This window comes from Cheilinus undulatus, linkage group 19, assembly GCF_018320785.1.
Source record: "Cheilinus undulatus linkage group 19, ASM1832078v1, whole genome shotgun sequence".
Lineage (NCBI taxonomy): Eukaryota > Metazoa > Chordata > Actinopteri > Labriformes > Labridae > Cheilinus > Cheilinus undulatus.
The window spans coordinates 3,495,394-3,624,445 of record NC_054883.1 but is presented as its reverse complement, the minus strand read 5'-3'; the positions used below and the strand labels follow the sequence as shown (position 1 = coordinate 3,624,445).

The 129,052-nt window shown below is 39.6% G+C and overlaps 2 protein-coding genes across 2 annotated transcripts; one reads left to right on the top strand and one right to left on the bottom strand.

Annotated features, from left to right (window-relative positions):
* Positions 1 to 8,381: 8,381 nt before the first annotated feature.
* Positions 8,382 to 74,303, bottom strand: jph1a (junctophilin 1a). The gene is made up of 7 exons (XM_041814506.1): positions 74,213 to 74,303; positions 73,589 to 74,091; positions 70,295 to 71,063; positions 32,837 to 32,955; positions 13,165 to 13,898; positions 10,901 to 10,997; positions 8,382 to 10,763 (listed from the first exon to the last, which is right to left on the bottom strand). Exons 2-6 carry the CDS (start codon positions 73,965 to 73,967, stop codon positions 10,917 to 10,919), a joined length of 2,082 nt encoding a protein of 693 aa, XP_041670440.1. The 5' UTR covers positions 73,968 to 74,091; positions 74,213 to 74,303; the 3' UTR covers positions 8,382 to 10,763; positions 10,901 to 10,916.
* Positions 74,304 to 75,517: 1,214 nt separating this feature from the next.
* Positions 75,518 to 89,785, top strand: gdap1 (ganglioside induced differentiation associated protein 1). The gene is made up of 6 exons (XM_041814404.1): positions 75,518 to 75,679; positions 81,097 to 81,289; positions 81,804 to 81,974; positions 85,159 to 85,253; positions 88,256 to 88,370; positions 89,100 to 89,785. The coding sequence occupies exons 1-6, from the start codon at positions 75,518 to 75,520 to the stop codon at positions 89,450 to 89,452; spliced, it is 1,089 nt and encodes a 362-aa protein (XP_041670338.1). The 3' UTR covers positions 89,453 to 89,785.
* Positions 89,786 to 129,052: the final 39,267 nt, after the last annotated feature.

Genomic DNA, 129,052 nt, shown 5'->3' with positions numbered 1-129,052 from the left:
TTTATGGTTTTATAATGGACATTTGTTTGTGTAAATGTAACACATGAAGTGATGCTAAGCTAAGCTAACTATGCCAGGCATGGAAAGGAGATCTGCTTAATACTGATGTCTTAGCAACAGTTTTTTAAAAACGCTGGCCACTGATATCCCCTCACTGCTTACCAGTCTTAATCCAATTTTAGAAACACAAGCAAGTTGCGTGCAGTCAGAAGGTGGAGGCTCAGTCTCAGAGAGAGAAGTTAAATTTACACACCAGGAACTCTTCTTACTCTTCTCCTGCTGGGTAGATGTCTGCCTGAAGAGGACTGTGCTGTACATGGTCAAAACTTTACACAATATTTTATATCTTTAGCTATTTCCACTGTTTTGTATCATTTACAAACAGTATGGAATAATCTAATCATCCACAGTAAGTAAATGTATGTCAATAGTTAAGCAATGCCGACTTGTCAAATTCCAAAAAAGTTGGGGCACAATGTAAAATAAAAATAAAAAACAGAATGCAATGATTTTCAAATCTGATACATTTTATTCAAACGTAAGGAAAACAGATGTTGAAGCGGAGACATTTTACCTTTTTATTAAAAATATCAGCTCATTTTGAATGTGACAGCAGCAACACATCTCAAAAAAGTAGGGACAGGATTATGTTTGCTGCTGTAACAACAGTGTCATGGTTACTTTGAAAGTTAATTTTATTGTTATGGACTTCCGGTTTCCGGGTTCCGGGAACCGGCCTTGTTGCTGGTAACTTGTCACTGCTTTCCCTGAGGTTCACCATCCCCCCACGGCGCTGCGGAGAGTTCTCACACCTGCGATTAATCACTCATCACTACTCACCTTCAAGAGACGCCTGGAAACTCTCTGCAGTGCCAGAGTTTCGCTCTTTACTCCCCGTGGTAAAGCTCCAGCGCTCGGCTCAGTATCTCCTGTGATTCTTTGATTGATTTCTGTACTTACCTGTGGATTCTCCTACTAACGTGTCTCTCCTCTTTTCCAGTGCCTCACTCTCCGCTCACCAGCAGCTCGGCTCCAGCACTCTCACCCACGAAGATTTCCCCTCACTCTCCAGACATTTGGATTCCCCCCCCTTTTTCCTGTGCACAATAAATCTCTTAAAACTGCTCCCGACTCTGCATCTGGGTTCATCCACCACGCACGCACACAACAAACAGTCTCTAAAAGTCTGAGAAGTGAGGAGACAAGTGGCTGGAGTTTTGGGAGAGGAATGTTGTCCCATTCTTGTCTGATGTAGGATTGTAGCCGCTCAACAGTCCTGGGTTTTTATGATGATCCTATTGTTTTGTAATGGTGAAGGGCTGGGGGCTGCATGGCGGTGCAGGGGTCAGCGCTGTTGCCTCACAGCAAGAAGGTTCCTGGTTTGCTTCCTGGTCAGGGCCTTTTCTGTGTTCTCCTCGTGCATGCGTGGGTTCTCTCCTCGTACTCCAGCTTCCTCCCACCACCAAAAACATGCTCATTGGGTTAACTGGTGACTCTAAATTGGCCGTAGGTGTGAGTATGAGTGTGTCTGGTTGTCTGTCTCTATATGTCAGCCCTGTGATTGACTGGTGACCAGTCCAGGGTGGACCCCGCCTCTCGCCCAGTGACAGCTGGGATAGGCTCCAGCACCCCCATGACCCCAAATGGGTTAAGCAGTATAGAAAATGGATGGATGGACAGATGAAAGGTCTGGACTGCGTGCAGACCAGCTCAGCACCAAGCGGTAACCTCCGGTCCTGAAAAATGAAGCCAATGCAGAAATGCAAAACATTGCAATACAGCGAGTGTCCACTTGAGGCTGGCTGCAGGAACACCTGAAGTCCTGCACACAACACACGTTACATGTTACGTCACAGTACGGAGAGTGAATTTTTTTGTTCCACGTTAAGATTATATTTAGGAAAAACCGCACTGCTCACTCTTACTTGATTGGTTGAGACAGCAATTTCAATATGGAGGCTGCTATGGATTGGCTTCAAAAGCTGTTTGAGTCCGCCTGTTGTAATCAAACAGCTGACGTCACACAGGCTTTGTCCAGTTCTTTCTACAGATTCTTCTCCTGTGAAACCATGCTGTTGTGATGGATGCAGTATGTGATTTAGCAATGTCTTGCTGAATATGCAACTCTTTCCTGAAGGAGTCGTCGTTCCTGTAAAACCTCTGTCTACTTCTCAGCAGCGATAGTCCCAGATGTGTAAGCTTCCACGCCACAGGCTCTAATGCAACCCCAGACCATCAGAGATGATGATTAACTGTGCACTGTTGACAAGCTGGGTGATTCATTTCATGGCACTCATGGTTTCCAATGAGACTGTCAAATTTTGATTAATCTGACCACAGAACAGTTTTCCATTCTTCGTCAGTGCATTTTAAATTAGCTGTGGCCAGGAGAAGATTTTGGATTGTGTTCACTCACTGTAGAGCTTCCTCACACATTGGTGAACCTCTGCCCACCTGTACTTCTGAGAGACTCTGACTCTCTAAAATGCTCCTTTTATACCCAGTCATGTTACTGACCTGTCACCAATTATCCTCAAGATGGGTTCCCTTATAACAGTGTTACTAAACCCTGCTCAACCAAAGAGCCAAACTGTTGAAAAATACATTTGCAAGAGCCACAATCTAAGGGATGAAAAGTTAAAATTAAAAGAAGTTAAAGGTGGCAAAAATGGTAAAAAAAGGGACAAACACTGGGAGAAAAGAGGCAAAAAATGGGTGGGAGGTGACCAAATGAGTCAAAAGTGGCAAAAACGTTGCAGTATAATTTGTGAAAAGTGACTAAAATGGGCAAAAATCAGAAAAAAGGTGGGTAAAATGGGAAATTAGTGGCATTTAATTGCAAAAGGCAGCTTAAATGGGCGAGAAGTGGCAAAAAGAGGCAAAAATAGCAAAAAGCAGGATAAAAGTGTCAAAAAGGGGAGAAAAGTGACAAAAAGAAATGGCAAAAATGGGCTCAAAGTTGCAAACACTGGGAGAAAAGTGGAACGAAGTGCAAAAACTGGCAAAAAAAGGAATTACAAGTTGCAGTAATGGTCAAAAAGCAGCAAACACTGGGAGAAAAGTGGCAAAAAATGGGTGGGAAGTGACCAAATGAGTTTAAAGGGGCAAAAACGTTGCAAAGAAATTCATGAAAAGTGACTAAAACATGCAAAAAACAGAAAAAAAGGTGGGTAAAATGGGAAATCAGTGGCGTTTAATTGCAAAAGGCAGCTTAAATGGGCGAGAAGTGGCAAAAAACAACTAAAAGCTGGATAAAATTGTCAAAATGGACTGAAAGCAGTAAAAATGGAATTAAAGTAACAAAACACTGTAAAATAAGGGCAATGGAAATATGCAAACAAAAATAAAGGCTGACTTTAAGTTTGTCAATTAAAGCCCACTGTCTAAGTGTGGGAAACAAACTGATCAATGTTACTTACAATGGATAATTTCTGAGGTAAAATTTTCTCTTTTTAAGGTTTCCTGGGGGATTAATGTTTCAGATGAAGACATAAAGAGCCAGAAATCATCACAAATGAGCCACACGTTGATCATCACTGCCTTATTAACACTTACGTTTCCAGCCTTTTGCTGGAGACCTTTTGCTGCCATCAAATTCAAAATGAGCCATATTTTTATTAAATTGTAAAACATCTGATGTTCTGTGGATTAAATGTCGGTTTATTTGATTTAGAGATGATGCATTCAGTTTTTATTTACAGCTTTTGTAGATTTGGCGTTGAAAATCTGCGCCCAGTATCACAGATGCCACTGCTAAACGGCCTCTATAATGATAGGCTCCACTTATAAGGTTTGGGTTTATATTTGTACAGGAATGCTTGTGCAGTCACATTTTATCCAGCTTGTTGTATCTTATCAGAATAGTAACAGAGATATTCTATACTATTACTGACAAGTCCTGATTACCACCGAGGTTTTACATGCCAGGATATAATGAATATTCCTGCAGAGGCAATGATGCTATAACTGTCACTGGCTCTAAGACAGCTGATGTCTTCATTTAAACAGTAAAACACCAGAACTGTGCAACGACAATAAAAAGAATAGAAATGTGGGTTTTATAGGATTTTGCAGAGTGTTGACGTCAGGCCAGAGATAAGTGTACACCATGGTGTGGCTGATTCCAGGCAGGTGCCGCTGCCGCTGAAACTCTACACTAATCCCAGACTGATCAGCAGTGGAAACAGTACAAACTGACCCCAGACAAACTGGGGCACTGGCCTGCGAACACTCCGCTAATGTGAGACCCCTGACGACCACACTTTGATTTCATGTCTCCTCTTTTCCCTCCGGATCTCATTATGAGGGGTCAACATGAGGCCGCCGTTCGGACGGGGTTAAGCACGGATTAGATGATGAAGCCGTTAGAAACTGAAGTGTGCACACAAGACTGGAATTTTAAACATCTTCATAAGTGAAAAATGTTTGAGCATAGAGTTCTTTTTATATGCTGAAAAAAAACCAAATCGATTCATGGAATCTGAAAGGTTAAAACTTATGATTCTTACAAGGTCTTATACATGTATGGAAGCCTGGAGCTGCCATAGCCTAATGCAATTATTTCCTTTTGTTTTTTCCCTTCTAAATCATAAACCAATTATTTTGTTAAGTAATGAAGCTGATTATTAACCACACTCATATACATAAAATGCAAATAAAACCCCAAAACGAAACAAAAATGTGTAAATATCATAAACTATATTTCATTTGCATTAGAATACAGACAGCATATGACATGTTGAAACCAATACATTTTACCATTTTATTAAAAATATTATAGCCCATTTAGAATTCGACGGCACAGTCACATCTCAAAAAAGTTGGGACAGGCAACAAAAGGCTGGAAAAATAAGGGGTACCGATGAAAAAGAGCTGAAGCAGCATTTTTAACTAATTAAGCTAATTGGTAACAGTTCAGTAACATGAGATAAAGACGGGGCTGCAAATCTGCGAAACAATTTCAGAAAAACATTCCTCTAGGGAAAATCACATTGACTTTGAATATCCCACAATGTACAGTACATAATATCTTCAAAAGATTCAGAGAATCTGGAGAAATCTCTGCACAAAGGACAAAACTGAAGGTCAGTGTTGATGCAAGTGATCTTTGGGCCTTCAGGTACCAGTGGAAAACTTTTTTGTGTTCACCAACATTTGAAATTCTTGTGTCCTGCAGACTAAAGAGGAGAGAGAGACCCTCCAGCTTGTTGTCCAAAAGCCTGCATCTCTGATGGTATGGGGTTATGGTGTGGGCAGCCACAGGTCTGGAGAGGAACTATCAATGCTGAAATGTAGCTATATAGTTATAGGTTTTAGAGCAACGTATGCTCCCATCCAGACGTCTCTGTCAGTGTAAACCACATCCATCACAACAGCATGGCTTCACAACAAGAGAGACCAGGCGCTGAACTCACCAATAGAAAACATTCAGAGCATCATTCAACAAAATGCTAAAATGGAAAGCTCATAGCTTTTCTTGATATTTAGACAGATTTTAAATTCAAACGTGTCTTCATCCTCTAGTCCTCAAGTTTAAGAGTAAGGAAATTAAATAAGTTTCGGGTAATTTTGACATCCCTGAGGACAAAACAGCAACTCCTATTATTCTCACAGTGTTGTAGAAAAAAATGTTAAAATCTCTTCCTTTTAAAAACATAAAACTCTGAAATCTGCTGTAAAAAAGGAAATAAATGCTCATTTTACAGTGTGTTATAAATCAGTTTATTTAACACCTACCCCTTGGCAGCAGTTTTAGGCATAGGCGGAGCGAGGGGGTGGCTTATGGGGCTTAAGCCCTGAATGTTTGCTTAAAAGCCCTGCTTCTCTCAGGTTGAAAAGCAAACTGCTTATGGGTGTTATAAAAGATAAATGTAAAAAGAAATAAGAAGTAAATTACTGGGCCTTAACCTAGTTACTTATGTACTCACTGCAGTGTAAAAGAGTGGTTTTAAAATTGTTCTGAAAATTATATTTTGTGAATAATGCTGCTTTCTAAGCTCCTCTGATGAAAATGCATGGTTCCAATTACAAACGTTTACGCTAAATTCCTATCCTACCTTTGCAATGTAAGTTTAAAAATAAACGTCAGACATTTTTAGGAGGCAGAAGTAAAAATGATTGAACCTCAACATGGTGGATCATGATTTGGGAATAATAATGACACTTTAAACCCAGTTAGACTGAGAAAAAACAGGTGTAAGTGCTGATGGATTTGTTTTTGATTAAGATTTATTTTTGGGCCTTTATTAGAGAGAGGAGGACAGTGGATAGACTTGGGAACAGGAAGAGAGTGGGGAGAGACATGCAGGAAATGGTGGCCGGACTTGAACCTGGGCCGCCTGCGTACATGGTACGCGCCTTAACCACTGGACTACTGGCGTGTCCATGATGGATCTGTTTTTAGTTTGAACTAGTGTTGTACTCAAGACCACACTATCCAAGACCAAGACTTACCCGAGACCAGACTACACCGAGACCAAAACAAGGCCAAGACTTTAGGACAGGGGTTCTCAACCTTTATGGGGCTAGGGACCCCTTACAGGGCAGAACATTTTCCAAGGATCCCCACATAACCCTCACGCTTATTAAACGTATGTTAATTGCCATTTTTAAGTCATAGATGCTGTATTTCAAACTCTTCAACCTAAATTCAAGCTCTTGCCCAGTTAAGTGTGGCTTCTTACTTTTTGCGATCCTTAAACAGCCAAATAAAAAGCTCTCTGTGCTTTTTCTGAGGTTGTGGTCAGGTTCACCATTCGTGTTTTCTGGCAGATGTATTTCTCACCCTTTGTTTTGTCCTTAAACTCTGCATGCTTTGTTATCAGAGGAAGCTTTAGGTTGGTGGGCTTCATGGCTTCACATGAAGAAACACAACACAATTTGTTCTTCCGTTGCTGTTCTCAATAAAACTAAACTGGAGATAGATGTCATCTTATTTTCTCAGTTTAGATAGTTTAGACCTAGCATCACTTGATGATTTATCCATTGTTGCTAGCTGGATCTGCACACCAAATGTGTCCCGAGCAAAGTGATTGATGCATGACGAGTCATAGATTTAGGTTTACTCACAACCATATCAGAGTGTTTATTGGCCAAAAGCTGACATAAGAGAGAGTCATTGGTTTAGTATGGTTCTTTTATGGCGCTGTGCTCCCTAGATCTATTTATTTGATTTTTAATGACATGGCATTACTTTAATAATTTATTTTAAATTATTTCACGGATCCCAGTTTGAGCTGTGGCTCACGGAGTCCCAGGGGTCCCCAGACCCCAGTTTGAGAACCCCTGCTTCAGGAGGTCGAGACCGAGTCAAGACTGAGACAAGACCAAGACCATAAAAATCTATTTAATAAATAATAAATTAATAAATTTGACTGATAAAAACAAGGTGTCTGCAATTCTTTTAAATCACAACATGCAAAAATCTCAAATCTTAACAAATTTGTTCAACTACCTTTTGTAAAAAGTAAAACCTTGCGTGTATTTAAAAGCCACTGGCAAGTCCAGAATTATTCCAAATATTTGAAAATGAGATGTTAATCTAGATTAGTCAGGTGAATGAGGCCTAAAGTAAGTGTTCAGAGGTATTTCTGACTAGAAATAAGATGGACTGATGTCTGAGTTTTTTTTAAGGTGAAGCTTTTTGTGTTTAGCCAGTGCTTCTCCTTATTATCACATTAATGAAGTCGACGAATAGCAGATCAGGGCTGGTCTCCACAGGGCTCTTGAGTCCAAGCTCAATACCAAGATCGTTCTCAACACTAGGTTGAACTGCATCATTTTTACCCAAACAACCCATCGATGTTTGGGGGCATTTTGAATCTAAATTTTTGTTTCAAACTGTGTGAAAACAGTGCATACAACTGCCAGCCAAGCAAAACATTTCTAGGCAAGTGGCCCCCTTCACCGTCTCATTGGCTATATTCACACTGCAGACCTCAATGCTTGATTCTGATCTTTTCTCAGATTTTTGTTTTTGTTTAGCTGTTCACACTGCAGTCGAACTCCAAAAGATTAGATATGTTTCTGATTTAGAACCGCATATGAAAGTGGCATGAAACTGATGCAAAAAGGTCAGATAACTACAGTTTGAACGTTGTTTGGGTATTCCTCATGTCTGGCTCCGCTCCTGTGTAGAAATAGTCAGTTGTGCTGCTGATTGTCTTGCTTGGTTTTGTGGCTTTTATAGAGACATCAGTATTAATTTCAGTAAAAGAAGCTTTAAATAGCCCCTTGGTTGTGTAACTTCACAGTATTCAACATCTTTCACATTCCCAAATGCAAGTAGTCAGTTAGTTTATGTGCACGATAACTTTTGGCCATTCCAGTCAAAGATGATCTGGATCCTCCTTGATAAAACACAGAGATGACACCAAAAGTGGTTTATCAAGGCATAACATCTTTATTGTTATACACAGAACTTCATCTCCAAAGACTTTGCACAAATCAGTGGGGTAACATGAACCTTGAGATATCAAAAGTCTCCCGCAGTTCCTCTTTAGATCCTTAAATACTCAAACAAGAACATCTGCCTTCCACATCCCCAAAATGGTACATACAGTACAACAAATTAGAAATAAAGTATCTGCTTTTCCACTGTCAAACATTATCATATGTGCATTACATTACCAATTACAAACAAAGTTATATTCATTGTCAAAATACAGGTGTGCAAATTGTTAGAAAAATACCAACTCATACCAGATTCTGGATTGTGCTCTGTAAAAATCCTTACAAATAGTATATAATAATCTATATATAAATGACTCCAACATGCAATGTTGCATCTCAAAAATATTCCCATAAACAGGCTGTTCTGTTCTGTTCAACCCTCCAGGAACTGGGGTCTTCACCATGCTTGCGTGAAGACAGTTCAAACAAGAAAAAGAGGGTGCTGCACAGAAAGGGTGAAGTTATTGAATGCATCACATTTATACTTTTACTATTGTTTTGATCGTTCGTTTCTTGGTCTGCTTTTATTGTCTATTTTAGATAGTGAATATATAGTTTCCAGTTTTATCATGAAAGTTTGCAAACTGAAATTCAGTGCTGCCCACTGTGAAACAGACAATAAAGTCACATTAAACTACAAAAAGAAACCTAGCCGTATTAAAGCCCTTTTTGTGATTATCAATGTTCACAAACACATCAGTTGTACAATGAATAAATAATGAATCTTGGTAATGATGACTAAATGTCAATCATATAAATAATCACTTTCTAATAAATCAAATAAACTCATGCCATACCTGCAACAAAGACTACAAACAGCTACAATGAAGCCAGATAAAAGCATGATTCAGGTGATGACAGTCAAAATATCCCCCCGCCACACAACAAAGTTAAGACAAGGATGGCATCTCTTCCTCTCCCCCTCCCTCCGTTCCTCATTTGTTTTCTGAGGTAAACAGTAGTACTGTTAAAGACTTTTTAAAAAAGGCATCTCTCCTTCTCCCTGCTGCCACATTCCCCATGGCCTTAACCTGAATAAATTCACCTTCAGCCGTCCACAAGACTCTCCCACAAGCACGCAAGCACTGCCGGGCCAACAGAAGCAGCTGCATGGACTGCGCCTTTTTGCATTTGAGTGAAAAATGAAAGCAAAGAATAAAATGAAAAGTACAAGCAAAATGGTCTTGGCAAGTACAATGAAATAATTCTCCTTCTGGATTTCATAAATAGCATAAGACATGTGTTCCTTCACTCTCACAGAGCTAGGTAGCTTTAAAAGTGTGATCCTGCTTCCTACACACAGTGCTGGCACCTCTGAATGCCAGTCACTCCAATTACGAGAGCACAAAACCCCTTTTTTGGCAAAATATACTCTAAGCTTTGCTTTGAAAAAAATGAAATATTGCACTCTCAGTGGTATGTAATGTCAAATTACAACTCCAAATGAGTAAAAATTTTAAATAAAAGGGTGAAAATATTTACTCTTCTGAACTACAAGCAGGTAACCAACATTCAAAGAACAACAATGAACAAAAAAAGCTACAATAAAACAGAAAACAAACAAAAACAAATGTTCAAAACTGTACCATGCACGGGGGAGTGTGTCAAAGCAGTGTGTCCTCGGTTACAATGGACGGAGCTCGACAAAGCTGCAGTGATGATCGGGTAAACAGAGTAAGACTGGAAAGTGACCGTGCTAGCACTGACTACCGGCGACGGCCGTGCCCAGTTCCCTGTTGCAGAGAGCGGTGTGTGAACCCCCAGAAAACGCAAGCATGCACGGACGCTCCTGCTGCGACTGTGCCCCCCTCACGGCCTTTCCTGCTCGGGGCTCACGCCTCCCCATCAAAACATCAGATGGCAAAATAGAAAGGCAGCTGTTTGCTCCCGTCATCTAAAAGTGCATCTCCACACTCTTCCAACAAAGTCCGTCAGCCCGCCCTCTCCCTGCCGAGGCAGTGGGAGTGGGCTACATAGACCGCTGCTTGGATCAGCACACGTGTGGGTTTCAATTACTTCTTTTTTCAGCCTGTGTTTGTTTGGTTGCATTTTTATTTATTTATTTTTCAAAATCTCACTAGACACGACATTTTCACCTCAGCTCTTAGAGAAGCCAAAGGAGTGCTAATTCACGGGGCTGGCCTCTAAAAAAGGCTCATGACAGGTTGGTGGTGGTGTTGCCTCCCTCCCAGATTCTCTTCCATCGGTGTGTCACGTTTATTCCTCAACACTTCCGGCCACCCCCGTGTCTCACTGGCGCCATTTTCATTTTCAAGGCCGGTGATGCAACTGCACTGGTTGCCATTATTTCACTGCAACAGAAGACAAGTTTGGTTGGTTTTAATTAGCTGTTTGTTAAAGGAAGCAGAGGACATGAATAAACCTGGAGGATTTATCTTCACAAACACACCTGCTTATCTAAAACTTAGGGGAAAATCAATGAGCTCACCTGAGAAACAGCATCATCATGTCAGAAAATGGACAAATATAATTGCAAGGCCAATATTCAACAGCATTACCATGGCAACCAGGATGGAGTTAGGACCCTGTAGAAGAATGGCAGAGTGATAAAAATCAAAATTACATATTCATCAAAAAGCACAATCAAATTATCAATCAATAACTTCATGTTACAGCAGTAACGCACAGGCCTCACTAGTGACACCTTTGAACATTTCAATTTTCATTTATAAATATTTATATTTTAATTTAAATACCAGTGGCATTGGATTTACTGGAGGTGTGAATATTTCTCTGAATTTTTGAAAATTGAACTTCATCTATTAAAATATGTCTGTAGTACTCTGTAATCAAAATAGTGACATTCAGCATGTTCCGGTCAAAAATGTCCCCATTAACTTCCATTGTAACATCAATTTTTGATCCTATTGCCACTTCTCTTTTGTTTTTGGCTTCCAATATAGAGACAAGGCTCCAAATCTTTTCTTTTATTTATTTATTTTTTCATCAGCTGGTGACATTTTTTATTATTTTTTTCATAGGGCATATACAGTGCTTAACAAATGTATTAGACCACCTGTCATGTTTGTCTCAGAGACCATCCAGCATCATGAAGTGCTTTAATGCAGACTCTTTCATTTTCAGTCAGCTCTCCACGTTTTACTATTTTGAACAGGAATGAGGGATTTTAAACTGAATTCACCTTTTTAAACCCAAATTTGAGCTGGCTCACTGGGCTTCTCTGAGAAGTCAGAAATGAATCAAGCATAACATTCAACCACTAAAACTCATTTTTCTGTTCAGGAATGCAAGTAAATAACTATAATTTGACATATTAATCGAGAAATGTTAATGTGCTTTACTATTTTTTCAGTTTTTTTGTAAATCAGTAAATTTGAAAATTAATGGATAACAATAATAATTATATTTTACTAAAAATATCAGTTGGATTAAAGAGCTTCTACATATTGGTGTATTAACCATTGCAGAAACATAAAAAATGATTTTGGTTTTACCAGTTTTTACCAATACTGTTAATTTAGGGCAGCTGTGGCATAAACCTTACTTTGGGTGGTGGTCTAATACATTTGTTAAGCACTCTACATGTGTGTAGATAAATAAAATGATTAACTAATTCATTTTTATAAACAGCACTGAAACTAATTTTTTTTTGTGTAAATATAATGATTTATATTCATTTTATGGCAGTTTTTGTTTCTGGGCTTGTGGGGTATTTTTTTTAAATCAGAAAATAAAAAAAATAAAAATGCATCAAAATCAGTACTGCTGTTCATCAATGTCATGCCCAACAATGAAAAACATCTTAACTAGCATAAAGTATGTGGTAAATAAGCCATTTTTGTGTTTTTTTTACTGAATAAAATCTGTTGCCTTTGGTGCATAAACTGGCATTTAAAGAGTTAAATAATTTCCAATGATAAATTAATTGATTTTTATAAACAGAACTGAAACCGCTGAAAATGACAGAGAATTTTAATTTTTTTTTCTAGCTGTAAAACATACTGGAAAGAATAGTGTTTTGATACCACAGCTACAAAATGAGGTTCAGTGCACCCAATATTGGGTAATTTCCTGTTTTAATTACCAAAAATAGTAGACAAACTCCTGCATACTGTATAAATTACACAAAAGCACTGCAGCAGATATTTTTGCAGTGAAGATGGTGTGAATGAGTTTGTCTGAAGTCTCTGGTGAGCTCAATCTTCTACATATCTATGAAACATCCTCCTTATCCAGTACACATGTTGTGATATTGATGAATCATATCCGGGAAGGGCCTGATCCCAGGGCGATTCAAGATTCCAGCGATTTCTGTGGGAAGGTTTCACTATATCAACAATGAGCTCATGATTGTGGTACTGTTCTTTTCAGTTAAAGCTCCTCTGAGAAATTTTGATTTGGCTAAATTTTGATGCCACTTGTGAACAATTGTTTTAGACAAACCTCTCATCTTGTTGTATCTTAACAGCCAAATGCATATCCCACCAACAATCCTTGATCTGGAAAAAGTTATAAAAATAAAAGGCTCTGTAGCCTGCTGTGGCCTCAGCTGGTATCTACCCCCTGGCATCCCTTTCATGCATTAGAAATGTCTTTAAGCAGAGGCAACCAGCTGTAAACCTCACACAGGAGCTTTAACATTAGCAGGAAAAACAGTGATCATTTTCCCCAAATATCACAGTAGTCCCTGAAATAGGTTCTGTTTGTTTGCATCCTTACACCGGTACTTACTGTTTCTTCCGTGCTTTCTGCAATCTCCATACTGGCTTTCTTTGTGTCTGCGAGGCTCTTTGGCTTTAGGGAATCCTGCTTCCTGAGTTTCGGTTCACTCTTGCTGTCACGTATAGAGGCTGGCTTAGGAGTGGGGGTACTAAAAGACCTAGGGGGCTGTGGGGGCATGCGTGCCAGTGCCAGGGCACTCGGCTCTTCCTCTATATCCTCCTCAGGGTCCGGTGGTGGGGGACCTCTTGTAGGGGCCTTGACATAGTAACTATGGTACTCGGTGTGAAGCTCGCCATTGACTGGAACAGCAGGAGGCTGCAGAGGAGGAGCAGACGCTGCGGTGGACTGCTGAGTCTTCGCAGGTTTGGGTGGGGCCTCGAGATGCACGTTAGAAGCTTTAGGGCCGTCGGTTACAGCTGGCCTCTCCTCTTTACTCAGCTTTCTACTAGACCGCTCATCTTTGCTGGGTTTATGACTGGACTTTTCTTCTCTGCTTATCTTGCGGGAAGGTTTCTCTTCTTTGCTGGTTTTGCGGCTGGTGCTGTTGGCAAGCTGACCTTTCTTCTTGCTCGAGTGAGGAGAGGGGGGAGGCGTGGCTACAGGACTGGTTGCAGGGGAGTGAGGAGGGGTTGTACCTTTTCGGTAAAAATGGGGGGAATCTTTTGGGGACTTGTCCTTCTTTTCAACAGGGACCTCTTTAATCTCCACAGGCTCCTTTGACTGTTGTTTGACGTAGTCAGGTCCTGCAGAGTGGACGGACGAGACACAGATTAACAACTTACTTTTTACATCAGACCATGTCTGTGTTAAAAATCTACAATTATACATTCAAACCTGTGAATCTACTTCACTGATGAACATTAAAGCTTTATTTAAGCCATAGAACAAGGAGAAACGTCATTGTCTACCAGAGTTTGGTCTAGTTTGAACTTTGGAAACAACTTAAAATATTTACTGTGAAACTAAAACAGATAAGCAATGAAGTATTTTATTTAAAAAATTGTATCGAATGAAAAAAAACAACACTTTTTTTTTGCTCTTGCACTTTTTTTTTGCCAATATGCTTGTGCTTTAAGGAAAAAGACTGATACCACTTTTAAGTGTGTGGGAGGAACTGCATGCTAACACCAGCAGAATGCTAGGCTAACTTAGCAAAATGGCTACAAGCAGGGAGAAGTAGCTAAACAGCTAACAATATTCCATTTACTGACAGTGAAGTAAACCAACTTGACTCCCGCTGCTCATCAGAATATGCAATATCTTGTTTGTTGAGTGAATCTGAATCTTAGCTTTAGGATAGCAGGTTTTCAGGCTTATGCTAGTTTGAGGAACAAACAGCATAGCTTATTTTACATCTTGCTTTGCTAACCAAAAAATAGTAAATTCATATTTAGTAATTCACTCAACAGAGTGATAACCTATTCACTACCATGCTATTGTTTTTATCAACAGTACCGTCTCTGCAGCATTCTGGGGCCCATTTAAAGAAAAAAGTTCAACAAACTCAGCGTCTAACCCTCAGCTCTAAGTTAATCTACCCTCAGATGAGAAACTCTGAGTTGGCTGTTTCAGAAAAGCAAATCTGAATTGGGTAAATATGTTTTGAGTAGGTTCACTTGGAGCTCTATGTTGGCAAAACAACCATGAAACGCCATCATCAGTGGAGCCTCGATACAGCGATTCACCATCGCAACAGCTGACAAAAAGAGAGTTACACAGCTTTTGGACAGCACCATGTTTAGCCTATTAGGGCCACACAAAAGAAAAAAAATTTAAGATTGTTATAATATTAAAAGAAATATGTCATAAATTTATGAGAAACATCTTCAATTCGGAGTTTTAATTTGTAAATTTACAGGATTTAAGTGATATATTAATGAAATTAATATGTCTAAGAAAAGCTAAGCCCCCCAGGACCCACTTGGAAAAAAATCAAACATCAACTTCAATTGTTTCATTGACAAAAGCCCAACAACACAGGCCTACATACATACATACTACATACATTCTTGACAAAGCCTATGCATAATCTTTACATTATTATTACTGTGTATTGAGTAATTCTAGAAAAAAATAAGAATAAAGAGGATCTGTTGATTTCCGAGAAAAAAAAGAAACACATTTTTTGGCTTTAAAAATTGTAAATGTACATGAACCAAAGTGTAGAGTTTTTGAGACTATAAAGTAAAAAAGATGAAAATCTAACCACTAGTTTCAGTTTGGTTTCTTGTTAACTTTTACTCTACACTGTTGTAAATTTATAATTTTAAAAACTTGAAATTTTGATGATCTAGTGTCAAAATTTAAGACTTTTGATCTTGAAAATTTCAAGTTTTTCTTGTAAATTTCTGACTTTTCTGTGAAACTCTGAGTTTGATTTCTTGTAAAAACACAAATTTATTATCTCAAAAGTGTTATTTTACCTTAAAGTTTTGACTTTTTTGCATAAAAACAGTTGATAGAGTTAAAAACATGGATAAGAGACTGGGGCAAAGACATGCAGGAAAGGAGCCACATGCTGGACTTGAACCAGGGCCACCCTCCACATGGGGTGCACCTTAAAGGGGACATATTATGTAAAAACAATTTCTCAGGCTTTCTCAACAAAAATATGTGTCCCTGGTTTGTCCACAATCCCCTGAAATACCAGAAAAATCCATTCCCTTGACAGGCATGTTTTGGGGACCTCTGAGACTAATCTAAACTTGTCTTAAAGGGGTAAAATAATTCCCCTTTAGCCATAAGGCCATCTGTGCCCCATAAGTGTAGAAATATTTTTGAGCATGTAATTATTTAATCAAATATTGATAATGTTATATTGTGACAATCCTGGTACTTATAATCGATCCTGCTTTTTAGAAAAAAAATACCCTTTTTGATCACAAGTTACACTTCTAGAATTTTTTAAATTTGATGTTAGACGTGATCTGCCATCTGCTGAAGCCACAGTCCATACGATGAGCGCTGCATTGACGCCAAGAACCTGCATTAGCCAGAACTGGCAGTTGAAATATGTATAAAAGTAGCCTGACGAGGACCAGTGCTAGTAGAATTATATGCCACTAAATGCTTCTATTTACATAATGGTTATTAAATCAGATGTTAAGAAAAGGGCATCTTCAATTTAATCACTCTATTTCCCATTATAAACCCAGCCTGTGTGGGGATTAACTGGTCTGACTTGTATGTAGAAGCCCTTATGAAAGGCACAAACTGCCTCACTCACACATATTAGAGTAAAACATACAGGCTGTCAAACATGCAAATGCCCCATTATCCAAGGTTCAAACATAGTTCAACAATATCACAAGAAATCCATCCTAATCCTTACACAACAGCACTACCATCCTGACATTCTGATCCTGCCACTGTCCATAAAACCAGATTAGCAAACCAGAGCTGGTCATAAGCAGAGTTGAACTCTCAATTAAAATATTCATGAATCAACATTATATATTCAATAATCCTGCAAAGAGGGAGACATGGAAATGGGCTGATTAATGCAAGGTCACAGACACCCTTTCACAAAGCAAGGCTCCTTTGCAGCCTCTCTCCTTCATCATCAGCTATTCTCTGTTCTTTGTACGTTGTTTTTCCTGGAAGGGCCTTTGTCACATCAGTGCTCAGCATCCAATCAACCCACTTGTACGGATAAAGAGAGTCGACCTTAAGGTGCAATTACGCTTTTCTTTTTGTCTCAGGAAGCTCTTACTGTAGCTACACTCAATCAGGAGTGATACTACTATATCTAAGATAAACGCACTCTTCTCTGGATCTTTTACATTTCCATTGTAGACATTATGCTGGCTAATACATGGGCAGAAGAGCCTGAAGAGTCTGAATGTAAATGCAGTTCTGCATGTGTGAAAAATGACACTCTTTCCCATCCTTTTGTTCTGTGCTGAATTAATATTTATTAGAGACATCAGGCTCTTTGTTTGGCGTTTTTTTTTCTTCACTTCGTCTAAATTAGGCAGTGTCAGTGTGACTAACACAGGGACAATGCTGCTTTGTGTGAAGTAGATCAGATGGCATAAAGGATCCTCTACATCTTATATGGCTAGTTTGGAAGAGAGAAAAAGGGACAGAGATTATGAGGACAGTCCACTTTATCTGTGAATTCTTAGGGCAGACTTTTGAGTTCACCTCTAAATCATTTTCTTGTATTTCTGTAGAATACCCTCAGTCAGTGTAAAAACCTTCATTAACAGACTATTAAGTGTTTCACCCCATTTATTAAGACTGATTATTTTCAGGCCTGATAAAAATGATTAAATATTCAGATATTTTCATGATTTTAACCCTTTTAATGTCAGTTTGAATACAAGAAGTCACAGTTGTTTTTTAAGAAAAAAAAAAAAAATTTCAGAAAAATAATTGTAATGTGGATTTTTTTCAATCATAGTCCTGGATATATATTAATGGTTTTGTGTGATGTCAAATTTAAAATGTACTACCCTACTAAGCTATTTGTGGAAAAATATGTCTTCAAAAACTGTGAGAAAAAAAAATAGCTAATGCTGATTCTCCATAGCAACCTCTGCCATCAGTGTATGAATAAGGAGAATGGGTTGGTGTGACCTGCGCTGTAAAAGCGCTTTGAGTTGTCAGATGACTAGAAAAGTGTCGTACAAGCTCAAGTCCATTTACCATACAGCAACACAGACAAAATGACCACAAAATACAGCAAAAAATACACCCTTGAGGGCAAAAATGTCCACCAGAGTGATACCAAAGGGTTAATGTTGGTTAACAAGCAGCTTTTAAAGAGATACCTCAACATTTTGGCAAATTCACCCATTGCCATAACCCCTATAATCTTAGTAATAGGTTTGTTTCCTTTAGTTGTCAGTGCAAGCTGTTTTTAGATCTGGGGGGCTGATATGCCAGCTACTCAGCTAAGGCTATGGAGACCTCCGGTATTTCCGGCTTTCCCTCATCAAACTCATCAAATACACAATTCAACAACTCCAAAATGCTCTCGTGGACTAGTTGTGACCTGCACATTCACCACGCTATGAAATAATCATGGAACATTACGAGATGTAGTTTTTTAGAGGCAAATGCAAAGCCGGAACTACACTCCAGGCATGGCTGCTGGGCGGAGTGATTTCAAAAGCACACGTTTAGTGCAGGCACTTCCGTCAACAAAACTTGAGAAGAAACCGTTTCTGCTACGTCCAGCCAATGATACTCCAGGTGAAACCAAGTAACGGCACTGCCTGAGGTGTGCACTGTGTCACTCCGCCCAGTGGTTTACTCAAGAAAGTAGTTCTGAGTGTTTGCTTCATGTCTTGTAATGTTACATAATTATATGTTATTATTTCATAGCGTGGTGAATGTACAGGTCACAACTTGTCCACAAGAGCGTTTTGGAGTTGTTGGATTGTGTATTTGATGAGTTTGATGAGGGAAAGCCGGGATACCATAAGACTCCATTGTGTTGGCAGAGCAGCTCCTATCTCAGCACCGCCGATCTAAAAATAGCTTGCACCGACAACTAAAGGTAATGAACCTATTACTAAGACTATAGGAATTATAGCAATGGGCAAATTTGCCAAAATGTTGAAGCATCCCTTTAAAGTGGATTTGGCAGCCATATGATGAAATGCCACATGGCATTATGGGAAACCTTAGATTTCTGATGAATTAATGACTAATGAAATCTTAGAATCATGTCCCAACACTAGTTGTAAAGATTTTACTTAATTAGGCCATTTAAAATTAAAACCTGGCTTCCAACAACACTCTCCCCAGAAATCCTGAAGAAGGCATGGATGAAAATGGCCATATAGATCAATCAAACTGATTTACAGCACTTCTTCTAAATGCATTCCCCCTTTACATTCATGCACTGCAAATCTAATAGAAAAATGTAAATGAATTAAGCTTCAACAGGCAGTTGTGTAAACCCAAAAGGCAAACCAGAAGGGAACAAGTGTATCCCATCCTGGATCAGCGTAAACACTCTTATCTCACAGCCTTTAAGGCCTCAGTACGCATAAGCCCAAAGTATTTTTCAGCTGCATGACATTCTTAATTTGCTTCATAACCTCCAGAATTAATAAGACCAACTACAAAGAGACAGCGGGACATTTGAACATCTGCGGGGCTTAATGTATCTGCTGAGCTTAATTTCACACCATAACTCAATAAGAGCTAGGCCTCTGTGGGCGGGGCCTGAGCAGTTTCACTCTGTTTATGGACAGATTCCTGAGAGGGGTTCCAAGCATTTTCTGAATGGTTCTCGGCACTAAAATGACCCCCTGGCTCACATTTACATAGAACTGCTACACCAGCAGCCACAGAAAAAACACACGTGACTCCTCCTAACACACAACACAGATATTCATTAGTCTTTGCTTAAACGTTGTTTTGGAGACACTGCTGGCGTAGATGTCATTGCAATGAGTGAGATAAGATTTATTGGATGTACTCTAAGGAATCCCGCCAGGTCAGCTGGAACATGTACTGGGACTCAATTACCTAAATGGCTGTGGTGTTTCTTTCATCTGAACATTGATCATCTGGGCTGAGTCTACAGCCCCCCCAAATAGAGCCATCAAAGTAGGCCATGGTATTAGTCATGACCAAGACAAAAATACTCAACCACAACCAAAATAAGCACACATAATAATCTGGATCACAGCACAGAGTCTGTTTCTCTCAGTTTAAGTATCCATTATATTCCTTTAAAGAAAATCAGCCATATTTATCGTGCTGTTTCCTGTAATTCTCTCTTTGAGGATGTAAGAAAACAAGCTTTTTTTAAGCTGTCGTTGCCAGTTCTGTTCATGTTAATCCACAGCACATTTTCTGCTCCAGCGATCTCTTGCGCTGACCGACACGCACGTACACACGATCATATAATGACACAGAACACAACAGATCGGCTGTTTAAGACCCAGCCTAACCCCTGCTGACCTTAATATGAGATGAAGAGCAGTAGCACGAGGAGAGCTTCAGTACGAGTGTGCATGCTTCTATGTGCGTATGGAGGAGGGGGGGAAGGAGTACAGAATGTGCTGGTAGCACATCTGTTGCTATAGAGCATCATTGTGAGTTTAATGGCAGATCACAGGTGGGCGGTAGTTTATAAAGTTTACAGGTGAAAGGCCGTTCAGAAGATTAGGCCTAAGAGGAAATATCAGTTACACTTTGTTTCTCATGAAAGCTCAGAGACAAAACGGATACATGGCTACTGTTGCATCATGAATAATGGCAGGTCAAAGCCTTGCACACACTGAAAGATTTTCAAATTCTTTAAATATTTTTTCTAATCCGAGAGACCCTGAATGACATATAACGACAGATTTAGAAGTTTTGTTCTTATAGTGTGTGATGTTTAACGATACGACTAACGCAGCACTCACAGGCAAAAATATTCAATCTGCAACAACCAGTTTCCACTCAAAACTCAAAATCTTGTGGCGTCTAACACGACTTTAAAGTAAACAAGTCAAATGTGGCTGTAAGCAAGAGCCCTGCTATATCAGTGTTACTCAACCCTGCTCAACCAAAGAGCCAAATTGTTGAAAAATACCTTGCAAGACCCACAATCTAAGTGGTGAAAACAGGATAAAAGTAGCAAAATGGGCAAAAAGTGGCAAAATTAAGTGGCAAAATTGGGCTTAAAGCAGTAAAAATGGATTAAAAGTGACAAAAAATTGAAAAAGGGGCAAAAAATTGCAAGGAAGGGCAATAGAAATATCCAGACAAAATAGCTGATTGTCAATTACAGCCAACTGCATAAGTATGGGAAACAAACTGATTAATGTGACCTGGAATGGATAATTTCTGAGGTCAAAGTTTCCCTTTTTGTGGTTTTCTGAGGAAATAATATTTCAAATTAAGAACAAAACATCACAAAAGAGCCATATGTTGAGTATCACTGTGCTTTCTCCTGTGAACTCTGCTGTGCTTCCTCCTTTGGTCAGCTTGCTTTCTGATTGGCTATTGTCCTGTTTCACACAACAACCCTCATGCCTGCTTGTCTGTCCTCCCCAACAAAACAGGATTATTGAATATTGAACAAGTGTCATATTTGCAATGTCAAGTCATAGCTGCTCTGAGCAGATCTGACACAACACCCCAGGAAAATCTGTCAAGATAATCCGAACCATCCGTTAATCAGGCCGCAGGATAGCCTTAGGATGGTTGGAAGGGAGGAATCAAACTAATCTAGATCGGCATGGTTATCTTGTAGTGTGTGCCAGGATGCTTACCTGCCTTAAAGACTCAAATTTTAGCTTAAAAGGATGAAAATCTCATGTACTGAAAATAAGCCTTCCCCACTTTTAGAAATCAACAGTGAAAAACAACAACTTTTGAAGTTTTTCAAGACTTGGTTGGTGTTGGAATAGCAGTTTGATATCTCCCTGGGTTGGCACACAGCAGCGGTACATGGGCTATTTAGCTTAGCTCTCCCTTCTTTATCATAATCAGCAGTTAGAAAAGAAATGGCAGCATTAGCTGAGATAAGATAGCTGTTCTTAGATCTATGACTATAAAGTGAAATTTTGGCTGGCTCACAAGACAGCATTTGGCTAATGGTACAGTTGGACATTTTCCATGATTCAATAGCAGAACAGCTATCAAGTCCAACATAAGGAAACTTTAGAGGTATAATAACAGTGTTTTAAATTGGGATAAAGAAAAATTCATAATATTTTTACTAGTTATATGCTAACTAATACACATACTAAGGCTGACACCTTCCGCAGAGAGAGAGAGTAGTGTGCAGTGCTTGGCAATCAAGGAAGAGCAGCGGTGTCCAAGCTATGGCTTCAATTTCAATTATCCAGCAGCATATTCTAAAATTAAAAAGAAATATGGCCCACATTAGAACAGGGCACAGGCATTTTTGCAAAGGCAACACAATAATGAATCAAGGCAAATGATTATTACAGCAGCAACTATCAGCATGAATCACGCTCATTTGCTCCGCTGTCTGCTCTGTCTCAAAGTCTGATTTACAAAGAATATCACACTAATCATCTTCAAGCAGTGGCTCGTTTTGTGTCTGAATGTGGAGATGAGGCGTCAGTGTCTTCCATCTCTGCAGCACAGAGCATTGTCATCCTGACCAAGGGCAGTGCCAGTGTTAGACAAGCCCATCCATGAAGTCAGCTCAGTCACCCCAAAATCCTTAACAATGACTGGCTATTTCTCCTGTCAGCCATGAATCTGCGATATGGGCTGTTTTATTAAGCATTCAAATAACAACCACATCTTAATATATATTGGATAGGTTTTGCTAACTTGAATACACTTAGGGTGAGCTATATCAAAGAGGCCTGGTAATCTTTAGATTTTTCAGTGAAAAAGTTGAGGTAGAGAGGACATGACCAGAGCACTGACGGAGATTAAATTGTTCCTTGTTTCACGGCAGTTACGCTCTACATAACTTAGAAACAACACATCCACAACTCAACACAAAGATGCAGGATGTCTGTGCTGAAGTGGTGCTGCAAGTGTGACAGCTCTGCCCTCAGTCACAGCTCTACTCCCACTGCTTGTTTGATTCAGCGGATGGCAAAATACTTTATCGTGTTAAAATTTGCATGTGAACGTTAGGTTTCTATACGTTGACTTTTTTTCACCTCACCTCAGCATGCTGTCTGATATGGCTGTAAATGACACTGTGCACGCTGGAACAAACGGTCCTGTTAATATTTATTATAAATTAAGACAAAAAGTTGATTTTGAGGTCACAGGATTATCTGATTGTAGGCTGATGAACGCTGGTTGCTTGAGTTTCCATGAAGATAACATGAACGGTAGGGCTGGGTGGTTATGGCAAAAATCAAAATACCGATTAATTGAACTTTTTACCTCGATTACGATTGATGTACGATTATCCCATCTCCCCCACCCCTGACTCTGTTTGTGCTGTAAATATTTGTATAATTTTGAAACAAATAACTAAAAGGATCATGCACGGATTAACAATTTATGGTTATTTATTGTATTCAAACATAATTTCGCTGAAATTATTTTTTAAGTCACATTTTCCTAGAAAAGTAGAAAATAAACAGCTGGTATTTCTTGTGTACAAAATAAAATATTCTTTTACTGTTGTATAAAAAGGTAGAAAATAACTTTGCTGCTCATGCTGCACAGTCGGCTACGTGTTTGAGTTTTAGTGGCCTGGATGCGACAGTGTCACGTCACTACTACGTCTCCTTTGGGTGTCTGGCAGGCTACACGAATTGTGACACCTATCTACCTATCACATGACTGCACCGCCAGTAGTGTGTTTTTAAGTGGGTTGTGCATTAGTACAGAGAAAATTACAAGGAAAAAACCTGAAATAATTGACAGGGCAGGTTTATGTCGGTTTTACACTCCAAATGTTAGTTTGGATTATTTTTGATTAATTGCCGAGCACTAATGCAGGTTTATTTTTTATATGGCAACAACCAATCTATTGATGCATGCATGAGTTTCCCTTTGGTTGACAGCAGACCAAGTACAGATAGATTTATCAAAGAATTCAGCAACCAAATGAAATGTTGGCTTGAATTGGCTGAAAGTTAGCTTTGTTTAGGTCAGTGATTCTCAACAAGTCTAGCCTAAGGGCACACCAATATTTTTGATTGCGACCCAGATTTCCAAAAAATTTCAACAATGCACATTTAGTAAATAAAAACGTTGCACTTGAGATCTCGAATGGAACAGAATTTATGAAAGGAACAAGCGACGGGGCTAAACTAATATGTTTTGCACCCCTCTTTCCCCATGATAACATTTTAGCCAATTTTTTAGAGATCTTGAGAGATAACTTCATTAACATGGCAAAAAAAAAATCACCATTTTATTGCAAGAAAAAGAGATAAATGATTTGAAATATTGATAAACATTTAAATTTACTCAATATAACAATAAAACAGAGTAAAATCAATGGCATGGTTGCATGTTCATAGACTTTTACCACCATTTTTTTCCAGACACACATCCGTGACCCACTAAAAACTGCTCCGTGACTAACTTTTGGGTCCCGACCCAGCAGTTGAGAACCACTGGTTTAGATGACACGTATTGTATAGTGATCACTATTGGGATTCACTTGCACATGAATAAATTATTTTGTCCATTATTGTTGTTTTTGATGTTTTAACACTTCTGCACCATGAGTGAAGTTATCCACTAAGTCAGTCACTTCCTATCTGTGGCAGAGGATGGCCTATAAGAAAGCAGGGAATGTAGACTTTCAGCTCAAAGAATTTTCTAGCTTTGCATTTGTCTCTTTGCACTGTTAAAAAATTAAAACTGTTCAATTTTAGACTATTGGAGTTCAATTTACACTGATTTTACTGTGTAGCATGTTGAAATAACTCTGTTTTTTTCTTTTCTTGCTTTTCTTGTGTTGGATTGAACACATTAAGTGTTAATTTAACTGGGCATCAGAGTTAACCCCAATATAAGGACTTCTTTGGCAAAGTAATATCAAGGCTTTAAATAAGGTTAGAAAGACATTTCTTATAATTGCACTCTTCATGTGCTAGCTATCTGTGCATATGGGCCCTTCAAATCTATACCATAGGTGCAGTTAGACAAGAACTGCAACATAAGCTGAATAGCTCTCAAAGCTACATTTGCATTGCTAGATCCTATAACACATTAGCTGGTGGTATGATTTAAAACAGAACTCCCATGGCTGGCAATAATGGATCATTGATAGCTAACACTAAATTTATTCAGCTGCAAATAGACAACTAAACATTTAACACCTGTGGCTGAGCTATTTGACTCATGCCAAAGCTAACACTTGTAATAAATAGCTTACATACATTTCCTATGATTAGTTCTACAACACCAACCCAAAATAACCAAGCTTAACAAGAGGAAACATGATAGAGATGTCAAATCAACAAGCCAAACTGAGGTACAATTTGTAGTATCTATGACTTTTTCCATACTAAGCAATGATAAGGCCACGACTGACGCTGTTAAGAGGCTAACGTGGTTTTGTGTTTCCAGTAGCTTTGACATCTTCGCATCTGTGCAGGAAAGGGCAGAACCTTTGGAAAAAACTCTGAGGGTGATTGTATCAATGTTCTGTCATCTTTACGGGCCAATCAGAGCAACAAAACGTGACGATTAGACTCTTGACAAATCCAGTCAGGAGAAGGGCAAAAACATTGTTTCTGCAAAAAAAAGCACCTCACTGCTGTTCTTTGTTCTACTTTTAACGAAGAAATGTCATCAACTTCTGATAAAACTGACGCTATAGCAGCATCCACACTAATCTCTTCCCCATAATTGCACTGGCCTTTTGTCGCTGCTTGCTTACGTCACGACTCCACTGCACCTGGAAGTACTGCCTCTTACTCCTGATTGGTCCTGCCACTTTCTTACTGGGCCCAAACTGTTCAGATGGGAGCTTTGCAAGATGGATTCGCCAGCGAGAAACAGCTGCTTTGCAGGGTTAATTGCGTGTCAAATATGAAATATTTTTAAGGTAGCACTGAATGGCATTTGAATGTTCCTAACTTATGTTCCTGTTGTATTCTACATGTATTAGTCATGTCTGCGGGTTGTGGTTTCTCTTTCATCCTCCTACTCATACAGACAGATGGACAAGGAAAGCTGTCATTGTTTAGCCAGCTTACATGTACTACTGTTGCATAGACACCAGCACATGGACAGGCTTACATTTACTCTCACACAGCACATGCATATAAAGTACACTCTGTGTCTTTGGCTCAGTGTAATTACTGTCTTCCTGTGCTTTGATAGGAAGTGGCAGCATGACAATAAGGATGTAGAAGGGCTGTTAGGCTTGCATGAAATGACATGTGATTGATGGACACGTGGCATGGCCAAAGATTCAAAGAGGAAACAGAACCATGAACAAAACGAACATGAATGTTGTGACCCAATGACTAATGTGGCCCCTATCTTTCTCACTAATTATGTTGTATTTAATAAGGATCTTGCACAAAAATGCTATATGGTCATATTTTCTATTGGTATGTGCTTCTCTGTACCATGTGGATTGCTGTTAGCATTTGATGTTGTTTTTTGTAATCAATACAACTGTGGCAACAGCTAAACATATGAAGCATCTAGAGACAAGAAATTGGACATTAGTGTATATCATATCATGTGGTATGGTAATGTATGGTATTGTATTTCAGATGATAACCACTGCCATAAATGGGTTGATAGAGCTACTCCAAATGTGTTTGGAAAAGGGTCAGATCAGTGTCTCTTAAAACAATTTACATTCTGTATCCTTGAAAGTCCTATAAAGTTGCTGCATGACTTTAAACTTCAGCTGATCTTCTGTCTTGAAACTTGCACCACAGCACCTGCTGCCATGAATTTAAAGTAGCACCTGCTCATGTCTGGTTTTTGGCCCTGACAAGTCCCGGCTTTTATGGTTCCACCTGGTCAAGTGTACCTTGAATGGGTCAAACAGGGCGGAGTGGGATCCCAGTTCACCCCTCTGTCGAGCGTCTGAAGGAAGGGACAGCTGCTCTGTGTCAGCCCTTGAGAGGGGCGAGCGTGAGGCTGGGTTCCTCTTGGTGCATAAGGATTTCAGCTATGTCTCCATTAGACCTCAGTGAGCACCAAATATAGCCCAATTAACGTCACGGCGGAGGCCCCGCCTGGCTAACCCTTGCTGCCCCCCTACCCCCCACCCCTCCAGGGTGCTGTATGTGAACCAATCATAAAGGTCAGGGTCCTGTTCCCTGTGACCCTCTCTTCCCTTTTGAAGTACACACTCTCAATCTGGGTGATAATCTGCTATGAGTCTGAAATGCCAATTACAATCAACAAGGGGTTTAGACCCCTGGTTGTTACCCTCGAGGACTTATTAGAAGCTGAGGGATGGGATAAGTGAGAATATTTCTAGTGAGGAGGTAGACATTTAGGAAGCAAAGGGAAAGCCACTTAGGTACCTTACAATGGCTGATTTTCAGTTTGAGAAATGTTTTCCTATTTTAACACAAGGATATGCAAAAATATAAAATATATATTGTTATTCTACATCCAATAGCAATATTTTTATTTAAAGCTCCTAAGAGGAACTTTTAGTTTATGTTGATTTTGTTGCACCCTGAGGAAAAAAGTTGTACTTTTATTTTATTTTTTGGCTGATTTTGTCACCAGATAAGACATCTGGTTTCAAATTGTATATTTTACAAATTTTCATAAAATATGTGCATGAAATTTGATGTAAAATAAAAACATAGTCATTTGGTGAGATTTATGCTGAAATCAAAATCCTTTAAGAGTAAGTCTGCATAAGACTATTCTTGAATGTGCACGCTTTGTTCAGCTATGCTTCATCTACCTTCATGCACAGTCCAGCATGTCTATGTAGGCCCCAAATGGGTTCTGTGCAGGCTTCAATATGCATTCCATGAGGCTTTGTCCATGGTTTCCATGGTGGTCCCACCTGCGATTGCCCATGTTAACTGCAAGTGTGGATCAGCTCATATGAGACCCGTTTAGGCCCCATCTAGAGATCCAAGATGGAGTCTACTTGTAGTAAACATGGGCCATTGTAAGGATCTCTAGATGGGGCCTTTAAAGATCTCTTATTGGCTCATCAACACTTGCAATTCACATGGGAAATCTAAGGTGGGGCCACCATGAAACCCATGGACAAAGCCACATGGGATCCATACTGTAGCCCACATACATATTACCCATGTGAGGCCCTCAAGGACATGCTGGCTGGGGTGGGAGTCCCTGGCAGTGTTAATTTTAGCAGCTATTTTTAGTTTTAGATTGGTTCACGCCGAAACGAATTCAGGAGTATACACAAACGTTTTTTTGTCGTATTGGCATTACTTCCATGGAAACTGCGTTTTGGGAAGCCGTAAATGCTACCTTTTGAAACCGAGTCCTAGAGTGAACAAAACTGTAAACGCTTACCGTTTTGTCGCCGTGTGGACAGCCAACTGCATCTTTCTTGGAAAGATTACATCACACAAAGCATAGCCCACTAACCCTGCATGTACATGTAGAACCAAAACAACAATGGCGGATTACGGTGTGTTCGTGCTTCAGAAGCTGCTGAGCTTATTGTGGCTTTTACAGCAAAATCTGATGCTCCTTTACTACCACTGAGAACAACACACTACAGATGATCTTAAATCCAACGCGGACAACAACCAAAAGGGCAACTAGAACAAAGTTTGTGTCAATTTTCTGTAATCTGCTCTCTTTTGGTGCATTTCGGTGGCAGCATAACATTGCCATGTACAGGCTTGGCATATATATACTACAGCGTTTCTATTGTTTTCATTGGTTCTGTGCTTACGCGGACATTTCCTGAAACGATCCCGTATTCATGGACAAACTCTCAAAATTTAACGGAAAAATAACGTTTTCGTCTCCATGTGGACAAGGCCTAAGTTTTAGTCTTTAGATCAAAAAACATTTTAGTCTAGTTTTAGTCCATTAAAAGTCCTCACATTTTAGTCTTTACTTTTAGTCCAAGCATTTATTCTCTTGCCTAAATCTGGAACCAAATCATGGTAGTGTGTTCTCTGCACTCTTCCAAACCTGGGGTCCCTGCTTTCTACAGCTGAGAGGCAGAAAAGATACAGCTGCATTGGTTTTTTAAAGATTTACTCACAGTGGAGAAATATCACAGATACTGAATGTCTGGCGAAAACTAAATTACATTTTAGTCCAGTTTTAGTCATCTTGAAGAAAGCTTAACTCACTTTCTGTCAGTTGTAGTCATCCCAGATCTATTTTGGTTGGTCTTAATCTAGTTTTTGTCATGGAAAAAAGTCTGTTGAGGAACATTTTTAGTCATAGTTTTAGTCGATGAAATTAAGGAAATTAAGGCTTCATGCCAACCTAAAAACTTCTGCACAGGAGCTTTAAAACAGCACATTTTCCTTATTTTGCCAGGAAGCTTCAAATAGGGGACACTATTTATCCTCAAACACAACATAAACCTGAAGGACAATCTGCAAACCAGCAAGTAAAGTAAAAGTAGGTCATTCATGACTCCTCAAACTGCTTCAAGACTGGGACTCTCCTCCACTAGAAATAAAAATCGACATATGGAAAATAAGGTTTGGCTCTTTGCAGGTGCCTGTCTGACTCTCGGCTTGGCTTACCAGACTACCTTACGGCTCAGATGTCGCCCTGCACTGCACATTACCATGACATCAGCCACTTTCTCATTCATAATCTGACTTATAAGGCAAGGACACTCTCTGCACGGAGTTGCGAACCCCGGAGATCCCCCGATCTGCCAAACATGACCACTGTTTTCCACAACACAAACAAGTGATGGGATGTCTCTGGCCTGGGCTGACCGTTTCTAAGGCTTAGTAGAGGGGCATGCTTGAATGGGTCCCATTGTCGATCTATTTGTCACCCACTATTTTGTGGTGGCTTCTGGCAATGGCCCAAGGTCGGCTAGCTCATCGACCTAAATATATTACACACAGTGAAAGCGGTGCGGCTAGTTGATGAAGCTTACACTATAAATAAACATGAAAGGTAGGACAGAGCACATCTGAATATGCTTGAAGTTTTAGGGAACCTTAACAGCATCTATCTAAAAAATATTTTTTCGGGTAATTGTTTCCCAAAACCTTCAACCAAATACTGTCTAATCATGTCAGTGGATTAATGTTTTCCTGAGGTAAAGCTTCTTTAAAAACTCATTTCCAGTTGTTGCCCTCTTTGTGGCCTCCTGTTCCACCTCTGCCCCTTCTTGCATCACAAGCTCTTTGACCAAAAGGATTTGTATACCCCTCGTTATTTATGTAGTATTAAATGTCCAGCTCTGCCTTGTAAAACTCATCTTACCTTGTAAATGAACTAAACAGAGTCAAGTCGACACCTTCGGCTGTGTGAGCTGCAGTATAGTATGGCAATCTGCCTGGTAAACCTCCAGGCAGATGGAAGATGAGCTGCTTGGTATTAGAGGTGACAAGTTTCCTAGACCACCACCCCTATACCTCTAACACGTTTCTTTGACTCCTTTAAGCACAAGTTTAATTCAGTTTGTGGGTAAAAGAACACCACAAAAAGAACAGAAAATGTGCTTTCACACTTTTTTTGGCAGAGTTTACGGCTGCAGATTTTAGCAACTTTTTCCGAGCAGCTACAACAGGCCTTTGAGAGCACAGACAAGGCTCCCATCCAGAATACTGTACCCGGCTTCAAACTGACTCTGCTTTGTCTAAGCACAAACACAGTCCTCCTTTGTGGTGTTGGAAATCATCCCCAGTACCTCCAGTCTTCGATTACAGTCCTGAAAATCCAAACCCTACGCTTTTGTACACCCAGAACAAGCTCATTAGTGACTCAGAAGCAGCCTGTGTAAACATCTTTAGAAATGGTGCAAACATCATTATTAATTATACACAAACTTCCTCCTAGTAACACAACTCCTGAACACATGGGACGAATGGAAAGATCATTCGCTCGAAGACTGTGTAGCATGAACACAAAAAGAGGTGAGCTGTGGGACGAGGATAGCGCTATTAAGTTAAAGGGGACATATTTCATCCTTTAAGACAAGGTTATATTTGCTCTCAGAGGTCCCCAAAACATGGTACATGTGGGGATTCTGGACAGGCCAGGGGAACATAGTTTTGCTAGAAAAACCTGAAAAAGTGTATTTTGCATAAAATGTAGCCAGTGTGAACTGATCTGCTTTTAGAAGAGGTTGAAGAGGGGCTCGCTGCAAGCATCTGTGAGTTTCAGCTCCAATCTTTGATCTGAACTGGGCTTAAAGGAGCACACTGGCAAGCAAAAGAAAATACACTATATTGCCAGAAGTATTCACTCACCTGTCCGAATAATTGAAATCAGATGTTCCAATCACTTCCATGTCCACAGGTGTATAAAATCAAGTACCTAGGCATGCAGACTGTTTCTACAAACATTTGTGAAAGAATGGCTCGCTCTCAGGAGCTCAGTGAATTCCAGCGTGGTACTGTGTTAGGATGCCACTTGTGCAACAAGCCAAGCTGTAAAATTTCCTGGCTCTTAAATATTCCACAGTCAACTGTCAGTGGTATTATAACAAAGTGGAAGCCATTGGGAACGTTAGCAACTCAGCCACCAAGTGGTAGGCCACGTAAAATGACGGAGCGGGGTCAGCGGATGCTGAGGCACATAGTGCGCAGAGGTCACCAACTTTCTGCAGAGTCAATCGCTACAGACCTCCAAACTTCATGTGACCTTCAGATTAGCTCAAGAACAGTGCGTAGAGAGCTTCATGGAATGGGTTTCCATGGCCGAGCAGCTGCATCCAAGCCATATACATCACCAAGTGCAATGCAAAGTGTGGGATGCAGTGGTGTAAAGCACGCCGCCTCTGGACTCTAGAACAGTGGAGACGTATTCTCTGGAGTTGCGCTTCTTCATCTGGCAATCCGATGGAAGAGTCTGGGTTTGGCGGTTGCCAGGAGAACGGTACTCGTCTGACTGCATTGCGCGAAGTGTAAAGTTTGGTGGAGGGGGGATTATGATGTGGGCTTGTTTTTCAGAAGCTGGGCTTGGCCCCTTAGTTCCAGTCAAAGGAACTCTGAATGCTTCAGCGTACCAAGAGATTTTGGACAATTCCATGCAGTTTGGGGATGGCCCCTTCCTGTTCCAACATGACTGTGCACCAGTGCACAAAGCAAGGTCCATAAAGACATGGATGAGAGAGTTTGGTGTGGATGAACTGACTGGCCTGCACAGAGTCCTGAGCTCAACCCGACAGAACACCTTTGGGATGAATCAGAGCGGAGACTGACAGCCAGGCCTTCTCATCCAACATCAGTGTGTAACCTCACAAATGCGCTTCTGGAAGAATGGTCAAAAATTCCCATAAACACACTCCTAAACCTTGTGGAAAGCCTTCCCAGAAGAGTTGAAGCTGTTATAGCTGCAAAGGGTGGACCGACGTCATATTAAACCCTGTGGATTAGGAATGGGATGTCACTTTTGTTCATATGCGAGTAAAGGCAGGTGAGCGAATACTTTTGGCAATATAGTGTATATAAAGCTGGCTCAGTGTATACACAGTGATAAGCTGGAAGGCTGAAAGCTGCAGTGTTGAGGCTCTTGGTTGAGAAGTAGTAGGAAAAGGGCCTTTGGATGTGAGAGACTGTCCTAAATGCTAAATTTTTTAAATTAATTAATTAATCAATCAATGAATCAAGTCTTCCAGAATTATACGGGGTCATTTAATTTTAGATTCAGTTGGCAGAAATGCCTTTTTGAGGGCTACCTTTAATTCAATTCAGAGTAATAATTTAAATTAATTCTATTTCACTTTTACCCCAGTAAATGAACCTCATAAGTTCGTTATTTGCTTATACCTAGGCAGAGAATGAGTGCACTTTTGCCACCTCTGGTTAAAATCCTCCTTCTGGATTCTGTGAAAGCCTAAGCAGGGTCAGCAAGTTCATTTCTTGATCTGTCATGTCTGAAAACCTTTCTTAAAAACTGCATGAGTTCTAGCCAAATAATTATGCAAACTGAGTCCTTTTGAAATATTAAAAATGTGAAATTACTTCCAACGCAGTCAGCACGTGACCTACCTGACCCCTAAATGCACCTGCAGCACGATTTTAGAGAGAGGGGGGAAGCATTTAGAGGCGCTGCGGGACCATTCATTTGCTGAAGATGTTTGTTGTCACGCTGCCCCACTAGGAACATGGTTTAAAGTATCACTTCATGTGGCAATAGTGGTTACCTGGCTGGTAAAAGTTTGGAGAGAGTTCCCTTGCAACCGCCCTGGCAATTTCAGAGTCGTGGACAGCAGAGATGGCGGCTTGCTCTGCTGCCTCGCTTTTTGTCCTGGCATGGGCCGTTCTGGAAGAAAACACAGAGGAAAGCTTTAATTCAGCTGAAGAAACATCCTTCATGTATTATCTTATTCCCTGTCTTGCTTCCTCTCTCCTCCTCATCTTTGAGCTGCATCATCACTCAGCCTGTCCCTCCCTTGGGGATGACATAACACCTCCCCTTGTGCTTCTATCTCAAAATCCAAATCCTGATTTTCCAAATGGAGCGCGGCCACATCCAAGCAAGACCTTAATCCAGTCTGGAGCAACTGCGCTGCTGCTGAACCACATGGGAATTGTGCCCAGAGGACACATACATGTGGACAGATATGATCATATTATATCATATGATATCATGTAGGAACAACAGGTGGTGTAGTAAAGGCTTAGGGTTGAATCCCATGCCCGTTAGCAAAAGGTGAAGTGGCTGTTTGAGGTGACACAGAGCCAGTTAAAACATTAGAAATGAAAGCAAATACATTAAATTAAATTTAGACAGATCTAAACCCCATAAACCCTAAAAACTGTAAAGAAAACTGTCTAAAAAGCAGCATAAAAATCCAAGCAACAACCTCTGCAATACTATGCTGCTGTTCCAAAATCCAAAAGGCAGAAGAGTAATACGTTTTGGAATCAATGTGAGCGCAGTATTAGCACTGAGAGGTATTATGGGAGCGTAGCATGGCTGGACAGACAGAGGCCAGGGCGCTGACCTCCTTAACAAATCCCTTGAAAACTCCACCGAAAGATACGTCACATGTACACACGCCTGTACACAAACAAACACACAAAATCTGAGAGGGGAGAAACGCTCTGCAGCCACCAGACTCTATTCTAAAAAGGCACAATTTTGCAACACTATGAAATTAATCAGTTAAATCTGGTGATTGTGAGCTGATAATGGACGGGACACTTGCACAATTCATGACAACATAAACCACAGGCACCCAGATGTACTGTCCGAGTATCACTGTAAGTATTGACAGCTGTGCCTCACGCCCTGCTTAACCCCACTCATCCATCTTCCTCTTCCTCTTTCATTCACATCCCTTCTCTCTTTCAATCAATGTGCTCTGTTTTTTCCACCCTTCTTTATTGATGCTGCAGCCTGTCACCCCCCCTACATCCTCCTCCCCTCCCTCCATCGCTCTGTCTTTCTGCCAGAGTGACCCCAACGGACAGATGTCTCTATTTCAGACCTTACTTCTCTGTCCTTGGACTCACTGCAGTCGTTTTTGACGGGGCTGGGACAGTGTGATATTAAAATGCATGAGGAGCCATATGCTGGCAGGAGATGGACTGTTTCCTCTCTAGAAATAAGCTTCTGTATCACCCAAAGACAGAAGACATACTCAGGCTCTGTTGACGGACAGGACTGACCAGCTGCAGACAAAAACAATGAGGTTTAAGACATTTCCATTGCAGCATTTCTATGAATTACAAAAACATGATATAGGAATATAACTAATCCAGCTAAAAGTAGGTGGAGTTTATTTAAGCATACTATTTAAAACGGACATAAAAGCATTCCAGTTATATTGCACCACTGACAAGCATACTGTAGACATCCACTAGCAACACATGCTGCCACAAGGACGTACATGCTTCTATTTCTGAAATGTGTGAAATGTGCAGCCGAGTGAAAGGAGGCATGAATGCGTCACCAATGCATACAGCACGCCCGTGACATATCCTAAAGGATCTTAACAGTTCCTCCTAGGTAGAACAGGCCGAAAAGTCACGGGCAGACACAGGAAGCAGTGCAGACTGTTGCACAGACAGGATGTCTGGTGGCGGGAGGTGACAGGCGGAGAATGATGGGAGTGTGATAGAGCAGTGGGATGAGAGGAGAGCGAAAAGAGAGGCGAGAAAATGTGGGCAGGGGCGGCGTAGAGATGGAAGGGCTGGACTATTTTTTTTCTATGCATTTGTAAATTCATATCCACTTTTTTATATTTGCAAGTAACTCACAGAGCTGCTTTAAATCATCAGCCAAGAAAATCATGACTACTGCATTATACACAAGGAAATGCAAGAGTAACTGCATGGTAAGCTGAAAATGACTTATAGAAGAGCCGCCGTCTTTGCGACATTTTTAACATCAGCCAAAGGCAGAAGCTCAGCTGCTGCCAACATTAGTGCACTTACTTGCTACATTTCTTGATCTGATTTAATAAGATGCTCAAACATTCTTGAGGTGTTCTTCTTCGTACAAAGCAAACATGAGACTCTTCTAGGCTGATTTAAACAGTAATGCATTATTACGTGACATGACATGCAGTTGGAGGTTATTTTACTTTACCTAAATTTAAAATAGCTGGACAACAAACAGTGACATACAGACTAATGACAGAGGGGAATAAAGCCCGACACATGAGAAAAGTTAAACAATTTCTAAAGATTACTACCTAAAAAAGGATTTTGTTGGTAAAACATTCAATGATTATTAGTAGACTCAATAACAGAGCTTTTATTTTATTGTTTACAGCAGTGTCTCTCAAACTTTCCAGCCTGCGACCTCCAAAATAAAGGTGCCAGAGACCGGGGACACCCACCGTACCTAAAGGTGCAGCATAGTTGAACACAGCCATGCACATTCAGGAAGTTATTTGCCATCTTACATTTAAAGGACTTTTAAACTTTACTTTGGTCTCAGCATAAATCTCACCAAATGACCATGTTTCTATTTTAAATTTAATTTTATACGTGTATTTTTTATAAAATAGGTAAAATATACAATTTGAAATCATTTAAAAAATATCCTTTGTATTTTGGAGGCATCAGGCAACCCCAGCTCAGTGCAAGAGGGTCCTCACCCCCAAGTTGAAAACCACTGGTTTATCGCGATTTATATTGCTGGCCTCAGGCAAAATCCTTGTATCTCCATTCTTAATGATTTAAAGAAAAATGTTCATGAACATAAAGGGTGCCACACGTCACCCTTTATATTTGTTGGTAGGTTTTAACCGACTTTAAAGCATTAAAAAGTTTCATAAAGATGCTGACCATGAACATTCAGTGTTAAATCAATGGAAAAATGCAGTTTTTCTTCATGCCCTAAAAAGCAGTGATTTTGGAGATAAAAAGTTTTAGTCCAATACGCCGATGTGCATGCAGATGAACAATAAAGACAGAATATTGTAATGCAGAAACATGTAGATGTGTTTGTTTTAGTGTTAAGTCAGTGTGTAGGTGTACTGTGTTATCATATATCCCTCTGTTTGTGTATGTTTGTATTTGTTTTATGTTTATCTGTTTGTATGTTTTGTGTTGTCACATTGGAACTGAGCTAACCCCAGGAAGAACAGCTGCTACTGTGCAAAAGCTGATGGGGGTCTAGATAAACAAACAAATGAACAATATAATTTGGGATGTCTAATGATGATTTTATAGGGGTTTTTTTTATTAAAAAAGGAGGCTTGGTGGTTCACTAAATCTGTGTTATTTCATCTCCTTAAACTATGATTAAAAATCATAACTACCTTTCGCCTAGCTCTTCAGTGATTAAGACTCCAACGAAAAGTAAGTTTAGTTTTCATCGAGGACAGTTACAAGAAATTGTTGGTGCTGGACTAGTGGACATTCTACATATGTATTTCCCCTCTGTGCATGTAAGATATTTTCATTAGTGTATCTTAAATCTATTTAAGTATTAACTGTACGTAAGGCAGTGGTTCCCAACCTGGGGTCTGGGACCCCTAGGGGAGCGCCAAAGCTCTCGTGGGGGTGGGGGGCTTTGTCTGCTCTGAGGTCGTCAAAATTAAATTTGTAAATATTAAGTAAAATCATGATATCCCCTTGATAAACAGTTTATACAGAGATCTCTTGGTAGGAAGAACCTGTGAAGCCATTTCCTTAAGGGTTTTATCAATGAAACATTTAAATGGATGTTGGTTTTTGGCAACAACACGACGATATAATTTTTTTTGTTATGGTCTTGTGGGGGGCTCAGCTTGGTGCGTATTGTGGGCTCCAAGGAAACATTTTGGGAACCCCTGTGTTAAGGGACTACAGAAGTAAATTAGCATTAAGCTAACTCTGGTACAAGGCATCAAACGGCGACACGTATATTTATTAAAGTGTAACAAAGATAAATGTTCCTGTGTGGATTTTTTGTTGATTAAAACTGGATTAAAATGTTTCCAAGTTTTCATGGGCTAGTCTAGACCAAAACCATGAAGGTTAAAAAGACTAAAGTGTGACTTTAGGAAAAAGTACATTTAATCTAAAGACGAAGACTGAAAACTAAATTTAAAATCACTGTCAAAATTAACACTCCAGTTGAGCTCAAGCATGTCTGCCCACCTTTTTTGATGGCGTTTGTAATGGTAGTGGAATTTGCCATTAAAATCCTCTGTAGACATTTCGCGAAACCCTGATTACAACACTTTCAATGTCTGAACTAAGCTAACTAGCCACCCTAATGCTCACGATTATAAAACTCTTGATTCAGCACAAAAACAGCGTTCACAAAGGTAAAAGACTGTACATCTTTCTTTAAAAGGTGGAATGAACTCTGCATCCCACAATCCATGGTGACTAATTTCATTCACTGTTAATGATAGCTTTTCAAGCCTTTAAACCACAAATGTTCCTTTTTCTACACTTTTCTTTTTTGTGGTGTTTACATTGAAATCATAATGTCACAATATATCATAGTTTGCTTATTTATTGCCTCATAGTGTGTTATGTTAACCTGACACGCCAGATGGATTTGTTTCACACATGGATTTCACACATCCATCTGGAAAAGCTAGTACTCGACTTTTGTCGTTTTTGAAAAGAAAACAACTCACTGCTTTTCTTTGTTCTGCTTTTAACGAAGAATTTTCGTGAAGTTCTGATAAAACTGGCGCTTTAGCAGCATCCACGCTAATCTCTTCCGCCATAACTGCATCGGCCTCTTGCTGCTGCTTGTTTGACTCTGCCGTGCCTGAAAGTACTGCCCGTCTTCGCTAATAGGTCCTGTCACTTTCTAACTGGGCCCAAACGGTTCAGATGGGAGATTTGCAAGATGGATTTGCCAGTGAAAAACAAGGAAATGGGCGTATCCATCTGCTTGGCAAGGTTAGTGTTATGTATTGTTGTCATCAGCAGATGACAGCCTTCATTCACGTAGATATTTCTATGTTTACCATAGATGTTACTGTGACACTTAAGGACTATGGGTATTATAGTTTCTTTTGGCTGAGATGGCAAAAAAACTGTTTTTATTCAAAATGGGGGTTGATATCTTACAAAGATTTATCTTCTACAGGAACATTTATCTTTGTTTCACTCTCAGGTAGGTAAATGTAGAATAATGCTTATAGCAGCTCAAAGTAAACTTTTACATCCAGTTAGCGGTCCTCCTAGCTCACTGACTGAGCAGAAGCAGGAAAATAGACCACATTTTTGAAGTGAATGTGTTGATAATACATTCAGATGTCTAGGTAAACAACCGTATGCACGCTCAGGACTGACCTTTAAAAGAGATCTCTAACGGGTCAGACAGTCTGCAGCTCCCCTGCTTGAGTCCACTCTGCCTCTGAATATAAAACAACACCTGTTCATGTCTGGTTCGGGGGTCTGCAGGTGCTCATGTGGCTGAGTGCTAGGGATACATGCTAGCTAATTGAGGTATCTGAATCCATAAATACACCTGAAAAGCGCACACAGCAGTTTGTAGAAATTTGGACAAGGTGTAGAAGCAGCAAAGGCTTTGAAGCTCTTGGGCAGAGGCTCTGTTTGAGAGATTGTATTGATGACTGGTGGGATCAATGGGTTTTTCATCACTTGTGACAAATGAATTGTGGGAAAAGTGTCGAGTCAGTTTGGCAGGCTGCATGGCGGACACTTTCCCCTGTGCAGAATGTGTGTGTGTTTGAGATATACTGTAGGACAAAAAGACAAAAACTCCAATAAAAATGAAGGGAAACCAAAAGTGGAAAAAAAAAACAGGAGAGGGAGAGAGTACATAGGAGTGCAAAGACTTCTGGGTATTTTAAACTGCTGAGGTGTGCATTTGAGCCCCTCTAATTTTACTGTGGGGTTAAATTTCAAACCCCAGCTCCCATGCTGAACGCTGCATCCTCCTTTAAGGTTTGTCATGCCTCCGTCTCCCACAAAATAGACTATGTGTATTATGTGGCCATTTGTGTGTGACAGCGAGAGTGTTTGTGTGGACATTCAAGCCTCGGTCCATCACTCCCCAGGCTATGGCCTATTTGAGGAATCTCCCTCACATATGCTGACACAGATCTGCGCCCCCTCTCGTCTCTCGGTTCCCTCCGCCTTTCTATGCATCTTCCTATCAACTGCCCCCTCCCCCTTCTTTTCCTCATCTGTCTGGGCTTGGTAACTGGAATGCTGACTTGTACGGTATATAATAAGATTGAATATGAGGCTTGACCTTGTCCTTGTAAACATCCACAGTCAACAATCTTCCTTTAACTCCTATATTCCCCACAAACATTGCTAAATTAAAATCTATTGTCTTACAAGTGGAGTTAGAAATGTTAATTCATGCCTTTATATCTTCATGCCTCGACTACTGTAATTCCCTTTTACCTGCCTCAATAAGTCTTCTGCTGACGGCCCAGAAATGATAGAAAATGCTGCTGCTAGGCTATGAACCAGGTCCAGCAGATTAATTCACAACAAATCCATTTTATATTTTCTACACTGACCTCAAATATATTCTGAATATGTTTAAGACCCTTGTTTTTGTTTATGTAGGTCTTCACAATCAGGTACCTGGATATATCTGAACTGCTCCACCTCTATGTCCCCAGAGGAGCCCTCAGGTCCTCAGATCAGGGTCTCTAAGGTCTTATCGTTCCTCAGGTCTGACTTTAAACCAAAGGTGATCATGCCTTTGAGGTTGTTTTAGCTCACGTTCTGCAGCTTCAGCTTCAGCTTTCAAAAGCAGCACTATGTAACTGTGAAAGTTGCTTTATTAAAGGTGCAGTGTGTAAAACTGAATATCAACATCTAGAAGTGGGTTCTAGATTGCATTTCTCTGCTGGAAACTGTGGTAACCAGTTGAATTTAATGTGTATTTGTAATGTGAATACAATACAATACAATACAATAACTTTATTTTTCCTTTTTTCCTCTCTGTTACCATGGAAACATGCAAAAATCCAAGATGGCGGCATCCATGGAGGGGACCCTCCCTATGTAGGAATTAAAGGTTTATTCTGAGTTGTTTTTTTCAAAACAGCTGTTTTTGAATTTAGATAACTAAACACTTATTTAGATAGACCGTCTTAGAAATGTTTTGCTATATTTTACCAAGTTTGTTCAGTTAAATGCTACAAGGTAAATATTACACACTGCACCTTTTAATGAACTTCACTTACTTACTTACAAATGAAAGTGTCACCTGAAGAGTAAATTAAAATGAGTTTATCTCAATGTATTGTGATGAAAGCGTGTCATGGAAAATGGCAGGTTTTCTTTGTTAATTTAAAAAGAAAATATTCCCTGTATATTTAAGTGTATGGTGTGTGGGTGCTTGCTGTAATTCATATATAATGATATGTGGATAAATGATAAAGAAAAAGGACAAGATAATATGAGGAGGATGTGTTGTGGAGGAAGGGGCAGAGAAACGGAGGACTGGAAAAGAGATAAAATGAGCAGGCACACCTTTGGATTAGGGCCTGAAAGAGCCAAAAAGTAACAAGTTGTCTGGTAAAATAAGTAAAAAGAAGTCTGAAATAATAAACCGGTAAGCTGATTACAAATCAAGCCATCAAGGAGTATCCCGGCTGGTCTTCACGCAGATGCTGGCGTTTGGGGCGGGGAGCGGACCAGTGTTAATTTTGACAGCACTTTTTAATTTAGTTTTAGTTATAGTCTTTTGCCAAAAATATCTTTTTGTTTTGGTCATAATTTAGTCATCTAAATTGTTTTAGTTTTAGTCTAGTTTTAGTTGACGAAACTTCCCAACATTTTAGTTGACGAAATTTACAGTAAATTTAGTTGACTGATGGGATCTCTCCCCAACTTAATCCGCCACCACGCAGCAAAAGCAGTTGTGATTGGATCTCCCCCGTATCTCATCTCACCTTTCCACACAGCCAAAGTAGCTGTGATTGGATATATGCCTACATGACGACTGATTGGATAAAGTCTCTGTCAAACATTTTGGTCTCATTTTTATTTGTTGACTAAAATGTCAATTAATTTCATTTTAGTTTTTATCCATGTGCACTTGTTTTAACAGTTACTGTCTGGTTTTTGTCAGGGGAAAAAAGGCTATTAATGAAAACTATAAGGAAAATAATTAGTCAACAAAATTAGCACTGGAGCGGACAAGGAAGTCTTTCCCATGGTGGATTAACCTTCTCTTGGATCTGGGTGAGATCACCTCTTTTTGTACATTTTCCTGGTATACCAGTGTTCAAGCAATTGATCGCGTATGTTTGCTTTTGCCCTTTTTACCATGTAAAAAGTAGAAAGATGCCAGATGCAAAATTCCAAGATGACAGGCTCTGTGGAGGCGGCCCTCCCTACGTGGGAATAAAAGCTTTATTCTACTAATAAAAATATTATAAAGTCAGGTGATCAAACAGTAATTTAGATAGACCTATTTTATATATATTGTTTATCATAATATAGTGATTAATGGCAACATATTCCATAACTCTAACTGCCAATGTGAAAACTGCTAATATTAGTATAAAATCAAGTCTTACCAAACACCAGAGTGCTCAGAGTTGAAGGAAAGCAAAAGGCACCATTACCAAAGGCTTAGCTTTTTTCCACTCAACACTGGTCAGTAGACAGTTTTCCATTAATACACAAAAAAGGCCTTAACTACCAGCCAACTGTGCCACATGCTAAAAATGTATATTTGAACCATATTTAACCTTTTCGAATGGTTGATGCAAACATGAGTGGATGAGCTGTCTCACTGTACCTGATGAGTCAGCAAATTTGTTGTTTAGTTTTGAAATATGGTCACCTATAACCCTGAGATCAATCTAAAAACACTGAAATAACTATAGTTGTTCTGGTTAAAAACATGGTTATCTTGAATAAAGCATTGAGGAACAAGCTCCCACCCTACCCATAGTGTCTACTGGAAAAGAACGCCATGTGAATGTTGTGAATGCTCCCTCCCCATTCTTAAGCCCATCATCTTTCATGAAAGGATATTATACATCAACAGAAATCACTGCCCTGTATCTTCCCCAAACAGTTCCCAGGTCCAAGGAGCAGCTCTGAACACCACAGAAGGTCTGCACAAATTAGCACTTAGCTTGCCCTGCACATATCTCTTATACCCGTGCAGGCAATGCTATTGAATTCCCTGCTGGTGCTAATTCAGGATTACTCAAGCATGACTAACACCATTAGTGGTTAGCTAGAACTGACACTGAAATTATTCAAGAATTATTCCTGGGCTGAAGTCTGGGCTCACATTACCGGGGGCTGCAGTGGTGGGGGGCACAATGGCCACAGCAAATGAGGCTTTAAAGGGGAGATGGAGTGGCTGTTAGTATGAGATAAGATAACTTTATCCTGGAGAGAGCTACGGTGGTGTACAATGGGGATATTTGGGCATTGCAATGTGCTGTACTTGAAGCTTTAAGATTTAAGGACATCCTTTTAGGAAACTGAAGATGATGCACCCTCTCTCTTTCTGTCTCTTTCTCTTTTCAGCAAAAGTACAGACAAGCATGCTCAAAAAAGAGAAACGCAGCATCCAACTTCAATTAGGCTTATTGAATTTCCTCCAGTCTTGTGATTTACATGGCAATACATTATGTCCTCTAAAACAGGAATGTTTTTTCTTCAACCTTTCACCTGAGACTGCAAGGTTCATTCAAGGCAACATGGCATTGTAAGTAATGTCGAATACATGAGGAGAATTAGAGCTGTATGAATACAAAATGAAAGAGGCAGGCTCTTAAATAAAGCCTGGGAAAATATAAAAAAACAGGATGAAAGGGTGAAAGCATTAGGCAGAGAGGGGGGTAATGACACCTTGATCAAGTGATGAATAGACCTGTCAGAAAAGGATATACGTGAAAGAGAAAGATGCAGCAACTACCTTCATAAAATGCATATTAAGATCTCACATAGCCTATGGATTATATTTATTAACCTCTTGGTGAGAGTTAGTTAAGAATAAAAATTCCACTTCTAGGTCTGCTTACTTAAAAGGAAGCAAGGAGTTAGCTTAGATTAACAGGAAAAAGGGACCAGAAGTTAGCTATACTCACCTACCAGCAATCTTAAAGGTAATTTATGCATTTTTTATTACCTCCGCCAAGGAGGTTCTGTGATAGGGTGGGTTTGTTTGTTTGTATGTTTGTTTGTTAGTTAGTTTGTTAGTATGTTAGCAACATAACTCAAAAGTCATGGATGGATTTTCATGAAATTTTCAGGAAATGTCAGAAATGGCATAAGGAAGAACTGATTAGATTTTAGGAGTGATCCGGATCATCGTCTGGATCCAGGAACTTTTTTAAGGATTCTGTACTATTGGGAGATAGGGCTAATGACGGAGGTCTGCGCTGTTACCACTTTACATCAGGAGATGGCGGACATGAGTAACTTATTCAAAGTTTTGGAGTTTATAGAGTGACAGCGAATTGTAGCAATAACAATAACAATACTCACAATGCTGGGAGGAATAGAGGAATATTCACCCTCTGCCATGACACGTGTGGCAAAGCCAATGCTTTGCCCCACCGTGTCTCCACCCCACTGGGGAGGGAGTAATTGGCGAATTAGATTTTGGGAGTGATCCGGATCACCGTCTGGATCCAGTAATGTTTTTAAAGGATTCTTCACTATTGGGAGATAGGGCTGATGGCGGAGGTCTGCGCTGTCTGAGTGCTTTTCTAGTTTTATTTGTGCAAAAGCCTCAGATTAATATGGACACATTTTGATTCCACTTTGAGCTATATAATGAAAGAAGCTAACAAACTTTCGATAGAGAAAGGTCTGAGGTTTCTCTCTTGTATCATGTCCTGTCAATGAGTGACAAGTGTCATGGCACACCCCTTTAATTTGCTGATAACTGGGGCGTAATTCATACATCTCACAGACCACCCACTATCTATCAGTGACTCAGCTAAAATTAAAGTGACTGCGGTCATAATGCTAATTCTGTTCACCCAATGATGGAAATAAACATCAATCTAATATTTTGGCATCAACATCAAGCTAGCAAACTGAGATGTGATTTACAGTCCATCTGTGAGAGATGGATTGTAAATTGGGAGGAACCAGCCGCCACAGCTTCAGGGCCAAATCTGGTGTCAAACCAGGTATCTCTCCAATGGTCAGGACATTTAAAGTGGGTAGGAGGCAGACCAAAACACTGATATCTCAGTCTCTTAGTTTTGACTTATGGACATGGCAGTGGTACCAAATTACTTATCTTCTGGAAGATAGCCAACAAGACTTTGTCCCAAGACAAACTTTGTTAATTGTTGATTTCTCAATGTTTTTATTGTTTAATGTGTGCTATGGAAGTTTCTTTTCTTTTTGTTTGAAACGGTTTATTCTTTGTCAGATCTGCCTTGAAGAAGACATCTTTAGTCTCAGTGGGACTAACCTTCCTAAATAAATGTAAATTTATTTATTTTTATAAATCACAGTTTGACACTGAAAAAAACAAATGGTTGTGGTACTTGGCTTAGTTACTGTAGTAACAGTTAACAATGCAATGAAATTTGCAATGAAAATTGCAAACACAATTCTATTCATTGTGTAAATCGCACAAATATACTGTAGGATCAACAGTAGAAGGCCGTTAAAACTAAGTACTGTTCATTTAAAAAATTAGAAAAGGTATTTCAGTATTTCCATTTTTTCTGAGTTGACAGAACACTGTTTTAGTTTTAAGTCAATCTCTTTAAGTATTTTTTTTTATCACTGTATCACTGTACTTAAATTATTTGACAATCATCCCGTAATCTAGAGTTTTCCCAGAATGCCATTTGGCATTGGACATTTTTGCACCATGAATGAAGCTACCAACTGAGTTAGACAGTCCCACCTGTGGAGAGAAACTTCATTGTGGCATGGATGTCTGCTGAACACAATGGAAGAGCACCTTCTAGATGTATGAGAAACTATCAGTCATTATTGCATTAATGTTAAAAAGTAAAAATGTCTGAAAAAAGAGAACGTTGCAGTCGATAAGCGAGTAGCTTTATAGACATACTTTAAACATGATGTAATAAGTTACTTTTAAGTACCTACAACCTAACACACCTAAAAAATACTATTTTCTATTGAGCCCACCAAAGATTTTTCCTTAATATTTTGACTCCTACAAAGTCATCAGGGTTTTAATTGTACCCAACAATGTTTCAGTATGGAAATGCTTGCAATGTATTTGTACGACTTACACAGTGCTGGCTCTTTATTATTGGAAGAAGCCTTTGGCTTATGGAAAAAAATATATTGAAGCATATTGAAAAAACCTTTTCAATATGATCAGTCATTAAAAAGTATCATATTTTTACCAATACTGATAGAAAATTCATTTTGAACCTGGACTGGCAGGGACGGACTGAAGAGCAACTCCCAAACAAACTGAAGCTCCAGGAACTAAAATGAGTAGAATCAGTATTTGATTGAAAATGAAAAAACAATCCTCAGACTCTACTTACTTTTTGTCTGTGGATTACAAACAGACCTAATCTCCCTCAACACTAGGAGCTCTATACTGAAGCATCCTGGACTTCATCCATAAACACAGGTGTCTGTGAGTTTGACTGTGCATCAGGATTTCAGTACCTAAAGGTGGAGCTCAGAAACTCACATATAATTATTTCACCACGATGTGTGAGTCCATATACATGAGCTGTACTCCAGCTGAACTTGAGTTTAAGGTCTGATACGCTCTTCTCTGAGTGCTGACACGAGTCCACTGAGAGAGTGACACAGAATCCCTCTCTGAGATGATCCCTGCTGGTTTTGGTGAAGGGCAGTGGCAGGGATTCAGACCTCTGCTCTGTGCTCTTTGTGTCAACACTGCTGGTGAAACATGGCCACAGCTGATACAGCTAATGACAGGGAGGGGGAGGGGGACATAGTGGCTAAATCACACAGAGCAGAGAAGTATGGATGGAGGATCTGTTAGCATGGATTCCATTTTTCAATTTTACTGCATGCAAACCATCTTTAGAACAACAACTCTCAAAGCTGAGGCACCTGTAGATCAAGCTAATACAACCTCAAATACAACAGCGTCAGCACTAGCTTAAGGTTAAGAGACTAGAATAATAGAATGAAAAGCAGCTATTGAAGTAAAGGACAGTGTAACAAAAGCAGTTTAACCTCCAATTTTCCACATACAGCAAGCACCACTCGGCTCCGCTTCGTTCGAGATACACCGCAAGTCTATTTTCAGCACTGGCCGCTGCCAAATCGCATCAATTCCTTTTGACCAGAAAGCTCCAAACAGGAAGTCACAAGCCTAGAATATCCGGTTCTTTCAAAATACAACATAATGCACAGACTGATGATCAGAAGTCATCACTATATCAACATCCTCATCCTCGTCTCATCCTACAGTGAGAGCAAAGGGTCACCGAGAGGTCGGGGTCACAGAGCTACAATGGGGCCATTGATGAAGAAAAGTTAACTTTTGAGGACATTTAGCCAAAGAATTTAACAGAAAACCACAGATACTTTACGCAAACATCAACTTTTTAACTCCCTAATATACTCACCTAATGGTAGAAGCAATAATATCATGGACTTCATATATTCAATATCATGGAAGAAATATCTAATTGGGAAAATTTTGACTAATTTTGCAAACAGGATATGAACTGTTGTATTAAAAGGAATGTTAATTTTTTTTTATATAATTCTCAAATAAAGTAAAAAAATAAAGACATACCAAAGTGAAAAAAATAGGATTTTTTTGGTACAATATTCTAAAAATATGGCCCTGGAATGATTGCATGATATGTAGTTCATAACATTTCTGCTGCAAAAAAGTTCTTAGCTGTTATTTTGACACAGATTTTAGGTTAAAGAAATATTGCACCTTCTGCAATTTGAAAATTGCATAAGGTCATATTGCTATTTAATCTAATTTTCGATTAACTTCCCTGCCCTAGTACGGACCCACCAGTTGAGAACCACTGAGTGTAGTCTCAAAGTACCATTTCAAGTTAAACCAAGTAAAACAGCACACGTTTAAGCTTTGAGAAAAAATTACAGGGCATTATTGCCCATTTCAGGATGCTTAAAACATTCCTTAAATCAGATTTTGATGCATTGATGTGCCCATGATCTCTTCACTGTTTTACAGCTGATAAAATACAGCTCACTATGCTGGGGCTTCAAAAAACACCACATGATTAGATTAAACAGAACTCAAAAGCACAACAACTAATTCTGACCTTATCAAATAAAAAAAATTAAAGGAACAAAATCATCTCCTTGCATTTCAATACCTTTTAAATTGACTAAATTAATGCATTAACATTTCTAATTTTTCTAAGACTCTGCAGACATGCTGTTGTTGTAGAAGAGGAGAGGAGGAGAGAGGATGGAGTCATAAAAAAAGGATACAAGAGTGGGGAATTATATATGGCAAATTAATGAGGGTTGGAATTAGGGCTGGGCAATTAATCAAAAAATAGATTCAATCGCAATATTGCCTGGTAAAATTTTCAAATTGCAGAGGGTGCAATATTTCTTCAACCTGAAACTTTTGTCAAAATGCCAATCTTGAAACATTTTTTGCTGCAGAGATGCTATAAATTACTTATCATGCAATCATCCAAGTGGCAGTTCTTTAGAATAGTCAGCAAAAATCCTACTTTTTTTGTACATTTTACTATCGCAATTGCAATATTGAAAGAAAAAAATAACGATCAGATTTTTTTCCTAAATCGTTCAGCCCCAGTTGGAATTGAGCTCTGGCCACCTTGTTTGAAGACTACAGCCTCCATGTTAAGATTGTGCTGCATAACTTACAGGCCATCTGTCACTCCAAAAAACATGTTTTTATAAGACACAATATGAAGACAATGCATAGAACTCAAGATGAATAGAGGGACTGGCTCTTCAATTGTTGTGTTGTTGACACACAGAATGAGGATACAAAGCAAAGAGAATTTAAGCAACTTAACCCTGGATTACACTAAAGCAAATTTTATTCTGTCCAGACGCTTACAAAGGGGCACAGACTGCCACTGATGCAAATGCAGAGGTGTTGCCACACAACCATGCAAATATCACACATACACAATACATGCAAACACAGGCAGAAGCTTAAAAAATGAGCTACCTCACATGCAAATGGCTGAAATCTGCATTAAAAGAGAAAGGAGGACTCTTAGCAAGAGGTGCCATAATGAGGTCTACAGGGACTTCAAGATTTGGGCTGAGTAGAGGACACACTAAGGTGACTCCACAGTGTTGTTCATGACAATCCATAAATCTTTAAATCTACACACGTTGAAGGAGTTTTAAAGGATGAATAGACACAATGTTAAACCAACAACGCCTCCTCACTCTACTTCCTCATGTAGAAAATCAACAAATGGTTGACATGATGACGGCGATGAGGCAGTAACCATGGAAACCAGCAGAGACACTTCAGCAGGCTGTCCAACCAGGCATCTGGGCTGTATTTATGAATTTGCAAATGATTACTCCGGCATTACACATTACTGTAAGGATTAATGTTGCAAATACTACAACAAACACATTTTTTTTTTTAAACGTTCAAGGTTTGAAAGGAGGTAAAGAGACACACCACACAAGCCTAGTGGTGTGTCTCATTTAACTACGAGGCTCAACATCCGAGCTGAACCTGTGCGAGTAAAGGTCACATCGCCTGGCAACCACTTCAGCTTAAGGAATAGTTTTAATTATGGTCTGTGCTCTCTCTCCTTCAATCTCCTGCCACCATTCACCAGAGTGTCTGCACACGCACACACAACCATCAATTTCCTCTCTAGTGCAAAGCCAAAGGAGCATTAGCATTAGGTTACATCTGCCCACAGCGAAAAATTGTGATGCAATCTTCTGCAGTTCCTCTCTCATGGACGAGCAGCAAGATGTGCACAAACAACGGTGATGGAAACAAATAATGAAATAGCTGAAAAATATCAACACAGTATCAACTCACTAAAATCAACAGCATCTGCTTACTCTGTGTGGGTTCTGCAACACTCCAATAACAACATCCAGTGTAATATTTTAAAAATCTTGTGACAGTTTTAAATGAATATCCTACTTTCACAGCCAACTTTACAGGTAAACAGCGTAAAGGCACATATAAGCATTGCCAAATGTGTGTGACTGCATGCTTCCAAAGGCTTTCTACGAGGAAAAAGCAATACTCCGAAAAAAACGAGAGAAGTGATACTTCCATAATCCAATCCATGAACATCTGGATTCAAAGCTGCCTAGCTAGCCAATCAGAGTAGCTGAACAGATTTAGCGGGGCACATTAGTATCCAAAGGTTACAGACGCACAGCTTTGGTAGGAAGTACAAAAACAAAACCAAACTAAACTAAAAACACCCCAAAAAATATCCAACAAGTTTAGAAGTTGCTTAAGGCAACACATACTGAATGACAGTGGTTGGTCTGTGTGTCAGACCAACAACTAAGGCTAGAGTTGTAAACGTTACCTGTTTGTACATTTTAAGGTGTTAAAGGTACAAACTGTTAAAATTAGGGATGTGTGCGATTGGCCAAATAGACGGTTAAATGTGGATATCAAATCTGCTGATGCAAGGTATTACAATATTAAAATGATAATACTTTTAAATGCATATTCACATGCTACAACACAGCTTTCCCCCTTAAAAGTCACATATTTTACCCCCTTAAACAAGTTTATATCGGTCTTAGAGGTCCCTAAAACATGCCTGTGAAGTCTGTTGAAAAAACACTCCAGTGTTAGATTTCTGCATGTCTGTTTCAGCCCTGCTCAGAACCAGCTGTTTCTGTGTCTGTGGCTTTAAATGTTACTGAGCTGTCTGACTCCGCCCCTCTCAGGAAATGAATGTCACAGAAAAATGATTTTTTAAGTCTCACAGTGTTTACAGGTGTGTTTTTAAGTGTGGTCTCTACCCTGCTGAGTTTGGTCAAGCTGCTACTGATTTAAGCACATTTCCTGACGAGGGCTTTCACAATTAAAGTATTTGAGAAAGATAACTAACGACTTTTATTCTGAAGGGCTCAATGGAAGTAGCATGTTTATCATTGGTTTAGCTTTGGCTGCTGTACCGATGAGTTCACACTGCTAAAGAGTGTACGACTGCTTCTCTGACCTCTGACAGTCAGGATTTGAGAAGGAAGGAGGAGGGAATTGTTAAGATTAAATGTAAATGATGTTGATGGACTGAACCAGTTGAAACCAGTTCTTAAATTGAACCAGTTCTCAATTCCCATCCCTAGATAGAACTTGAGGTATGCATGTGATATTGTAAATAAAATAAAATAAGATGAGGTAAGATAAAATAAAATAAAATAAAATAAAATGTACTCATTAGTTCTCTGGAGAGAGAAAAAGTAGGCATTCTGGTAAATGATGATACAAACAAATGCTCTCCTGTTGGTGTCTGGATTCATGTCGTTTACATCGGGTCGAGATGTCAAACTGGACAACGGTGTAAGAGTATTTCTGACATGCTAGTCTTGTTGAATCGTGGTCAAGGGTAGGGCTGGGAAATTAATCTAAAAATTTGATTAAATCGCAATATGGCCTGCTACCATTTTTTTAAATTGCAGAAGGTGCGATATTTCTTTGACCAGAAATTTGCGTCAAAATTCCAGATTTAAACTTTTTTTGCAGCAGAGATGTTATGCATGACATATCATGCCATCATTCAAGTGCCAATTTTTAGTATAGTCTACAAAAAGCCTACCTTCATTTTTGTAATTTTTTAATTAAATGTAAGAATGAGTAAAACCCTTCAATGCAACAATTTATATCTAATTTGCAATTCGAGTCAAATCATCAGAATTAGATATTTTTAGAGAACTGTTCAACCCTTGTTTAGGAATAAAAGACAGTTAAGGAATAGTTGCATATCAATATGCAACAATGGGGAAAAAATGTCACAATTAGATTATTTTCCAAAATCATTCAGCCCTAGTCATGGAGGGTCTTGGATGTGGTTAATTATGTTATTCTACAAGACCATTTGTCGTCCCTGACTCTCATAATCTGGCCTGAGTTCTCACAATAAGCTTTGATTTTGCTGTTATTATAGCAATTAAATCTGCAGAGGACAAAACACACTTCTTACCCATCCACTGAGCTTAATTACAACACCATGAGTGGATGACATTCAGTTAGTTACTCAGCTGCTTGTAATGCTAAAACAATGCTGATGACTGGACTCAGACTGAGCTGCTGTCGGTCACATATCAGTCTGCTGTGGAACTGGTTTACAACACAACACATACATCTAAACCAGTGATGATTGTGTTGCAAAGACCCATTCTCTGGTGGAAAATTTAAAAGTGATGACAGTATTGATACCAGTTTTCCACCCATCTCTACTACTGTTGCTGCCATATTAGACAAGACCCATGCTGAGGTAGCTTAGAGCAGTTTTTTCCCTAAAATATGACACAGTAATTCAGGGATGCGCCAATACTGAAATGAGTAACAGGTATGGGTGCCAATGACAGGCCTGTGTAGTTGTACTCATACATGAACCACTGCTGACAGTGTTCTCTGTACACCAGGGACGTCAAACTTAAGGCCCGGGGCCAAATCCAGCCTGTGGAACAGTTATACCCGGCCCACAAGATCATATCATACTGGTATTCTTCCTGGCCCACCAGTATGATGTCTGCAGATTTTCTCCATTATAATCCCATATTTTGACTTTAAACTTACGATTTCAATTTTTTTCTCATATTTTGACATTTTTAATTCATGATTTTTATTTTTTATATAATATTTTGACATTTTAGACTAAACATTTTAAATTTAAGTCATTTTTTAAAAATGTTTTAGGCCATTTAAAAAAAAAAAAAATTTTGCTCATATTTTTGCATTTCAACACCTAACTTTGGCTTTTTAATCCCATATTTTGACCTATTAGACTCACAATTTAAAATTTTAAGTCATATTTTGACTTTTAAACTTAGAATTTTAAATTTTAAGTCACATTTTGACCTTTCAAACTTGTGATTTCTACTTTCCACTCATATATTTGTTCTTTAAAAAATTATTTTTCTATTTTTAATATTGTGTTCTGACCATTGGAACTAATAAGTTGGACTTTTTATCTCAGATTTTGTGTGTTTAAACTTATTATTACTTTTTTTGATTTCCAAATGATTTAGCATCAGTGCTTTTTTTCATATTTTATTACTGGTGAAAATGAGGTTGACAGTTTAAGGTTCTGTTGACCCTGTTCTCAGGTTAGACTGAAGTCCAGAATCTGGCCCCTGCTGTGATTGAGTTTGCTGTACACTGTGATGTTCGCCTCTCATCATATGAGCAGACAGGCAAAGCTGGAGCCATGTGTGCAGTTTGAGAATTTTTTTAACACTGATAATGAAGCCAAACATAGAGCAGACCTCAAACTAAGCACTGCTAGCTTGTCAAGCAAAAAGGAAGAGGAAGGTCTGAGGAGAACATACTTTTAAAATACTTAGGAATTGACAAGGTATTTTGAAGTATTCATATTTGCACTCAGTAGCAGTGAATACCCAAATGTAAGTACTTGTACTTGGTCTGAAAAAAAGGAGAGGGACCTGGATGCAGCAGAGGACCTCCACTTCACACCGGAAGTCAGAAGAGCACCGCCATATCTCGTCCTCTAATAGCCACTGGAACTGAACGTCTTCTTTGTTGTTTTCTTCGTATGTCGCTGCCATATTAATATAGACGGGTCCGCCAAATAAGGAAATACAAGTAGATGAAAAATACATGTTTTCGGATTGACAAGCACAGCGATTACATAACGTTAATTTTAATGAATAGATTACTGATCCAAATTCAAGTATCACCGAGCACAGACATGATATGTGGCGGGAGACTGACTGGCTGGCCAGACACCAACATTGCCGCCACGTTGCCAGAGGCAATTCTGTTCCGTCATTCAATACAGTTGCCATGGATTGTGCAAGTTTTCAGAATAAAAATCTATATTCAGGCTATATTAATTATTTTATTTTAAATCATGGAGTGCATCGTTTCCTTTAACTGAGAAAATAAGAGAGAGCAAATTCTGCTTTTATGTTTCACTATCAAATCTTATTTTAATATGGATCATTGGTTATGATTCATTAAAATCCATGTAATCATGTCATTTGAGCTTTTTAATCTGAAAACTTGCACAATCCTTGTCTACTGTATTGAATGATGTAGCAGACTTGCCTCTGGCAGTGACGTGGACATCCAGCCAGCCAGTCTCCTGTTGCATATCATGTCCGTGCTCAGTGATCGGTGAATTTGGATCATAAATCAATTCATTAAAATTAATGCAATGTAATCGCTGTGCTTGTTAACCCGAAAACTCGTACACTTTTCATCTACTTGTATTTCCTTATGTAGCGGACCTGCCTCTATTAATATGGTGGCGACACACGAATAAAACAACGAAGAAGATGTTAGGTTCAAGTGACTTCCGGTATTAGAAGACGAGATATGGCGGCGATTTTCCAACTTCCCGTGTCAAGTTGACATCCTCGGCTGCATCCAGGTATTTTTGTGGACATAACTGAAGAAAGTTTCCATGGCAGCAAAGTGAAGTAGGCTATTAGTACATGTCAGAAAACACTAGAGACTGACCTCATCCAAAAACCAGAAAACTAGCATCTATCATAATTCTGCAGAAGTGCATGAAACAAACAATAACCAAGAGTGACTTCAAAATTCCACAAATTTAGCAGAACCCACAACTCAGTTTTGTTTTTGATCGAAATCAGTCTATAGATCAGTTACATCATCCATGCATTCAGATACTGATTGATGACATTACTGCTGAAAAACCACATCAACAGCTCTCACACAGGTACATGGGTTACATAATTTCCTGTCACGTCCTGACAGGACCACACAAACACAAACACTGATCCTGCTGCAATCAAGCTTGTTAAAAACACTGTTAGCTTGCACTTTTAACTTCTTAATATCCCAAATCACAGCGTGCTTATATAATATTTAACTCTGCTCACTGATTCTATCTCTCTTAAACCCACTACATACACAATTAAAGCAACACCAGAAAAAAAGAAAGCGTTCCACATTCACTGTTTAATAATAAAGGGCAGTCTTGTACAATATTCTTTAAAAACCCAGATTGTTGAGGAAATGGATGGAGAAGTACTTGTACATTTTTAATGATTGCAGGTGTACCACATGAGTTAACCTCTTTATAGCAGCACCAGAGTCCACATGACTCCCCCTTCTTCCTGCCCGCCTGCCTGACTCATCTCAGCCTTTCTTGAGAAGCTGCAGAAATATGTACCATTCTCAGAGAGATTACAAGCCACAGCCACGCAGTGTACAGGCATGCTGGTGAAACTCAATCCTATCACCGCCGCTGTCGACACACTCACGTTTACACACAGACACTTCCCACAGGCCATTCTCCTCAGCTCTCCAGGGAACAAAGCTCTCATGTAGAGTAAATATAAGTCAGGAAATCTGTCCAGTCTCAACCTTCAGTCAAACATACAATAAATTATACATTTTGTATTCATTCTCTCCTCTTATAACAGCTTTTATTTTAGCATGAAGTCCTGTTGCTGGACATGTAGGATGGTGATTCCTGCCAAAATGTTTCCTTCTCCTCTCGCCTTCCTAACGCCTCCCACCAGGGAGAAGAAATATTAAAGAGAGAGAGAGAGAGAGAGAGAAGAGAAAAATAGCCTTTTCCACTCACTCTAAAATATTCTTCTGCAGCTTCTCCCTACATTATTCCTGAGATTGATTACAGCAGCATATTAAATGCACCAAAATTAAGCCACTTGAAAAGCTATGTGCTCCTAGTTGTGTCATGGTACATGCTCAGAATCTTCTCTTCTCCATTAATACTATATTCTTACGTAACCTCTGAGTATTAAGTTTAATTTATTTTAGATATGGCTGCTCTGTAATTATATTACAACACTGCAGTCATGCTAGCTGGTCTGTGAGACTATATTAAGGTGCAGTGGGGCTGCGAGGTAATGCTAATGCTAGCATGCTAAAATGCCCATTTAAATAATGTTGTCTTTAGAGTTGTTGTTTGGATTAAAGCTAATAAAGTTCATTTAAGAATGACCACAAGCAGGGCCACCCATAAGGGGGGGTAAAGGGGATGGCTTTTTGGGGCAAGGCCAAATGAGAGGCCCATGAGGAGGTCAGCTACACCATGGTCCAGTGTGAAGTTAATCTGTGATAACCATATTTTATATTTAATTGGATTCATGAAAGCAACAAAACAGAATTTTATTTATGCAGTAGCACAGTACAGCCTTTTTCAAAATGAAAAACCCTTTTCTCAAAGATTTACCTTTTTTGATACATTTACCAATGTGGATGGTAAACTGAGAAAACCACTGAGAAAGTAATGCCAAACTTTTTAGCTAAACCATGATGTGTACAAACCAGAAAAGGAAGTAGAAGTTTACTTTAAGCTAAAAAAAAATTGCATAAGTGCAAAAATGGGTTAAAAGTGGCCTAAATAGGTTGGAAGAGGAAACGATTGGCAGGAAAAGTAGTGAAAAGGGGTTATAAAGTGGCAAGAAATGATTTGAAAGAGGCAAAAGGGATAAAAAAAAGTTTCAAAAATGGGTTAAAAGTGGCAATGATGTTGCAAAAATGGCAGATAAAGTAGTGAAAGGGGACTGAAAGAGGGAACAGTGAGATAAAGTGGCAAAAATGGGTTACTGCAATGTACGGGGAAAAATAGGTGGAAAAAAATGTGAAGGGATTAAAAGTGGCTAAAAGCGACAAAAAGTATCAAACATGGGTTAAAAGTAACATAAATGTTGCAAAAATGGCCAGAAAATGTAGTGAAAGGGGTTAAAGAGTGATAAAATGAGCAAAAATGGGTTAAAAGTGGCCTAAATGGGTTGGAAGAGGAAAATATTGGCAGGAGAAGTGGTGGAAAAGTGTTACAGTGTTGCAAAAAATGGTTTGAAAGAGGCAAAAAGGGCCAACAAGTTTCAAAAATGGGTTCAAAGTGGTAATGATGTTGCAAAAATGGCCAGATAAAGAAGTGAAAACAGGCCTCGATGGGTTATTGCAATGTAAAAAAGGGCAAAATGGGTGGGGAAATGTGAAAAGGGGTTAAAAGTGGCCAAAATGGGATAAGAGAAAAAAAAATGGGTTCAAAGTGGCAACAATGTTGCAAAATGGCCAGATAAAGTAGTGGAAAGGGGTTGAAAGAGCCACAAATGAGATAAAAGTGGGTTACTGCAATGCAAAAAATGGGCAAACAAGGGTGAAAAAATAAAATAAGGGTTTCATAGTGGCTAAAAGGGGCAAAAAGTATCAAACATGAATTAAAGTGCCATAAATGTTGCAAAAATGGCCAGATAAAGAAGTGAAAGGGGTTAAAGAGTAATAAAATGGGCAAAAATGGGTTAAAAGTAGAAAAAAGTTGCATGAATGTGGGAAACGTTTGAGAAAAGGGCTGGCACCAATGCTACTTATCCAACACACACACAGTGACATTATTCATACATCACAATTGGGGAGGGTCCATTTACTGGGTTTTCAGGGTCCCAGCCAATTCTGTGGACAGACCTGCCCACAAGCTGATTGTTACGATTTTCTCCATTATGGTTAAGAGCCATGCTAAGTGTTAGAAAAACAACAAACAGTGCAGCCAAAGTTATTAGGGAGGTTCTTGGACGACTAACTTCTAAGCAGTAACAAAAATAAATAAAAAATTGCAGACTATCAAGTGAAAGGTGAGTGATGCTATCCAAGCATCTTTATACAACATCCTACTTTTAAATACTATATACTAAAGAACTTCCATGTACTTATGATGTGCAAATATAGGTTCATTGTGGGAAAACACTGAGTAACCATTAAGCAGAGCACAGCTACAGGCCTAAACTGATAAGCATATTATGATTTGTTTAACTGTAATCATAATCATAATATATTCAATCACATATGAATTTGTTGCTCTAAATAAACTAGCTTAGAACGTATCCCTCTGAACACCTCAAATGAGAAAAAACGTTGGTGATATAAAGGACAAGAGAACCATCTAAATCTCTTTGTCTGATTAAACATCCAAACTTTGCAGCAATCAGAGCAAAGTTTCTGAAACATGTCAGTTCAGGAAGTTGTGGAATGAAGATCAATCTTTCATGGAATTCTTTGCGCTGCTTGAACAGCTAGACTCAACAACATAGCGAGGTTTTTGATTGATGCATACGTCCTATAATGCCTTTGACCAAATTACCCATCACTAATAGCTCACCGCATCATTAGCCTTTCTTTATGATACTTCTTACAGGGTTTCATCTACTGACATCTCTGCGGCTGCTAGCCATGACTTTATAGAAGGCTAATGTGGTGAAGTACAGAATAAGATTACATTACAGGCTGTAATTTGATAAAACAACTTGACTAAGTTATGATGCATGCGCCATTGCATCAGGTCCATTATTTATAGCTTAGAACAAGCTGGCAACAACTCCAGTCATTAATTTTACTGATATAGATAAATTGAAGCACATGTGGCCTGTTCATTTCAATGAATATGAGAAGGGATGTAACAACATTTTGCCCTGCAATTAAAAAAACACATATCATGTTCACAAGAATCGTCTAGATGAATAGATTGACAGAAAGCGAGACAGCCCTGTATCGTAACAACTCTGGCTTTGGCTAACACTAGCATGGAGGCATATAAATAAGCATGAGTGAAAATACTAATACTGTATTCTGATGTCTGTTTTGATAACACAGCACCCAAATATTAGTCTATTTTAGTTTTTAATGACCATAGGTTGCAAGCAAACTTGTGTAGTTTGTCTAAATTGCATAAAACATTTGCAACATTTTTATGATGAAACACTGCTGATGTTTTTGTGCAGTTCAGCCCATACCTCCGCTCTCTCTCAGCAGCTTTTGGTTAGAAACACCAGTAAAGAACTGAAGTTTGATTGCCTGTACCCAACCCGACCCCCCTACCCCTTTCAAACCCCAACGTGGCTTTGGTAGATGGCTGTCAACATGAGTCTGGATCTGCTCAAGGTCCCTGCATGTTAAAGGGAAGGTCTTCTCTGCCTCTGTAGCAATACTGACTGTTAATAGTGCTGAGCCCATGGTGATTAACAACAGATCTAGACCAGTGGTTCTCAACTGGTCTAGCCTCAGGACCCACCAATATCTCTGATGTAAAATCACAACCTAAATTTCCAAAAAATTTCAACAATGTTTAGTCAATAAAAATGTTGCACTTAAAGCTTGAGTATGTAACATTCAATGAGAACCATGTAGAATCAACTCTACTCTCCCTCCTTTCCTGTTCTTCTCCGTGTTTGAGCTCAGTAGCTCCACCCCTCTTCTCACATACCTCCTCGCGAATGTGCATAACCGCTGAGTTGAATACTGACAGTGGCAAAGCTCTCGTGGAGTGATTTTGCTCTGCTTCTCCACTGAAATCAAAGACTGAGTTACAGGTAAGAAAACACTTCATCTCAGCATGAACAAATTCTACAAAGGACCGAACATCGCCGGTAACGCCGCCATTGTATCAACTTCTCACAGAGCTGAGAGGCGCAAGCACACCTACTACAGCGGCCAATAGCAACACTCCCTCTGACCTGAGCCTTGATTGGCTGCGAGTATTAGCCTCCTCATCGGCTGGAGCATCGTCCCTTGCTAGTTTTCCTCAAGTGAGAGTAGAGCATGAGGAAGCGTTGCAGAAGTGTGTTTAGATGGCTTTAATAACAAGACTCTGACGGGTTTTGTGAGTTTTGTGGGCATACGGCACTAAAAATAAATTGCTTACAACAGCTTAAAGATCTTGGAGGGAACAAAATTTCTGACTGGAACAGAGATGAGGCAAAACTGACATATTTTACATCCCTCTTCCTCCATGAGAACATGTAAATTTAAACCAGTTCTCCAGAGATCTTGAGAAATTACTTCATTAACATGTTAAAAGTAGCTCTCTTATTGCAAGAAAAAGTGATAAATAAGTTAAAATATTGATAAAACATTTAAATTGACTAGGGATGTAAGGGCATCAAAATCTCACAGTACGGTATCTGAGGAAATCAGATTAGCTGAGTCAGTGACTTCTTTTAAATCTCTTCTTAAGACATACTTTTATCGAAGAGCCTTTCTGGATTTTTCTTAAATTTTAACTCCTCTTATTTATCTGACTTTATCTGAGTTTGACATGTCTAGATCTTTTTACCTGTACCCACTTTGCTGCCTGACTTCTGGTATTTTATTTGCATTGTATTTCCTTTATTGCATTGTATTTCTCTTTTTTGTGAAGCACTTTGTAACTTTTGTTTTGAAAAGTGTTCTATAAATAAAGATTATTATTATTATTATTATGTCTACCGACAAGTGACAAGTCCACAGTACAGTATTTATTGCGGTATAAAAATAAAACTCAGAACAACAGGCGAAGACTAGGAAAAAAATGGCATCAGCATTTATTAAACAACAATGGCACTTTAAATATAACATATGTGCAATAAAGTGTCGTATCTGTCCACAGTCTTGAAAATAATTGAACTTTGAAAGATGTATTAACAAATAGATAAAATTAAAAACTGCACCAGCTGGACCTTGTTAATTACCCACAGCATGAAATCTAGGGCTCCAAACATTCCCCAAAATTCTCTTTCTGAACAGGCCCAAACGGTTCAGGCAGGAGCTTTGCAAGATGGCTTCACCAGTGAGAAACACGGAAACGGGCGAATCCATCTACCTTGCAAGGCTAGTGCGTAACATCTCTGCTGCAAAAAAAGATGTAAACTGGTATTTTGAAACAAATTTCAGGTTCAAGAGAAATTGCACCTTCCGTGATTGGAAAATTGGAGCAGGCCATATTGAGATTTTATCTATTTTTTGATTAATTGCCCAGCCCTATATACAACATTAAAATCTAAAAAAGTGTTGTATTTACACAGTTAAAAGCGGAAAAGGGATATTAAGATAAGATAAGAACTGCATCTATTCATCGACTTCAACCTTTGTAAAATGGAAAAACATAAAAAGTTGTGATAAAAATAAACTGAAAACCCAATATTGTGAAACGTATTACATATCATGTAGCATTTTGTTACGTGCCCAGATATGAGACATGTTGGGGGATAAATTTCTGGTATGCTGTGTCTTGTTTTCCTCCAGCTCAGATGGCTGGCAGACCTTCCATCAGTTACGGTAACTATACGCTCCTAGCCTCGTTGCTACTGTACATTCTGTCACTTCATAAAGGCACCAACTTGACATACTTTTGCAAGGTGTGCGGCGCCACTTCATAGGAACTCCATAAGTGGCAGCACAATCACCACAATCAAACACACGCAGGCACACACACAGAAAAAATGAACCCAACTGCACTTGTGTGGGTATTTGAATCAGAAGAAGCCCTCTAAATCAGGGGACTGCAGAAATGGAATCTAGCATGATGTGCTGGGATTATTTAGTTCACATGTTGAAACACAGGCTGATCTATAACCCACTCCAAAAAGGGCAGGTGCTGAGTGGCTGAGGTCATCACACAGCAGGTGATAAACAAACACCCCTGGACACAAATGCGCCACACACACTGAACACTTTCTCTGTTCTCTTGCCAAACGATAGCAACCTTATCTCACCCCTCATACCCAAACACACTTTTTCTCCCATTCTCTTCAAATCTCTTCCCATTTTCATGGACACACACACGCATGCTCACACGCACATTCAGGAGATGATAGTGTGAGTGAGATGGCAGGCTGCTATATCAGTGGTGGGACGGGTATATATTCCTGGCTGGTGCTGATAAGCCAACTGATGCCTTGCCTTATTTAGTCAGTCCTCTGTGCTGACACACCAGCAGAGTAGCAGACACCCCATGCACCTTCAGTGTATGCATTTGTCTGGTGTGTGTATGTGTGTATGGTGTTAGTGTGAGCATAGACGTAGATTCTAATTTAGTGAACACACAAAGAGAGAGAGTGTTTGTAAATGTGTTGAGAAACAGAGCGCAGAACATGGATATGTGGTTAAACATTAATAGGCCTTACACTGGCTGCATTTTACAGACTAAAAAAAATAGAATAAAAAAAATTATGCACAAATTTAATTTGCCGTTATATTCTTTATCTGAATTTTTTATTCCCTAATATCAGTATCAACTCTCGCCCCCCAAAATCTATATCAGTCTGGCCCTAGTCAGTAAATACGCTGCATCCAGAGCAGAAGGATAGACTTACAAGACCAGTGCACACCTATGGCCCTTTTTGAACATAGTGCAATATATCAAGTGTAACTGTTGTTTAATAAATGCTGACGTCACTTTTTTCCCCAAGTCTTCAGTTGTTGTTTTGTTTTTTAATGCCACGATAAATACAGTAGCGTGGGCATTTTACAAAATATTATCGTACCATGAGATTTCAAAACTGTTTCATTCCTAGCATCAATTCAAGTTTCTAAACACATTCTGAAGTTTCTGTCTCTTGATGTGACATCTGAACACATCATGACATTACATTTGCCTTCAAGTCACTTTACTGAGCTTGAACACACCATAAGTTTGTTTAATGCACAAATTTGCTTACCTTCTACTAATTTTGGCACAAATTTCAACACTGGATTACTATTTTTGATGAAAAATGTTTGGGAACGCTTTTCAGCTCTGATCAGAGCAGAAGAGGAAGAATATTGAATATTCTATAAAATATAAAAGATAATAGTATATAAAAGCACTATAAAGCTGTTTTGAGTGCATACTACTGCCTGTGTAGCCAAAGTATTTTTGTCAATTCAGGCTGACAGTCAAACGGACTGCATTTTGATTTCATGTGATGCACACTGCTGATAACCTTGCAAAGCATTTCCATGTTTCTCACTGGTGAATCCATCTTGCAAAGCTCCCATCTGAACAGTTTGGACCCGGTTAGAAAGTGACAGGACCAATCAGCGACGAGTGGCAGTACTTTCAGGCTCAGAGTCCTGATGTAAGCAAGCAGCAACAAGAGGCCGGTGCAGTTATGGTGAAAGGAATCAGCACGGATGCCGCTATAGCTCCAGTTCTATCAGAACTTGATTACATTTCTTCATTAAAAGTAAAACAAAGAACAGCAGTGAGTTGTTTTCTTTTCAAAACACTGTCGTGCACTGACATATCACCAGTCGCCATGGTTCATGTTATGCAGTTCTATATGGAGTTTACTCCGTGATAGCACCGCACACCTACGACATCACGTTTTGTTGCTCTGATTGGCCCATAAAGATGTGACAGACAGAATGTTCATCTAATCACTCTCAGTTTTCTTTCAAAGGCTCTGCCCTTTCACAAACACTGTCTATGGGAGGTTTTCCCACACATCCAGCTGGTGTGTCAGGTTAAATTGCTGATGTACTTTGAGATTATGTTCCCTTGTGCAAGAACTGATGTAGATCTACGCTCTTGCACCAGTGTTAAATAGAACAGTGTGTCACAGAACCTGTGTGACTTTATAGCAGTATAGAAAGCTAAAGCATGATTGATATTCAGATTTTGAAACATACAGAACTGGGTATTAACACACACTAGGTTGGATATCCATCCACATAACAATCACATGTTCATTATCTCAGTATTCATAATTTCTTGTTCTGCTGTTGAATGTAATTCAAACGTAGTCAACTGCCAACAAATTCAAAGGGTTCTTGACATTTGTGACTAAGAAGAAAAGGCAACTACATTAGAATTATTGTTAAGATTGGTTGTCTGCATACAATCTTAATTTTTCCACTTCTATAACCAGTGTTGTATTATCCTAACGATGCATCCTTACATTTTGTTTCACTGTTTTCCTGTGATAATGGTTAATCATGGGCTAACCAGCGTTGTTACTCTAAGATTTAGAGAGATAAGTGAAGTTCTTGAGAAAAAAAGATAAATTTAGTTAATTATTCCATAAAAAATGAGTGAAACAGTACTTCTGGATGTATGCCTGCTTAGGTTGTCTGGATCAACACTTGAAAGAACACAGAAATAAAACAGGAATTCATTCATATGTGAGTCAAATAAAATAATACATGAGCATCCTCATCTGAAGGTAAGTCTCAACTTTTCACTCATTGCTTAAAATAAAAAACATGATTTCAATATTGTAATTTCATATTTAACCATTATTTAGCCTGGTTGGTCCTTTTGAAATCAAAGATCTCTTTCCAAGGGAGACTTGGCCAAGAATGGTAGCAATACAGTTTCAAATATCAAACACACTCGGACTCACACACTTCACAGTAAACAATAAGTACTATAAAAATAACACATCAGCTAAATGAGAGGCATACAGAGAGTTTGGTTTCACTAGAGCAGGGTTACTCAAGCCTGCTAAACCAAAGAGCCAAATTGTTGAAAAATACCTTTGCAAGAGACACAATCTAAGTGGTGAAAAGTGGCAAGAACAGCTTGAAGTCGCAATAACAGTAAGTAAAACGTGGCAAAAATGGTCAAAAAGCAACAAAAATGGGTGAAAATGGGGAGGAAAAGTGGAAAAGGGTCAGAAAGTAGCAAAAATGGGTGAGAAGTGACAATAAATTAGTTACAGGTGGCATAAAATGGTCCAACAGTAGCAAAAACATGGCAAAAAATTAGTAAAAAGTGACTAAAATGGGCAAAAAGCAGTCAAGAGTGGCAAAACGGCCAAAAAATAGGAAACAAGTGGTTTTTAGTGGAAAAAATTAGCTGAAATGGGTGAAAAGTGGTAAAAAAGGGGAAAAATGGGACAAAAGTGGCAAAAAGAAGTGGCAAAAACGGTAAAAAAAAAGGAAACAAGAGTTATTTACTGTCAAAAGACAGCCTAAATGGGTGAATTGTGGCAACAAAAATGGTGAAAAGGGGCAAAATGGGATACAAGTGGCAGAAAATGGGTTAAAATAGTAGGGAAAATAGCAAAAGGTAGCTTAAATGGGCAAAAAAGGGATAAAAGTGGCAAAAATTTGAAAAATAAAGTTGCAAAAAAAGTGGCAAAAAAGGGCAAAAAAGTAGGAAAAAAGTGGTATTTCATGGCAAAATGTAGCTTAAATTGGTGAAGAGTGGCAAAAAATGGTGATAATGGCAAAAAAAAGTTTCCTTTTTTTAAGGTTTTTCTGGGGGAATAATATTTGAAATTAAAACATAAAAGAGCATCAGATAATCACAAAAGAGCCACATGTGGCTCCAGAGCCACACGTTGAGTATCCCTGCACTAGAGAAAAACATTCAGAGTCTCCAGGTTTTGCAGTTTAAAATCAGTCTGCAGATTGTTCCAAGCAAAAAGTGCCGAGAACCTAAAACCATTCTTTCCCAGCTCTGTTCGGACTTTGGGAACTACAAATCAGACAACGTGAAAACGAACACAGGTTGTGCAATCCATCCTTCAAGATCAAATATAAATATCTTTCCTATCTTTTCCTGCATGTAAGAGTTGGCTAACCTTTCACTTTAGCCTGCAGAGTAAACAGTGCATTCAGATGGAAACACACTTGGCCTGCATGCATGCACTGGCTTACAGTGTGTTTGTTTTGGCATTTTAACCATAACCCTGGAGCCTTTGCATCATTGGGTGGGAAGATGTGCATCATCAACTTAACCTCAGATAAGGAGGTCAGATAAACAGTAAAGAAAATCAGCAGCACGCATAGAGAAGATGTGTGGAAATCTAAACTTATTTTACAGGTTTTTTATGTTTTGAACACTTTACTAGATGAATTTTAGAAAAGGTAACAGAGACTATTACTTCAGATAACACAGCTTATAGACTGTGACACCACCAGGATAGCTAAACTGCTCTCTGTAACAAAAAGCATCATGACACGGTAAACGTTTCAAAGGCACAGCCACTTATCTCGGTTCACAGGCCTCTGACACCACCAGCACTAGACACACACACCCATACACACAAACACAAGAGCATTCTGGGTATGTGTGTACAAGTCCATTTGACATAGATAAGGGTGACAAACTAACAGTGAATGGGGGTCACAGCCGCAGAACTCTCGCCAGTTCCGTATCGATTGGCTGGTCAGAGGCGTGAGGTCATCCGATCTGCCCTGGAGGCTGATGGGATAGCTCTTCTGTTAAGGGAGGGGTAGTTCTAGGCCCTTTTTGAACATAATTCTGCTCTTTTCATTTCACACTCCCAAGAAACTTCTGGCTCAGCAAATCTGCAGCAATTCCCATCCCATCCAATCCACATTTCTTCCCTCACTCTCTGAATCCAAACCATTTTATCTCCTTCAGTCTCCTCCACCGGCTCTGTCTCCCTCCCCTCTTCTGCTTTGCATCCGCTCCACACTCAAACAAGAGCATCATGTGACTAGAAGGGGATCGATACTAGTGCGTCTTTCCCCCATGCACTGTATAATGAGACTTACATAACCTGCTTACACACAACCAGCGTCGACCATTCTGACTGTTTACAACACAAACACTCTCTTAAAAAGAAAAAAATGTTGTTTTCGGTCGCACATGAAGGGGTGGCAAGTACCTGGCAGTAATTTGATCACTTCCAACAGTACAGAGGACCTTGTTTGCTGCCATAAACACTTTGTATCAGCCTGAATGCTTCCACTGTTGTTGTTTTAACGCTATGCATCAGGTCATGTCTTTTCTTCTGCTGTAAATTGCTCTAATGCACAGTTACAGCGCTTTCTTTTTATCTACTTTACTCCTCACTCAGGGAACTTATCTGTGGGGGAGACAGTATGCAGGAGTTGAAGTATTTAGCATGTTAAATCCACATTATGTAATCTTTATCTTATATGCCTGAAATCTGCAGAATTAAGCCTTCTCTCTCACTCCCCCACCGCTAGAAAGGATTTATTATATTTGAGAGAATTTTTGGATATTATAGTAAAAGCAGCTATTCATAGATTCAGCTATTACTGTAACACTGTAAATGACTGGGTTCAGCTCTGAGGCAAAAAAGAGCCATTCATTGTCTACAGTGTTATGTAAGAATTCAGGTTTATATTTTATTCATCAGTTAAATAGATTAGGTTTGTCAATTCATAGAAAAACTGATCTATGGATTTGTCAGAATAAAAAAGAAACAATGATACCCTTTTTATGATAAAGGCACATCATAATGATTCATAATTACTTTTGGTATAAAAAGAGGTAAAAAAAAAAACATGAGAATATATATTTTCTGTCACTTTAAAGAGATTCAGAGCTTGATCCTCTCTTATTCTGATGAGTCTCTGAGCCCCATGTGAGATAAAGGTAACTGTTTTTTACACCAAGTCCTCACTGCACATGACTGTTAGATACTGTGTTGCATCATGCAGCATTGCATGCTGGCTGTCTCCATCAGGGGTTCTCAACACTGGGGTCAGGACCCCACTGGGGGTCGTGAGACACTGAGAGGGGGGCTTAAGATGCCCTAGAAAATTAAGAATATTTTTCAAATGACCAATTTCCAAACTTTTTCCACAAATATTGCCAATTTGAACATATTTTTCCCACTTAAACCCCCTTTTTTTGGTCAATTTTAAACACTTTCCACCTCTTTTTTTCCTGCATGTTTTTGCCACTTCTAAACCAAATCTTGCCACACTATGGTTGGCTCTGTTGACACATTATTGCCAATACTAACCCCTCTTTACCACTTTTTACGCCACATTTCACAATGTAATAAGCCCATTTTTGCCAGTTTAATGAATTTCTACCTATTTCTGCCCGAGCTAACCTTTTTTGCCAGTTTACATCAATTTTTCATCCCATTTCACCAAATTTCCACCTATTTTTGCCACTTTAACTCCATTTTAGCCACTTTTTAATCCCCTTTTAACACCTAATACGCCTTTTTTGCCACTTTAACCCATTTTTGCCATTTTTTTGCCACTTTTATCCAATTTTTGGCACTTCTAATCCATTTCTGCTACTTTTAAAATCCAGTTTCACCACCTTTCCCACCTTTTTTGCCATTATTAACCCATTTGAGCTATTTTTAACATATTCTAATTCTGTGTTTTACAAAATGGATTTACATTTTTAAGAGGGCTACTTACTGCACAAATGAACTAAAATGATACTTACAATGAAAGTGTTTATTATTCAGGTTAAATATAAAATACCAAAGCTTAACTTTAAAATGGACCATGATTTTGCTGGCCTCCAGTTTGGCTGGGCCCAAGAAAGCACTCCCATTCTACCCCCTAATGGGCAGCCTTGTCTGCACATGACTATTCATGAATGGGCATGGCTGTGTTCAGCCGCCTTCAGGTACAGTGGAGGTCCCAGGTCTCAGGCACCTTTATTTAGGGGGTTGTGGAGTGAAAAGGTTGAGAACCACTGCATCCGTTAAATATTAAGTTCTATGGCCTGTTAACTTTAGTTTTTTTCCCTTTTAAAAGTATGACATCTGGCTCTTTTATTTTGAATGCAGACAGTTAGAAGTGTGGCTCTTACTGCTGAGAAGCTATGAGCCAAATGGTTTTGCCTCCATGTTGGCAGGAGTAAGAACGTAACATTTCTACTACAAATGTGGACAGTGTTCATGCAAATCTACAGCATCTCCACTTTGTAACACAAGCTAACAAACTGTTGAGTGAGGACAGTGAACGAAAATCACGGAGAACTTCCTGCTCAACACTCCTAATGCCTTGTCATCGACCTCTTTTCTTGCTCCTCATCCATATCAACAAGAGACAGAAAGGAAAATAGAAGCAGGGCAACAGTACAAAAAAGTTAAGTCGCATTGTGCTGCTTCCTGGTGCATCGCCTGCATGTTGACAGGGGATAATAGGAATCAAGCTAGGGCTGAACAATTTGCAAAAATAATCAAATTGCAATTTTTTCCCCCTAATATTGCAATTGCTGTTTAATATGCAATTAACTTTAGGTTCCTTACTTTATTTATTTTTTCAACAAATTACAAGCAATTACTAATTCTATATTATAGCCTACATTCAGTCAGGAATTCATTGATCATACATTTTACCATTTCATTGTAAAATGGATGTACAGTTTTACTTGGCACAGAAGCCTCTGCACAAAAGATGCTGCCTGGGTTAGTCAAGCAGCATGCTTTGACTTTCCAGGGAATGCATAGCTAGAAACCCCCATATGGATAGATGCAATTATGACAATATATATTGAAAGCAAATTATTTCAGAAGCAATTCATCCATCGCAGCATGAATCGGAATATGATGGTGCAATAAGCTTTAAGCTATAAAGGAAGAGGCTGGGGTGGAGGAGGCAAACTTCAGTGATTTTTTCAATTGCAGTAGGCCATATTGCAATTTAATCAATTCACAATTATTTTCCCAGCCCTGAATGAAGCTGCTTTTGTTGCTAATGCTTTCTCATGTTGTGTGTAGTTAGGACACTGACTTAATGCCAGCATTTCTGAGAAAGTAGCATATACTAAGCAATGGACACTCGTACAGATATTCATGGTCCAGTGACAATGAATCTTCCTTTCTGATCAGCCCTTGATTTACTGAATTTTTCTATGAACTGCCATGAAACTTAAAGGAGACATATTATGCAAAAATCACTTTTTCAGGCTTTTCCAACAAAAATATGTGTCCCTGGCCTGTCCACAATCCCATCAAGTACAATAAAGACCCATTCCCTCTCCCCTCTTTCTCCAACATTCAGAAAATGTGTGCTGAAACAAGCTGTTCTCAGATTTTAACCCTAGTAACCTTACATGGGGAGTAAGCACCCGCCCCCAGGTTTGGTTGGCCCTCCCCCACTTGGAGGACAGTTCTGCCCTCCTCTACTGATCCTCTCAGCTACCAGCTGAGATGCTGGATAGCTGAGTGGGTTACCCTGCTGACTTTGATCTGGGAGATTGATGGTTCAAATCCCAGTCAGGTCTTCAGATAAAAATGTCTGTAACATCAGGAGTGCCACATCCATTTCCTGAGAGGGGTGGAGACAGACAGCACGTTAACATTTAAAGCCACAGAAACAGCTTGTTCTGAGCAGAGCTGAAACAGAGGGGTTTTTAGACATGCAAAAGTGCTATACTAGTGTTTTTTCAGCAACAAACTTCACAGGCATGTTTTGGGGACCTCTGGGACCGATATAAACTTGTCTTAAAAAGGTAAAATATGTCCCCCTTAATGAGAAGGTAATGAGAAGGGACAGCTAGTATGTTTTGTTGCCCTCCCAATCTTATACAATACAGATGAAAAACAAATCTTCAAATAATTTTTAACAATTTACTTAAAGTTTTGGTAGAACCTCTTAGTAAATGTAGGCAAAAGGGAGCTGAAATCAAATGATGAATGTGGTAGATGTTTAACATGATAAATATTAGCATGTTAGCATTGTCACCGTGAATATGCATCCAGCATTTAGATAAATCCCCACACAAAGAGTATAATTGTAGTCTCTTTTTTGTATAATCTTTGATTGTCAGGATAAAAGACTAATCTAACTTCTTAGCTGATTAAGTAAAATTATAGTTCATCACGTTTATTTTGATCAAATATTGCCTGACAGCTACTGTTCATTTTGTGTGACTGCTGAATGTTTTTTCAATAATGGAATAATACAGTGTTTTTTCTTTGGATTTCTATATATGCCCTCATGATTTTCTGTGCATGCAAATTTTGGTGCACCTCTTGAGAAACAGTGAGAAAAAAAATCAAAGCACGCCTGATTGCATAGAGGCCTTTTCACAGCTTGTACACATCCTCACAGCCCTGAGTCTAATAATTCCCTGATGCAATGAAACCAGAGGATGTCAAAGTGATGCTGCGTACGCTGAACTGTGTCCCAGTAGGAGGGAGGCTTTAAATGAAAAGGTCACATCTCATCCACCTGTTAAAGAGCAGATGCCACATCAGAGCAATGCTTGGCAGGAGGAGCAGGTATCGTTATTGGGCACACGAGACGCACTTGGCACAGCATGGGTATGGCTATACTGCTCACACACACACAAACTCACAGACACATGAATCTTTCTCTCACACACAAACCCTCAAACAAGATGCCTCACCCCTCTCCCTGGGAATGAAAGATATGGGCAGAGAATAGAAACAGAACCTTTTCCAGGGATGATCACACAAAAGCCCCGAGTGCTGGGGATGTATAAAGGTCGGCACTGTTGTCATAGGACTCCACTTATACAAGACTGAGCCTTCAATCAGACCAGGATGTTTGTCAAAAAGGCCGCAGATCTGATTCTTCAGAAGTGGACAAAACTCTTTGGGCTCCTGCCCTGTCTTTTTATGTTTACACACCATACACTCTTGTTTAATATGGGAGCATGAATAAAAACACATAAACACTGTACCTGGAAGCTGCTATTTCCACTTTACTCCTGGCGATGGCTGCAGCCCTCTGTGCCCCCTCCACAGCCCGATCCACCTTCTCTTTGGTTTTGGGGTTCTTAAGAGGAATCAACTGCTTCCTTATTCCACGAACCAGCACGTTATTTTTGTACTTCCCTTCTTCTTTGGTGCCATCTGGGAAAACCGTGCATCCATACCCATGGCGCTTGTTGTTAAGCCATTCTCCCTCATACTTCATCCCGTTTGATCTCTCTGAAACACCAAATCCATTACGCTTGTCGTTCTTCCACTCGCCCATGTAGGTCTCGGTTGTAGTTGCGTCCACATGGTCCTCCAGAGGTAGGTCCTCATCTGGCAGCTCGCCATCGCCGATGGATATGGTAGAGTTGGCGTCACTGGAGCTGATGCGGCTCATGGCGGCGTCACTGCGTGCAGAACTGCGTTTGCTGGAGATTGAGGTCCGAGAGTCAGACTTACGCAACTGCCTGAGACTGCCGAATAGTGACCCTCGGCGGAACAGGCCCTTCTTCTTGCCAGTGACGACCTCGCTGTCTGAGTGGAAGTTAAGGACGAAGCCGCCACGGCTGCCTGTCGGCGTGTCTGCAGGGGAGGAGAGATCCTGGAGAACAGTGCCATTGCTCTGCTCAGAACGCAGGGAGGCCAGAGAAGTACGCAGAGGAGAGCGGATAACAGTGGCCATACCGTAGGGAACACTTTGACGCACGCCATAGCCATGTCGCATCCCACCCATCCACTGGCCCTGATAGGTACCTGAGGGACAGACAGACACGGGTCAGAGAGTCAGTGACCTGTTAACACCTGGTCATTAAAATCAGTGCTTCTCAAATGTTTGACAACCCCTTGAAAGAAATAAGTTATCTTGTGGCCAAACAATCACACTATTAATTTAACATATTAACTTTTAAGGGGGTGAAAAGTGTTTGGTTACCAAAAAACCCAACAAAAAAAACATGTGTAGAGCAGAAATTTGCTGTCCTATTTTCTTTTCTTGTGAAAACACAATAACTTTTCAATAAATGTATAACTAATTTCATCGTCATTACTAGAAGTAACATATCTAAATATATTCCTGATGCATGTTAAGAAAAATGCATGAAAAACTGTTTAGTGATAAGTAGTCAGAGAAATATATTGTTTCAGAGAGATCTTGTGTATTACATCAAAGAGGCTATATATATTCTACATTCCTTCATCTTTAAAACAAATTATTTCATTATCATTTCTAAAAAAAACATTCTCTCTTTAACCTATTAGATAAATAAAAGATTTTCAGAGCTGCAAAATAAGAAGTAGCCTCAAAATTATCCAAAACAGCAATCGGCTCTTAATATTACAGGTTGTGTGTGTGTGTGTGTGTGTTTGTTGTTGTTGCTTTTGTGTACAGTCTGCTTGTCTCACTGGACCCACTTCCAAAACAGGAGTGTCTTTCATCAACTGAAACTGTGTACAAGCTTAGAAAATATCTGCAGAGGGGGAATTTTGACAAACTATTCGAGGAAGCTAGAAATAGAAAAAAAACAATAATCTAATGTTCTCCTCATGGTAGACTCCTTAGGGGAAGTTTTTGCACCTGTACTAAAATAAAACAGATTATTTGAAGATATTTACATCTGAATAGCTCCACCAGGGCATTCTCCTTCATAGAAACAGTGAGCTTGTGCTTTTTTTGTACTTTCACAGACATGGACAGAGCCTCTCTGTCGATCTCTAACTGAAGGGGTGCAGGACAGTTTGTCTACCGATGAAATGTTTTCTCTCATTCCCGACAGAGCTGGGGCTGCGAGCATAACTAACTCAATCACAGAAATTTGATTAAGGTACTGATACTGATGATCACTTGGGATGAATATGAATCACTGAGCCAGGAGCCTATTTTCAGGCAGTCTCAAACTCCCCCACTGACAGTAGGCACATTCACCGTTTGTCTCTGACGGCAGGGAATCGCTATGAGTCACATAATGAGAGGAATACTTCATTAATCCCATTTGGTGCTGCTGAGCCCCAATGAGCATGAGCCGGCCTACTGTAGCTTCTTCTAGCATCATATTACAATCCCAATCCTAATAATAAGAAAGGCTTGTTAATCCTGCACTCCAATCTCATTGACCAACACAATGAAATAAGCTGTAATGGTCTGATTGTAGAACAGAAAATGATATACCAGCCCCCGGCAGGAATTTAGATGGATAAACAGTGTGAGATTAACAGGCTGGCTCTGTGCGGTGGTTCAAATCGGTGACCCTGCAGATCAAGTTATCAGGATGTTGCAGGGTCAGACGGCCAGATGTTCTGTAGATCCTCTAGGATCAGCTGATTTCCCAAGCCCAGCCCCTCTGGAACTGTCATATGTGAGGCATTTATCCAGCACCATAAGGCCTCCGTTAGGGAGATGATGCTCACAAATCACCCGACGACAAGGGTGTTTTATAACCACAGAGGACTGTTTTTAATAGCCTGTAATCGCTTGTGTTTGGGGGGCAATCAGGATGTTTACTCCCCTCTCAAAAAGGTCTCGAGACAATCTGTTAACAAAACACAGATCAGCGACATCAAAGCTCCAAGAGAGGCTTGCACCCACCTCAAAAGTCCACGACTGTGTCCTTAATATAGCCTATCACAGACAAATGCATTGATGGTAAATATATACAATTCATAAACTTGTATAAAAATGTGAAGGCGCATCCAACATGTAAAAAGAGTTAATTTCTTCGAACCACTTCTTCGAACTTTCTACAAATGTCTTGACTCTTGCACTGAGGAAAATGTGCATTTCTATTCAAAAAATATTATATTCGATTTTCAGTAATGAGTAACGTTGCTGTGAAGGTGAAAATCTAAAAGTGACAGGGGAGTAAGTGATAGTCTGGTTATAATTGGCTCCAAACAGACTGATTTGCTGTGATTTCCAAACTCCTTCTAGTAGGGAGATGGTGCCACTGAGCTGGCAGCAGCAGTCTCTCCTCCTACTGTCATATGAGGAGCAACCGGTTGTTGCCAAATGAGTTTGGGCAACGGAATCAGAGAGGAGCCGATCTCTTTAACTGCGTGCAGCAAGTTAACATCACCAGGGTGATAAATCATATCTTTCTGGGAGGGTTGGGGAAGTTAATGATGATGCTTGACCACTGTGCGCAGTGCGCAATCTCAGCTTCCAGTCAGATGATATCTGATGGAGATTCATGCACTGATGTATTTCCATCAGCCTCCCTCTGTTTCACTCTGAGCATCCTCACGTACAGGCTGCACAACACAACGAAAATAAGAGAGTCACTTACCGCCATCTCCATAGGTTTCGATCCCATATCCATCCTGCAGCCCGTTGCTCCAGGTCCCATCGTATCTAGCAGGTGTGTTATGGCTCTGCCGGACACCGTACCGACCCTTAAAACCGTGACTCCACTCCCCGCGGTAGATCCACTTGCCTTTATTCTCCACACCGAGCCCATGCCGCTTCCCTTGGGACCAGTAGCCCTTGTAGGTATTCCCACTGGGCCAGGTGTACACCCCAACTATCTCAAAGCCGTGCGACCAGGACCCGGCGTACTCGCCCTGGCCCTTGGGTCCGGTGCAGATGCCGTGTCCGTGGGCTTTGCCATCCTCCCACCCCCCGCAGTAAGTGCCGCCGTCGTCGAAGTCAAACCTTCCGCCCGTCATTCAGATAAAGGCTGGAAATAAAGCAGATCGTGCGCTGCTGCAGACTCAGGCGTCTCCAGGACCGAGGTTGTGGGATCCAGGACCGGTGGTGAGATGAAAGGATGAGCCAACAAGATGAATATGACTAGAGGAGCACAAAAATAGGAGGATGAGGAAAGACGATGGTATTTCCAGACACTGACATGCAATACAAAAGGCATGCGTAATGGTTAAGTGTAAAGGTATGAATGGTGGGCGTCATTTACCGGAGGCGCACGCCGGATTCTCCGCTGTGTGTTGCTCGTCTCCCCCCTCTCACCCACTGATCACAGAGGGAGAGAGAGAAGCGTCGAGTCCCTGCTAAAGAAAGACACTGGGCCAATCGCAACGTCACGCCATAGGGACCTCCCACTCTCCTCTCTCTCTCTCCCAGCTCTGAGGAGCCTCAAACCCCCAAATAAGACACCTTTAGGTCTCTGCCAAACCTGACTACACATCTGAGAACGCTACTGTACCGGTGTGCTCACACATAAACATTTCACTGAATGCCAGCTGGCTTACGAAATGTTTAATTAATTCATTTATCAAGTCTGAGTTCACGATTACTTAAATATATCCGCCCAAAATTACATAAGATTAATGTAATGGCCTATTTTGTAAGGATTGATATCAATGGAAAGCCCTACTGCGTATTAAACACATATTTACTGCCTGTTATCACCAGTTCTTTCATGGGACACGAAGAGGGTGGCATTTATATTGCATAATAATGACTCAAAATGTATTCTAGAGCTACTGCTTCTGACTTTTGCCTTAAAAAGAATCTATTATTACAGCCGTAGATGCAAAAGATGTTTAAGATAAGGATGACACAGCATAACCCGCTTCAAATACAACTTCAGGTAAATATGAACAGTCAAAAGAGACTTTCTAATAACTTTCACCTTATGTGGCACAAGAGCCTTTTAATATTACTATTTCATCAAGGTAGACCAAAAATATAGTTTGTGTGGACCGATGACAGCTCAAACATTCAAAGAAACGATGGCAGCGACATCTGCTGTCTAAATGTGTTGTTAGCATAGCCGGGACGCTAGGCTATGACAGTGCTGAAAGTGTTGAGCCGTTATGAGAAGTCTTACCGTGTAAAGTGTCTTTCCGTTGTCATTTTGAGTACATTAAACTAAAAACATTCATTACACATATAAACCGCTCTCTTTAGAGAAATTGTACGCGTAGGCATATGAAAAAATTAAGTTCCTGTCGTGAATATGGCAAGTGTGTATTTTTATGCATATGGACGTTACAACCGGAAACAATGCGATTGACCGTTAGTCACAAAAAACAAAACAGATGATGAAGAAGAAAAGGTACGAGAAAATAAGAGGGAAGAATAAATTGTTCAGATATGAACAGACCGTTAAAACACGTCGTTAAATTTAGGCATCTATTTTTCATTAAAGTCTCATGAAGAAGAGGGATGTTCCACTCCGCGCCGGTAGGGGGTGTATTTTGTCGACTGTCATGTGGTGCGCTGTCCTCACTTGTCCCCTGCAACATTAACAAATAAAATGGCGTCCGAAAGCAGCTCTGTCGAGACCCAAGATGAGAAAGCAGCCCTCCTGGAGAAGAGCTCAGAACAAGATGTGCAGCAGCAATGCAGTACAGCTGCGAAACAAAGCGAGTCAAAGTTAACGCTTTACCACTGGACGCAGTCTTTTAATTCTCAGAAGGTGAGTGTCTTTGCCTTTCAGCACCACGAATCTATGGACAGCTCCCTCCCAGAGCTTTAATTTACTAACTGTTAAATAAGGTCTTCATGTCTGCATGCCATGCACATAGAGTTGTCTTATTGAATAACAGGGTTGTATAACATGCCATTGCTTTTCACCACAGGAATATTTACATTGGTTTTCTTTTCGACTGGTTTTTAGGTATTTAGACATTCTAGTTATCTGTGGTAAGTATCTGTTAAACAAATCAGAATTCCTCCCCATCGAAGCCCACAACCCATACAAATCATACTGCTGCAAAGGAAGCCTGTTTTTAAATCATGGCCGTGTTCCTGTTACTTTAGACATGTGCCCTGACATAAACTAGAATTTTCCCCTTTTCAATGCCAGGTACCTTTTTGATTGTGCCAGTTATTCCTCATCGCACTACAGTGAATCATAAATGTTTATTTTAAATGTGCTTTTGAAAGTCACATAAATACATCATAAATACATTCATGGCCATTCATAAAGGCTGAAAAGGGAGAGTGTTCTGGGTCCCAGTGAAGTGGGGGTCCCATGGAGGTCTGCAAAATCATGGTCCAATGTAAAGTTAAGCTGTGATAACCATATTTTATTATTTATTCGTGAATGATAACCACTTTTATCAAAGCAAAAACTATACAGCTGCAAGAGAAAGTATGTGAACCTTTTGAAATTACTTGGATTTCTGCATAAACTGCTCATAATATGTGATCTGATCTGTCATGTTTTTATTGAATACAACATGTAAACATTCATGGTGCAGGGTGGAAAAAGTCTGTGAACCCTTGGATTTAATAACTGTTTGACCCTCCTTAAGCAGCAGTAACCTCAACCAAACATTTTCCTGTAGTTACGAATCAGACCTGCACAACGGTCAGGAGAAATTTGGACCATTCCTCTTTACAAAACTGTTTCAGTTCAGCAATATCCTTGGGATTTCTGGTGTGAATCGCTCTCTTGAGGTCACGCCACAGCCTCTCACTTTGGTTGAGGTCAGGACTCTGACTGGGCCACTCCAGGAGGCGTATTCTCCTCTGTTCAAGCCATACTGCTTCAATTAGTGGACAGATGGTCTTAAGTTCTCCTGCAAAATGTCTTCATAAACTTTGGAATTCATTTGTCCGCTGATGAAACCAATACTGGCGTGTGTTTTTTACACAACAGGGCATCCTTAACCAGCAACTCTGATCTTGTCTCATTGACTGGACTCCAGGTTGGCTGACCCCTGACTTTGATTAGCTGGGGGAGTCATTAGCCTAGGGGTTCACATACTTTATCCACCCTGCGCTGTGAATGTTTACATGTATTCAATAAAAACATGAAAACATGTCATTGTTTGTGTGGTACTACTTTAAGATGACTGTGTCTGTCTATTATTCTGACTTCATCAGGTCACATTTTATGACCAATTTATGCAGAAATCCAGGTAATTCCAAGGGGTTCACATACGTTTTCTTACAACTGTATCAATATACTGTATATGAATGTTTTAATTTATCTATGCTGTAGTATATAGCTGTATTCAAAATGTCAACTCTTTTTCTTAAAACAGAATTAAAATGGGTTAAAGGGGCAAAAATGGGTAAAATCCAGCAAAAAAAGGATGAACAGAGGAAAAAAAAGAGGCAAAAATGAGTTTAAGTTGCAAAAATGGACAAAAAATGAGGTGAAATAGGATTAATAAGTGTGGGAATTGGCCAAAAGAAGCAACCATTGATAAACAGAGGCAAAAAGAGATGGACTGTGGCAAAAATAGGTTTAAAATGGCAAAAATGGGCAGAAAAGATGATGAAATACAATTAAAAGTTGCAAAAATGGACGAGAGGCAAACAATAAGCAGAAAGTTGCACATGTTGGTTTAAAGTAGCGAAAACAGGCAGAAAAAGAGGGGTAAAGAGGTTAAAAATAAATTCAGTTGAGTCCTTAAGATCTCATCTTTTTTACATCATTATCTAGATATGTCAAAACCAATTTCCCATAATTTCAGTCCTCTTCTTGACATCACATGAAGATGACTAGTTATCGGGAGATAAACAGAATTTTAGCACTAAGATAACACACATCAGTATATTCACATGTCGAGAAATTAACCAATTACTTGTAATCACAATGAAAACAGAGTGCAAGACAATGTATGGACTTTTTAAATTTAGTTGTTGTGATCAAAAGTCAAGAACAGATTCAGATACATGTAGTTTAGATGTAAACACCAAGACTTATCAACTTTAATAGTCATATCTGTAGTTTTACAGGTGTAAACACTAAGACTTATCAACTTTAACAGTCATTTCTGTAGTTTTACAGGTGTAAACACTTAGACTTATCAACTTTGATAGTCATTTCTGTAGTTTTACAGGTGTAAACACTAAGAATTGTCAACTTTAACAGTCATATCTGTAGTTTTACAGGTGTAAACACTAAGACTTATCAACTTTGATAGTCATATCTGTAGTTTTACAGGTGTAAACACTAAGACTTATCAACTTTGATAGTCATATCTGTAGTTTTACAGGTGTAAACACTAAGACTTATCAACTTTGATAGTCATATCTGTAGTTTTACAGGTGTAAACACTAAGACTTATCAACTTTGATAGTCATATCTGTAGTTTTACAGGTGTAAACACTAAGACTTATCAACTTTGATAGTCATTTCTGTTGTTTTACAGGTGTAAACACTTAGACTTATCAACTTTAATAGTCATTTCTGTAGTTTACAGGTGTAAACACTTAGACTTATCAACTTTGATAGTCATTTCTGTAGTTTACAGGTGTAAACACTAAGACTTATCAACTTTGATAGTCATTTCTGTAGTTTTACAGGTGTAAACACTAAGAATTGTCAACTTTAATAGTCAAATCTGTAGTTTTACAGGTGTAAACACTTAGACTTCTCAACTTTAATAGTCATATCCGTAGTTTTACAGGTGTAAACACTAAGACTTATTAACTTTAATAGTCATATCTGTAGGTTTACAGGTGTGAACACTAAGACTTATCAACTTTGATAGTCATTTCTGTAGTTTTACAGGTGTAAACACTAAGAATTGTCAACTTTAATAGTCAAATCTGTAGTTTTACAGGTGTAAACACTTAGACTTATCAACTTAAATAGTCATTTCTGTTGTTTTACAGGTGTAAACACTTAGACTTACCAACTTTAATAGTCATATCTGTAGTTTTACAGGTGTAAACACGAGGACTTATCAACTTTGATAGTCATATCTGTAGTTTTAAAGGTGTCAACACAAAGACTTATTAACTTTGATAGTCATTTCTGTAGTTTACAGGTGTCAACACTTAGACTTATCAACTTTGATAGTCATTTCTGTTGTTTTACAGGTGTAAACACTTAGACATATCAACTTTAATAGTCATATCTGTAGTTTTACAGGTGTAAACACTAAGAAATGTCAACTTTAATAGTCATATCTGTAGTTTTACAGTTGTCAACACTAAGAATTGTCAACTTTAATAGTCATATCTGTAGTTTTACAGGTGTAAACACTAAGACTTATCAACTTTAATAGTCATTTCTGTAGGTTTACAGGTGTGAACACTAAGACTTATCAACTTAAATAGTCATTTCTGTTGTTTTACAGGTGTAAACACTTAGACTTGTCAACTTTAATAGTCATATCCGTAGTTTTACAGGTGTAAACACTTAGACTTACCAACTTTAATAGTCATATCTGTAGTTTTACAGGTGTCAACACGAAGAATTGTCAACTTTGGTAGTCATATCTGTAGTTTTACAGGTGTAAACACTTAGACTTACCAACTTTAATAGTCATATCTGTAGTTTTACAGGTGTCAACACGAAGAATTGTCAACTTTAATAGTCATATCTGTAGTTTTACAGGTGTAAACACTAAGACTTATCAACTTTGATAGTCATATCTGTAGTTTTACAGGTGTCAACACTAAGACTTATTAACTTTGATAGTCATTTCTGTATTTTTACAGGTGTAAACACTTAGACATATCAACTTTAATAGTCATATCTGTAGTTTTACAGTTGTCAACACTAAGAATTGTCAACTTTAATAGTCATATCTGTAGTTTTACAGTTGTCAACACTAAGAATTGTCAACTTTAATAGTCATATCTGTAGTTTTACAGTTGTCAACACTAAGAATTGTCAACTTTAATAGTCATATCTGTAGTTTACAGGTGTAAACACTAAGACTTATCAACTTTAATTGTCATTTCTGTAGTTTTACAGGTGTAAACACTGAGACATATCAACTTTAATAGTCATTTCTGTTGTTTTACAGGTGTAAACACTAAGACATATCAACTTTGATAGTCATATCTGTAGTTTTACAGGTGTAAACACTAAGACTTATCAACTTTGATAGTCATATCTGTAGTTTTACAGGTGTAAACACTAAGACATATCAACTTTGATAGTCATTTCTGTAGTTTTACAGGTGTAAACACTTAGACTTATCAACTTTAATAGTCATATCTGTAGTTTTACAGGTGTAAACACAAAGACTTATCAACTTTAATAGTCATATCTGTAGTTTTACAGGTGTAAACACAAAGACTTATCAACGCAGGGTAGCCTGCGTATATGGTGTGCGCCTTAACCACTCAACTACCGGCGCGCCAAGGTTGGCCACTTTTTACTAAGTTTTGCCCATTCCTGACTTTGTTTAGCCACTTTTTGCCCAATTTTGCCATGTTTTGTCATCACCTTTGACCCATTTTTGCCACCTTTTGCCATCTCCATGATCCCTCAGTTGGCTGGGCCCCAGAAAGCTCTCCCCTTTATTTCCCCCTATAGGCCACCTTGACTGTAACATTATTTTAAAAGTCTGTTTTGTATTGATTTAAATATGGTGTGCCTTGAGATTTTGGCTTAACCTTAGGTGTGCCTTGGGAGAAAATAGTTTGAAAATCACTGCTGTAGTTTTACAGGTGTAAACCCTGAGACTTATCAACTTTAATAGTCATATCTGTAGTTTTACAGGTGTAAACACAAAGACTTATTAACTTTAATAGTCATATCTGTAGTTTGACAGGTGTAAACACAAAGACTTATCAACTTTAATAGTCATTTCTGTAGTTTTACAGTTGTAAACACTTAGACTTATCAACTTTAATAGTCATTTCTGTTGTTTTACAGTTGTAAACACTTAGACTTATCAACTTTAATAGTCATATCTGTATTTTTACAGGTGTAAACACAAAGACTTATTAACTTTAATAGTCATATCTGTAGTTTTACAGATGTAAACACAAAGACTTATCAACTTTAATAGTCATTTCTGTTGTTTTACAGTTGTAAACACTTAGACATATCAACTTTAATAGTCATATCTGTTGTTTTACAGTTGTAAACACTAAGAAATGTCAACTTTAATAGTCAGTTATGATCTTTTACAGGTGCGTCTGGCCATAGCAGAGAAAGGTTTGCAATGTGAGGAATATGACGTGAGTCTACCCCTCAGTGAACACAACGAGCCCTGGTTTATGCGTCTGAATCCAACGGGCGAAGTGCCGGTCCTAGTCCACAATGATAATGTCATCTGTGACCCAACGCAGATCATGGACTACCTTGAGCAAAATTTCAATGAAGGTAAGACTGAATGGAAATGGTCTTGCTGTACCAGTGCCACACCAGGACTATTCCAAGCTGGAACTTCATCTCTGAACTTTGATTTTTACTTTTAACAGTTTTTGTTGCATTGTAAGTTTTATTTTATTTTATGAATTTGTTGGATTTTTTTTTGTTATTCAACCACATTTTTTCAAATTTTCTTTTTTTTTTTCTTGTGTTTTCTTCACTGATCCATGATAACTTTGTGTCAAGCGTTTCATCCAGTTGCCCTTAAAGAAGAGAGAATTTGGTAAGCATTGAACAGTTTAAGCCAACAAAAACTGTTTGTTTGAATACTCTATGTTGAAACACCAGAAAACTAACCCTCAAGTAGTCCCTCTTAGACAAGCTCACAGTGTGTAAACCTTTCTTTTCTCTGTTTAAGAGTGGCAGAAAATACCTTCACCACTGCCATGATTCATCTGAAGAGAGAAACAAAATACCTGTTTTCATCACTGCACCTTTCTTGTCTTGACATGTTTATCTGTATCAGGCACTCCAAAGCTCATTCCTGAAGAAGGCAGTACATACTATCACAGAGTCCAGCACTACAGAGAGCTGCTGGACTCTCTACAGATGGATGCCTACACCCATGGCTGCATCCTCCACCCTGAGATCACAGTGGACTCGCACATACCTGCGTATGCAGCTACTTGTATACGAAGTAAGGCTCACTGTGTGAGGTTTTTTATGGAGTTTTTTTTTGTTGGGTTTTCCAGGAAATAATTAAACTCTGTTTCCAGTCGGTTGAGCATAGATTTATCAGATGTCCTTGCAAAAGTAGTATCAGAAGGGTCTTCCTTTATTTTTTAATTTATCAGAGCAAAATTCAGTGATGCAGATTAAAAATAAACAATACCTATTGTTTTGTTTTTTTTAACATTGTCTCTGCATTAGAAGAAAGTATAAAAAAAATCATGTTCCCATTGCAAAGCAATAAAATACATTATTCTAAATAGGGTAGTCACAAAACAGATAAATGATAATGAAAATGATATTATAAGCAAACAAACTATAAAATAAATGAGTTAAAAAAAATGAAGGGGGTATGGGGGTGGAGGTCTAGTTTGGAGAGGAGACTGGCAATGAATTAAAATAATTAAGAAAACAGTTCAATTTTTAACAATTTTGTTATAATTGGTTTTCACTATTAAACTTATCTTCTCTAATTTGAGAAATGACATAACATCATTAAGCCACAATGATATAGAAAGGGGTTAGAAGACCTAGATCAGCTGAGATCCCTAATATAGCAGTAAAGGGGTCCATCTTTACCTGAATTCCTAGAACTTTTGACAAGGTCATAAAATAGTCACTCCAAAATGTATGTAGTCTTAGACAGAAAACAAACATATGACTCAGGTTACACCAGGAAGCATGACATCTATCACATAAACCTGGAACATTAGGATGTATTTCAGGGAGTCTAGATTTGGTTGGACCATATGTAAAACCTTGAACTGTAGTTCAATCAGGAGAGACTTATACAAGTTTTACAATGATTTATTTTACAAATTTGGAAATGTTTGGCAATATTTGGAATTGTGAAATATCTTTGGCGTATAGACCCCATGGTGATGTATTTATGAACTTGAAGGGGTAGTGAGGCGGACAGCAGGATAGGATACCCCCCCCATGTAGTCTAGACCAGTGGTTCTCAAATGGTGTGCCTTGAGACAAGTCTAGGTGTGCCTTGAAAATTAGTCTGACTTTACATAGGTACTACAACTATGCAACAACTAAAGAGACTATAACCAATGTCCTTACTGCTTGTAAGCGTTACATGTTGCATTGCAACATATAGCATTGCGTGCTCACTGTCAATCTGCTATCTGTTAAATATGCAAATGTAAATTTACATGTAAAAAGATGACATCTCATGCTTTTACTCAGAAAATCAGAGGTATGGTGCCTCTAACAGCTGTGAGCCACATAGTTTTATCTCTATGTTAGCACAAGTCAGACCATAAAACTTTATAAATGGGTATGGAGAATATCCATGCAACACACTCCTCTTTGTAGAACAAGCTAACAAGTTTCGGGAGTGAGAAAAGTGAAAATTAAGAATATCCTCTGGTGGGACACTCCTGGTGTCTTGTTATCCTTTGTGCAACCTCTTCCCTTGTTACTTGTCCATCTTAATAGGAGCGACAGAGAGAAAATAGGAACAGGGTGACTGGGGATAAACCTGGGGAGCTGCAGTGCATCACTTGCAGAGTGTCAGGATGCTACAAAAGGAAACTCTGTAACCAAACTGATGTTGTAGCTGGCGCTCGCTCACATTGCATGCAGTTGGGACTGGGACATGTTGCTACTTGCTACACATGCTAAAGAGGCTATTTTGCAAGGACATTAATATGGTGTGCTTTGAGACGTCAGCTTGCTTTTTGAAGTGCCTTTGGCAAAAAAAATGTTTGAAAACCATTGGTCCAGACACTGGTGGTGGTAATGGAAGGAGTAAGATAAGATGAGTAAGAGACTTAGAGCTTAAGTGAGTAGACGCCCATTGATGGTTACTAGAGCAAAAGCAGGTGTGGGAAAAGGGGGGACAGGTGAGTGAGTGGTTACTAATGAATGAAAGGGTGAATTAAATGGAACAGTCTTGCAGCTTGAACTAACACATAAGCTTCATTAACTGCAGCCTGGCTCAATGAGTTTTTGAACTTGCCTTATCCCACCATTGATCAGTCAAATTTACTCCTAACTCATGTTCCAAGCCTTTTTAGTTTTAATAAATAGGTTATCTTCAAGGCCCATGAGCTTGCCATGAATATTAGATATCAGAGATTTCTGATAAGAGTTCAAAGTGAAAACGTCATCCATGACTGAGGGGAGGGAAGGATAGCGTTGATGAAGTGAGGCGGCACAATGTCTAATTTGAAAATAAAGAAATAAATGGGATGCAGGTAGATGAAAATTTGAAAATAAATCTGAAAAGGTAATGAAAGTGCCGTCTTTATAGAGGTCTCTAAAAACTTTAATTCCTCGGTTCTGCCACAGTATATAGGAAGTATTAATTAGAGATGAGATATTAGGCAAAAAGTGGCAAGAGAAAGTCAAAAATGGTTAACAATTGGCATAAGGGGCCAAAAAAATTGGTTAAAATGGGCAAAACATTTTGAAAGTGTCAAAAAGGTGGAAAAAATGGGTTACAATTTGCCAAAAGGGTTAAATGTTGTATAAAGGTGGTTAAAAGGGTTTCTAACTGATTAAAAAATGGGCAAAATTGGGCAAAAAAGTGTCCAAACAAAGGCAAAGTGAGTGAAAATTGGCAAGAAGGTGGCAAAAATGGGTTGATTTTGTCAAAAAAAGTGGCAAAATAGGTTACAAGTGGCAGAAAAGTGGCAAAAAGGGTTACAGATGCTAAAACATGGTAAAAATTGATGAAAAAAAAATGGCAAAAAATGTCCAAATAATAGCAAAATTAGGCAATAACTATCAAAACGGTCAAGGATGTAGCAAAAATGTGGCAAAAAGTTCCAAAAAAGTTGCAAAAAATGGGTCAGAAGTATCTTAAAAAGTAGCAAAATTGCAAAAAAATATCAAAAATGATTTAAGTTGACAAAATAAGTGGCAAAAAAAAAAAAAACTTGGCATGTATAATAATAATTTCAATAATTTCAACACCATTTTCAACTCCATTATAGAGTAACTTGCTATGGAAATGCATGACATTAGGATAAGATATGCCATTCCTCTTCTTATCACAAAAACATCAGTTGGTTCAATGAAAAATCTGTACAGAGACTCACAAAAACAACTTCTTCATGCAAATGTTCCAGAATTATGTTACAATCGAGTTAGTGCTTATTCTCTCACATGAACATTAGTATGTATTTGTTTGACAGCACAGATTGGGAACACGCAAACTGAGCTGAAGAAACTGGCAGAGCAGAACCCAGAGCTCAAGGATGCATATGTAGCAAAACAGAGGCGCTTGAAGGTAAGTTCTTTAGTTTGGAGCACTTTTGTTGAGCTAAAGTTTTGTATTTTGTCATTTACAATGAAGGTTTTACCTTGCAATAGCCATGCCTCCATAAAAATCCCAAACGCACAAAAACAGAAGGTACATTCAGCTTGAGTAAAGATTATTTCTTCTCTTGATGACTGAATTTAGGCTTTGTATTGCTACCGATGCCACAAAAACACACTCAGATATGGTAATGTCACGCTCAAGAGTCCCATGTGACTAAAACTGTGAACTTGCCATAGAAACACAGCTAAAGCAACACAGTGACATCAGATCAATGTCCAAACATTTACCTTTTTGATTCCACATTTAAACTGTGATATTAAAGGTCACATATTATGTAAAACACGCTTTTTCAGGCATTTCTAACAAAAATATGTGCCCCTGGCCTGTTCACGAGAAGAATCAGGAAAATCCACCCCCTCCCCACCTCTCTATCTCCACCTTTCAGAAAATGTGTGCTGAAAAAAGCCGTTCTCAGATTTCCCCTCATGATGTCATGTGGGAAGTTAGCTCCGCCCCCAGGTTCGGTTGGCTCCTCCACTTGGAGGAAAGTTCCACCCTCTTCTCCTGCTCCTCAGCTGAGAGGAGGATCAGGAGAACCACATTCATTAAGCCACATCCATTTCCTGAGAGGGACGTGGTCAGAGGTGGAGTCAGACAGCTCATTAGCATTTAAAGCTACAGACACAGAAACAGCTCATTTTGAGTAGGGCTGAAACAGAGGGGTTTTAAAACATGCAAAAATCCAATACTTGAGTGTTTTTTCAGCAACAAACTTCACAGGCATGTTTTGAGGACCTCTAAAGCCAATATAAACTTGTCTTAAAGGGGTAAAATATGTGACCCTTAAAATGTGGCTAAATGTCCCGAAATCATACATGTAGATCCTTGCATACTACGATAGACCTAGGCATGGCGGGAAATAAACACCCTCCACCTGTCAAATGAAGGTATTTCTGAGCAGTGTCAGGTGAATTTGACAAAATTACTAGCCATTGGGGAAGGCAGATAAAAGTAGCCTAACCTAACAGAAGGATTGTCATTATAGTTAATGACATAAATTAAATCCTTGTTTTCTCCTTGTTGACTAACTTTATGAGTGAAGCCGAGCTGACCTATATGCTCACTGACTAAAACAAATGTACTCCTTCTCCTCCGGGTATCAGAGCTGCTGTCAGATGTTTACAGGCAGGGCCATAGCCAGGGTTTAGAAATTAGTGAGGTTGGGATTTTTTTTTCTTTCAAAAGTTTTGAAGCATGCAAAATAACTACTAAATTGATACCTCCAAATGCAACCCAAAACAAATTCACTTTATTTATTTAATGGCAATGTTGATCATAGTAGAGAGCAAACTTTTACTGATAATATTTGATGTTTTGAGGAATCAGCTGTTTTAGCAGTTAGTCAGCTTATTTAGTTTTATTGTGTGGTGGGACCTCTTACAGGTGGCAGAACAATGCGATTAAAGGAGCACACAAGTAATTCTTATTCAGTCAAGAACATGCTTTTACTTTGTTTAACAGAGCAGGATGGTTGACTCAGTATCCTTTGATAGTAGGTTTACCACAGCTAGTGTATCTACTAAAAGTGTGTTTGAACCAGTCTCTCTCTTGACAGCAGAACATGCAAAAAAGAAAGAAAGATTAAATTCTAGCAAGTCTGAAATTTATAATGCAGGGAAATGCCTTCAAAATTGCAGTGCCTCTGCAGGAAACGCAGCAAACAGTTCAGTTAAAAACCCAGACTAGGCCAGAAATCTGGGTGTCATGGATTCAGACCTGAATTTTCAAACCACATAAGAACAATTACAAAGTCAGCTTTTTATCACCTCAAGAATATTTCTAAGATTAAAGGATTAATGTCACAGCGGGACCTTGAAAAACCTGTCCATGCATTGATTTAGTGGAGTTGACCACTGTAACAGTATCTTTACTGGTCTGCCTAAAACGTCAATCAGACAGCTGCAGCTGATCCAGAAAGCTGCTGCTCGAGTCCTCACTAAGACCAAGAGAGTGGACCACATCACTCCTGTTCTGAGGTCTCTTCACTGGCTCCCTGTCTCTCAGAGAATAGACTTTAAGATCCTCCTGTTAGCTTATGAAGCACTGAATGGGTTAGGCCCAAAGTACATCAGAGACCTTCTAGTCCAGTATGAACCATCCAGACCACTCAGGTCGTCTGGTGCAGGTCTGCTCTGTGTCCCTAGAGTCCGAACCAAACATGGAGAATCAGCGTTCAGTTTCTATGCTCCATATATCTGGAACAAACTCCTAGAAAACATCAGTCTGAGCTCTTTTAAATCAAGGTTGAAGACACGGCTGTTCACTGCTGCCTTTGACTAAAAAAGGTTATAACTTTTCAAATGTTTCTATTTTCATTCCAACTCTGCACAGTAACTTTTACTTTAATATCGGTGTTTTTATCTTTTTGGGGTTTTATTTGCTGTTTTTATCACCTTTACATTTTTCTTTTAAAATGTTTTCATTGTGTTTCTTTTTCCTTGTTGCTGAAATGTGCTATACAAATAAACTTGCCTTGCCTTGCCAAACTTTGCAGGGTCAAGTACAGGACGTGGATTAAAAGAAGCAACAGTCTGGATTATCTATGCAAAAACTCGCTTTTATTATATAGCCTGTAACTTTAATACTTTTGAGCCTTGATTTTGATTTTAAACCAAATAAAGTGATGCAGTTTGTAAAAATAGAGTGACTTGTGAAAAATGCTCTTGGCTAGTAGAAATTTGAATCCACCAGACACAGTGGCAGGTAGATCTAAAAGTTACATTCCAACCCTGCAGGGTATTGTTTACATTTTAGCTTTTGTTGCAATTTAAGGCAAAAAATCAACCTAAAGGCAAAAAATGTGTGCAGTAGTTTTCTGTGTGATACTCTGCTTTGCTTTCACCTTAAAACAGTTGAAACCTCCATTTTGTAAATGTATTGATTAATAATGTATAAAAATGTTTCTGCAGTCCAAATTATTCGACCATGACAACATGAAGTACCTGAAGAAGCTTCTGGATGAACTGGAGAGTGTGATGGACCAAGTGGAGACTGAGCTGCAGAGAAGGGTGGAAGAAACTCCAGGTACACTACCTCCTAAGACACACACCAACAGCTCAGATCAAAAGAGCTGGTTGTTTGGCTCCCAAACAGCTTTTTAAATTTTGTACCAGTTTGGCTTTTTAAATGTGGGTGGAGGAAAAGAAACTGGCACTCAAACCAGAGCTAGCTACAGTGGCTCACATTGAAGAGCCGTATCGTAGCACAGGCTTGTTCACGAACAGCTCATCATTGCTTGGTCGCTTACCTCACAAGGTTTATTCAGTTAATACTAAATTTATATCACCGTTTCATTTGAAAGCATGTTTGTGACAAGATGAGGATTTTATACAAGAGTTCAGTTAGCCTCTTAGCTCAGTACAAGACTCCTCAAAACTCTCGTCTCCCTTATCTGACTAGATGACACAGGAAAAAACTTATTTTTGTGAAGTGTAGGAATGGTGTTCAGCGTATGCAGAAATTTTCTGTTGATAATTGCAGTGTAGAGGTACATTTAGAACTGTTGAGTACAACTTTCCTCCATTCCCATTCATTTCTAATGGCTGTCCCCCACTTCCTGACCCTCAACAGACACTCAGGATCATGGGATTGCAGAGAACCTACTGTATTTCATTTTTCTGACTGGGATATGTGTAAAGCACACACGTACACATGGGCAACATGATCAAACTTTAATGGTATGGTTTTTAATTTGATGTTATCCCCCTAAACTTACTGCTCTGCATCTTCTTCTCCATCCTCTTCCCCCTGTAGAAGAAGGCAGTCAGTCCTGGCTGTGCGGCGAGTTCTTCAGCATGGCTGATGTCTCTCTTGCTGTCACCTTACACCGCCTCAAGTTCCTCGGCCTCTCCCGCCGCTACTGGGGCAACGGTAACCGTGTGAACCTGGAGACATACTACGAGCGTGTGGTGGAACGTCCGGCTTTTAGGAGAGTGCTTGGCCATGTCAACAACATCCTCATCTCTGCTGTGCTTCCTGTAGCATTTCGTGTGGCGAGGAAGAATGCACCAGTGATTGTAGGCACCACTCTGTTGATAGGTATTCTGGGAGGGGCGACATACCTCGCCTTTCTGTACATGAAGAAGAGGCTGACTGTCTCCTGCTGAGGGAGCTGGGAGGGGTTAGAGTGGGTTTGGGTCTGGATTGGGGACCAGGATGAAGAAAAATACAGCATTATATGAGACATGTCTAATAAAGTTTAAAAACATAAAGTCTTTAATCTTTCAGCAGGCGTCTGTAATAAGTCACTAAATTAAAATCTTTATTTCTGTTTTGCTGGCTGCACAAAAAGCACTTTTAGTACTCCTTAATGTTACTGCTCCATTAGATGTTTAAGGATTGACTTAGATGATCATTTTAGCCATCTATTTATTGTTTTTGTTGCTCTGAAGCTAAACTCTCTCCTCAAGGACTTTGTGAAGAAATTTTTATTTGTGAGAAAAAAGGCCAGAATTCTGAGTTTAAAGTCAGAAATCTGAGAAAAGAGTCAGAATTCTGAGATTCAAGTCAGGCTTCTGACTTGAATCTCAGAATTCTGACCTTAATCTTAACATTCTGGTTTTAATCTCAGAATTCGGATTTTAATCTCAGAATTCTGGTGTTAATCTCATAATTCTGACTTTAATCTCAGAATTCTGGTTGAATCTCAGAATTCAGAATTTAATCTCATAATCTCGACTTTTTTTCAGAATTCTGACTTTAATTTCAACAATCTGGTTTCAATCCCAGAATTCTGACTTTAATCTCAGAGTTCTGGTTTTAATCTCATAATTCTGGCTTTAATCTCAGAATTCTGACTTAATCTCAGAATTCAGACTTTAATCATTGAATTATGGTTTTAACCTCATCTTTCTGACTTTAATCTCAGAGTTCTGGTTTAATCTCAGAATTCTGACTTTTTCTCAGAATTCTGACTTTAATCTCAGAGTTCTGACTTTAATCTTAGAATTCTGACTTTAATCTCATAATTCTGACTTTAGTCTCAGAGTTCGGACTTTAATCTCAGAGTTCGGACTTTAATCTCAGAGTTCTGGTCCTCATCCCCTTCCATAGTTCCAAAGTCCATACAAATATGACTAAAATAGATGGGCAGTTTATTTTTACAGTCTGTTAAACGGCACAAGAGTGCATCATTGCTTGCTTGTGACACCTTAAAACACATTAGAAAAAAACATGGCCTGTGTGTGCTCTACTGAACACAATAAAAGTGCTCTGAGAGTCGTGGGGTTGAATGAGGAATCTAAATTCTTTTGGGCTCTCAGTGCTTATTTAAAGCATGTCACTAAATGGGATATACCAATAAAAATGGAAAGAAAACAGGATTTAGTCAGATATCCTGATGCATATACTTATCAATATGTAAGTTATAACATGTTTTGCTTTCTAACGTGTTTTTACTTTTTTATAACTTCATATTTGCATATAAGATGTTTGAAAAAGGGCACAAGAAGCCCTCAACCTGCTTTCTGTGAAGAAGTCTGCTAGCATTCAGCAAACTCTACCCCAGAACCTGATAACTGACTCATCAGGAGCTCTTGTTAGCACACCTGTTTTCCTGGTTTAGTGTATAAATGTTGGATAATTATTTAAAGATTAAAGTGATCTATATAATAATATTTGGATGAATGTTTGCAGAATCTTATTTCCATCCTCCTTCCATCATGACATCTGTTTGAGATTAAACCGCTCCCAAACAATCTGCAGTGTTTCCCTTCACTCAAATACAATTCAAAATGGCATGAAAATACATAAATCAGCATAATTCAACAGGCTATTCTGTATCATAAAGGTCTAAATGTTGTAGGAAATTAAATTTACTGATCATATTTCCTCGGCTCTGGATGCGAGTCAACATCCACAGTCATTTCTCTGCCCAGAGAAAACCGCCGGGCCAGCACTGACATTTAACATATGCTCAGCTTTAATTTAAACTCCTCCTCATGTGAGCTCAGCCTCACATAAAACGCAGACTGGCTGGACCTCTCAACAAAGTCTGGCCTTTGTTTTCAAGGTCCAGTGGGCTGGGTTTTGTGGCTGTTAAAGAAAATGCCTCACACGTGTTAAAGCCACATGTGAGCCAAGCTGTCAAAGGCCCAAAAACTCAGTGGTGTGTGAGCTCTGGAAAAACATACCCCTGCAAATAGCAACCAAAGTGACATCATTTATCGCTACAAGGGTTTATCATGCAGGTGACAGTTTTAGGGATTACTGTCAAAATCTTAAATAAAGTGCAAGTTAACAAAACTTACAGTGTCTTCTGAGGTAAAAAGAGTGACCTTCATTCAAAGTAGAAATGTGTGTAATTAAAGCTAAACTAAACCAACAGTATACAGTATATATGCCTCATTCCCATCATCATTCTCTCACTCAGTACCAGAAACACTAGCAAATGATGGTTTAAAGGCAAACACCAACACGAGACCCTTCCACATTTACATTAAAACAGTCAGCAAGTGAACACAATATTTTAAAGCATCTGTTGAGAACTACAGGACAGAGAAATATAAATACCCAGCAGAACTTATGACCTCTTTGAAGAGCACCATTTCTCAAATACACTACAGCTAAATATTCTGCATGCCTCTAGGCCAGGTTTAACTTCTGAAAATAAAATAATCTAAGAATTATATAAACTCATTATTAATCCTCAGAGCCCACAGCTATTTTTTTCACCATCATGTCTCGTCTGGACTTTTTTCTTTAAAAGCTTGTAAAACATCAACGCTGTGGTGCACAGTCAAGCTCTATACATCTTTTTCATCAGGACAACCATTAAGAATATATCTACTACAGTAATGTCACTTGAATTTTGAAAAAGTTATATGACTCTAAAGACAAAATATAAAAAAAAAACAAATGGGAATTTGAAACTCAAAGATCTTTATTGATAACACACAGTAAACAATAGTGACAAAGCATTTTCTTTGCACAGACTTGTCCTCCATCTCGTGGGAACAAAACTGTGAAAAAATAAACATTCTGTGACTAACGGTTTTAAAAATATCTTCATGTATATAAAAACAGTCCATGTGCTTTTTTATTTCATCGGTGCCGTTCCTTGAAGCAGTAGAGAAGCAACTGGTTGACTGGCACTCCCACAATATTGCCCTCAACAAATATGGTGCTATTTACCAAAGAAAGCCAAAGTAAAATTTTGAAAATGAATTAAAAATGGACAAAAAGACGTTTATTATCGGATCTAACGCCATGGGTTTAATCTTTAAAGACCCTGAAAAGTCACCGAAGTTCCGGGCTCACTAGAACGGCGTCCTTAAGGGTTACGGATGACTTATGGTTCAAAAGATGACCTATGGTTCAAAAGTTATTGAACCATAGGTCATCTTTTTCTAAACTGTGTCACTTCTTGTTGTATACAACAACCCCGTCTTCAGAGTCCCCAGGAAGTCAGCCAAGTTCTGGGCTCACTAGAAAATAATTGTAAGAGCTACAAATGCATGAAGAACATATCTAGAAAGGCACAACACAGAGCTTTCACAGGAAATAACAAGTTCATGTCTATGACTTACAGTTTAAAAGTTACCAAGGAATTTACAAAGGGGCATGCCTACGGCACGGTACCGTGCAGCTGGAGGGTTAATTGGTATAACAGCCCTGCCATGAACCATACACTTTTATCATTTTATGCTTTTTTTTTTACCACATAGTAGTCTGCCAATCTATGTTTTCAGCGTCTACCTAATGATAATTTACTGGGACTTTTTAAGAAGCCTGGAATTTGCAGTTGGGGCCGAGGGTCCCCCCAAGAGAGCTTTACTGTAATTAAAATCTATTCTGATGTTACATATGTATGTAGTCCACCTATTTACATCCAAACATGCCATCAAAAATGATTTTATACACACAACTTTGCCTAATGGTAAAACCATCAAGACATAAAAAGTCATAGTCATAAAAGTCATGAAAATATAAGCTCATTTTGAATTTTGACAGCAGCAACACATTTATAAAGTAGAGACAGGGCCATGTTTACCATCTGAAGACCACTTAATGGAGTTTTGGGAGAGGAATGTTGTCCCATTCCTGTCTGGTTCTAGCTCCCCTGAGTCTTCTCCGGAACTTTTGTTCAATGATGCTCCTGTTTTTTTAAAAACGATTTTAAATGGTGAAAAGTTTGGACTGCAGGCAGACCAGTTTAGATCCGAGGCTCCTCCACTACAGCGCCATGCTGCTGTGATGGATGCTGTTTGTTTACTGAAGTATAAAAAGTCTTATCTGAAAGAGACGTGTGGATGGGAGCATATGTTTCTGTGAAAAGTCTATTTTCAGCCTTGACAGTGCTTTTTTCACGTGTGTAAGTTGTCCACACCATAGGCACCAAGGCAACCCCATACCATCAAAGATGCAGACTTTTAAACTGTATGCTGATAACAAGCTCTCCTCTTAAGTCTGTGGTTTCCAAAAAGAATTTCAGACTTTGATTCATCTGATCTGACCACAGAACAGTTTTCCATTCATCCTCAATCCATTTTTAAAGAGTTTGGCCTCAGAGAAGACAGCGGTGTTACACATGGCTTTTCTTCTATGATAAACTGTAGCTTTAACTTGCATTTATGGATGTTGGCCGACGATATTTCTTATTGTTTTCTGAGACCATCCAATGATTCCCAATACAGAGCCATGTCTGTTTTTAATGCAGTGGCCCCTGAGGGCCTGGAGATCCCATGTCGACCTTCAACCTTGTCCCTTGCACAGAGACATTACTCCAGATTCTTTGCATGTTTATGATGACTATTTTTAGTTTTTTTTTTCTTTTGCAGATTAGTGAATCTCTGCCCATCTTTATTTCTGCAAGACTCTCTAAAAAGATCAGTTTCAACATCTGATATTTTATGTTTTATAGTGAAAAAACATGGGTTTATGAGATTTTCAAATCACTGTATTCTATTTTTATTTATATTTCATACAGCATCCAAATTTTATTGGAGTTGGGGTGTAGCTATGTACTAAAACACTAAAATAATACTAAAATAAAAAATAATATTAATATGCCATTAGTGCTATACTAGTACTATATTAGTGCTATAACAACAACAGCAGCAGCAGCAGCAGCAATAATAATAATAATAATTATTATTATTTTTTATGACAATGATGATGATGATGATTATTATTATTATTATCATAAGTCCCTGTGATGGTGCACTGTTTATCAGCACTTGTGTTTCAAAGATCTTACTGCTATCTGTACCCTCTATCACTTGAAATAGTTCCTCTGACTTTAAATGTATCGCTCTGCAAGCTCTCTCCAAAGAAATGCTGATGCGTGTGTATTACCACAAGAGGGCAGTGTTTCCTTGAACAACACTGAGCTCCCTGAACTACAGGAGGAAAAAAGGAGAAAAGCCCTCCACAAAGACTACAAATATGCACGGTGCTTTGCAGACATGTAAACAGATCAGTCCTGTGGATAAAATGTATTTTTTTACAGGCTTATATGAGAGCTGAGGTCGGATCCAAAAGGAATATAGCCTGCAGACAAAATGAACCTCTTGTATGAGCAGGACAGTGTTATGAATTGGTCAAGTAATTCGTCCTGACAACTTTCTCTTCTGTTGTTTCGAATCCAACAGGTGGTTCACAGGGATCAGGCGCAGTTCTCTCTACTCCAACTGTTAAACCAAAGGGTTCTTCTCTGTTTTTGCAGAGTCAGTGTCATGTAATATTAGACAGTTTGAAAACACTTTGGCCAGACACACACAACAAAATATTTAAAATGCTCCAAACAGAGAGTTAACTGCTGATTGTAGGTTGTGATAAGTGTGATAAATTAGCTAAGACATTTAAAGGACATGTTTCCTGTACGGTAATAAATGCTCAGCTCTCTGGCTTTTACTAAAGTGTGATTCCCAGACCATTTATAATCCCAGACCAATTCCAGGACAGTGACACACAATTTGGAGAAATGGGTTAGTTTCCTGATGAGCTATCAATCATATTAATTTCCCTGCCAAAAGACTGTTTAGAAATGTAAGATTAGTGGCGTTACAGAATTGCAATATACACTGCAAAGAGCAGAAAAGGACAAAAAAATTACTGTCACATGCTTTTAAACCAGACGACTACATGGAGTTTAATACCAGTGACTCTATGTTGACCTTTTAACCATCATTCTAGTCTCAAACCTCTGGTAATAAAAAAAACTTTACACGATAATAAGAACAACGGTTAGTTAAAAACAAACTCAGCTGTTTCCACTAACCCATGCAGCTCAGCAAGGTTAGGTAGGAGAATTTTCAGGCATTTTCTGCAAGCATGAACAGGACTATTGAAATACACCTAAAGGCAACATGTGTATATTTTCTCCTCAGTTGGACAAGACATTTTTTTTCTCTTGTGCACCTCTCAGCCAATCAGAAGGAGGCAATTTTCAAAAGGAGTCACTTTTCTGACAAGTTGCCTCACATGTAGGCTACTGATTTCATGAATTTTTAATGTTTTTTTGACACATCCCCACGGAAAAAATGGTAGAACCTGGTCTCTCAACTTGAAGGTTGGGGGTTCAATGCCAAATCCTCCAATCATGTGTGTCCTTGGGCAAGACACTCCACCCCATAATGCTCCCACTGCTGGGTCAGTGGTTTATCACTGCACTGGGATACTATGGATATGTAGGATGGTATTAGCTAAAAGGTTTCAGCATAACTTCTAATCCTTACAAGCTCCCCTTCTCAGAATCTACAGCAGTGCTGTCTGTTCAGCCCAGGTTAGTATAAAGCAGTGCATACCTACAGCCTCATTTTGTCTTGTTGCTCTGATTTGCCCGTCATGAATGTGTCAGACAGAACAATCATCCAATCACCTTCCTAGAATCCTTTGAAAAGTCCCGTCCTTCCCAAACGCTCCGTATGGGAGCTTTCACAGAAGAGTGTGAAACATAATCATGCATACGGATAAAGGAGCAAGTCAGGTTATCAGCTACTAGCATAACCCGGCAGTTTACAAAAGCCAAATAACATCCTACCCATAAAATACCAACAAATAGCTGACCAGCAGTCTGTAATCATCAGATGTCACATTTAAACTCTGTATTTCAACTTGACTTTGATGCTTACTCTCAACTTCTCATAAGCTAAAGAAACTCAACTTGTAGCTGCTGTTCTTTGTTCTTCTTTTAACGGAGAAATGTCGCCAACTTCTGATAAAACTGGCGTTATAGCAGCATCCACGCTAATCTCGTCAGCCATATTTGCTCTTCTCGCTGCTTGCTTATGTCACGACTCCACCGCGCCTGAAAGTACTGCCCCTCGATGCTGATTGGTCCTGTCACTTTCTAACCGGGCCCAAACGGTTCAGATGGAAACTTTGCAAGATGGATTCACCAGTGAGAAACACAGAAATGGGTGAATCTATCTGCTTTGCAAGGTAAAATTTATTCATAGTAGTCGATGAAAGAGAAAAATGTCCACTGTGGCTAGTTCAGAGCTTTCTTCTTGGTGATTTTTCTTCCCCACAGCTGAAGTATGTTCACTGCTGAAGCTTCATGCTGTGGCTAACTGTGATGATGTCCTTAACATAAATTCAGAGGATCCATGTCCTTCTGTATGGCATGATACCGTTTTAAATAAAGTTCCACTTTATCTGAGAACCGGCCATACATGTAGGTAGACTGTAACTTTCTCTTCGGCCCAAAGCCAGGGCTGCTGGCTGGATCGAACAAACTAAGTGACAGCACATACAAAAGGTCTATTGCAGGAGTTCTCAACCTTTTCAGCCTGTGACCCCCAAAATAAAGGTGCCAGACTGGGGCCCCCCACCGTACCTGAAGATGACTGAACACAGCCATGCACATTCAAGAATAGTCATGTGCAGACAAGGCCACACAATAGGGGGGGAAATGGGAGAGCTTTCTGGGGCCAAGCCAAACTGGGGGCCAGCAAAATCATGGTCCATTGTAATGTTAAGCTGCGGTATCTTATATGTAACCTGAATAATAACCACTCTTATCAAAGGAACAATTTTCATTCATTAGTGCAGAAAGTAGCTCTCTTAAAAATGTAAATCCTTTTGTTGAAACAGAATTAAGATATGTTGAAAATAGCTCAAATGGGTTATTAATGGTAAAAATGGAGGGAAATATGGTGAAATTAGATTTTAAAAGAAGCAGAAATGGGTTAGCAGTGCCAAAAATGACATAAAAGTGGCAACAATTAACCAAAAATGGCATAAGGCCATACTAAGTGGTAAAAGGGGATTAAAAATGGCTGAAATGGTGTTTAATGTGGCAAATATAGGTGAAAATTTGTTTAAAAGAGATGAAAATTGATATTAACTGGCAAAAAAGGGTTAGCAGAGGCAGAAATAGCCAGAAACTGGCGAAAATTGGCATATCAAACTGTGGGATCTGGCTGAAAAAGTGGTAAAATGGGTTAAGGCTATAATGTGTCTGCAGAGCCAACAATAGGCAGAGAGTGGCAAGATTTGGTCCAGAAGTGGCAAAAACAGGCTGAAAAAAGTGGTGGAAAGGGTTTAAAATGGACAAAAAATGGGTTTTAAGTTGCAAAAATGTGTTAAAATTGGCAAAAAGGGTGGGAAGAAGTGATAAAAATGGATTAAAATTAGGCAAATTTGGTGTAAATTGGCAACAGTGTAATTCAAAAATGTTCTTAGTTTTTTAAGGCATCTAGAGACCCCCTCTCAGTGTCTTGTGACCCCCAAAGTGGAAAACCCCTGGTCTATTGAACCAATTTTAGTTGTTTGGCAGGTTTTAGTGTTATAAGCCAGGATAAATGTGCAGCTCTGTGGTTCTGATCACACGTTGGTTTGAATAACGATGTCAGGGTCATGGACTGTAGAAAGAATTGGACAAACCCTGTGTGACATCAGCCGTCTGCTTACAATCGGCAGACTCAAACAGCTCTTCCATATTGAAATGGCGGTCTCAACCAAACTTTGGATCAACCTAACCGCCCGCCCACTAAGCACGACTTCCTGTCAGCTAGCCAGCAAGCATTCTGGTTGACAGAAACGTAGCCTCTGCCTGTCGAGCTATCTGTCAGTCAAATGAGACGCACTAATCAGGTTTTCCTAAATATAATCTAAACCACTGTGGTACAAAAAGATTCACCCCCGTACAGTGAGAGCACATGAAGACACTAGCTAATGAGACACATTTGGTTTTTTTGAACCAGGCTGTAAACCAGTTTATTTCTAGCGTAAAAAGTTTAACAGGCGTCCAGACAGGACTTCTGGTGTTCCTGCAGACAGCCTCAAGCGGACACTCGCAGTATTGAAATTTTTTGCGCTTCCGCATTGGCTTCATTCTTCAGGTTGCCGCTCGGCCAGGACAGATCACCTCTATCCTCCTGTTTCAAGAAAGCTGCATCAGAACATTTAGTTCTGCTTTATGTGATGATACAAGTCTACATAAACTCAATAAAATCTACATTTTGTTGCTGTTTGACTTTTACTAAAGATATGCATGCATTTATGCTAGTTTCTGCAGGTTTTGAATTCTGGCCCTTGTAGTGTCGATCTGTCTGACTGCCATGTTTTTGCAGCAGTATAAATGTGGTCTGTTTGATGCTGTCTATAAACTCCTCTCAGGAGCTTTAACAAACCTACTTTTACCTGACGTGGAGTTTAGGCTTTGGCTCAGTGGAAGCATTCCTGTTGAGTCATCTCTGATTTTGTTCACTGTGATGTGTATTGCTCTGGATTATTTGTATTTCTGAGACTGAAATCATCCTTCGTGGGCATCTCAGTGGGTCACTGGCCTTATGTCAGAGAATGTAAGAAGTTTCATTGCTGCCACTGTTTCAGGAGACTTATTTAAAGTCCTCTTCCTTTTTTCCACACCGGGTTATCTACATCAGACCTGCTGCATGGAGGAGCAGGTGTTTGCTCTATCTAGGAAAAAGAGAAACTCCAGCAGACTTGGGTCCCCACAGACAGAAAACAGTTTGTGGAGATGAAGAGGAGCATGGTGACTTGTGGTGGTTCGGATGGCTGGGAGTGATGGTTGGAAATATGCAGGATGACGCAAGCCAGAAAGCATGGACTCAAGTATGAAATAAATGACCTTTACAAGCAAAACAATGAAGGTAGCTATTATCTTTACAGTTACAGGAGCTATGAACTCTATTCCACGGTCAGTGAGGTGATGATGTGTGAGCTGTGGTGGACGACCACAGACAGGCAGGCTGGGTAAACAAAAAACCCACGCAACACTACCTGACAGCCAGGCCTGCTTCTTGATGTGGCTCTTTCCTCAGGGACTGTGAGAGTGGGAGCATGGAAACTCCAACAGACACTTCTTACAATCAGATACTGTGAGCTGCAGTGTCAGAAGGACAGTTTTAAAGGGATATTTTGCTATTTTAGACTTGGTATTTAATGATAGTAATAATAATAGAAGTGGCAGCATAAGAGCTTATAATAATGCCACTAAAACCAGTAGAAAGCTGACTTGTATTATCAAGCAGAGGTGTAAAGAAGCATCAAGAGGGAGCAGTGTCTAGGCCAGTGATACTCAACGTGTGGCTGTGGAGCCACATGTGGCTCTTTTGTGTCTTCATTTTAAATATTATTCCCAGAGAAAACCTAAGAAAAAAGATTTTTTTTTGCTCTTTTCACCATTTTTTGCTTTTTCCCCCCCACCAATTTGAGCTACCTTTTGCCTGCTACCCCTTTTTCCTGTTTTCTTTGCCCATTTTTAATTTTTTTTTTTTTTAAGATTTATTTTTGGGCATTTTTGTGCCTTTATTTGATAGAGGAGGACAGTGGATAGAGTCGGAAAAAGGGTCAAGAGTGGGGGAGAGACATTGCGGTAAAGGGCCTCAGGCTGGATTTGAACCCCGGCCGCCCGCGTACATGGGGAGCACCTTTAACCACTAGGCCATATACTCCCCATTTTTCACAATTTTTTGCCACTTTTCAGTCGATCAAGCTACCATTTGATTTAAATACCACTTGCTTCTTATTTTTTTCTCATTTTTGCAACTTCTTTTTCAACTTTTTTTTTTCCCATTTTTGCCCTTCTTTCACAATTTTTTTGCCACTTTTCACCTATTTAAGTCACATATTGCCATTAAATACCACTTGTTTCCTTTTTTGCCCATTTTTGCAACTTCTTTTTGCCATTTTTCCCCCATTTTTGCCCTTTTTCACAATTTTTTCCCCATTTTTCACCCTATTAAGCTACCGTTTGCCATGACACACCACTTTTTTTGTCCATTTTTTTGCCACTGTTGACTGCTTTTTGCCCATTTTAGTCACTTTTCACTCATATTTTTTGCCTTGTTTTTGCCACTTTTGGACCATTTTTTGCCACCTATTACTCATTGCTTTGTCACTTCTCACCCATTTTTGCAACTTTCTGATCCTTTCTCCACTTTTATCCCCATTTTCTCCCCTTTTCACCAATTTTGGCCACCTTTTATTTCTTTTTATTGCTACTTAAAGCTGTTTTTTTTGCCACTTTTCACCACTTAGATTGTGGCTCTTGCAAAGGTATTTTTCAACAGTTTGGCTCTTTGGTTGAGCGGGGTTGACCAACACTGGTCTAAGCGTTACATCATCTAATATTAACATCTGTGAAAAGGCCTGATTGGTCCAAACAAAAAAGCTTCATTTGTTCCCTTGGTGTTATGTAATGACACTTTGGACACAGGAAGGACATGACAAGATGGACTACCTCAGAGAACAAAGCAGCAGCTGTTTGTTGCTATTGTCCAATGAGAATTTTTATTGCATCACCCCATCGCTTCACTCTTACATCTCACTTTTTTCACGGTTACTTTGGACACACTCCTCAGAAACTACGAGCAAAGATGTCCAAAGCCTGTTGGCACCTTCAAACACGTTCTGAGAACCTCCCGGGCCTTTCCAGAAAAGCAGCCGTCACGGCCTTCCACAGCGACGCTCTGTTTGCTGAGTCGACAGAGGTGGGGATCTCACGATGTTGACACTGCTGTTACAATGACCCCCCGCCGGGTTTGCCCTTCACAGCTTTATGATGAAATCCTGTGCCACCATTCATCCCCACATGTGCTCCTCAAATATTTGAACTGGGCCTACATAAACACGGCAGAGCAGGAGAGATGATACCCAACGCCATTTGCTGCATTATAAATCTCTGTTCAATTGGACAGATGTGGCCATGGCAAACACAGGACCAGCTTTTTATTGTCTTAATGAGTTTTTTTTTTGTGCATGATAGGTCTGCCATTACTGTCCAAATTAACCAGAGTGATGTCAGCTGGAGTCTGGGATCTGAGGAGGAATGAGTTTTCCAGCCTTTAAAGCTCTACCGTAGAGTTTTAGCAGAGAAGAGATACCAAACGACTTCAATATAACCAATCAATATTAGTTTATATGGACTTTTTTATACAAGAATAATGTTGTACAAAAAAGGCTTAAAATGATTTACTTGGTTACATTTATTTATTCTAAATAAGAGACCCAGCAAAAACAGGTACCACCAATGACTGAGGGAAGCACAATCATGATGAGGAGTCTTAGGAGGGGTTTTTCCATTAAAGGTGACATACCAGTTCATCCACAGTTTAAAACAGCCCCCTGTGTGCTAAACCAGGGGTGTCCAAACTTTTTTCCACTGAGGGCCACATACAGAAATCTATAAGGATGTTGGGGCCACTTTAATATCAGTGAGGCGAGGTATATGACAATGATTATGTCAGAAGCAGAATGAAGGAGGAGCTGGGGTGGAGGAAGGCTGCAAGGGCAGCTTGCAGTGAGAGCAGTAGAGTGTGAGCAGTTTAAACTAGATCAAAACTGCAATGTCAGCTGAAATTGTGTGGGGATGCTGAGAGCTGAATTGTGGAAGAACTGCTGAAAATAGCCAAAAGCACAAAAACAGCCGAAAATAGCATAAAAACAGCATAAAATGGCACGAAATTAGCTGAAAATGGCATTTAATAGCTCAAAAAAGGATAAAAATAGCTGAAAGTAGCCTTAAAATAGATGACAATAGCATTAAAACAGCTGATTTTGGCCTAAAAGTAGCTGAAAATTGCATTCAATGGCTGAAAAAGCATAGAAATAGCTGAAAATAGCATGAAAATAGACATATTCTAAAAATGATAAAAGTTACCATACTGACTGGCACCGACACACAAGTGTGGGGAGGGTAAAATTGCCTGATCTGATTGGTTAAGACTTCACATAGTGGTACTTTTATGTCTGGAGTTGAATTCAAACATCATCATTCAGTAAATAAAATGATAAGTGAAGAGTAGCCTGTTTGAATATGTTTTTAAAAATGTATGATGCTCACTCAGCCCTGACATCTATCCCTAAAAAAAAAAAACTGACACTAAAACTTATAAAAACTAAACTAAAATGAAGCATTTTTGCAAAATAAAAACTAAACTCAACTAACAAACCAGCAGTCAAAACTAATAAAAACTAAACTGAAATCAAACACAGAACGTCAAAATGAAATAAAAATAAAAACTAATAAAAATCCCAAACTATTATAACCTTGGTGACAACCAACCTGTGTGACAACCAACCTGTGTGACAACCAACCTGTGTGACAACCAGCCCTGTTCTCCCCTCCTTCAGGTGACTTGTTTATTTTACAGTCTTTACTGTGTACTACTAGTTTAATATTTCCTCAATTACTTTATTTTTACTCAAATTATTTTGTATTCCTTGTTTTAGAGTTTTAATATTTAGAGGATTCAAATATGCTGTATTTATATACATTTTTAGTGCTTCTGTTTATCATAAGGGATATTATTTATTTTTCTTTATATAATTCTTTAACAGCTGTATTTTTTCCATGCTTTACAATTTTATTTGTGTTGTGATATGTTAAATGTGTTAATTCATTTTTGTCATCTGCTACTGTCTGTTTTTTCATTTTTCATTTTTTCATTGTTCTGGTGTAATTTAAATGTGTTTTTTTTTCTTAAATGTTTTTAATTTAACTATTTTATCTATTTTAATTCACTTATCAGCACTTTGTCTGTTGTGTTCTTTGAAGTGTGTATACATTTGTGGACGAGATTGAAAAGATGAAATAAAAGATTTAAAGTATAAAAATCTCTAGCACGTGTGAGGGATATGATCTCTAACTTCAGTACAATCCCCTGACACTGATTGATGTTGCCGTGGCGATAATGTATCATCCGTCTCCACCCTGAGGTCAGTGAAGGGCGCTCCACCTGCTGTTACCGTCGCGGTGAGCATTTCCTGTGAGGGAGCTGAGGCCATATTAACGGATATCCTAATGTCAATAGTGAGCTACCTCTTACTTTGAAAACACTTCCTCTCCCATGATTCCCTGGGGTAATAAAGCCTGCCTTTACACATGTAAGGGTATCTGGTCTACATGACCAAATACTGTAACCCTGGGTTCAACTGCCATGTATGCCGCGTTTCAAATTATTACTCAATTAATATTTTTATTTGATTTTCCTAAATATTAATGCAAATGACAGAATATTTTTCAAGTCATAATTATTTTTTTGAAATAAAAACCTCAAAGTGTGCTGTTCCACATTATCAAGCACAACAGAGTTTCAAAACATTGTATAGGTCGTAAAGAACTGAAAATGGTCATTTGTTGAATTTGCAGCATTAGGAGGTCATATTTACTGAAATCAAAGCTATTTCAATCAAAAACATCTTAACAGGCCAAGTTCCATGTTAACATAGGAGCCCTTCTTTGATATCACCTTCACAATTCTTGCATCCATTGAACTTGTGAGTTTTTGGAGAGTTTCTGCTTGAATTTCTTTGCAGGATGTCAGAATATCCTCCCAGAGCTGCTGTTTTGATGTGAACTGCCTCCCACCCTCATAGATCTTTAGCTTGAGGATGCTCCAAAGGTTCTCAGTAGGGTTGAGGTCAGGGGAGGATGGGGGCCACACCATGAGTTTCTCTCCTTTTATGCACATAGCAGCCAATGACACAGAGGGATTCTTTGCAGCATGAGATAGAGCATTGTCATAGATGAAGATCATTTTGCAACAGAAAGCACGGTTCTTCTTTTTGTACCATGGAAGAAAGTGGTCAGTCAGAAACTCTATATACTTTGCTGAGGTCATTTTCACACCTTCAGGGACCCTAAAGTGGCCTACCAGCTCTCTCCTCATAAATCCAGCCCAGAACATGACTCCGCCCCCTCCTTGCTGATGTCACAGCCTTGTTGGGACATGGTGGCCATCCACCAACCATCCACTACTCCTCCATCTGGACCATCCAGGGTTGCACGGCACTCATCAGTAAACAAGACTGTTTGAAAATGAGTCTTCATGTATTTCTGGGCCCACTGCAACCGTTTCTGCTTGTGAGCATTGGTTAGGGGGGGCTGAATAGTAGGTCTATGCACGACTGCAAGCCTCTGGAGGATCCTACACCTTGAAGTTGGTGGGACTCCAGAGGCACCAGCAGCTTCAAATACCTGTTTGCTGCTTTGTAATGGCATTTTAGCAGCTGCTCTCTTAATTTGATGAATTTGTCTGTCAAAAATCTTCCTCATTATGTCTTTATCTGCATGAACCCGTCTGTGCTCTGAATCAGCCACCAATTTCTTCACAGTACAATAATCATGCTTAATTTTTCATGAAATATCTTGTGTTTTCATTCCTTGTCCAAGGTATTGCACTATTTGAGGCTTTTCAGCAGCAGAGATCCTTTTTCTTTCCCATATTGCTGAAACCTGTGGCCTGCTTAATAATGTGGAATGTCCTTCTTAAGTTGTTTTCCTTTAGTTGGGCTCACCTGGCAAACTCATGATCACAGGTGTCTGAGATTGATTTCAGTGATCCAAAGAGCCCTGAGACACAAAACCATCCATGAGTTTAACTGAAAAAAAGTGCAAAAAAATTACATTTTTTCACTTTTCAAGTGTCCACTTGAGGCTGGCTGCAGGAAAACAGGAAGTCACGTAAACGGCACATGTTAAAAAGATGTTTTTTACCCCAGAAATAAACTGGTTTACATCCATCCATCCATTTTCAGCGGGAGGGCTCTTGTGTGCCGTTTGATTGATTCAGAGTTTGGACAGCGATTTCAGTATGGAAGCTGCTGCAGATTGGCTTCAAAAGCTGTTTGAATTGTAATCAAGCTTTGTACAATTCCTTCTACAGTCTATGGGTAAAGCACACTCTGAATCTGAAAACAAAAAAACCCACGTGAACTCAAGATTTTTGCTGTATGGCTTGACTGTCATTCAAACATCAACATAAACAGAAAATAAAGTGATGAAAAACAGAGATGATCCAAATAACAGATGGTTTTTAGGCATGTTCAAGTTTCAGACTCTAACAGACATGCCCAGTTAGCATCATATGATAATATCCGTTTGCCCAGAACACCGTGGTCTTCTGAAACATCAGACATCTGCAGCAATCGATGTCATTAAAATTAATTCTGACAAGCGTTTTTAGGTGAAATTGAATTTTGCTTTGGTTTTCATTTCTTAGAAAGAGGCTGCATTGCCAGTTTCTTCAAAGAAATGCAAGAAATCTGGAATTGTGTTATTGCAACTGGTGTACTTGTTTAAACCCGAAGAGGCCAATCAGATACGCCTTTGCTGAATATGAAAGACAGACACAAACACCACCATGAATGACTCATTTGTGTCTGATTTTGGTTCAGCACAGAAAGAAATTCTCCTCAATCATAGATCAATGATGGGGCCAATAATAACAACAACAGGCATGGCTTGTGATTACTCACACTGCCCATTGGCCTTTGCTCACACTATGTTAACTTTGGCACCTGCTGTTTGTTTAGCTTTAGCTTTGGCTAAATGTAGATATGTTGTAAAGTAGTTTAAGTCAACAAAAGGAAATTCTAGCCTGGTTTTCATCAGCAATATTTAAGTCATGTTTTGTTTTTGCACCTTCATTTCTTATCTGCATTATTAAAATGACCCTAAATCTGGAATAGAAAACCACTCTGCTTTTGCATGTCTCCCATCGAAAGAAAGGATTTGCATTCAGCAAATGCTTAACCCCAATTCACCACTTACCCCTTCCCCTATTTCCTGTGCATTCACGTCTAGCGGTAGGCGTCCTAATTCTTGCTGGATAGAGTTAAGTGCTAGGGCTACATGGCCCTTAAGGGCATACTTCAAATGAAGTGTTATGGAAAATCTCCCTTAAGCCGGGTATACACTGTGTGATTTCTCATCCAATTCAGCCAAAAATTTTGAGTTGCACGACTCACTTTGAAGCCGGGCCTACGTTCAGTTGGATTGGGTGTCGTTCGTACCGCTGTGTACAGGGGAATACGATGGCCGATCCAACTAAAAGTTGGCCTGAGGAGCTGCTTGGATGGACTTCTGACATGTTTGAAATTTTGGTCGTACCACTCCAGACACTCCCACAGTCAGAGAGCAAAATAAATTATAGGTGCCATATGCATTGTTTGTGTTACTGATGTCAATTTCAGTTCAGTTATTAATTAGTTAATATTTTATTGTATTTAAAAAGTTTTTACACGCTTAATTTAATTAAAATTTGCATTATTATAATTTACTCGGCCATAGTATTTGGTTATTTCAAGTTAATGTACTCATAAGTGCTAAGGATAAAAATAAGAGCCTGTCACTTTAAGAAGGTCAGGTGATCTCTGTGATTCTAGGTGACTGTGGGGGCAGACGGCATGAGAGCTGAGAGGAGCTCACGGTTTTTCTGACCTTGTACAGACTGTGTGTAGGTATTTGTGCATATTTGAGGCCGTGTTTTGGACAGAAAACGTGTCTTTTATTTTTGTATTTTTAGGTCAATAACCCGAGAAAATGAACTTGAGTGGAGGATACACTTTTTGAAACACGCGTCAGCCATAAGCTCCTGTGAATGGTTTTATTGTAAAACCTACAACATAAATAATTCTGGGGGATTGTTTTCCTTTGTAAACTGTCAGACAACACTCTAAATTACCATGACAACAGCTGGATTGACTTTCTGATGTCCCCACAGAAATACACGAGCAGAGAAATGAGCAGTACCAATAATATCCCAGTCAGCCCTCATCAGATGACGGCCAGCTGAAATTCTCTAAGCAGTCGCTCTCATGCTGCCTTATTAAACTGCTCTTGCCTGGCCATGCTCTACTGCTCTCTCTACAGGCTGCTTTTGCAGCCTTCCTCCACCCCAGCCCCTCCTTCATTCAACTTCTGACGTAATCAACGTCATATACCTCGCCTTGTTGATATCAAAGCGGCCCCGACACCCTATGTAATTCTGTATGTGGTCCTCAGTGGAAAAAGTTTGGACATTCCTGCTCTAAGTGGACAAAATTTGACAAAATGCCCTTTGTTGTGCTCTTTAGATGGACGAAATATGCAGTATCCTCATTGGTGGCCTTTAAGTGGACAAAATTGAACAAAATGCTCTCTAGATTACCCTTGTGGGCAATAAATAAATAAATAAATAAAGTTCCTCGAAAATTGTACTTTCAGTGCACAAAACCTAATAAAATGCTGTCTAGGGCACATGTTCAACAAGAAAAGCACTCAGAGAGCGCAGACCTCTGCCATTACCCCATCTCCCAATAGTAAAAAACCCTTCAAAAAATTTCTGGATCCATTCCCATGTGCCCCCCCACCACAGAATTTGCCGATTACTCCCTCCCCGCTGGGGTGGAAGCATGGTGGGGCAAAGCATTGGCTTCACTGCGCATGGACTACCATGGTGGAAGCATTGCCTGCCGGTGCCAACAGATGTACTGACAGTCTCACCCATGGTCTCACTGGATGACTGAAAGTCATAGCAGAGGGTGAATATTCCTCTATTCCTCCGAGCATTGTGAGTATTCTCACTACAATTCCCTGTCTTTCTCTCTGTTACGGACAGCTAACATTTCTGGAAAGGCACTATCAGTACTAAAACATAAAGGTTTTAGAGCAGCATATGCTCCCATCCAGACATCTCTTTCAGGGAAGGCCTTGCATGATTCACAATTCTGTTGTAAACAAGAAAAGCTCTTGGAGAGTGCAGACCTCCGCCATAAGCCCTATCTCCCAAAAGTGAAGAATCCTTTAAAAAATTCCAGTATCCATCTCCATGTGCCCCCCACCATGGCATCGCTGATTACTCTCTCCCCAGTGGGGTGGAAACACAGTGAGGCAAAGCACTGGCTTCGCTATCGGTGCCAACAGATGCACCCATGGTCTCACTGGACGACTGAAAGTCATAGCAGAGGGTGAATATTCCTCTATTCCTCCCAGCATTGTGAGTGTTCTCGCTACAATTCTGCTGTCTTTCTCTCTGTTACACTCCGACTCGTCTCCTCGACCGGGCGTGCGTCTTTCAAACTCTATAAACTCCAAAACTTTGAATAGAAACACCCAAAAAAATGCTGCTGGGATTGAAGTTACTCATGTCCGCCATCTCCTGGTGTAAAGTGGTAACAGCACAGACCTCTGCCATTAGTACATCTCCAAATAGTACAGAATCCTTTAAAAAAAATTCCTGGATCCAGACGGTGATCCGGATCAGTCCCAAAATCTAATCAGTTCTTCCTTATGCCATTTCTGGAATTTCCTAAAAATATCATGAAAATCCATCCATAACTTTTTGAATTATGTTGCTAACAAACTAACAAACCCACCCGATCACATAACGTCCTTGGCAGAGGTAAAAATGGAAAAAAAAAAAAAAAAAAGCAGCAATAAAGTGCCATATGTTTTGTCCTCTGCATTAGGTTAAATTTCTAACTTTCTAACTGTTCCACCATAAAGCAGATGTCCTTTCTATGATTTTGCCCCTGCCCCTCATTCAACCTGAGCCTGCAGCTGATGAACAGTGACCAAATGGAAGTCAACATGATGTTACATCATAGCACGTGACGATGCTACGTTAGCTAGAGTCAGGAACGTTAGCTTATGTGTTATGTTGGTGTGTCCAGCCGCTTTGTTGCTGTTTCTTCCCTATCTCCCTGTGGTTTGTAGATAAATTGAGTCCATACATCTCTCCTCCAAGAAACAGTTATGTAACACAGTATGATTCACTTTATTAGAATGTAAACCTTGTTCGGATTTATTTTTAGATCCAGTCTTTCTGTACTACGTCATTTCCAAGAGTATCAGAAGAGGTTCCTTCAGCCAAAGCATACCGGTGAAAACATTGTACTGATTTAGAAACTAGAGATCAAGGCAGCAGGGAAAATTCATGTCAGGAACTGAATTGATGAAATTAGTTGAGTCATACTGTGTACTCAGTGACCTTTTAAAGGCAGTGACTGAGCACAACAATGAAATCTGGGGATTGTTAGTTGTGAAGATGGTCTCCTGAGGGGATTTTTGATGAAAGATCAGTTTTTCGAATTATTCCAGTGTTAAGAGGGCAGTACACGGTGTATCTAGAAGACAGAGATGGGTCTAAGCTGACACTTTGATTGGTGTGTCACGAATTTCTCTTACAAAGCAACGTGCTGTTTTAAGATTGCTTCCAGAGAAGAAGCTTCATCAGAGCAGGGGTTAGAATCAAAGGGTGATTGTTTTCACCATAGCCATCACAGCAGGCTTCTTCTTCTTGCCTTGCTGATGGACACTGTTGGCCCAGCTGTTACTCAGGTACATGACAATCATTAGAGGGGCGACTTTTAAGAAAGAAGCTGAGAATCTTCTCCACATATTGAGGATTCCCTTGGAGAAGTAATTGGGGAAAGCCTTCTGCTCAAATGGGGGCAGACTGTAGGTGATCACACGCCTGACCCGGGCCAAGTCTCTGAAGTGGCGACTCGTGTTCACCAGATATAACGTATCGTTTATCGAATCGTCGTTGGCTGCTTTCACTAGGTATCAAAGGGAAAACTAAGACCATGTTAATATGATAGCGATTTCATCCAGTTGAAGCAGCCATTTTGGGCTGTTCATTTACATGCCAGTGGTGTTTTGCAACTGAGTTTTGCCATTTTTTCAATGTATTTGTCTTCGTGGTGATTTGCTGCTCTGGCTTCATTGGTCCATGTGGCCTTTACGATTGGTGGCAGTACTGCAACATTTGATACCTGTAAGCTTTGGAAAAATGGCCAAATACGTGTGAGTTGGTAGACTTCCATGGAAAGCTGTTTGGTCATAAATTTGATATCAGTCGTAGTTTAACTCTACTGGTACTTAACTTTAGAGTACATGCACTCAATTTTGGTCTACTAGTGCAAAAGTTGACCTTACTAGTGAAGCAAAAAGTGTCACTAGTATTACTAGTAAACCTAAAAATGTCCACTAAGCCTTATATGCAAATTCTGGCTTCCCCAAGTGGCTCTTGAAAATATTTTAACCAATCAGGGGGCTGGATTTGGCTATAATCCCTCCTACATCATTTACATTAGGCCTACTAGTACTACTAGTGAACATTTTTCAGTTTACTGGTAGTACAAGTAGACAAAAAATGTATTTTTACTAGTGAAGGTTGTTGGCCTACTAGTGTGTGAGTAAACCTTTCTAGTAGAGCAAAATCATCCACTAGTAGACGACTGTGCTACCGGTAGTGGTGTGACGAGGCGCTTATCACACAAGACGGGACGAGGTTTTACACTTTTTAATTCTGGAAAAAATGTATGAGTGGAAAATATGTCCTTTACATGCTGAAAGTCATAGTTGTGAAGCATTTAGGTCTATTCAGAAATGTTTAAACTCCTCTTGTACTGAATAAGCTATCAGTGCCTACACACAGTTTGTCTTGTCTAACTCTGAGTCAAACTGTACTTTTTAATGCTCTTCAGATCAAACCTTTCATTTTTCTACCACATCTTTATTTTACTACACTATGCACTCATTGCTACAATTATAATAATGATAATAAAAGCATTTAGTTTATTCTGAAAGTAATTTAAAAACTATTTACAACAGACCTAAATAAATATAAAGAGCTGCATCAGTAAAATCAAATCTAAAAATCTATTTCTCGTGCTCTTTAAGGACATCCATATTTAAAACACTCAAGAGAAACACTAATGTCAATAACACGTTTGCTGTAACTCACAGAAGATTATTTTATTGTTTTGTGGTCTTTTTTTCCCGTATGAGCTTTAACAGTGTTGGACACAGCGCACTGGAGAGTGTGTGTTAATATGTGTGCGTTGGTGAGCGAGTGTGTGTCTCTGCTCTGTCTGCTGTCAGACAACAAACAGGTTTACCGCTTTGGTAAACGGCCCGCTGGGCGACTCATGTTAAGCTTCTGACTGATGATAGCACAGCCAACAGCTGATGGATGTCTGACTGACAGACGGTGAGACGAGAAGGAGACATGACGAGGCAGCGACTGAATTCAAGTCATAAAGTCACAGATACCAGCACTATGAGCGAGTCTGCTTAACACGACCTCGTGGAGACCGCACAGGTTTCCAGCAGCAGCATTTAGTCATTTCACACCGTTATGATGAACTGATTATGCATTTGCAGGAAATGTGCGGCCCCAAGTAGCCCACGCGGAGGAGGGGGTGGGGGTTGGAGCGATGATCTGAATGGGTTATGGATCAGCTCCGTTTCTTCATTAGCTAACATAGCAACAATTTTAAAGAGTCCAGAAAATCTTTGTGATCTTTTATAACTTCCAGTTTGGTTTTGTTTTCTGTCAGAAGAGCTGCTGCTCCTGGTGTCTGAGCAATGAGCAATGTTGATCTTGCAAGATGATTTTTACCTCGACGAGAAATCTGTGACGTTTTGATCTCGCAAGATCTTGTGCCACAAGATCTCGTCACACCCCTAGTTACTAGTACTATTACGACAACCGTTCAAAAATCGGTCTAAATTTATATAGTCTAATATGATCTCACTGACCTTATGTCTTAATCTGTGTTTGAAAAATACCTGCCCCTCCCCTGGTATCACATCCCAGAGACCTCGACCTACAGCTGTCCTCATGTCAGCACAGCCCACAGAAAAGAGAGGAGCTCATCAAAATGCACTGTTCTGAGGAAGGCTGTTTGGAGCTGGTTTATACAGGGTCAAAAAATTCCTCTGGTGTTGATCCATATGATACATTGTATTGCCAAAAGTATTTGCTTGCTTGCCTTGACTCGCATATGAACATAAGTGACATCCCATTCTTAATCCATAGGGTTTAATATGATGTCGGTCCACCCTTTGCAGCTATAACAGCTCTTCAACTCTTCTGGGAAGGCTTTCCACAAGGTTTAGGAGTGCATTTATGGGAATTTTTGACCATTCTTCCAGAAGCGCATTTGTGAGGTCACACACTGATGTTGGACCAGAAGGCCTGGCTCTCAGTCTCCGCTCTGATTCATCCCAAAGGTGTTCTATCAGGTTGAGGTCAGGACTCTGTGCAGGCCAGTCAAGTTCATCCACACCAAACTCTCTCATCCATGTCTTTATGGACCTTGCTTTGTGCACTGGTGCACAGTCATGTTAGAACAGGAAGGGGCCATCCCCAAACTGTTCCCACAAAGTTGGGAGCATGGAATTGTCTAAAATGTCTTGGTATGCTGAAGCATTCAGAGTTCATTTGACTGGAACTAAGGGGCCAAGTCCTGCTCCTGAAAAACAAGCCCACACCATAATCCCCCCTCCACCAAACTTTACACTTGGCACAATGCAGTCAAACAAGTACCGTTCTCCTGGCAACCACCAAACCCAGACTCGTCCATCAGATTTCCAAATAAGCGTGATTCATCACTCCAGAGAATGCGTCTCCTCTGCTCTAGAGTCCAGTGGTGGCGTGCTTTACACCACTGCATCTGACGCTTTGCATTGAATTTGGTGATGTATGTCTTGGATGCAGCTGCTCAGCCATGGAAACCCATTTCATGAAGCTCTCTACCCACTGTTCTTAAACTAATCTGAAGGCCACATGAAGTTTGGAGGTCTGTAGCCATTGACTCTGCACTATGCACCTCAGCATCTGCTGACCCCGCTACATTTTCATTTTACGTGACCTACCACTTGCTGGCTGAGTTGCTGTCTTTCCCAGTCGCTTCCACTTTGTTATAATACCACTGACAGTTGACTGTGGAAAGTTTAGGAGTCAGGAAATTTCACCACTGGACTTGTTGCACAGGTGGCATCCTATCACAGTACCACGCTGGAATTCACTGAGCTCCTGAGAGCGACCCATTCTTTCACAAATGTTTGTAGAAACAGTCTGCATGCCTAGGTGCTTGATTTTATACACCTGTGGACATGGAAGTGATTGGAACACCTGATTTCCATTATTTGGACGGGTGAGTGAATACTTTTGGCAATATAGTGTATACTGACCAAAGCATAGCACAGACTTTCCATATAGACCAGAGGAGACTGTGTTCAAAGGAACAGAAAAGGACTATTAATGCAGACATCATTATACTGGTTATGCAAAATGAAAGAGCTTCTTATTGCAAAACATTTCTGCTAGTTGTTTCATGTATTGTTTTTCTTTCTCTGTATAATTTAGATAGATAGTAGCACTACTACTATCAAGGTCATTGGGGACAAACTAAAAACTGAGGATTATGGTTTGAATCTTAACAAAAAGAACACTTGGAATCAAATTAACTTTGCACTTTTTCACAGTATATCATCCACTGCACGCCTCTGAAAACTTAACAAAGACATGGAAACATGCTGACTGGGTGGATTATCTCTGAGAACTGAGCAGGATAACAGGTGAAACTATATATGGTATTCTAAGCAGGCATTGGAAAGCAGATTTTGCATTGGCAGGATTTCTGCAGTCCTGCTGCCAAGCACAATACTCGGCATAATGAGAAACACTTGTTTCGAAATGAACAATCCAGCGAGCCTCACAGCATTCGAAAGGCAACAGAGGGAGCTCACATTTTACTGCATATCATTAACATTGATTTTGCTTGGTGGCCTTGGTTCAAAGCCATAGAAATATTCCCATACAACACTGCGCATTAAGATTAAAGGTCTGTCTGCTGTCTGAGCAGAACTGGCAAACAGGAGGTGTGGAGTGAACTGAAGAAGAGGACTCTAAAATAAGTCACGTAAGATGCTTCCAGGTAAATCCGATTGAAGAAATGCCATTTTTTGGTGATACCAAAAGTCAGTGCTATGATAGCAGAAACGTTCAAAAACTGGCATTCAGTTTGAATGCCTTAAAAATGCTTGGTAATGTCCACTGACTTGAAACACAGATTGACTCTTCTTGGACGTCAGTGTCATTTCTGTTTACTTGTAGGAAACAAGTTGGAAATTCTGCCTCACCTGAGAATAAAAAGTTCCTTTAAAGTTTCTGGCCTGGCCGTGTATCCCAGCAGTATTTCACTGTAACAAAGAGAGGCATTAAATGGGAGAGGCTTTTATTGACACGGCTGTATCCATGGAGGATTACAGAGGTCTGTTTTCTCTGAGTAGTCTGAACCCATTAACACCAGCCAAGTAAAGGGAGAGAGACATCTTTTCCACTGCTTAGAGTTCTCAAACTTGTGGCTACTGCCAAGAAAATGAAGTACTAACTTTGACCCCAAGAGGGCAAGGGAAATGATAGCAATGATTCTGCAGTGAAATACTTCCTGTAAGATGCTGTCAGGGAGATTTTGCACAGGCTTGTTGTATTTTATGATTTCCTTCTAATAATGCACAAGGGGTAAATGTTAAGAGTCACTTTATGTGGTCTGAGGGGAAAACACTAGAAGGCAACTTTTCAGTGCCTTCAGTTTAGTCTAAGTGTTTAAGGGTACTTGGCAACGCCTTTGTTTAACACCTTTGTACACAGTCAAACAAGCAACTTGAGAAGCAAGAATGCAGTTTGTGTTTAGAGACGACGTTAAGAGCTGACTGGTAGCTGCACCAAAAGATGCAGCCAACTCAAATTTCCTCTTCTTCTGTCTCGGGGCCTTTGCTGATCTGTGGTGGATCCCTGCTGTGACCTGGCGGAGTTCTCGACTGTAATGAGAGCTGATTAATAATTCTCCTCAGGGCCTAGACTGGACACTAGCTGCTATTGTTTATCTATCCTCCAGGGGGAGCAGTGATTATGGAAGACGGGGGATTACTGCTCTTGAAACAGCTGCTCATAGTCTCATGTCTCTTTTTCCCTCCATCTGTCTCTGAGAGAAAAAAAAGGATCAACACTTTATGGGAGAAATTTTATGGACAAACATATTTGGATCCCTGACCATTACATCAACAGAAATGTGATGACATTGTATTCAGATACATGCACTTTAATTTGGAGTTGGTCTTCCTTTTGCAGCTATAACAGCCTCCACTCTTCTATGAAGGAGTGTTTTTTTGCCCCTTCTGTAGGGCACTTATCAGGTCCGGCACTGATATTGGACAACAAGGCTTGGCTCACAATCTCCATTCCAGTTCATCCCAAACATATTGGATGGGGTTGAGGTCAGGGCTCTGTACAGGCCAAGCAAGTTCTTCCACATCAAACTCTCTCATCCATGTCTTTATGGACCTTGCTTTGTGCACTGGTGCACAGTCATATTGGAATGAAAGAGCCTCCCCAAACTGTTGCCACAAAGTTGGAAGTATAGCATTGTCTAAAATGTCTTGGTTTGCTGAAACATTAACTGGGCTTCACTGGAGATGAGGAGCCAAGCCCAAACCCTGAAAACAGCCCCATACCATTATCCCTCCTCCACCAAACTTCACAGTCAGGCAGGTAACGTTCTCCCAGCAACCTCCAAACCCAGACTCACTCCAAACGGAGAAGCATGATTTGTCACTCTATAGAACATGTGTGTCAGTGTCAGCGTGCTTTACACCACTGGTTCTCAACTGGTGGGTCGGGACCTTGGACCTTCTTCTTGGAGCAGAAGATAAATGGAGGTTTCTCCCTCTCTGTCCTTCACTTCATGTGCAACGCAGCACTTTTACGCACAGCCTGGAGGTCAGAGCTTTTTTGTTTCACTGTTTCATTCACTGTGCCCGCCAAGTTTGTAAGAAAAGGGACTGACTTTTCATTCATTCTATGTCAAATATGATCAATAATAGTAATAAGGGTGCAGCTGAGGCCCGCTGTGAGAGGAGCGCACAGATTGGCTCACCTGTTTGTATTCCAGGCTGGTCAGAGGAGTCATTTCAGTGAGCTGGTTGATCCAGAGCATTTATAAGTCATACGTCTGAGGTCAGAGGAGACTGTGATGGTAAATATTTCACTAGACTAAAGTCCTGTTAGTTTAGAAACAGCTCCAGCTATACAAGTAGCGCATTTGTGTTAACATGGACATGTCGGGCCATGTGCTGCCTGTCTCCCTCTCTACCAGGCTACATGAGGTAAAACACAAGCACTGACCACAGACAGATACGAGGAGAGGACAAACATCAGGTGGTGTTGGAGAGGAGGATGTTTTTGTTCCTCTGTCTGCCTTAAAAATCGGCACCACCACCACCATGTGCACTTGTCGAAGCGAAACTTTGAAAAAATATCCGCAGCAATGTCGTGCTGGGAAATGATGTTGCAGGTGTGGAAGCTTGCATTGACTCGCTACAGGTTTGAAAAGTAAATATTCTGTGTGAATAATTTGCACAAAAAAATACGCCTGGAGTGTAAGGACCTTACGTTTATAAAGTGGAGTTTATATTTTGTATGTTATTAAATTTAATCACCCTTAAACCCCCTGAGTCTCCCCCATGGCAGAATGGTTTGACCCACACTGGAACATGCCTGTCAATCACTGTATTCACAATCACTCCATTCATAACAAGGTTCATGATTTATTTTTTGTGAATAAATGCTGATCTATAACATAATCCCTGATTTAAGTTAAAGAAGAGATCTTTATTATGATCCCAAAAAGGGGCACTAAGCTGTCTTTTTATAATTAGTTAATTTTTTACAGGTTTTTAGTTCTTTCTAGTTCTATGTTTTCATTTCCAAATTGTTCCAGAGAGACTGCTGCAGCCGAGCAGCGTTTTGCACACTTCTGGGTTTAGATGGTTTTATGCCTTTCCACCCGCTGTTTTTACTACATGAATTTGAATTCCCACACTTAGTGATGAGAAGATGTGCCATAAATTTAGTCATGCATTTTTAACATTTAAAAATTTGAATATTTGTAATTTAAAATTGTTTATCAGTTACAAAGTTTGATAAATCAGACATCTGTCACAGCGCTGTTTAATGCCTTTCTTTTTGGCCAAAAAGCTTTGTGCTGTTTAGGGGGAAATTGGCTGAAAAAATACTTCCCAGGGGGTACATGACTGAAAAAAGGTTGAGAACCACTGCTCTAGATAACCGGTGTGGCCCAATCCTTTGTCCATGTTGTGTATCTTGGATATAAAATATGCCAAACTGGTTACTCTTCTGCACCCTTCTTAATCTACAGGCGCGTCCTTGCGTGGCAACGTTTTGGAATATTTTGTTGTTCTGTATACAAGTGCAGCACATCCAATCAGCCAGTCAGAAAATTAGTTTTAAATGTAGTTTTATTATAAACATGGGTCATAGATTGTGCGTAACAAGAATCTACAGTGTTCTTTCTGTTGTTTGCTATGTATTTTTGTACACTGTCACTGGAACTGGGGGACACTGAGACTTTTGCATGGCTGCACTTGGGTTTGTGTTTTTCAAAGTAAAAGCCCGGTTTAGCATTTTTGTAGAGAAACTCACCCTGCTTGTACAGAATGCTTTTAATCTGAAACTCTCCCAGCTCAGTTATTCAATGTAGGGAGATTTATTGAGGTACAACTTAAGAGGAAAGACAGGGCTGTGACAGCAGGGAGACACAGCTTACATGCAGCATGCATGGACCCAGTATGGACGCCGTCACGGTGTGAACTGGAGCTGACATGAACCGTAGCTGACACACAGAAAACACGCGCCCAGTCTGAAATAGACACTAGTCTCCTCTTATAAATCCACATCAGGCCTGGGAGGCAGAAGTATGTCAGGACAGCGGATTATCACTCCTGAAGGCCCATGATGAGCGGTCAGTCTGTGAAGACAGAGCAGAGCAGTGGTGGTGGATTTGGATTTGGATATTAATACAATATCTGACTAAATAATGAATGAGGGACTATGTGTGTGACACTTGTAATTGAATGAATGGGTGTGTTTACAGGGGTATCGAGGTGCAAACCCTGGAGGGTGAGGGGGACTCCCAGTGGCTATAAACTAAATGGGAACTGTCTGGCATCTGAAAGACAGCTGGCAGGAAGGGGACATTTGAGGGGGCTGCATGTGCATATGCAGAAATCTGTTTACAGATATGAGTTACAGCTGAGCTGACATTTGAAGATGAGGGGCTGTGGGCTGGGCTAGCATAAAGGGGGATTTTGTTCTGCCACTTTAGTTAACCATCACCGTTTTCCTGCATTCAGCCAATCCCCACTGAAGCATGAATGAACACACAAATATAAAAAACAACACATCCGTTAACAAAATTCTGGATTTTGGTAAAAAGAACAAAGGTGAGGTTAGTTCCAGGCCACAGAGCTGATGTCAGTTTAGGTCATGCATCTGCTAAATTAGACACTGCAGCAGCCTGGGAGGACACAGTTCACATTCTCAACTTATTATAGCAGTAATGAATGAAGCTGGTGAGCATCATATTTGCCTTTCTTTCTATTCATCCCTTAGTTGTAAATGACACTAAGAGTTTTTTAAGATTTCTGAAGTTGTGCAACCTGACACGCCAGATGGATTTGATCCCCACATCCATCTGGAAAAACCTTCAATACTAAGCATTTGGGAAAGGGCAGCGGCATTGAAAAAAACTTGGAGCGTGATTGGATGAAAGTTCTGTCTGTCACATCTTTATGGGCCAATCAGAGCAACAAAACACGTGACGTAGCTTTTTTTTAAAAAACATTTTGTCATTTACAGCAAATGGTCCATGATCAATAAATGATGATTGTGATCAATCTCCCTTCGCTCTCCCAGTGCAGAGGTTGAGTCTGTCATCTGTGTGCCTCTACAGGTGATCAAAGAGAGAAAGAGAGATGAGAGCTGTTTGCTCCCTCCTGACAATGTATGAGTATTTAAGACAATAACAGAGAACAACGACTGTCCCTTCAAAATGCCTTATGCTTTATGTCGACGTGTGGAACTGAACCTCATTATTGGATTTAACAACAGAGAGATTCTTTCGCTTTAGCACATAAACACACTGTGACTAAGAGCTGCTGTTTGTAATAGCAAGTTTCCACTTTTTTTTTTGTCAATTCAACTTTAATCTTGAAATTGTATTTTGACTTTATTCTTGAAATTTCGACTTTAATCTCAACTTGCCCAAAATGATTTTCTCCTTCAAAGGTGTCCCTAATCTTCTTCCTTTTGTTTCACATCATCAAACCAATTTTAATATTTGACAAAAACAACCAGAGTAAATACACAATTATATGATGATGGTTTATTTAATAAAAGATGTCGTTCTGGCTGCTTTTATGACCTCCTGGATGACTCAATATCTGTGCCAAGTTTTCTCTATTTGTGGATAATGGCTCTCACTGTGGTTGGCTCGTACTCCAAAGCCTTAGAAATGGCTTTGTAACCCTTAGATGTCCGTGACTTTGTTTCTCATCCGTTCTTGGATTTCTTTAGACCATGACATGATGCGCTGCTTTTAGAGATCTTTTAGCTCGCTTCACTGTTTCAGACAGGCTCTACTGAAGTGATTTCTTGATTCAAACAGCTCTGGCAGTGATCAGGTCTTGGCACGGCTACTGAAATTGGATGTGGCTTTCCAGAAAATGTGGTAAATCCCAGGTAATTAATGATTTAATAAGGGGGGATTTACTTTTTCACATCGAGCCAGGAAGGTTTGGTTGGCTTTATTCCATTAATAAAATACATCATTGTTTAAAAACTGTAGTTTGCATTTATTTGGGTTATCTGTTGTTCAAAATCAATATTTGTATGATGGTCTGAAACATCAGACCATCAAATCAACACTTGATTTAATGACCTAAACAAAGGAAATTCTCTACTACCGGTGCTGTTTATTGTGCTGTAACCTCCATAGACTGCATGTAACAGACTTGGTAGCTGGGTCAGGTGTCAGACCAAGGCATGGAAATCTATCCTTTTAAGGCTAGTGATGATTATAACTGTCTTGACCCTCAGATGATGATGGGTTTGTCTTCACTGACACAAGCTCATTATTTGGGTTTACACTCTCTCACAACGTAAAGGTCTCAGACCCTCACCTGAATAAACCAGTTATGCTTAAATGGACGAATAACTTCATGATCCTTTGAAATTTAACAGAGAAGTTGAGTTTCATGTCGCCTAACGTTTTTAGTCATGTTTGTGCCTTCAGGTGTGCCAATAACAGTGATATCACCTTTTGGATGTGGCTTTGAGTGAAAAAGCGGGTTTTGTCATTGGACTTTATAAGATAAACAATAGAGTCATAATGATGGATGCAAACTAGTGGTTTGAGTGCAGAAATAAACTTTTGCTGTGTCCCGATGAATCTAGCAAGGGAGCTTAGATTTCAGAAAAAAAAAAAAACAGATTAAAACTTTGTTTTTTAATATCGGTGTCTAGACCACCATTCAGTCAACCAAATTAGCCGTGAGTGTGTGTCTCTGTGTTAAAACCATGGCATTCAAGGTGAGAAGTGGAGGCTGCATGGAGGTCTTTATGCTTTTGGAGCAGTGGTGTGAGGGCTCCATTTCTGGATGGCACTACAGTTCTAACAAACATTTACACCGATATGGAACTCACTCAAACCAACAAGGTGCAAACTCAGTAAAGGAGGCCTCTCAGAAAATGATTCACCACTGCTGTTTAGATTATGATACTGTTCTTTTATTATGAAAATGTTTTATTTCAATAAATCTGTGTACATATGGCCAACTACCAAGACAAACACGCATTGATATTAAAATATAGCATGCCAAAATCAACTGTTGTTAAAGGTAAAATCAGGAAAAGCTATTTTATTATCATAAAGCATTACACACTGAGCATTTATAATACTGCAATGTTCATCACTAAGGAGAAATACACGGGCCAATCATGTTTCCACTCTGCAGAAGTGATAAGGTTAGATGGAAGCAAACAAAAATATTCTTTTGTGCTTCACATCCCATAGCCTTGGGTCATTATTTCATCTGGCTGCTTTCAGAAAGATTTCTTTTAGCAACGAGTGCAGCTGTGTCCCGTGAGCCACTTAGAGAATGCTTCTTATTTGGCTGCAAAGGTAACTATTTATTTAATAATAAGATTAATAAAAATAACTATAATGATATTCATAATAACAACAACAACAACAACAAAAACAACAACAATAATAATAATAATAATACTATTATGTTAATTAATAATAATAATGAAAATAATAATAATAATTACTATTATTATTAAATGACCAGCAAAATATGTCAGGGCCTACTATGGAAGGATTTTGGCCTCACTTTTTTCAGCTGTAGGAGATGGAAAGGTGTCATCCATCTTTATATAAAGTCAGAAGTTTTTTACTAACCATGCTTTTAACTAGAATTATAGACGAGTATGCCTTTATTGTGGTATTGCCTGATATAATCAGGACTCAGACTTGCTGCTTATTTCAGTCCCTTAGCTAAGAGGCAAAAGCAGAACATCTTTTAGGTCTACTCCTGGGACAGATTGAGGTTTTGACTGCCTCTTTTTCCAGCCCAGCCCAATTCTTTCAATGCCATCTCCATCCTGACTAGACTGAGTACATCATGGGCTGTGACCGCTGTCCCCCGGCCAGCCATGACAGCCGCCGTGTCCTGTAGCTCACCTAGACTAAAGTGATGATGGACTAACCAGCAGGGGTAGCAGGGCAGGCTAGGGCACAGACCAAAGCAAAATAAATCCCATCATTGACTGAATGAGGTGAAACTCAAATGTCCCATATAAACCGAGGGGAAACGCCCACTCAGTGAGATAGTATTTTTGTATTTGAGGTGAATCCACACCTTATTAAGGAGAGTGAAACTGGACATCCAAGAGGTACAATGAGGTAAAGGTGGGATTGTTTCTTGGGCAATTGAATGTGTGTTTATTTGGCCTAAAATGTGGGTAACCATTGTTTTGGTTGTGGGTAGGATGATGTATTTTGGTGGATGATTTATTTTCCATTCCTCTAAAGCAGACTGGCTTAGAGAATGGATTATTTTGTACAAATATAACCGGCAACAACCTGCTGACTTACTTTCACTTTCCCTCAACGAGTTCATCCTGCAGTTGAAAAAGTCAGAGAGGTCACTCTGGGCTAAGAAGCTGCCAAATGACTTCCAAGGATAATGAGTTTCAATAAAAGTTTCAACACGAGTAAACTCCTGCAGCAAAGGTTGTACAGCTGACCACATCCAAATATTTTCCATGACAGTAAATGACACGATGGGAATGCTTCCACTTTGGGACTGCATGTCTCCAAATGTCAGCAGTCTGTAATAAACTGGTTTGAACTGTAAGAGAACCACGATGACAATTACTATGGTTTGAACTATGAAGAAATACAAGCAGCCAGTGAGGTTAGGACACTACACTGAAGCTGGAGCACAGTGGATGCAAAAACTGATTTGTGCAGTCACATTAGCTTTATTTCATTAGACTTTGTATTCTTAAAACATACTTTTACTTTTAAAAAACTTTTAAAGGTCACATTTGATGCAAGATACAACTTTTCAAGCTTTTCCAACAAAAATATGTGCCCCTGGCCTGTCCACAATCCCCCCAGGAATCAGAAAAATCCATTCCTTCCCCCACTCTTTCTCCACCTTTCAGAAAATGTGTGCTGAAACAAGCTGCACTCAGATTTTCCCCTCATGATGTCAGGTGGGGGGTTAGCCCTGCCCCCGGGTTTGGTTGGCCCTCCCCGCTTGGAAGAAAGCTCAGCCCTCCTCTCCCGATCCTCAGAGGAGGATCAGATCCATTTCCAGAGAGGGGCGGAGTCAAACAGCTCCTTACATTTAAAGCCACAGACACAGAAACAGCTCGTTCTGAGCAGTTCTAGAACAGAGGGGCTTTTTAGACATGCAAAAATCCAAAACTGCAGTGATTTTTCAGCAACAAACTTCACAGGCATGTTTTGAGGACCTCTGAGACCAATATAAACTAGTCTTAAAAGGGTAAATTATGTGCTCTTTAAAATAAACCTCCTAAATCATTTTGAACCAGCATGCATACGGGCACCAACTCTGACTTTACTTGTCTACACTGAGCCAAAATTAAAGCACCAGTTTCTGCAATTACAGTAGTAAACGGATTCAAATAGCTAGCTTACGTGATCAGGATTTCAGCAATAACTGAAATCAAGCATTTGTGATAACTGATGATGAGTCTTTCACATCACTGTGGAGGAATGTTGTCCCACTCTTCTTCACAGAATTGTTTTAACTCAGCCATATTGGAGGGTTTTCCAGCATGAACTGCCCGTTTAAGGTCACACCACAGCATCTCAACTGGACTTTGATTTGGCCACTCCAAAACCTTAATTTGTTTTTTTGAGCCATTCAGAGGTGGACTTGCTGGTGTATTTTGGGTCGTTGTCCTGCTGCATAACCCAAGAGCACATGAGCTTGAGGTCATGAACTGATGGCTGGACGTTGGCCTTCAGGATTTTCTGGTAGACAGCAGAATTCATTGTTCAGGCAATCACAGCAAGTGGTCCAGGTCCTGAGGCAGCAAAGCAGCCCCAGACCATCACACTGCCACCACCATGTTTGACTGTTGGCATGATGTTCTTTTTATCAAATGCTGTGTTATTTTTACTCCAGATGTAACGGGCCGCACACCTTCCAGAAAGTTCAACTTTTGTCTGGTCAGTCCACAGAATATTTCTCCAAATGTCTTGGAGATCATCAGGATGTTTCTTGGCAAATGTAAGACGAGCTTTTGTGGGGTTTTTTTGTCTGCAGTGGTTTTGGTCTTGGAACTCTCCCATGATGCCATTTTTACCCAGTGTCTTTCTGATGGATGAGTCATGAACTCTGACCTTAACTGAGGCCAGCAAGGCCTGCAGGTCTTTGGATGTGGTTCTGGGTTCTTTTGTGACCTACTGGATGAGTCGTCATTGCACTCTTGGACTCATTTTTGTTGGCCGACCACTCCTGGGAAGCTTCACCACTGTTTCCAGTTTTCTCCATTTGTGGATAATAGCTCTAACCGTGGTTAGCTGGAGTCCGAACGCTTGGGAAATGGCTTTGTAATCTTTTCTTTTTTTAAACAGGTCCAGATAGGTTTGGATTTTTTTCCTTATAAATAAAATCATCATTTAGAAACTGCATTTTGTATTTATTGGGTTTTCTTTGTGAGATATTAAAATTGGTTTGATGAAACATTAATGTGTGATTAATATGCAAAAAATCAGTAATCAGAAAGGGGGCAAACACTTTTCACGACACTGTAACCTCATGCTCCAAATCAATAACAGACCCTAAACTTAAACAGTAATCCACTGATTTACTTCTCTTTCCTTGTTGCCTTAGCATGCTCTGTGGTGTGTACATACCTATTACACACATAGACTGTTTAATTATGTGCAAATACCATCATCTTAGATAAGTTATCCCTTTTTTCCCACTAATTCTGCTTAAAGGAGATCTCCCAACAATCTCAACAGGCCTACATGACTATCTCACTTTCTCACTGTACATAATATGCCCTGCTTGCTGTGTCTCTGTGTGAACTCCTCCATGAACTGTGTGCATTTTCGATATCAGCCTTAGTGCCAGGCTGCGTCATCTCTCTAATGGCTCGTTGCAATAACATTGGCACAGTTACGTCAGTTACATCCATGGGGAATTGCAGAGATTTGGGAAAAAGGGCCAGTCATAGACAAACTTTGGCTCAGTAAAATCCCACCAACCAGTCATTTCCAAGCAGTTGTAGGTGCAAGGGAACTTTTCATGCATCATTTTTCAAGATATTATTCTAATGCTCAGAAGTCAAATAGGGGTTAGGGTTATGTGCAGCATTTGTCTAGCTGATCAGTGGATCCATGTGATGTGATAAAGTGGAAGGGAACATGATAGTGTGCTGAGTTTCACCCCTGTGACGTCCATCCTGTTTAGTTCCTCTGAGTCATAACCCTTTAGCAGAAATCTTAGACCCATCCATTCAGCCGCTGCACAGAAAGGTTACAACTCTTGATGCTCAAATATCCAACAAACCCAAACCTCCACTAAACCATCTTTTATTGCCATTACTCGCAAATGTTTTGAGCTTAACCTGCCTCCTAAAACATCCAACCTGTGAGACTGGGATGAGAGGAAAAGCAGAGAAGAAGGGATTGTTGTTCAGGAGTCTTAATAGTCTGTTCTTGTGCGTGTTTTACGTCACTACCACCCACTGCTTTTCCTCCACATATGGTTGAGTTCCAGGAATGTGTTTCCTCAGCCTGGTCTTGATGACACGGGTCACCTCACTGACACTGCACATGCTGGGGAGAGATGGGCCAACAAGTCCAGGCTCAGACTACCTAAAGGGCTCATATTGTATTTGGTGATGTTGGATGATAACCTTGAATTTCTGAGGAGCCAGCTTGTCTGATTTATGACTTTGCACTTCTGAAGGTGCACACAGTTCTATTTTGCCGTTGTTTTATTGTAAGAAAAGGATAAAAGAATAGGTCCCATAAATCATAAATAACTACAAGGAGGGTGCAGCTCATGGCCAAGGCCAAATTTACTGATTTCTATGATACAGGCCCAACCATTACATCTGCATTTATCAGACAGGTATGCTATTTTGTGTGCTGATAAGTCAACAACATATGACTTCATTATAAAAGAATAAGTATTGAGCAAGTATTTCTTATTACGCCTCCTCCCAGCGTCTGCTCAGGTCAGAGACATTACCTGTCTGGGCTGTCTGTTTGGAACATTCTTGTGAACACAGTAGAACCTTTGAGGAATCTTCTGTCAACTTTGCATAAACATTGACTCTGACTCAAGGATTATATAATCTGATTTTGTTGGTCATGAGTCAAAGGTCACTGTAATTAGGCCTCATGTTCATCCCTTCCTTGTGAATCTCTCAACAACTCTTCAAGGATTTTTTTTAAAAGGAACCCTGCATGATCAGACAAGTTCATCTCGTTGGATAGATGTTTGAACCTCTCATATGTATATTGAACTAAAAAACTCACTAGATATCTGCATTTTGAGTAATCTGAGTTTATGAACTCACCGGGAGGCCGCCATGTTTTGGTCCACACCAGTACTGTGACGTCACTTAGCCATAGGGCTCCTCGCAGCAACCGCTATTTTAGCCTGTGTTAGGGCTGCATGTCAGAGACGCTGCACGTCTCACATACAGAGATTTTTAGGATTTGAGGTCTCTTCTATTTTTTCCCTTACCACGAGCAGTTATAGGTCAAACTAGACAGGAAAATGATAAATATAGAGCCATATTTACCTTGTTGTAGCAAACATTTACGTCCACGTTAGTAGAATATGTTTGAAATCTGTTTCTTGAAGCACCAGATGAAGACCATGATCTAAAATGGGTCTGTTTGCACATGGTTAAAAATGTTGCAGGTAAAGATAAGTACAGTACAAAAACACTTTCATTTTGTGCTTTTCAAAGTAAAAGCTTTCTTTAGCATTTCTTTGGAGAAACTCCCTTTTACATATTGCTTTTATTTTGAAAAGTTAGACTTTTCCACCACGCACTGGTTCCAGTCACTTGTAGAGAGGTTTACTGAGGTAAAACTTGGGAGGAAGGACAAAGCTTTGACAGCAGGGAGACAAATGCAGCAAACTCATCCCTGGTATGAAAGCTGTTACTGCAGCAACAGCTTCAAGCGGCAAAACACACTGCCAGTCTGGAAAAACGGTTACTGCATAGGAACGACGAGGAGTGCTAATGACGTCACAGTACAAGCACGAACCAAAACATGGCGGCCTCCTGATGAGTTTAAAAGCTCAAACTCACTCAAAATGCAGATATCTAGGATATCTAGTCAGGTTATTTATTTGAATCTACATAGAGAGATACAAATATCTATCTGACAAGATGAACTTGTTTGATGATGCAGGGTTCCTTTTAAAGGTCACATATTTTACCCTTTTAAGACAAGGTTATATTGTTCTCAGAGGTCCCCGAAACATGCCAGTACTGGTTTTTGCTTGTCTAAAAACGCCTCTGTTTCAGCCCTGCTCAGAACGCGAGCTGTTTCTGTGTCTGTAGCTTTAAATGTTAATAAGCTTTCTGACTCCACCCCTGACCACGCCACTCTCAGTAAATGGATGTGGCTTAATGGATGTGGCTCTCCTGATCCTCCTCTCAGCTGGTGGGCGGGACTTTCCTCCAAGAGGGGAGGACCAACCAAACCTGGGGGCGGGGCAAACTCCCCACATGACATCATGGTGGGAAATCTGAGTACGGCTTGTTTCAGCACAGGGAATGGATTTTTCTGATTCATAGGGGGATTGTGGACAGGCCAGGGGCATATATTTTTGTTAGAAAAGCCTGAAAAAGTATATTCATGTGACCTTTAAAACTTATTTTATAAATCTAATCTGACTCAGAGATGAACTGGTAGATTTTGGAGTTCAAAGTTGTCTAGAAGGAAAAATACACAAATGCCAACTCTGCCTAAAAAAAGAAGTAAAGCACAGATGGAATTTCATTGAACATATAATTTCAAAGTGTTGATGTGACAGTGGCAGCGGGATGGTTTGTGCACTGAAACAGATTCATCCTTTCAGTTTCCTTCATGACAGCTCAATAAACGAGAGTGATGGAAGAAGACAAGGCCAGACTCCTGCTCTGCTGTTAGGGTGGCTGACTTTACTTTTGTTGGCACATTCTTACATTTTTCCTCACTCCATATGATGAATACGTTAACACAATAAAAATCCTAAAAGTCCCAGAATTATAGACACTAAGCTAATAAAACTCATATTTCCAAAAGCTGGAAATCCCCGATTTATTGAACTTTAAACCAAATCCAAACATCATTAGACAGCATATGGCTCCTTCCATTATTACAGCAATATATCCCAGCCTGGAAGATAAAAAGGATATGTAAAGTAAAGAAATCTTACTAAATAATCCCTTTAACACCCAGTGGTGCTCGGTGTAAAGTCTGCCTCTGAATCCAGCTGGAGGGGATTCGAGGTAAATCTTGAGCTCAGATTCCTCCAGTTAAGACAGGCCCCTGGTTCCCACTTAGATGCCACTTAGAAGAGTTTGAATGGTATTCATGCATGCTTGGCCTTTGCCTGCATACTGTGGTATCTGAGCTTTCCAGATTTCCAGATTGGACACCAAATTAAACATAGATGGTGACTTTTCTCTTAAGTCTAATAGACATGTGCAACATCCATGCTCTTAATAGAAATGGTGAATAAAAGAAATATGGAACTACAGCCAGCAGTTAGGCTGGTTCCATGCTGGAGCATAAGCTCCCAGCCTGGGAGGACTAGGTGGGCAATGATATTAACTACAATCAGACTAATGCGTACACTATATTGCCAAAAGTATCATCTCACCTGCCTCGACTCACATATGAACTTAAGTGACATCCCATTCTTCATCCATAGGGTTTAATATGTCATCGGTCCACCCTTTGCAGCTATAACAGCTTCAACTCTTCTGGGAAGGCTTTCCACAAGGTTTAGGAGTGTGTTTATGGGAATTTTTGACCATTCTCCAAGAAGCGCATTTGTGAGAACACACACTGATGTTGGACCAGAAGGCCTGACTCTCAGTCTCCGCTCTAATTCATCCCAAAGGTGTTCTATCAGGTTGAGGTCAGGACTCTGTGCAGGTCAGTCAAGTTCCTCCACACCAAACTCTCTCATCCATGTCTTTATGGACCTTGCTTTGTGCACTGGTGCACAGTCATGTTGGAACAGGAAGGGGCCATCCCCAAACTGTTCCCACAAAGTTGGGAGCATGGAATTGTCCAAAATCTCTTGG

Bases quoted from the DNA above. Each gene is read 5' to 3' on its own strand.
- jph1a (XM_041814506.1), bottom strand. From the start codon at position 73,967: ATGACGGGCGGAAGGTTTGACTTCGACGACGGCGGCACTTACTGCGGG. The intron at 13,899-32,836 runs GTAACCACTATT...TCCACTCTGCAG, and splicing joins TCCAAACTTTTACCAGCCAG to GACCTGACTACGTCAAACAA. The intron at 10,998-13,164 runs GTAAGTACCGGT...ATTCTTCTACAG, and splicing joins CAGAAAGCACGGAAGAAACA to GGTCCTAACTCCATCCTGGT.
- gdap1 (XM_041814404.1), top strand. From the start codon at position 75,518: ATGGCGTCCGAAAGCAGCTCTGTCGAGACCCAAGATGAGAAAGCAGCC. The intron at 81,975-85,158 runs GTAAGGCTCACT...TTTGTTTGACAG, and splicing joins TGCAGCTACTTGTATACGAA to CACAGATTGGGAACACGCAA. The intron at 85,254-88,255 runs GTAAGTTCTTTA...ATGTTTCTGCAG, and splicing joins CAAAACAGAGGCGCTTGAAG to TCCAAATTATTCGACCATGA.